At 50.2% G+C, this 125,469-nt stretch overlaps 2 protein-coding genes and 2 long non-coding RNA genes across 7 annotated transcripts in view; 2 read left to right on the plus strand and 2 right to left on the minus strand.

Moving 5' to 3' along the window:
• Positions 1–37,784, minus strand: part of LOC306970930 (unconventional myosin-VIIa-like) — a gene marked incomplete at both ends in the record, with an annotated part of 75,205 nt that extends 37,421 nt beyond the window's left edge. The window contains 27 exons of the mRNA XM_079567019.1: positions 738–855; positions 1,865–2,035; positions 2,100–2,327; positions 5,489–5,662; positions 5,728–5,847; positions 11,101–11,227; positions 11,801–11,928; positions 13,494–13,583; positions 13,836–14,039; positions 14,100–14,618; positions 17,072–17,290; positions 17,617–17,701; positions 20,168–20,355; positions 20,416–20,574; positions 21,611–21,748; positions 22,066–22,172; positions 22,248–22,383; positions 22,444–22,654; positions 22,762–22,904; positions 23,936–24,055; positions 24,133–24,209; positions 27,650–27,803; positions 31,455–31,568; positions 32,239–32,560; positions 32,687–32,871; positions 33,414–33,566; positions 37,653–37,784. Coding sequence (XP_079423145.1) covers positions 738–855; positions 1,865–2,035; positions 2,100–2,327; positions 5,489–5,662; positions 5,728–5,847; positions 11,101–11,227; positions 11,801–11,928; positions 13,494–13,583; positions 13,836–14,039; positions 14,100–14,618; positions 17,072–17,290; positions 17,617–17,701; positions 20,168–20,355; positions 20,416–20,574; positions 21,611–21,748; positions 22,066–22,172; positions 22,248–22,383; positions 22,444–22,654; positions 22,762–22,904; positions 23,936–24,055; positions 24,133–24,209; positions 27,650–27,803; positions 31,455–31,568; positions 32,239–32,560; positions 32,687–32,871; positions 33,414–33,566; positions 37,653–37,784 — 4,522 coding nt within the window. The remainder of the gene's footprint in view (positions 1–737; positions 856–1,864; positions 2,036–2,099; positions 2,328–5,488; positions 5,663–5,727; positions 5,848–11,100; positions 11,228–11,800; positions 11,929–13,493; positions 13,584–13,835; positions 14,040–14,099; positions 14,619–17,071; positions 17,291–17,616; positions 17,702–20,167; positions 20,356–20,415; positions 20,575–21,610; positions 21,749–22,065; positions 22,173–22,247; positions 22,384–22,443; positions 22,655–22,761; positions 22,905–23,935; positions 24,056–24,132; positions 24,210–27,649; positions 27,804–31,454; positions 31,569–32,238; positions 32,561–32,686; positions 32,872–33,413; positions 33,567–37,652) is intronic.
• Positions 37,785–58,703: 20,919 nt separating this feature from the next.
• Positions 58,704–59,405, plus strand: LOC306970463. Its single transcript, XR_013793396.1, has 3 exons — positions 58,704–58,754; positions 58,979–59,029; positions 59,170–59,405. It is a non-coding gene; the product is annotated as an uncharacterized lncRNA (long non-coding RNA).
• Positions 59,406–61,879: 2,474 nt separating this feature from the next.
• LOC306970514 lies at positions 61,880–63,050 on the plus strand. The gene is made up of 3 exons (XR_013793402.1): positions 61,880–62,455; positions 62,624–62,694; positions 62,957–63,050. It is a non-coding gene; the product is annotated as an uncharacterized lncRNA (long non-coding RNA).
• capn5b (calpain 5b) lies at positions 62,843–102,181 on the minus strand. 4 transcript variants are annotated; one of them, XM_079566503.1, is made up of 14 exons: positions 102,014–102,180; positions 98,373–98,546; positions 96,387–96,518; positions 96,044–96,252; positions 94,322–94,514; positions 94,061–94,254; positions 81,835–81,912; positions 80,954–81,149; positions 79,900–80,022; positions 75,511–75,707; positions 70,048–70,169; positions 64,624–64,760; positions 62,966–63,157; positions 62,843–62,894 (listed from the first exon to the last, which is right to left on the minus strand). In XM_079566503.1, exons 2-13 carry the CDS (start codon positions 98,535–98,537, stop codon positions 62,975–62,977), a joined length of 1,929 nt encoding a protein of 642 aa, XP_079422629.1. In that variant the 5' UTR covers positions 98,538–98,546; positions 102,014–102,180; the 3' UTR covers positions 62,843–62,894; positions 62,966–62,974. The 4 variants fall into 4 exon arrangements, with proteins under 4 accessions (XP_079422629.1, XP_079422628.1, XP_079422630.1 ...); XM_079566502.1 differs by lacking the exon at positions 62,843–62,894 and having other exon boundaries at positions 62,901–63,157; XM_079566504.1 differs by lacking the exons at positions 62,843–62,894; positions 102,014–102,180 and adding an exon at positions 101,685–101,738 and having other exon boundaries at positions 62,901–63,157.
• Between the last annotated feature and the right edge of the window lie 23,288 nt (positions 102,182–125,469).

A 125,469-nucleotide genomic window follows, 5' to 3' on the forward strand; every position in this document is an offset into this window, starting at 1 on the left:
GGGCGTGTCCTGGGAGCGTGTGGGCGTGTCCGGGAGTGTGTGGGCGTGTCCTGGGAGCGTGTGGGCGTGTCCTGGGAGTGTGTGGGCGTGTGTGGGCGTGTCCTGGGAGTGTGTGGGCATGTCTTGGGAGTGTGTGGGCGTGTCCTGGAGTGTGTGGGCGTGTCCTGGGAGTGTGTGGGCGTGTGTGGGCGTGTCCTGGGAGTGTGTGGGCGTGTCCTGGGAGTGTGTGGGCGTGTCCTGGAGTGTGTGGGCGTGTCCTGGGAGTGTGTGGGCGTGTGTGGGCGTGTCCTGGGAGTGTGTGGGCGTGTCCTGGGAGTGTGTGGGCGTGTCCTGGAGTGTCCGGGCGTGTCCGGGAGTATGTGGGCGTGTCCTGGGCGTGTCCTGGGAGTGTCTGGGCGTGTCCTGGGAGTGTGTGGGCGTGTCCTGGGAGTGTCTGGGCGTGTCCTGGAGTGTGTGGGCGTGTCCACACACTGTGGGCGTGTCTGGGCATGTGTGGGCGTCTCCTGGGAGTGTGTGGGCGTGTCCGGGAGTATGTGGGCGTGTCCTGGGAGTGTGTGGGCGTGTCCTGGGAGTGTGTGGGCGTGTCCAGGAGTGTGTGGGCGTGTCCTGGGAGTGTGTGGGCGTGTCCGGGGAGTGTGTGGGCGTGTCATGGGAGTGTGTGGGCGTGTCCAGGAGTGTGTGGGCGTGTCTGGGGAGTGTGTGGGCGTGTCTGGGGGCGTGTCCGGCTGATGTCTGACCTGAGAACTTGAAGGCCTCGTAGAAGCGCGAGAAAAGCAAAGGCCACTTCAGCCGCGCGAAGTCCACCACGTCCTCCTTCACCTTCTGAGTGCTGCTCCTGCGGCGGCTCTGCACGCCCTGCACACGCACACGCACACACGCACACGCACACACACACATGAACCCGTTGGTTAAAGCTCCGTTAAAGGAACAGGCCAGCGTTTTTCCACACTGAGATATGTTCTTACCTGAGCTGTGACGAGTTCTTTAGGACCTGTCTGATCTTCAGTCACGTAAACACAGCGCAGACGGCGTTAGCATTTAGCCCCTCCCTCTCTCCTCTATAGCTCCAAAACAGGTCAAGATAGAAGCTACCAAGCTCTTCCACGTTTTCCCTATTTAAATATGGTTACGTGAAGTGTTCCACTACAAAGTATAATTACACACAATTAAACAATGTGGGTTTTCTAAGCGGATAAAAGGGAGAACTATATTGTAAGGCGTAATAATACCAGGAGTAGTTTGGCATCCGCGCAATAAAGTGTGAAGAAGTGTTTTTTGTCTTTTTTTTGGGTATTTTTAGTCATTTTTTTGTAAAAAAAAAATGTCATTTTTGTGATTTTTTTTTTGTGATTTTGTTTTTAATTTTTAGTAAGTTTTTTCATAATTAATTGTTTTTTTTTCATTTTTTTTTCATATTTTTTTTTTTGTACATTTTCTGTAATTTTTTTGTAAATTTTTTGTCTTTTTTTTGGTCATTTTTTGTCATTTTTTTTTTTTATTTGGCATCCAATTTGGAATTACTCCTGGTATTATTACGCCTTACAATATAGTTCCCCCTTTTATCCGCTTAGAAAATCCACATGTTTAATTGTGTGTAATTATACTTTGTAGTGGAACACTTCACGTAACCATATTTAAATAGGGGAAACGTGGAAGAGCTTGGTAGCTTCTATCTTGACCTGTTTTGGAGCTATAGAGGAGAGAGGGAGAGGCTAAATGCTAACGCCGTCTGCGCTGTGTTTACGTGACTGAAGATCAGACAGGTCCTAAAGAACTCGTCACAGCTCAGGTAAGAACATATCTCAGTGTGGAAAAACCACGGCCTGTTCCTTTAAAGCACCCGTCCCGCTGGAAGAGGCGGTACCTTCTTGTGGGCGCCGGACACGAGCTGCGCCCACTTGTCCGGCGTGCGGCTGGAGCAGATCTCTCGGTCCGGGATGTACGAGGGCATGAGGCTGAGCAGCCGGTCCTGAAGGAGCTCCGCGCCGTAGTCCACGAAGTACTGCTGCGACGCCAGCTCCGCCAGCTCCTCCTCCTGCGCCCACACAGATCTCTTTAGTCGCTGGCGGGTTCTCGCCGTGCGGGGCAGGCTCTCTCACCTTCTCGCAGCGGTACTCCCCGAACTTGACCCCGCGCACCACCTGCTGGTAGATGAGGTTCGTGGCCACCTGGTCGTCGGCCGGGCAGTGCCAGGGCGTGAAGATCTCCTTCCTGAAGAACAGCCTCCAGGGGGCGTTCCTCTCCTGGGCGCCCTGCTCTTTGGCGTACTGCTCGCACTGGGACACGGCGTCCATCACGTGGTCACTGCCGCTGCCCAGAGACGACACCTGGGCACAAACACACCAGACTGAAGCGAACACCTGGATTTAACTCAGCAGACCGGGCGGAATCTCTGCCAGGGGCGGACTGGCCATATGTCCTGTATTCTGGAAGAGCACAGAAGGGTCACCGGGCGAAACCGAGCTTTACCCAAATCTAAAAGCTTAACCTCTTAACTCCCGCCTGAACCGAGAGGATCTTTTTCCTCACGTCATCACATTTTTTTCTATCATTTTTTTGTCGTTTATTCAACTCATTTTTGTAACTTTGTCATTTTTTGTCACATTTTTTGGTCATTTTTTTGTCAATTTTTTGTAATTTTTTGGTCACATTTTTATCACATTTTTGTCACATTTTTGTCATTTTTATGTCAATTTCTTGTGACAATTTTGCCACTTTTTCATCAATTTTTCGTCATTTTTCGTGGATTGGGGTAAAGCCAAACTGGAGAAAATGTGCTCGGTTCAGGCGGGAGTTAAAATGGGCAGGAAAAGCAACAAAAAAGTGACAAAAACACAACAAAATGTGACGAAAACGTGACGACAAAGTGATGAAAAAAACGATGAAAAAACAACAAAAACTTTTTTTTTTAAAACACAAGGAAAAAGTGACGAAAAAGCAACAAAAACAGGACAAAAATGCAGCGACAACGTGACAAAAAGCTACCGTCACTTTTCTAGAGCTCTGAGGAAGGAGAGCTCCGAGGAAGGAGAGCTCCGAGGAACGACAGCTCCGAGGAACGAGAGCTCCGAGGAACGACAGCTCCGAGGAACGAGAGCTCCGAGGAACGAGAGCTCCGAGGAACGAGAGCTCCGAGGAACGAGAGCTCCGAGGAACGAGAGCTCCGAGGAACGAGAGCTCCGAGGAACGAGAGCTCTGAGGAACGAGAGCTTGTTGAAACTGCTCTGTACCGTCTGCCATATTCGCCGTTTAGAAAATGTGACGGATGCTCAACGATGTTCTGAGCTTTCAAAAATGTCTTTATGGACAAATGCTCAATGTGCACGTCCCATTTGAGCAGGTCATTAAAGGAATAGGCCACCGTTTTTACACATTGAGCTAGACGAGTTTGACGAGTTCTTTAGGACCTGTCTGATCTTCAGTCACGTAAACACAGCGCAGACGGCGTTAGCATTTAGCCTCTCCCTCTCTCCTCTATAGCTCCAAAACAGGTCAAGATAGAAGCTACCGAGCTCTTCCACGTTTTCCCTATTTAAATATGGTTACGTGAAGTGTTCCACTACAAAGTATAATTACACACAATTAAACAATGTGGATTTTCTAAGCGGATAAAAGGGGGATCTATATTGTAAGGCGTAATAATACCAGGAGTAGTTCGAAATCCGCGCAGTAATCTTCACTTTACTGTGCGGATTTCGAACTACTCCTGGAGAGGCTAAATGCTAACGCCGTCTGCGCTGTGTTAACGTGACTGAAGATCAGACAGGTCCTAAAGAACAGCTCAGGTAAGAACATATCTCAGTGTGGAAAAACGGTGGCCTGTTCCTTTAATGTGCACACCCAGAAACCCAGAGCTGCTCAGTGTGCTCCTCAGATCACCACAGGGTCATGTTTTTGTGTGATGGTCCTCGCACCAGGAGATGATGTATCTCGTGGTAGTTTATTGAGGTTTGTGTGTGATCTGCACCTGAGGCTCACAGCCAGAAGAGCAGAGACCTGTGCTCTCTCCAGGATGTCACTGACTCTGTTTGTAGAATGGACCAAAACACTTTGTAAGGGCTGGATTCACGTGTAAGTCTCTGGGCCAGATCGTTCCTCATTTACCGGCGCTGCCTTCGGCTCTCACAGGTCTAAAACTACTAACTAGTTAACTAAACTTTATTTACCCCATCGTGAGCTAAACGATGACCCCGATGACCCGTGTGACAAAGTGGGTTTGTCCCATTCTGTATTTTGGTTATTTTGCTTTGTTTGTTTCATTTGTGATAAACACCAGCCGACAATAACCCCCGATTCATTTGATTAAGAGGAGACACTACAGGCAAAACTCATTTTTTCAGTTTTCAGGTTTTGGGCCAAATCTGTCTCTGAACATATAAACTTTCACCCGGAAACAGAAAATATGCCTAATCTTCACAATAACATGTTTAAATATCGCGCTGATTCAATGTTCCCCCATAGACTTATATGGGAGAACACAATTTCAAGGGCCTTTTTCTCCAAACACATGTTTCTGTCATTGTGGCGACACTATGTCCACGTCAGTCGGACCTAAAGACTTCACATTTTCCAGCCTTGGACTGAACAAGATTTGGAAGATTTTTTCAGAGGGATTTTTTATTATTTAATCCCTTAAGCCCCATTTATTGAGTTTTGAATGTCAAAAAATAAGGCGAAAATTAAATGTTTACACATTTTTCCACAAAAAAACAGCTTATTTTAAAACTAAACAAGAAATCCAAAATCCGCTCTGAGAAAGTCTTGGCAACTCATTTATCAATCAAATGAAACCATACATTTGAATGTAGCTCTGTCCATTATTCAGATTTCGTCGCCGCCGAAAAGATGTGGGCATAAAACACCTTGTTCTTATATGAAAAGTTAAAATGACAGAAAACTTGCCATGTATTTTTCTCTCACATTTATGTCAGTGATCGACAGCAAAAGCTTCACATTCATATCTGTAAATATACATTTTTTCCCTATTCACCTAAAGTGTCTCACCTTAAGTTAATAATTACTTCACGTTGTCATGTAAAACTGTGTTTATTCATTTACTCAGACATTCCTTTAGAAAGGAAGGGGCGTGGTCTGTGTCGGCCATTTTAAAATCTTAGGCTGAACCATGTGGCCGGGGGAAACTGCTTTAACTTTGCTTTGTGTTTCCTTTTGTCTTTGTTTTTGATTTGAACACTTATCATTTCATTGTATGTAAAATGTGAACTTACCTGCTGCGGAACTTACTCAATGAGCTAATGGTACTTTCCGGAGGGAGGTCCTTATATAAAACCTGACTGCTTCTCGTCACTGGCGGCCATTTTGTCTGTGACATGTGTGTCAGAGAAGTTCTTTTTGTGTGAGCAATAAATGTCTGGTGAGAATCGACCTTTGTTAAGTCTGCCTGCACATTAAACCCCTCGTGGCCAGATTATTCACACCCTGATGACCCCCATGACCCCGCTGACCCCATGACCCCGCTGACCCGCACCTTGTCGAACAGGGCGATGTAGAGCGAGAAGCCGAAGCGGTCCTGCAGGCTGATCTTGTCGGCGAGGGCGTGGCACAGCTCGCGGGCCGTGGTGGCGGAGTCGGCGAGCAGCGTCTTGGTGGTCCCGTCCATGAAGGTGACGGGCAGCATGATGGGCTTCTTGGACTTGGTGGCCTGAGGAGAGAGTCCGGTTTAGGTAAAGCCGCCTCAGCTCAGCGGCGTTTAGAGGCGGAGCTCACCTGCAGCTCCAGCCACGACGGCGGCTGCGTCCGCGTGCGGTTCACGAACGTCCGGCGCAGGCGCTCCTCGCAGTACGGGGCGTAACCGGGCGGGCCGTTCAGCAGGAAGGTCCGCAGGTACTGAGGGACCACGGGAGGTACCACAAAGACCACAAGCCACACGTTAATGTTCTCTTACTGTGAAGGTCCTAAGGTTAAAGCTTTTACTTTGAAGAACTGGTCCTAAGGTCGGATTGACGATAAGCTTTGCTGGAAGGAACAGGTCGAAAGAGTTTGCAAAAAGAAACTAAGTCTATTGAATCATAAGTAAAGTTAGAAACCGAGTAAATCGTAAATGTCTGGTAACACTTTACTACAGTCTTATTTATCCCTATTTAAATGATGGTAATATTGTTTGGGGAAATACTTCCACCACTTACCTAAACACAATGTTCATTCTACAAAAGAAGTTTGTCCGTAAAGCTGCTCTTTCCAAACCGGATGCTCCGAGTGCACCTTTGTTTTTTTAAATGAAACTCTTGAACATTTTTTATATGAATACTTTAATGACTTGTACCTTTGTATTTCGATCACTGTATGATGAGGACTGCCCTTCGTATATAAAACATTATTTTATGCATAACCATCAGGTTCATTGTTATTCTACAAGGCCGGCTGTAAAACCTTCATCTGCCGTTATATAAAACATCTGGTGATCAACGGTCAGTCAGACATGATGGAGTTAAAGTCTGGAACAGACATATCCATCTTCTGGATTCATCCACCTCATTATACATGTATAAAATCAAACTAAAACATAAATTAATGGCTGAGTATTTGTGCTGAGTACAGAGCAGAGACTCATAAAGGAAATGATTGTATGAGTATCGTATATTTGTCACGTTGTACTTGTATTTGACTGTATTTTTGTACTATGTAGTGACTTAGTGTGGGTTTACATGACTCTGATTCTTATTTATTGTTTACTTGGGAGTGGTGTTGTTATAAACCTAATGGCTTCTACCTCCCATGCACATGCTATTATTATTATTCATTATTTTGTTGTATATTCATACATCCGAATGGATGCTTTTTATGTACTTTTTAACTAGTTATGCTAAAGTGCTAAATAAAATAAAATAAAAAATAAAAATAAAAAAAAAGGTTCAGGCTCTTACTTTGAAGAACTCGTCCTAAGGTTGAGACTCTTACTTTGAAGAACTCGTCCTAAGGTTAAGACTCTTACTTTGAAGAACTCGTCCTAAGGTTCAGACTCTTACTTTGAAGAACTCGTCCTAAGGTTCAGACTCTTACTTTGAAGAACTCGTCCTAAGGTTCAGGCTCTTACTTTGAAGAACTCGTCCTAAGGTTCAGACTCTTACTTTGACGAACTTGTCCTAAGGTTCAGACTCTTACTTTGAAGAACTTGTCCTAAGGTTCAGGCTCATACTTTGAAGAACTCGTCCTAAGGTTCAGACTCTTACTTTGACGAACTTGTCCTAAGGTTCAGGCTCTTACTTTGAAGAACTCGTCCTAAGGTTCAGGCTCTTACTTTGACGAACTTGTCCTAAGGTTCAGGCTCTTACTTTGAAGAACTCGTCCTAAGGTTCAGGCTCTTACTTTGAAGAACTCGTCCTAAGGTTCAGGCTCATACTTTGAAGAACTCGTCCTAAGGTTCAGGCTCTTACTTTGACGAACTTGTCCTAAGGTTCAGGCTCTTACTTTGAAGAACTCGTCCTAAGGTTCAGGCTCTTACTTTGAAGAACTCGTCCTAAGGTTCAGGCTCTTACTTTGAAGAGCTCGTCCTAAGCTTCAGGCTCTTACTTTGAAGAACTCGTCCTAAGGTTCAGGCTCTTACTTTGACGAACTTGTCCTAAGGTTCAGGCTCTTACTTTGAAGAACTCGTCCTAAGGTTCAGGCTCTTACTTTGAAGAACTCGTCCTAAGGTTCAGGCTCTTACTTTGAAGAACTCGTCCTAAGGTTCAGGCTCTTACTTTGAAGAACTCGTCCTAAGGTTCAGGCTCTTACTTTGAAGAACTCGTCCTAAGGTTCAGGCTCTTACTTTGAAGAGCTCGTCCTAAGCTTCAGGCTCTTACTTTGAAGAACTCGTCCTAAGGTTCAGACTCTTACTTTGACGAACTTGTCCTAAGGTTCAGGCTCTTACTTTGAAGAACTCGTCCTAAGGTTCAGGCTCTTACTTTGAAGAACTCGTCCTAAGGTTCAGGCTCTTACTTTGAAGAGCTCGTCCTAAGCTTCAGGCTCTTACTTTGAAGAACTCGTCCTAAGGTTCAGACTCTTACTATGAAGAACTCGTCCTAAGCTTCAGGCTCTTACTTTGAAGAACTCGTCCTAAGGTTAAGACTCTTACTTTGAAGAACTCGTCCTAAGGTTCAGGCTCTTACTTTGAAGAACTCGTCCTAAGGTTCAGGCTCTTACTTTGAAGAACTCGTCCTAAGGTTCAGGCTCTTACTTTGAAGAACTCGTCCTAAGGTTCAGGCTCTTACTTTGAAGAACTCGTCCTAAGGTTCAGACTCTTACTTTGACGAACTTGTCCTAAGGTTCAGGCTCTTACTTTGAAGAACTCGTCCTAAGGTTCAGGCTCTTACTTTGAAGAACTCATCCTAAGGTTCAGGCTCTTACTTTGAAGAACTCGTCCTAAGGTTCAGGCTCTTACTTTGAAGAACTCGTCCTAAGGTTAAGTCTTTTACTTTGAAGAACTCGTCCTAAGGTTCAGGCTCTTACTTTGAAGAACTCGTCCTAAGGTTCAGGCTCTTACTTTGAAGAACTCGTCCTAAGGTTAAGTCTTTTACTTTGAAGAACTCATCCTAAGGTTCAGGCTCTTACTTTGAAGAACTCGTCCTAAGGTTAAGTCTTTTACTTTGAAGAACTCATCCTAAGGTTCAGGCTCTTACTTTGAAGAACTCGTCCTAAGCTTCAGGCTCTTACTTTGAAGAACTCGTCCTAAGGTTCAGGCTCTTACTTTGAAGAACTCGTCCTAAGCTTCAGGCTCTTACTTTGAAGAACTCGTCCTAAGGTTCAGACTCTTACTTTGAAGAACTCGTCCTAAGCTTCAGGCTCTTACTTTGAAGAACTCGTCCTAAGGTTCAGGCTCTTACTTTGAAGAACTCGTCCTAAGCTTCAGGCTCTTACTTTGAAGAACTCGTCCTAAGGTTCAGGCTCTTACTTTGAAGAACTCGTCCTAAGCTTCAGACTCTTACTTTGAAGAACTCGTCCTAAGGTTCAGGCTCTTACTTTGAAGAACTCGTCCTAAGCTTCAGGCTCTTACTTTGAAGAACTCGTCCTAAGGTTCAGGCTCTTACTTTGAAGAACTCGTCCTAAGGTTCAGGCTCTTACTTTGAAGAACTCGTCCTAAGGTTCAGGCTCTTACTTTGAAGAACTCGTCCTAAGCTTCAGACTCTTACTTTGAAGAACTCGTCCTAAGCTTCAGGCTCTTACTTTGAAGAACTCGTCTTAAGGTTCAGGCTCTTACTTTGAAGAACTCGTCCTAAGGTTCAGGCTCTTACTTTGAAGAACTCGTCCTAAGGCTCAGGCTCTTACTTTGAAGAACTCGTCCTAAGGTTCAGGCTCTTACTTTGAAGAACTCGTCCTAAGGTTCAGGCTCTTACTTTGAAGAACTCGTCCTAAGCTTCAGACTCTTACTTTGAAGAACTCGTCCTAAGCTTCAGGCTCTTACTTTGAAGAACTCGTCCTAAGGTTCAGACTCTTACTTTGAAGAACTCATCCTAAGCTTCAGGCTCTTACTTTGAAGAACTCGTCCTAAGGTTAAGACTCTTACTTTGACGAACTCGTCCTAAGCTTCAGACTCTTACTTTGAAGAACTCGTCCTAAGCTTCAGACTCTTACTTTGAAGAACTCATCCTAAGGTTCAGACTCTTACTTTGAAGAACTCGTCCTAAGGTTAAGACTCTTACTTTGAAGAACTCGTCCTAAGCTTCAGACTCTTACTTTGAAGAACTCGTCCTAAGGCTCAGACTCTTACTTTGAAGAACTCGTCCTAAGGTTCAGGCTCTTACTTTGACGAACTCGTCCTAAGCTTCAGACTCTTACTTTGAAGAACTCGTCCTAAGCTTCAGACTCTTACTTTGAAGAACTCATCCTAAGGTTCAGGCTCTTACTTTGAAGAACTCGTCCTAAGGTTCAGACTCTTACTTTGAAGAACTCGTCCTAAGGCTCAGACTCTTACTTTGAAGAACTCGTCCTAAGGCTCAGACTCTTACTTTGACGAACTTGTCCTAAGGCTCAGACTCTTACTTTGACGAACTAGTCCTAAGGCTCAGACTCTTACTTTGAAGAACTCGTCCTAAGGTTCAGGCTCTTACTTTGAAGAACTCGTCCTAAGGCTCAGACTCTTACTTTGACGAACTAGTCCTAAGGCTCAGACTCTTACTTTGAAGAACTCGTCCTAAGGTTCAGGCTCTTACTTTGACGAACTCGTCCTAAGGTTCAGGCTCTTACTTTGAAGAACTCGTCCTAAGGTTCAGACTCTTACTTTGAAGAACTCGTCCTAAGTTTCAGGCTCTTACTTTGAAGAACTCGTCCTAAGGTTCAGACTCTTACTTTGAAGAACTCGTCCTAAGGTTCAGGCTCTTACTTTGACGAACTCGTCCTAAGGTTCAGGCTCTTACTTTGAAGAACTCGTCCTAAGTTTCAGGCTCTTACTTTGACGAACTCGTCCTAAGGTTCAGGCTCTTACTTTGAAGAACTCGTCCTAAGTTTCAGGCTCTTACTTTGAAGAACTCGTCCTAAGGTTCAGACTCTTACTTTGAAGAACTCGTCCTAAGCTTCAGACTCTTACTTTGAAGAACTCGTCCTAAGGTTCAGGCTCTTACTTTGAAGAACTCGTCCTAAGGTTCAGACTCTTACTTTGAAGAACTCGTCCTAAGGTTCAGACTCTTACTTTGAAGAACTCGTCCTAAGGTTCAGGCTCTTACTTTGAAGAACTCGTCCTAAGGTTCAGACTCTTACTTTGAAGAACTCGTCCTAAGGTTCAGACTCTTACTTTGAAGAACTCGTCCTAAGGTTCAGACTCTTACTTTGAAGAACTCGTCCTAAGGTTCAGACTCTTACTTTGAAGAACTCGTCCTAAGGTTCAGGCTCTTACTTTGACGAACTCGTCCTAAGGTTCAGACTCTTACTTTGAAGAACTCGTCCTAAGGTTCAGACTCTTACTTTGAAGAACTCGTCCTAAGGTTCAGGCTCTTACTTTGAAGAACTCGTCCTAAGGTTCAGACTCTTACTTTGAAGAACTCGTCCTAAGGTTCAGACTCTTACTTTGAAGAACTCGTCCTAAGGTTCAGACTCTTACTTTGAAGAACTCGTCCTAAGGTTCAGGCTCTTACTTTGAAGAACTCGTCCTAAGGTTCAGGCTCTTACTTTGACGAACTTGTCCGACGGGGCGAAGCAGCCCACGCAGAGCGACAGCAGGATCCAGCCGCGGGCGTGGCTGCTTTTGGACGGGTTCTGGCTCAGCTGTTTGCAGATCTGACAGTAGATCTCATCCCTGAAAACACAAACACAGACTTTGGGATTCGCAGAGAGTGGGGCCATAGTCGTGTGAGGCAGGAAGTACCTGAGAGCGAACTGTGCACTGTGTTCAAATTACTAAGCAAATTATATTCTTCTCAGATTTTCACACCTTCAGGGATCCTAAAGGGACCAGCTCTCACCATGATTCTTGATAATGTGGAACATCCTTTTTCAGTAGTTTCTCCCTAAACTGGGCGTAACCTGTGTAGTAGTGGTTACCTGAGGACGGGTAGTAGTAGTAGTAGTCGTAGAAGAGAGTACCTGAGGGCGGTGAGTACCTGAGGGCGGTGAGTACCTGAGGGCGGGGCGTACCTGAGGGCGGTGAGTACCTGAGGGCGGGGCGTACCTGAGGGCGTACCTGAGGGCGGGGAGTACCTGAGGGCGGTGAGTACCTGAGGGCGGTGAGTACCTGAGGGCGGGGCGTACCTGAGGGCGGGGCGTACCTGAGGGCGGGTTGTAGTAGTAGTAGAAGAGAGTACCTGAGGGCGGTGAGTACCTGAGGGCGGGGCGTACCTGAGGGCGGGGCGTACCTGAGGGCGGGGCGTACCTGAGGGCGGGGCGTAGGATCCCGTTGCCGATGATGAAGTGCAGCTTGTCCAGGTTGGAGGTGGGCCTCTCCTCTAACATGCTGTTCTCCTGCAGACCGTAGTCTCCGTCTCGCAGCTGCCGACTCACCTGGAAACAGCTTTGATTAACGCCACACACGAGATCTGTGTCCATTTGCACCTAAAATATCAGGTTCATTTATTAATGAACATTTCAAACCCTCTCCCAGCGGCTGGAACATTGACGCCTTTTATTTTGTCGGGACAACAGGAAGTGTTTCGTTGCTGTTAGCGGAGCTTTGACATCAGTGTCACTGCAGGTTTCTGTTTCGTTTTTACCAAAGGACCGGATTATTTGTTGTTATCTTGTGTAAAAGGCGAGTTTAGACGGAGCGTTTGTGTTTGTGATCGATCATGAGACTGACCCGAGAGAAGACGAGACGCTCGCGCTGATGGGAGGAGTTATTTTGAGGCGTGGGACTGACCTGCACACGGAGCAGCTGGACGTGCTTTGAAGACGCGATGGAGACTTTATTAAAACCCTGGAGGGTCATAAACATTTGCCCTGTTTCCAAATATGGTCACAGGAGGTTTGAAAAGTGGCTAAATCTGTGTCAAAGTTACGCTGGGATCAGCTCCTCCGCAGCGTCCCCCTCGGCCCGGGTTCAGTTTGTTACTTCCTGCACGTGAGTTTTCATTTACACCAGTATGAGACAAACTCCTAACATGGGGAATATTTCTACTGCTATAGTTTCTAATAAAAGCCCCGGCCTGTTTTAGAGACCGGCTTTAATTTGCCTCCGCCAGCCGCGAACCCGGCCTCTGTCTCCCTGTGGGAGACCCGGCCCCTGTGGGAGACCCGGCCCCTGTCGGAGACCCGGCCGCTAATGGAATACAGGCCAGTATTAGAGAATTTACGGTAACTCTGCTCTGAGTCAGTCCAGCTCCTGCTTCAGCACTGAATCAAAGTGCAATGAGAAGGTTCTGATTTCAACACTTCAGTCTTTGATTGATTTACATTATTTATATGTCGAGCAGCAGCTCTGACTCCAGCTGCCGTTAAAGCCCCTGGGACTATACGATATAATATAATTTATTTTAAAGGGGTGGTATTATGCAAAATGGACTTTTTCCAGCTTTCCATCATGTTATTCTGTCACTCCCTCATTAAAAACATGGCTGAAGTGTTGCCTTGGCACATTCACGTATTTCTGAGTAATCTGTAAAAACTCTGATGGCGGCCATTTTAGGGATAGGTTTGCCTGAGTCCTCCTAGGAACGCCCCCACCTCCTGGAGACGCCTCCGAGCTTTGGTCACCAGCCGAGTAACCAACCACTGCTCCTCAGCAGAACCCCCTCCCCACTGATGCCACAGACAGCGTGTGGAGGGGGCGTGTCTAAAGGCTCAGAGGTTCTTAAAGAGACAGAGGCCTATTTCAAGACATTCACTACAGCCATTTTGAGAGAGACATTTTATACAAGGCAGTTATTCTAATTTACTGCATTTACAGACCAGCAGAAGGTTTGTCATCATTGTAGTGTGATATAGACTGGTGCTATGGGACTGAAGAAAGCAGAACACCCCCTCTTTAAAGCAGAACACCCCCTCTTTAAAGCAGAACACGCCCTCTTTAAAGCAGAACACCCCCTCTTTAAAAGTATCGATTCTTTTAAAAAGTGAGATTACAAACCCACCTCCTCCGTGATCTTGGATTTCTTCTTCAGCGTCAGAGAGATGAGTTTGTGACGGACGCTGTTCCTCTTCGGACACTCGATGGCGCTGTTCTGAAACGAGAGAGTCGGCCATGTGACCTCCAGGAAGGACTGGGCGACACTGACAAGGATTAAAATGGAGGATGGGTTAAGGTCAAGGTAGTTTGAAGTAAAAGATTTGAATCCCAGAGTGTTTTTGCTGGAGGTTGGTGGGAAACTGTCTACGTAACCGGCTTCTCCTCAGAGTTAAGGGGTTCCTTTGAGGAGAAAACGAGACATGGAGGTTGGGAACATAAACGTCAGCCCACTCCCTGTGATAGTTACCTCCTGGTCCAGCTCTGACCCCGTTACCTCCTGGTCCAGCTGGAGCTCCTGCAGCTCCCTCCTGAAGCTGCGCTTGCCCAGCGTCTCGTAGATCTTGGTCATGACGGGGATCTTCTCGCTGCCGTCGTTGATGACCAGCGGACACTTGGGCTCGGGCAGGTCCCCCATGAAGCGCAGCACGGTGATCCACACGGCTAAGGCGGCCTGCGGGGAGAGGAACATGTGAGGAACGCCGTCAGGACCGGAGCATCTCCATCTGCTCACCAGCTGGTCGCCCTCGTCCTCGTGGAAGAGCAGCGGCTGTTTGAGCGGCCGGCGGATGTACGTGTGCGTGGACACGCCCTGGAAGTACGTGGCGGCGAACTTGGAGAACTTGTAGTCGGACAGGTCCTCGTCCTCCTCCACGGGGAGCGGAGGAGCCTGGTCCAGGAGCTCGGACGCCTCCTCCCCCAGGCTGGGCTTCACCAGGTCCTGAAACGCCGCCGGCGCCTGAGCGTCCTGCTGAGGCCCGGCGTTACCGAGGAAACCGAACATGCGGTCCACCATGTCGGAGTGGTCGACGGGCTGCTCGCGCTCACGCTCCACCTGCTCCACCAGCTCCTTCTTCCTCCGCGCCTCGTCACGCTCTTCGCGCTCGCGCTCTTCCATCTGCGCCTCCAGGTGCTCCAGGCGCTCCTGGTGCTTCCTGTGCGCCTCCGCCTTCGCCCGACGCACTGTCATCTGGTTCTTCAGAGACTCCTCCTCCTGCAGCCGCACATGCTCCGCCTCCAGACGCTTCTCCCTCTGCGGAGGAGAGACATGAACACGAGGAGGAGGTGGAGGAGGCGCAAACACACTGGACATGACGGACATGACGGACATGACGGACACGACGGACATTTCCAGGTTTAAATGTGAGGTTTTCTTTTGTGACAGATGAAAATGGATGGATGTACACTGCGTTCCAAATTATTATGCAAATTGGATTTTTGTGTCAAAAAGGTAAAAAAAAAAACAATAATAATGAAACTCATGGATGGTATCGTGTCTCAGGCTCTATGAATCACTGACATTAATCTCAGTCCTGGGATGATTAGTTTTCAGGTTAAGCCCAGTTAAGGGAAAAACTACTGAAAAAGGATGTTCCACTTTATTATGCAGATCATCATTTTCAAGCAATATGGGAAAGAAAAAGGGACTTTCTGCTGATGAAAAGCGTGAAATAGTTGAATGCCTTGGTCTAGGTATGAAAACCTTCAATATTTCATGAAAGATTAAGCGTAATCATCGAACTGATAAGAGATTTGTGGATGATTCAGACACACACAGGTTTGTGCAGATAAAGGCACAATGAGGACGGTTTCTGCCAGACAAACACATCAGATTAAGAGAACAGATGCTACAAAGCAGCATGCAGGTATTTGAAGCTGCTGGTGCCTCTGGAGTCCCCCAAACATCAATGTTCTGCCCAATGTAAAAGTGCTTCTTTAAAAAAATGGTTAAAAATGCTGCTTAATAATTTAAGAATAAATATGTGGTAATTCATCTGTTGTAATTCATGCTAAAAATAGTAATTTGGTTAAAAAGATAATTTCTACATAGTAGTCAGCATTGGTTTAGCTGAACTTTATTTTGAAGGCTCAGTCAGTAGATGCAATACGTTATGGGTAGCAGAAGCAATAGCCAGACGAGTATAATGTGGTGCTAAAAAACCTCCTGTCTGTCCATGCCCAAACTTGATCCTGTGTTCTTCATCTTTATTCACACCTTCGAAAGCAATGGCTGTAAGTTTGAGTTGTTTAGTGAACTTTAGAAATGCTGAGAGTACTGTGCTAACGATCTAATTAGCATATAAAAAGATCGCGAAAAAATGCTAATTAGCATCAGCTATGCTAGCTTTCAAGTGTGCTAGTTTCTGGCATTAGCCATTTTGTGGTGTATTTATTTGCTTATGGTTTTGCATTGAAGATAATGCTTGTTTTATTCTGTTTATTTCAGTTTCACTCGGGTTTTTCAACGAGTTCAACAAAAACTTGTAAAGCTGTATTAAAGGAGCAAGACGCTCAGTTCCTGGCTCATGGAAAAACGAGTTTGGCTTGCTGTTGACCTGCGTTCACATACACACTGTATCAACACGTAGCGATAACAGTACAATCAAGGTGTCGGACCCTCCAGAGGCTGCAGTTGTGCATAAACCTTCTATCTGGCCTCCTCTAAACTGTTCATTGAAGCTGAAGCAGAAACGGCTGCAGTGGCTCAAAAATACATGAGACTCATTTTCAAACAGTCTTGTTCACTGATGAGGCCGTGTGACCCTGGATGGTCAGATCAATGGAGTAGTGGATGGTTGGTGAATGTCCACAATGTCCCAACAAGGCTGTGACGTCAGTAAGGAGGGGGCGGAGTCATGAGGAGAGAGCTGGTCAGTCCCTTTAGGCCCTGAAGGTGTAAAAATGACCTTTGAAAAATATGTGGAGTTTCTGACTGACCACTGTCTTCTATGCTACAAAAAGAAGAGTCGTGCTTTCCCGAACAAGATCCTCTTCATCATGACAACGCACCATGTCCTGCTGTAAAGAAAACCTCTGCATCACTGGCTGCTTTGGGCAGAAAAGGAGAGAAACTCATGATGTGGACCCCCTCCTCCCCTGACCTCAACCCTGTTGAGAACCTTTGGAGCCTCAATAAAAACACTTCTATGAGGGTGGGAGGCAGTTTTCATCCAAACAGCAGCTCTGGGAGGTTATTCTAACATCCTGCAAACAAATCCAAGCAGAAACTGTCCAAAAACTCACAAGTTTAATGGATTTAAGAATTTTGAAGCTGCTCAAAGAAGCTCCTCTGGTAAAATATAACTCGACCTGTTAAGATGTTTTTGATTGAAATATCTTCTGATTTCAGTAAATGTGACCTCCTAATGCTACAAATTCAACAAATGACCATTTTCAGTTAATTACAAGCTTTAAAATGTATTGAAACGATGAGTTGCATAATAATTTGGAACAGTGGATTTTGAGGTTTTTACTACATTTATTTTTGAAAAAAATACTGTTATCACTAGGACATTTTTTCCACCATATTTAAATGATCCTTTACCAGGTAAAGACTTGAAAATTATGCTGACTCTCATTTGAGTTGACAATTTAGAAAATCTTAGAAAAATGTCATTTGCATAATAATTTGGAACGCAGTGTATAAACTAGATCCATAATCCTCTGAGCAAATGGAAATGGCCATGGCGTGTCTCGCGGGCTTACCTCTCGGTGCAGCCGCTGGCACAGCCTCCGGGCGATCATGCCGCGGGTGTGGGCCTGCAGCGTCAGCACCGCCCGGAGCCGCCTCCAGAAGGTCTGTCGGACCAGGAAGCCCCGGCAGCGAGCCTGGATCTGGGTCACGCGCAGCCGCGTCTGACGGTAACTCTGGAAGAACCGCCGCGACCGGAACACGGCCTGGAGCCGCAGGAAGCCACGCCTCATCTGCACACGCCAGACACGGAGGGAACATGCTCTCATGTATGTTCTTTAACATGCTTCCGACCAAATAAACTCAGAGATCAAGTAAAATAAGAAACTGCCACTGACTGTTTTCGTCTGTGGCAGTGAAAACGGTTACTGTTTTGATGATAACTTTAAAAATCCAAAAGTACAAAACAATCAGACACTTCAGAATCTGCAACACACGTGCACACACGTGCACAGATCAACACAGTTTCATTTGGATTCAATCAGAAAAAAAAGGCTTTGTGCATCTTCTGGACAAGTGACCTCGTGTCATGTGACTGACCTCGGGTCATGTGACTGACCTTGTGGAAGTCCCTCCTGCACCTGTAGCCCCTCCAGGCACTCTGGATGGCGGTGGCGGCGTGGCGTTTCCGGAGGAACGTGGCTCTGAGGGAAACAGATTCACACACAGTAGTAAACAACCATCCGATCTGAAGCAAAAAAGCTTCAAAAGAGCGACAAAAACATGATGAAAACACAGAAACGCTTCAAAGGTGCGGCAATGTAGGTCTTAGCTTTCAAATGTGATGTGACTCTGGCCTATGGGGTTTTAGATTTGGTATCACTGTGGTACCCCTGCTGTAATAACGGTGGTACCTCTGCCTGTGGCCCCGGACAGACTTCTGGATGACTCTGTCGGTGATGCCCTTGTCTGCTGTAATAACCCTGTGGTATGACGGTGGTACCTCTGCCTGTGGCCCCTGACAGACTTCTGGATGAGGATGACCCTGTCGGTGATGCCCTTGTCTGCTGTAATAACCCTGTGGTATGACGGTGGTACCTCTGCCTGTGGCCCCTGACAGACTTCTGGATGAGGATGACTCTGTCGGTGATGGACTTGTCTGCTGTAATAACCCTGTGGTATGACGGTGGTACCTCTGCCTGTGGCCTCTGACAGACTTCTGGATGAGGATGACTCTGTCGGTGATGGACTTGTCTGCTGTAATAACCCTGTGGTATGACGGTGGTACCTCTGCCTGTGGCCCCTGACAGACTTCTGGATGAGGATGACCCTGTCGGTGATGGACTTGTCTGCTGTAATAACCCTGTGGTATGACGGTGGTACCTCTGCCTGTGGCCCCTGACAGACTTCTGGATGAGGATGACTCTGTCGGTGATGCCCTTGTCTGCTGTAATAACCCTGTGGTATGACGGTGGTACCTCTGCCTGTGGCCCCTGACAGACTTCTGGATGACTCTGTCGGTGATGGACTTGTCTGCTGTAATAACCCTGTGGTATGACGGTGGTACCTCTGCCTGTGGCCCCTGACGGACTTCTGGATGAGGATGACTCTGTCGGTGATGCCCTTGTCTGCTGTAATAACCCTGTGGTATGACGGTGGTACCTCTGCCTGTGGCCCCGGACAGACTTCTGGATGAGGATGACTCTGTCGGTGATGGACTTGTCTGCTGTAATAACCCTGTGGTATGACGGTGGTACCTCTGCCTGTGGCCCCGGACAGACTTCTGGATGAGGATGACTCTGTCGGTGATGGACTTGTCTGCTGTAATAACCCTGTGGTATGACGGTGGTACCACTGCCTGTGGCCCCGGACAGACTTCTGGATGAGGATGACTCTGTCGGTGATGGACTTGTCTGCTGTAATAACCCTGTGGTATGACGGTGGTACCTCTGCCTGTGGCCCCGGACAGACTTCTGGATGAGGATGACTCTGTCGGTGAAGCCCTTGTCTGCTGTAATAACCCTGTGGTATGACGGTGGTACCTCCGCCTGTGGCCCCTGACGCACTTCTGGATGAGGATGACTCTGTCGGTGATGCCCTTGTCTGCTGTAATAACCCTGTGGTATGACGGTGGTACGTCTGCCTGTGGCCCCTGACAGACTTCTGGATGAGGATGACTCTGTCGGTGATGGACTTGTCTGCTGTAATAACCCTGTGGTATGACGGTGGTACCTCTGCCTGTGGCCCCTGACGGACTTCTGGATGAGGATGACTCTGTCGGTGATGCCCTTGTCTGCTGTAATAACCCTGTGGTATGACGGTGGTACCTCTGCCTGTGGCCCCTGACAGACTTCTGGATGAGGATGACTCTGTCGGTGATGGACTTGTCTGCTGTAATAACCCTGTGGTATGACGGTGGTACCTCTGCCTGTGGCCCCTGACGAACTTCTGGATGAGGATGACCCTGTCGGTGATGGACTTGTCTGCTGTAATAACCCTGTGGTATGACGGTGGTACCTCTGCCTGTGGCCCCTGACAGACTTCTGGATGACTCTGTCGGTGATGGACTTGTCTGCTGTAATAACCCTGTGGTATGACGGTGGTACCTCTGCCTGTGGCCCCTGACAGACTTCTGGATGAGGATGACTCTGTCGGTGATGCCCTTGTCTGCTGTGATAACCCTGTGGTATGACGGTGGTACCTCTGCCTGTGGCCTCTGACAGACTTCTGGATGAGGATGACTCTGTCGGTGATGCCCTTGTCTGCTGTAATAACCCTGTGGTATGACGGTGGTACCTCTGCCTGTGGCCCCTGACAGACTTCTGGATGAGGATGACTCTGTCGGTGATGCCCTTGTCTGCTGTAATAACCCTGTGGTATGACGGTGGTACCTCTGCCTGTGGCCCCTGACAGACTTCTGGATGAGGATGACCCTGTCGGTGATGGACTTGTCTGCTGTAATAACCCTGTGGTATGACGGTGGTACCTCTGCCTGTGGCCCCTGACGGACTTCTGGATGACTCTGTCGGTGATGGACTTGTCTGCTGTAATAACCCTGTGGTATGACGGTGGTACCTCTGCCTGTGGCCCCGGACAGACTTCTGGATGAGGATGACTCTGTCGGTGATGGACTTGTCTGCTGTAATAACCCTGTGGTATGACGGTGGTACCTCTGCCTGTGGCCCCTGACAGACTTCTGGATGAGGATGACTCTGTCGGTGATGCCCTTGTCTCGCTCCGTCTCCAGCTGCAGGTCGTGGTGGTCCTTCAGGAACACCTTGGTCTTCCCGATCTGCCAGTCGCCCAGCTTCCCGAGGCGGTTGAGGACGATCCTCCGACACGTCCCCCTGAGGTCGTCCTGAGGAGACAGAGCGTTCTTCACCTGGACGTGTCTGAGCGGCGGAGAGGCCGGGCTCACCTGCACGTGCGCGGGTTTGACTCCCGGCATCAGCACGCGGTAGCGCTCCACGAACTCGGCGAAGGTGTATCTGATGGGGTAGCCCGCCCGCCGGATCCGGATGGTCTCCATCATCCCGGAGTAACGGAGCTGCCGCACGCACAGCCCACGGTCAAAGAGCTGAGGGGGAGGAGTCAGAGCGTCACCATGGGAACCCAAAGTCCTGGTTTAGGCTGACTTAAAGGAACAGTTCACCGTTTTTACCTGAGTTTAGACGAGTTCATGTGTACCTGTCTGGTCTTTGCCCTCAGTCACGAGCAAAGATGTTCACATTTAGCCTCTCCCATATGAAGGTTAATTTGTGTTTTTATTATCAAAGTGTTTTTTATACACTGACTTTATGTAACTGAATTCTTTGCTTCTGTATTTCACCAGCATATTTTAAAAAAAATCAGTGTAATTTTTTTCGCTGCTGAAAAAAAAAATTCGGTGAAAAAAAAAATTCAGTGTAATTTTTGTAAAAAAAAAATTCAGTGTATTGTTTTTTCACTGGGAAAAAATTGAGCGAAAACAAAAAAAATCTGTGTATTTTTTTTCTCACTGCTGAAAAAAAAAATTCGACGTATTTTTTTCGCTGCTGTAAAAAAGCTGCGAAAAACAGCTGATGGACAGCCAATCATATCATATAAAGTTGAGCTTGGGACCATTTACCACTAGACGACTAATATTTGAGTATAGAGGTATCGAAAGAGAACCATACAGATATCGGTATCGAAAGCCAAGTATTGTTAAGGCATCGTTTGGATCGTGTCCAGGTCAGGTCCAGATCAGGTCCCAGTCAGGTCCTGTTACTTTACCATGGGCTTCTTGAGCTCGTTGGGTTTGATGCAGCGGATGAAGAAGGGCTGGCAGACGCTCAGGGTCCTCATGAGCAGGTCTGGGTAAGGTCTGGGTCCGGGTCAGGTCCAGGTCAGGTCCGGGTCAAGTCCAGGTCCGGTCCGGGTCAGTCCTGTTACTTTACCATGGGCTTCTTGAGCTCGTTGGGCTTGATGCAGCGGATGAAGAAGGGCTGGCAGAGCTCAGGGTCCTCATGAGCGGTGTCTGGGTCAGGTCAGGGTCAGGGTCAGGGTCAGGGTCAGGGTCAGGGTCAGGGTCAGGGTCAGGGTCAGATCCAGGTCAAGTCCAGGTCCGGTCCGGGTCAGTCTTGTTAGTTTACCATGGGCTTCTTGAGCTCGTTGGGCTTGATGCAGCGGATGAAGAAGGGCTGGCAGACGCTCAGGGTCCTCATGAGCAGCTCCAGCGAGCGTTTGAACTGGCTGCTCAGGGTGGGCGAGCGCTTCCTCGTCTCCGCGCCCTGGAAAACAAACTAACTCTTTACCCGGACTTTAGGAAAGAAACGGAAGCACGAGCTCAACATCCACAGCACGACTACAAACAGACGGGGCTCCACCACATCTGCTCACAGCGACGGCCACAGACACAAGAGGACGAGCGTTACCTTTGGAGCGGGAGTGCTGGGCTGCTGATACCCGCAGAGAAACTGAGCTCAGAGGAAAACAGGAGAGAGAAGGGGTGAAAGAAGATCGAGAGAGCAGGAGGACATTAGTGAAACAGCTGCAGGGTTCCTTCTCCACTGGAAGCCTCTCAGACCTAAAGTGCAGAAGTTCTCACCATGGCCACGTCGGCCTGGAAGATCTGCTTGATGAACTTGTTCCTGGAAGAGTGGACCAGCTGGATGATGTCCGTGTGGAGGCTGTCGCGGTTCTTCTCCAGGAACCCTGCGAGAAACAGCACCCGTGTGACTTCAGAGCTTTGGGACCAGACTCTCATGCTTCTTCAGGACATAAACGCACCTCGGGTCTCGTAGTAGACGACGCCGGCGAAGTGCTGGATCCCGAACTGCGTCTCGTAGCTGTTCTTGGGAGGGATGTAGTAGGAGTTCTGCTTGTGTTGGGAGTTGAGCTTGTAGAGCATCGTCGCGTCCGTGCCCTGTTCAACAAACAAGAATGAGTCTGACGCCAAACCGCCGCCGCCCTGTGGTCCCCGTACCTTGGGGAACTTGCTCTCCTCGTCGATGAGCGAGATGATGTTCATGGGTTTGGAGGCGATCATGTCCAGCGCGTCCTGGTTGTCGCTGAACTCGATGTGCTGCCAGCGGATGTCCTCCAGGTTATACTCCTCCTGCTCCAGCTTAAACACGTGCCGCACGAAGAACTGCTGCAGGCTCTCGTTGGCGAAGTTGATGCACAGCTGCTCGAAACTGAGGAGGAGAGGTTTATTTATGGAAGTGTGGGCTGGAGTTTCAGTCTGTGTGACCGGAGAGGGAGATACAGTCCTCATTGGACCTTCACAAGATCAGCGTGGCACCTGTTCACAGTGAAGTTCTCGAAGCCGAAGATGTCCAGTAAACCGATGGACCTGCGCAGGAGGCTGCTGTCGCTGGACGGCGGCCTGTAGATGGCAGCGTTGATCTTTTCCACGATCCACACGAAGAGTCGGCCGTAAATGCCCTGAAAACACACGAGTGGATCATTTCAGGAGCGGCTTCTTCAGTTCAGCTTCATTTGACAGAATCTAAAGTATGAAACTGTCAGAGCGACCACAGTCTTTGAAAAGGCCGATCGTCTTCAGCCAGTGTTAATTTTGACAACATATTTTAATTTAGTTTTAGTCTTTGTTTTTTGACGAAAATGTAATTCGATTTTAGTCTAGTTTTGGTCGACTAAAATTGCAAGTAAATTTAGTCGACTAAATTTAAGACGAATTTAGTCGACTTTGCATTGATAATGTTCATTATAAGTCATGTCGGTGCTTATAATAATATGCCGATAATGACCAGCGTTCTATACATTATCCGCTTATTTTCGGCCATTTGCCAACTGAACACACAACATAAACCTCGTACACTTTTATGAAGGTCAAAGGTTTATTTAATGACTTCCGCGACAAATAGTTCCCAAAAGTTTGCGCGTTGCTCGGCATCGTTTGGCTAGGCTAGAAGCAGCAAGGCTAGCAGCTAGCCTAGCTACTTAGCTGAAGGTGCAGTTGGAGGAGGTGGTGAATCTCTGGGTAAGTTGAAAGTCAGACTCACGATTCCCCGACTTCTCTCTCAGTGACGGGACAGATAGTGTCGCTGCTACGTACGTGCGGAGTGATATGAAAACACCAACTCAGACGTCCTTTATCAGGAAATAATGACCGGGAGAACGTTGGGAAATCCCATTCAAATCAACGGAGCTTCTGCTTACGCTGTGAAGAGCTGTATAATGATCATATTTAATGTTGTTCCACTGCTTCATGTTTCTGCTCCACATGAACAAAGCTCAGAGCTGATCCTTTGGCAGAGAATTTACATGATCTGAGGCTCTTTCAGACGCTCAATAGAAGTTTGGATGATTTTAGTCTCTCCCTTTCAATTTTATTTAGTCTGATTTTAATCGACTAAAATAACTAAAATTAAGACTAAATATTTCAGTCGACGACATTAACCCTGTCTTCAGCTGTTCTTCTCGTGTTGATCTGCACAGAAGCGGCGCCTGACCTTGACGAAGGCGTCCCTCACGTCCCGCCCCTGGGCCACGCTGAGCGGCGTGCACACGCTCTCTCCACGCGTGATCAGGGTCCGCGTGGTCAGACACACCATCACGTCTTTGGGCTCCACCTGCGGGACAGCACACAGGACTGCAGTTACAACACCAGGCTCCGCCCCCTCCTCCTGTGGCGCCGCGTGGTCCTCACCTCCAGCAGGGCGGCGGCCGTCAGCAGGTCCGGCGAGCGCACCACCACGCAGGCGTCCAGGTTCTCAAACGTCCGCGCTGGAGAGGAGACACAGTTACTGATGGGGTGTCCAAAGAGCGGCCCAGGGGCCAAATCCGGCCCTCCAGCACAGAACAACTGGCCCCAAGATGATTTTGAGAAATATTATTATGCAAATAAGTCATAAAATACCAGTTGAAGTAGAAAAATAGTGTCAGTATTTTATAAATGTCCTGTCAGGATTCAATTTTGTCTAATAGTGGGTTACACATTAGAGAAGCTAGGGGCAAGCTTACTCAATACAAAATTCTTAATAGATATTATTATACTCCTTCAAGGCTTTATAAAATGGGTATTGGCAGAAACGATCTTTGTTGGAAATGCCAAACAGCTAAAGGTACTTTGATGCACGCCCTTTGGGAATGTCCGGTGATCTCTCCTTTTTGGAGCAGCGTTTTAAGTTACATGCAAGGTTGGTTATCCTGCAATCTGCCCAAATCACCTAGACTGTGTCTGCTTGGAGATAAAAGAGAGGTGCCAATGTTAAACAAACATACATTTAGAGTGTTAAATACTGCTTTGGTAACATGTTCCCGACTCATTTTGAAATTTTGGAAAGACCCTCATGCCCCAACACTTAGAATGTGGAAAGAAAGAATGACTGAAAATGTTGCGTGCGAAAAGATGCTGGGAAGACAACACTGTACGAATTAAACCATGAAGGAACAATGGGACAATTTCTGCACCTACATGTCTACAATGTAATTTGGACATCAGCTGTTTACAAAGATTAGGATGTCGCTTTGTTCTGCACTACCTTGGTACATTGCGCCTGGCTGGGTATGGTTAGGTGCGGTGTGTCGGAGGTGGGGTGGAATGGAGTGTTCCCAACATTAATAATGTACCTCACTGTTTTGTTTTTTTATTTGTATTTTTGTTTGTTTGTTTGTTATAAAAGACAAAACTCAATAAATATTTGAATTATAAAAAAAAAAAAAACAATGTCCTGTCAGAACATCCCGCTTGGTCATATTCACCACGTTCCAAATGATTATGCAAATTGTATTTTTCAGTCAAAAAGGTAAAAAAAAACTTTTTTTTTTAATGAAACTCATGGATGGTTTTGTGTCTCAGGCTCTTTGAATCACTGACATTAATGTGATTTTCAGGTTAAGCCCAGTTAAGGGAAAAACGACTGAAAAAGGACGTTCCACATTATCAAGCAGATCATCATTTTCAAGCAATAAGGGAAAGAAAAAGGATCTCTCTGCTGATGGAAAGTGTGAAATAGTTGAATGCCTTGGTCTAGGTGTGAAAACCTTCGATATTTCATGAAAGACATCTCTATAATGCAGAAGTCCAAGTACCTTTTAGATCATAAATAACTTCATGTATTGTATTGTTCACTGGTATAGGGTATAAACCCGATCTAAGCTACTGTGCTGAGATTTGGGAAAATAATTCTGAAAGTTCACTGATTTCATGAACTCGTCTTCAAAAAAGAGCCGTGAGAATTATCAACAAATCTGGTTATCTTGATCAAACCAACATATTGTTCTTGGAATCAAAAGTTATTAAACTCACTGACCTTGTAGATGATCAAACAGCCCAAATAATGTTCAGAGTACAGCAGCATAACTTACCAAACAATATACAAAAACATTACACACAACAAACTGTGTACAGCCTCAGGATCAGCTGATGACCATAAATGTACAATACAAACGTTCAAATCAACTATGAAAAGTGTTTGTGTTTCCATCACTGGTGCCAAATTATGGAATGATTTCAGCTCAGATCTAAAACTGTGCTCAAGTATGAATCAGTTTAAAGAGGGGGTGTTCTGCTTTAAAGAGGGCGTGTTCTGCTTTAAAGAGGGCGTGTTCTGCTTTAAAGAGGGCGTGTTCTGCTTTAAAGAGGGCGTGTTCTGCTTTAAAGAGGGCGTGTTCTGCTTTAAAGAGGGCGTGTTCTGCTTTAAAGAGGGGGTGTTCTGCTTTAAAGAGGGGGTGTTCTGCTTTAAAGAGGGGGTGTTCTGCTTTAAAGAGGGGGTGTTCTGCTTTAAAGAGGGGGTGTTCTGCTTTAAAGAGGGGGTGTTCTGCTTTAAAGAGGGGGTGTTCTGCTTTAAAGAGGGGGTGTTCTGCTTTTGTCAGCCCCACAGCACCAGTCTATATCTCACTACAATGATGACAAACCTTCTGTTGGTCTGTAAATGCAGTAAATCAGTATAACTGCCTTGTATAAAATGTCTCTCTCAAAATGGCTGTAGTGAATGTCTTGAAATAGGCCTCTGTCTCTTTAAGAACCTCTGAGCCTTTAGACACGCCCCCTCCACACGCTGTCTGTGGCATCAGTGGGGAGGGGTTCTGCTGAGGAGCAGTGGTTGGTTACTCGGCTGGTGACCAAAGCTCGGAGGCGTCTCCAGGAGGTGGGGCGTTCCTAGGAGGACTCAGGCAAACCTATCCCTAAAATGGCCGCCATCAGAGTTTTTACAGATTACTCAGAAATACGTGAATGTGCCAAGGCAACACTTCAGCCATGTTTTTAATGAGGGAGTGACAGAATAACAGGATGGAAAGCTGGAAAAAGGCCATTTTGCATTAAGAAGAAATATTTTTTTAAATATGAAACAGAACTTACAGATGACAAGTGATCCGTCTCATGTATGTGCCTTGTTACTATTGCTACTTATCAATTTATTTATTTTTTGAGTTTTGAGTAACGTAGGAACAGGAAACTGATGTCATCAATCTGTTTTTGAAATAGGGGGTGGGGTTAAATAAGTTAAACTTCTCTGTGCATTTGTATTTGGCTTTTCAAGGGAACTTGGAACTTGGAACTTGAAAGATGAAGCACAATCATCGAACTGATAAGAGATTTGTGGATGATTCAGACACACTCGGGTTTGTGCAGATAAAGTAATCAGTAATAACGAAAAGATTGGGGCAAAAAGTCACTTCCTTTAACCCCTTAACTCCCACCTGAACCGAGCACATTTTCTCCAGTTTGGCTTTACCCCAATCCAAAAGCTTCTGGAAGTAGGGTGTGAAAATAGCAACGAAACTGAGACGAAAACAATGATGAAAATGTCACAAAAATGTCACATGAAATTGACAAAAATGTGACAAAATGTGACAGAAAAATTTGACAAGAAAATGACAAAAATTTGATGAAAAAATGACAAACAAATGACAAAAAAATGACAAAAATGTGAGGAAAAAGATCTCTCGGTTCAGGCGGGAGTTAAGAGGTTAATACTCTTTTTCGGTACCAGTGACTCTGAGATCTCCTCGGTCTCAGCGACAGTGCAGGGTCGTCACAGAAACGTCTCACAGGTTGAGGACAATAAACAGACTCACAGAGACCATGTGGAGTCTCTGCTGAAATCGAACCCCTTCCTTCTCACCGAGACGATCTGGGACTGGAGACCTGCTCTTTTCAAAGGCCTGAACACGGCGTTAGCAGTGGTGGAAAAGGCTCTTCGACTAAACGGAGGCTTTACCCTGGAACTGCAGGTTGCCCATGTGCAGGATGGCGGCCAACAGTTTGGAGATCTCCCAGTTCTCCGTCTCCGTGAACATCAGCACCTTCATGGCCGACAGGATGCTCGAGTAATCGGCCAAGTCGTCCCGGCCCTCGCACTCCGTACAGCTCCCCTACAGGACAGATCAGTTATTACACTTTAACACTCAGCTCCCCTACAGGACAGATCAGTTACTACACTTTAACAATCAGCTCCCCCACAGGACAGATCAGGAATTACACTTTAACTCTCAGCTCCCCTACAGGACGGATCAGGAATTACACTTTAACGCTCAGCTCCCCTACAGGACAGATCAGGAATTACACTTTAACTCTCAGCTCCCCTACAGGACAGATCAGGAATTACATTTTTACTCTCCCCTGAATAGTGTGTAATAACATGATAATGTGGTTGAATAGTGTGTAATAACGTGATAATGTGGTTGAATAGTGTGTAATAATGTGATAATGTGGTTGAATAGTGTGTAATAACATGATTATGTGGTTTAATAGTGTGTAATAACATGATAATGTGGTTGAATAGTGTGTAATAACGTGATAATGTGGTTGAATAGTGTGTAATAACATGATAATATGGTTGAATAGTGTGTAATAACGTGATAATATGGTTGAATAGTGTGTAATAACATGATAATATGGTTGAATAGTGTGTAATAACGTGATAATGTGGTTGAAGAGCGTGTAATAACATAATAATATGGTTGAATAGTGTGTAATAACATGATAATGTGGTTGAATAGTGTGTAATAACATGATAATATGGTTGAATAGTGTGTAATAACGTGATAATATGGTTGAACAGCGTGTAATAACATAATAATATGGTTGAAGAGCGTGTAATAACGTGATAATATGGTTGAATAGTGTGTAATAACATGATAATGTGGTTGAATAGTGTGTAATAACGTGATAATGTGGTTGAATAGTGTGTAATAATGTGATAATGTGGTTGAATAGTGTGTAATAACATGATTATGTGGTTTAATAGTGTGTAATAACATGATAATGTGGTTGAATAGTGTGTAATAACGTGATAATGTGGTTGAATAGTGTGTAATAACATGATAATATGGTTGAATAGTGTGTAATAACGTGATAATATGGTTGAATAGTGTGTAATAACATGATAATATGGTTGAATAGTGTGTAATAACGTGATAATGTGGTTGAAGAGCGTGTAATAACATAATAATATGGTTGAATAGTGTGTAATAACATGATAATGTGGTTGAATAGTGTGTAATAACATGATAATATGGTTGAATAGTGTGTAATAACATGATAATATGGTTGAATAGTGTGTAATAACGTGATAATATGGTTGAACAGTGTGTAATAACGTGATAATATGGTTGAATAGTGTGTAATAACGTGATAATATGGTTGAATAGTGTGTAATAACATGATAATGTGGTTGAATAGTGTGTAATAACGTGATAATATGGTTGAATAGTGTGTAATAACGTGATAATATGGTTTAATAGTGTGTAATAACATGATAATGTGGTTGAATAGTGTGTAATAACATGATAATATGGTTGAATAGCGTGTAATAACGTGATAATGTGGTTGAATAGCGTGTAATAACGTGATAATGTGGTTGAATAGCGTGTAATAACGTGATAATATGGTTGAATAGCGTGTAAACATGATAATATGGTTGAATAGTGTGTAATAACGTGATAATATGGTTGAAGAGCGTGTAATAACGTGATAATGTGGTTGAATAGCGTGTAATAACATGATAATATAGTTGAATAGTGTGTAATAACATGATAATATGGTTGAATAGTGTGTAATAACGTGATAATGTGGTTGAATAGTGTGTAATAACATGATAATGTGGTTGAATATCGTGTAATAACATGATAATATGGTTGAATAGTGTGTAATAACGTGATAATGTGGTTGAATAGTGTGTAATAACATGATAATATGGTTGAATAGTATGTAATAACATGATAATATGGTTGAATAGTGTGTAATAACGTGATAATGTGGTTGAATAGTGTGTAATAACATGATAATGTGGTTGAATAGTGTGTAATAACATGATAATGTGGTTGAATAGTGTGTAATAACATGATAATATGGTTGAATAGCGTGTAATAACATGATAATATGGTTGAATAGTGTGTAATAACGTGATAATATGGTTGAATAGTGTGTAATAACATGATAATGTGGTTGAATATCGTGTAATAACATGATAATATGGTTGAATAGTGTGTAATAACATGATAATGTGGTTGAATAGTGTGTAATAACATGATAATGTGGTTGAATAGTGTGCAATAACATAATAATGTGGTTGAATAGTGTGTAATAACATAATAATATGGTTGAATAGTGTGTAATAACGTGATAATATGGTTGAATAGTGTGTAATAACATGATAATATGGTTGAATAGTGTGTAATAACATGATAATGTGGTTGAATAGCATGTAATAACATGATAATGTGGTTGAATAGTGTGCAATAACATAATAATGTGGTTGAATAGTGTGTAATAACATAATAATATGGTTGAATAGTGTGTAATAACGTGATAATATGGTTGAATAGTGCGTAATAACATGATAATATGGTTGAATAGTGTGTAATAACATGATAATGTGGTTGAATAGTGTGTAATAACATGATAATGTGGTTGAATAGCATGTAATAACATGATAATGTGGTTGAATAGTGTGCAATAACATAATAATGTGGTTGAATAGTGTGTAATAACATAATAATATGGTTGAATAGTGTGTAATAACGTGATAATATGGTTGAATAGTGCGTAATAACATGATAATATGGTTGAATAGTGTGTAATAACATGATAATGTGGTTGAATAGCGTGTAATAACGTGATAATATGGTTGAATAGTGTGTAATAACATGATAATATGGTTGAATAGTGTGTAATAACATGATAATATGGTTGAATAGTGTGTAATAACGTGATAATGTGGTTGAATAGTGTGTAATAACATAATGTGGTTGAATAGTGTGTAATAACATAATGTGGTTGAATAGTGTGTAATAACATGATAATATGGTTGAATAGTGTGTAATAACATGATAATGTGGTTGAATAGTGTGTAATAACATGATAATATGGTTGAATAGTGTGTAATAACATAATGTGGTTGAATAGTGTGTAATAACATGATAATATGGTTGAATAGTGTGTAATAACGTGATAATGTGGTTGAATAGTGTGTAATAACATGATAATATGGTTGAATAGTGTGTAATAACGTGATAATATGGTTGAATAGTGTGTAATAACATAATAATATGGTTGAATAGTGTGTAATAACATGATAATATGGTTGAATAGTGTGTAATAACGTGATAATATGGTTGAATAGTGTGTAATAACGTGATAATGTGGTTGAATAGTGTGTAATAACGTGATAATATGGTTGAATAGTGTGTAATAACATGATAATGTGGTTGAATAGTGTGTAATAACGTGATAATGTGGTTGAATAGTGTGTAATAACGTGATAATATGGTTGAATAGTGTGTAATAACATGATAATATGGTTGAATAGTGTGTAATAACGTGATAATGTGGTTGAATAGTGTGTAATAACGTGATAATATGGTTGAATAGCGTGTAATAACATGATAATGTGGTTGAATAGTGTGTAATAACATGATAATGTGGTTGAATAGTGTGTAATAACATGATAATATGGTTGAATAGCGTGTAATAACATGATAATATGGTTGTTATAACGTGTAATAACAGTATTCATGCCGCACCATGGTCAGGTAGCTGTAGTCCGAGGCCTGGCCCAGCCCCAGTTTGGCCTTTTGCTCCGGACACATCCCCCTCAGCAGACAGTAGAACACGTGGTAGTTCCTCTCGTCTGAAGCCTGAGCAAACACGGAGACAGACACAGTTTCAATCAATCAAAAGTTTATCAAAGTTTATTTATAAAACACTTAATAACAACACCAGGGAGAACAAATCCATCACAGTCTGCTCCAAAGTTATGTCCTAAAGGCATCGGGTTACGGCGACCAAGGCCGTGACTCGACAGTGTGGCAGTGACTGCAGACTCACCTGTGGGTGTGACAGTGACCGCAGACTCACCTGTGGGTGTGACAGTGACTGCAGACTCACCTGTGGGTGTGACAGTGACCGCAGACTCACCTGTGGGTGTGGCAGTGACCGCAGACTCTCCTGTGGGTGTGACAGTGACCGCAGACTCTCCTGTGGGTGTGACAGTGACCGCAGACTCACCTGTGGGTGTGACAGTGACCGCAGACTCACCTGTGGGTGTGGCAGGGACCGCAGACTCACCTGTGGGTGTGACAGTGACCGCAGACTCACCTGTGGGTGTGGCAGGGACCGCAGACTCACCTGTGGGTGTGACAGTGACCGCAGACTCACCTGTGGGTGTGGCAGGGACCGCAGACTCACCTGTGGGTGTGGCAGTGACCGCAGACTCACCTGTGGGTGTGGCAGTGACCGCAGACTCAGCTGTGGGTGTGGCAGGGACTGCAGACTCACCTGCCGGTGTGGCAGGTACTGCAGACTCACCTGTCGGCACACGCGGGACTTCTCCAGCAGGTACTGCTCGATGCGGGCGCCCTCGATGGCTCCTCTCTTGTTGAAGTGGATGTCGATGTACTTCCCGAAGCGGCTGGAGTTGTCGTTGCGGATGGTCTTGGCGTTTCCAAAGGCTGTGGATGAGAACAACTGTATAACTCCGTCACAGACGTTCGGACGGCGAGACTGACCTTCCAGGATGGGCGTGGCCTCCAGGACCTGCTGCTCGATCCAGGAGTGCTGTCCGCTGATGGCCGCCAGGAACTGCAGGATCAGCTTCGCGCTCTCAGTTTTCCCGGCGCCGGACTCGCCGCTGAAGACGAAGATTACAAACGTTTATTCAGTTTCATTTTGACACTTCCTGTTTGGGTCAAATAAGGGCGGAGGGAACCAGTCTCTCAGCAGTTTAATCCCATAGAAACGTGGGCGTGGCTCTGACCTGATGATGACGCACTGGTCGCGGTTGCTGCGCTGCATGTTGAAGTAGCAGTTGTCGGCGATGGCGAAGATGTGCGGCGGCAGCTCCCCGATCTTCCTGTTGGTGTAGAGGCGGATCTGCTCGGCCGAGTAGATGGGCAGCAGCTGGTACGGGTTCACCGCCACCAGGATGGAGCCCGTGTACGTCTGCGGCGAGGAACAGGTTCTTACAGCGAGCATTTACTCCACACGCCGTCAGAGAGAAGCTCACATCACAGAAGGTCATGTGATGATGTGAGGCGGGAAACAGCTGGTCCTCCAGTGCTTCTGCTCGGACCTCCTCGAGTCCGACTCACATCATCACAGGACGACCAATCAAAGAGACACTTTAAGCTCATTGGTTGCCTGATTTGGCAGCTGAAAACTGATTGGACAGAGGAATAAAGATCAGACACTCCCATTTATTCATGAGCAGTAAAAACTCACCCGGCCGCCACTGTACGTCTAAAAAGGGAAGAGGGAAATTTAAAAATGGGGATAAAGTTATTCCCCCCTTTCTTGGGGTGAAAAAAGAAAAAAAAATATTGGGCAAAATCTTTCTGAGGGACTATGGGAATAATTAGGCCAAGAATGTTGATGTTTTTACACATGTCTGACGGTTTGTCGTACTGATCGACGTCACTCAGCCAATAGCGTGACACTAAAACTGATGCCGAGTGAAGGTGCGGTGCAGGGGGGGCGGGGCTTACGTAGATGACCCTCTCGTTGTAGCGAATCAGCAGGTTGCGGAGGATCCCGGCCTCGTTCAGGTCGCCCAGGCGGATCATGTCCTCCACGCCGTGCACCGACGTCGGGTGCATGGGCTTGATGTTGGTGGCGTTCTGCGGCGCGATGCAGTGATCCTGCGGCGGCGGAGAGGGTGTTATTTTAGTCTTATTTTATTTCAGCAACTGTTTCTTAAAGCGACAGCAGCAAATGATCCATGAGGCTTAAGTTTCTACTAAATGAAAACAAAAGCATTTAATCTGTTTCCTGAGTTTCCTCTTTAACACTGACATGTGACTGAGCTGTGGGGACGACAACATGGATTTATCACTTTATAAAGTTTGGCTTGTGCAGAATCTTAATTTTTAATTATTATTATTTTTATTATTAAATGTGCTCCTGTCAATCAACAGTGGTTGTGCATGAATCACTGAGGGAGGGGCCGAGGGGGGTGGGGTTGGTTTGGCGCAGTGGCTTATGGGATGAAACATAGCTCCTAATCACCGGTTAGTTAGCATCAGAGGTCCCTATGCTAAAGTGGCTATGATAGTTAGCATCAGAGGTCCCTATGCTAAAGTGGCTATGATAGTTAGCATCAGAGGTCCCTATGCTAAAGTGGCTATGATAGTTAGCACCAGAGGTCCCTATGCTAAAGTGGCTATGATAGTTAGCACCAGAGGTCCCTATGCTAAAGTGGCTATGATAGTTAGCATCAGAGGTCCCTATGCTAAAGTGGCTATGATAGTTAGCATCAGAGGTCCCTATGCTAAAGTGGCTATGATAGTTAGCATCAGAGGTCCCTATGCTAAAGTGGCTATGATAGTTAGCACCAGAGGTCCCTATGCTAAAGTGGCTATGATAGTTAGCATCAGAGGTCCCTATGCTAAAGTGGCTATGATAGTTAGCATCAGAGGTCCCTATGCTAAAGTGGCTATGATAGTTAGCATCAGAGGTCCCTATGCTAAAGTGGCTATGATAGTTAGCATCAGAGGTCCCTATGCTAAAGTGGCTATGATAGTTAGCATCAGAGGTCCCTATGCTAAAGTGGCTATGATAGTTAGCACCAGAGGTCCCTATGCTAAAGTGGCTATGATAGTTAGCACCAGAGGTCCCTATGCTAAAGTGGCTATGATAGTTAGCATCAGAGGTCCCTATGCTAAAGTGGCTATGATAGTTAGCATCAGAGGTCCCTATGCTAAAGTGGCTATGATAGTTAGCATCAGAGGTCCCTATGCTGAAGTGGCTATGATAGTTAGCATCAGAGGTCCCTATGCTAAAGTGGCTATGATAGTTAGCATCAGAGGTCCCTATGCTAAAGTGGCTATGATAGTTAGCACCAGAGGTCCCGATGCTAAAGTGGCTATGATAGTTAGCATCAGAGGTCCCTATGTTAAAGTGGCTATGATAGTTAGCATCAGAGGTCCCTATGCTAAAGTGGCTATGATAGTTAGCATCAGAGGTCCCTATGCTAAAGTGGCTATGATAGTTAGCACCAGAGGTCCCGATGCTAAAGTGGCTATGATAGTTAGCATCAGAGGTCCCTATGGTAAAGTGGCTATGATAGTTAGCATCAGAGGTCCCGATGCTAGAGTGGCTATGATAGTTAGCATCAAAGGTCCCTATGCTAAAGGGGCTTTGATAGTTAGCACCAGAGGTCCCTATGCTAAAGTGGCTATGATAGTTAGCATCAGAGGTCCCTATGCTAAAGTGGCTATGATAGTTAGCATCAGAGGTCCCTATGCTAAAGTGGCTATGATAGTTAGCATCAGAGGTCCCTATGCTAAAGTGGCTATGATAGTTAGCATCAGGGGTCCCTATGCTAAAGTGGCTATGATAGTTAGCATCAGAGGTCCCGATGCTAGAGTGGCTATGATAGTTAGCATCAAAGGTCCCTATGCTAAAGGGGCTTTGATAGTTAGCACCAGAGGTCCCTATGCTAAAGTGGCTATGATAGTTAGCATCAGAGGTCCCTATGTTAAAGTGGCTATGATAGTTAGCATCAGAGGTCCCTATGTTAAAGTGGCTATGATAGTTAGCATCAGAGGTCCCTATGCTAAAGTGGCTATGATAGTTAGCATCAGAGGTCCCGATGCTAGAGTGGCTATGATAGTTAGCATCAAAGGTCCCTATGCTAAAGGGGCTTTGATAGTTAGCACCAGAGGTCCCTATGCTAAAGTGGCTATGATAGTTAGCATCAGAGGTCCCTATGCTAAAGTGGCTATGATAGTTAGCATCAGAGGTCCCTATGCTAAAGTGGCTATGATAGTTAGCATCAGAGGTCCCTATGCTAAAGTGGCTATGATAGTTAGCATCAGAGGTCCCGATGCTAGAGTGGCTATGATAGTTAGCATCAAAGGTCCCTATGCTAAAGGGGCTTTGATAGTTAGCACCAGAGGTCCCTATGCTAAAGTGGCTATGATAGTTAGCATCAGAGGTCCCTATGCTAAAGTGGCTATGATAGTTAGCATCAGAGGTCCCTATGCTAAAGTGGCTATGATAGTTAGCATCAGAGGTCCCTATGCTAAAGTGGCTATGATAGTTAGCATCAGGGGTCCCTATGCTAAAGTGGCTATGATAGTTAGCATCAGAGGTCCCGATGCTAGAGTGGCTATGATAGTTAGCATCAAAGGTCCCTATGCTAAAGGGGCTTTGATAGTTAGCACCAGAGGTCCCTATGCTAAAGTGGCTATGATAGTTAGCATCAGAGGTCCCTATGTTAAAGTGGCTATGATAGTTAGCATCAGAGGTCCCTATGTTAAAGTGGCTATGATAGTTAGCATCAGAGGTCCCTATGCTAAAGTGGCTATGATAGTTAGCATCAGAGGTCCCGATGCTAGAGTGGCTATGATAGTTAGCATCAAAGGTCCCTATGCTAAAGGGGCTTTGATAGTTAGCACCAGAGGTCCCTATGCTAAAGTGGCTATGATAGTTAGCATCAGAGGTCCCTATGTTAAAGTGGCTATGATAGTTAGCATCAGAGGTCCCTATGCTAAAGTGGCTATGATAGTTAGCATCAGAGGTCCCTATGTTAAAGTGGCTATGATAGTTAGCATCAGAGGTCCCTATGCTAAAGTGGCTATGATAGTTAGCATCAGAGGTCCCTATGTTAAAGTGGCTATGATAGTTAGCATCAGAGGTCCCTATGCTAAAGTGGCTATGATAGTTAGCATCAGAGGTCCCTATGTTAAAGTGGCTATGATAGTTAGCATCAGAGGTCCCTATGCTAAAGTGGCTATGATAGTTAGCATCAGAGGTCCCTATGCTAAAGTGGCTATGATAGTTAGCATCAGAGGTCCCTATGCTAAAGTGGCTATGATAGTTAGCATCAGAGGTCCCTATGCTAAAGTGGCTATGATAGTTAGCATCAGAGGTCCCTATGCTAAAGTGGCTATGATAGTTAGCACCAGAGGTCCCTATGCTAAAGTGGCTATGATAGTTAGCACCAGAGGTCCCTATGCTAAAGTGGCTATGATAGTTAGCACCAGAGGTCCCTATGCTAAAGTGGCTATGATAGTTAGCACCAGAGGTCCCTATGCTAAAGTGGCTATGATAGTTAGCATCAGAGGTCCCTATGCTAAAGTGGCTATGATAGTTAGCATCAGAGGTCCCTATGCTAAAGTGGCTATGATAGTTAGCATCAGAGGTCCCTATGCTACAGTGGCAGAAGACGCGTCGTTTCAGTCATTTTGCTTCATTTCTGTCACGGTTCAGAACGAGGAAATGGGACCAAATGCAGAACTGACACAAAATAAATGTAATGGACAAATCCAAGGCAAAAACACAAAACAAACCCGAACTCCAGCAGGAGCAGAGAAACACCCCGGGAACAGGAGCAGGTGAGACCCGTTAGGGCGGGGCAGGTCATCAACACAAAACACTCAGGACAAGAACAGAGACACTGAATCCAGAGAGAGCTGAACATGGACAGACTTTGCTCAGCTACGAACGGGTTTTTACCGTCGTGTCTAAAAACAAGACGGACACATTCAGACCGTGCCCCCCCCGGGTGTTGGGACACCCCGGGACACGACTGAAAGAACAGCATCTTCTTCAACTGTCTGCGCTCATCATGTGCATAAACCTAACACTGCCATGTTGTAGTACGGCATCATCCCACTACAGAAGGGTCACTGTCAGGGGGCGTGGTCAGGGGGCGTGGCCATGGGGTGTGGTCAGGGGGCGTGGTCAGGGGGCGTGGTCAGGGGGCGTGGTCAGGGACATACCTGTCCCTCATCGTCCAGCACTTGGATCTGTCTGGAGTCGCACACTTTGACCTCGGCTCCGACCGGGACGTCGAACTCACGGCCCGTCTGCAGATCCAGCCACACGAAGTCTCCCTGAAACAGAGGAAACATGTGTGTGTGTATGTATATATGTATATTATATATATATATATATATATATATATATATATATATATATATATATATATATATAGTATATACTCCTGCAGGAGCTAAAGTGCAGATGTTGTGAACGACTGGAATGAGTTTCCTGAAGTAACGACTCGTTTTACTCCACACGTGTAAATCTGTATATATATATATATATATATACATTCACTGCTCACAAAAACTTAGGGCACACTCAAAAAACACAATGTAACTCCAAGTCAGTCAGATCTCTGGGATCTCAGACTGTCCAGTTAGGAAGCCACACTTATTGTGAATCAGTTTCACTTGGTGTTGTGGAAATGAAACAGACACAGGTGGAAATGAGAGGCAATTAGCAAGATCACTCCAAAAGAGGAATGGTTTTGCAGGTGGTGACCACAGAGCATTTCCCTGTCTTCATCCTTTGGACCGTATTTTTGGAACACTTTTGCATTTGTCCAGTGTTCTCACCACTAGAGGCATCATGAGGAGCATCTACAACCCACAGAAGCTGCTCTGGGAGTGATGCTCATCCAAAATGGCACGTCCATTCGTGCTGTGGCAAGAAGGTTTGCTGTGTCTCCCAGCGCAGTGTCCAGAGCATGGAGGAGATACCAGGAGACAGGCCAGTACACCAGGAGACCTGGGGGGGGGGCGACCGAGGTCAACAACCCAGCAGCAGGACCGCTATCTGCTCATTTGTGCACGGAGAAATGCTCTTCATGGATGAGAGCAGGTTCACCCTGAGCACATGTGACAGACGTGACAGAGTCTGGAGACGCCCTGGAGAACGTTCTGCTGCTGCAACATCATCCAGCATGACCGGTTTGGTGGTGGGTCAGTGATGGTCTGGGGAGGCATTTCATTGGAGGCCGCACAGCCCTCCATGTGCGAGCCAGAGGTTCCCTGACTGGCATTGGGGACCGGGATGAGATCCTCAGACCTATTGTAAGACCATATGCTGGTGCTGTGGGCCCTGGGTTCCTTCTGATGCCTGATAATGCCAGGCCACATGTGGCAAGAGTGTGTCAGCAGCTCCTGCATGATGAAGGTATTGATGTTCTGGACTGGCCTGCCCGTTCCCCAGACTTAAATCCAATAGATACATCTGGGACATCATGTCTCGGTCCATCCATCAACGCCACGTCGCATCACAGACTGTCCAGGAGCTGACTGATGCTCTAATCCAGGTCTGGGAGGAGATCCCTCAGGAGGACATCCGTGGTCTCATCAGGAGCTGCCCAGGCGTTGTAGGGAGTGCATTCAGGCACGTGGAGGCCACACACACGACTGAGGATGATACAGACTCGTTTGGAGGAATTTCTACCGAATTTGGATCAACCAGTGACCTGATTTGTCTCTTTGATTTTGACTATAATTTTGGATCTAGACCTCCAGGGGCTGAGAATCTGATTTCCATTTATCATTCTTATGTTATTTTGTTCTCAACACATTGCCCTACACTATGAATAAAGATTTTCATCCGAAAAATCGAATTGATTGACATCTAGGATGTGTTTTTTGAGTGTTTTTAAGTTTTTGTGAGCTGTGTATATTATATATTATATATTATATATATATATATATATATACATACATTTTTACACGTGTAAATCTGCAAAATATGAGTATTGGGTCAGACTCGGCTCCGTCACCTCACGTGAACTAAGAGCCTGATGAAACCACGAGCCCCTAAAGCAGGAGGTCAGGTGACCAGCATTAGGCCTCAGACTCCACAGAACAAGCCAGGTCTGACTGGACCAAATTTAGATTTCCTCCTGTGGTCGGTGGTTCTCTGGGTTTACACAGGACACGTCTTCTGCTCAGGAGATTATTCACATTCCAACAGAGCTTGACCTCAGGCCAGCTGTGTGGTCAGCTGTGTGGCCAGCTGTGTGGTCAGCTGTGTGGTCAGCTGTGTGGTCAGCTGTGTGGTCAGCTGTGTGGTCCCTCAGACATGCTCCAGTGCACAGGTGTTGGAGATGGCACAGCAGAAGTCCACCTGGTTTGTGCTGTTTAGTCACAGTTTGACCTTGTGTTTGTTTCTATGTTCGAGTTTCTGACCACACACCTGCTGCAGGATGACCATGGTTCAGCCTCGCACCTGCAGGACATTCAGCCGACGACTCTGCAGCGACAAACACTTTATATCAGCACAAAACAGAGAAACATCTACGGCATACAGGGGATAAAACAGACCAAACAACAGAGAAACATCAGCCACATACAGGGGATAGAACAGCCCAAACAACAGAGAAAGCTTTAGTGACTCATGGAGACACTTTAAACCTGTGATGTTTCTGTATTTAACCTGTTAAAGACCAGCTACTCTGATGTCCTCTGGCCCGGCTAAATTAAACAGTTCCCTCTCCATATTAAAATTACTGTTAAAACAACAGACTTTGTCCAAATTGCTGATGTGAACCATCATAGGAATCAGGACAAGAAGGAGCTTCTTTGTACATTTAGAAGGACATTGTGACAAAAACATGTAAAAAGGTTCTTTAGTTATAAAATTAATTTAAAAAATGTAGCTTTTTTATATATCGAAAATTAATGAAAAACTGAAATGTCTTTCCTGAAAATATACTTCACAGCTCACACTCCAAACTGAGCACAGTGTTAACCTTACTGGTGCTCAGCATGTGTGCAAAATCACAGAAGTCTAGGTCCAAGTGTGTTGGATTTGTAAACTTTTCAGTGTTTTGGTGCTTTATCTCATTAGCATCGAGCACAAACCAAAGTGACAAATGTTATAAAAGCAAAAATATTTTCACAAATTTGTCAAACAAGGTGCAGCAGCAACAACAAACCTCCCAAAAATGGACTAAATCAAAGCAAAATGAAGTTTTTATCTCAGTGCACAAAGGTGCGTCAGTCACAGCTTCCCCCAAAACAAAATGGCCGCCTTGTTTACTCAGAAAACAGCTTTTACACGTCTTCATTCACGTTGATCTGGACTATGAACCTGTACACACATGCACCACTGTCACCTGGGAAATCAATGGCCCTGTGGACAAATGCTAATGTGGCTAACATGTGGCTAACGTGTGGCTAACATGAGGCTAACATGTGGCTAACATGTGGCTAACATGTGGCTAACATGCGGCTAACATGTGGCTAACATGTGGCTAACATGAGGCTAACATGTGGCTAACATGAGGCTAACATGTGGCTAACATGTGGCTAACATGTGCTTGTGGCCTGCACTGAGCACTGCCAGCACAAATATCAATGGATTTCTTTGGGAAACGGCTCATTTTGAAGAGAATAGTCATTAGGATTAAGGGAACAGAACGGAAATTGCCTAAAAGTTTGTTTACAAGAAGATTTTCTCATTTGTGGAGTATTTTTAGGTAATTTCTGACCGTGAAAATGGAAAATAATGAGCCAAATTCTCCAAAAAGAGTGTTTTGTTGAAATGTTTGTTTCATTATATTTTACTTGAGTATTTTGGACCCAAAAAATCCAGTCAACCTATGATTGGACCACAAATAATTTAATATGGATGAGAAATGCTTAATTTTAATGCTCCATTTTCATGTTTTTTTTATTTTTCTGTCCTTAATTAATGTTTGGATTTATGTGATGATGCTCCAGGACTGGAATAGATGTTTTGGGGGGAAGTGCCTGTTTAAAAATCAGTGCCACATGTTTATATTGGTCAAAATATAATTTGCCTAAATACTCTGTGCAAGTAAATGGCCGTCCTGAACAGGTTAAAGTGCACGTGACACATGAGACACTAATGAACATGACGGCCGTGTGTGTGAGATGTTTATAGAGTCACTTCCTCATTGGACACTGACAGGAAGTGACATAGATGAAGGTAAACAATGTTAAACTGTTGCCGTACTAAGTCACTTCATCGCCCCCTGGTGTCTCTGGCCAGAAACGTCGCTGCCACTGGGCCGGCGCCGCTAATGCACACTAATGGAATCACGAAGAAGAAGCTAACAGGCTAACAGGCAAAGCTAACTGTTAGCGGCCCGGTAGCACAGCGGCTCCTCACCTGGGCGGGGCCTTTCTGTGGAGCATGTTCTCCGTCTATTTCCCCTACCACTAAAAACATGTACAATAGGCCAGGACGTATGAGAGTGTGTTTGAGCGTGCACATGGGGGACGACGGATGAGCCACGGCAACAACCCGGCGGTTCATTCACAAGCACTGACCAAATAAACCAATAACAAATAAATAAATGAAATAAACAGTATTTAAATAAGTCTCACCTCACTGTGTCTTTTCTGTCGGCGCAGGAGTGACTCGCTCGGACAGTTTCCTGCAGTGGCGCCTCTGGCCTCTCGGGGCAGGAGTTCTTCTTCTATGTCACTTTTCTGCCCAACATTTCTTCGTTAAAATTGCTGCTTCACTGAAATCAAACGATCATTCTGTAACTGAGCTGATCTAAGTAAGTCATATTTTCCAAAGCATTAAAGCTGTCTCTGCACTTTAAGCTATTCCTCCTGTTTCCTGTTTTCATCTTTCCAAAATAAAAGCATCAACATGAACCTCTGAAGGCCCTGAATGTTCAGACCTGGAATGACCTGTGAGTCTGGAGTCTGAGGAGCAGCTCACACAGACAGTGTTTCTGCAGCGTCTGTTTCTCTGTGACTCTTTGACCTTTGACCTCTGACCTCTGAGTGAGCAGAGGAACCCGTCCTCAGACTTCACGGCTGTTTGTTTTGTGTCTCGTAGACGTGTTGAGCCTCTGTCAGAGCGAGGCTAATCTGAGGCGCTGGAGAGCGAGGCTCACATGGAGAGGATTTACTCCAGACCTGACCCAGAACCAGAGGAAACGCTCCAAGAGCAGACCTGCTGAGGACCAGAGACCTGCTGAGGACCAGAGACCTGCTGAGGACCAGAGACCTGCTGAGAGACACAGACCTGCTGAGGACCAGAGACCTGCTGAGGACCAGAGACCTGCTGAGGACCAGAGACCTGCTGAGGGACAGAGACCTGCTGAGGAACAGAGACCTGCTGAGGGACAGAGACCTGCTGACGGACAGAGACCTGCTGAGGGACAGAGACCTGCTGAGGGACAGAGACCTGCTGACGGACAGAGACCTGCTGAGGGACAGAGACCTGCTGACGGACAGAGACCTGCTGAGAGACACAGACCTGCTGAGGACCAGAGACCTGCTGAGGACCAGAGACCTGCTGAGGACCAGAGACCTGCTGAGGACCAGAGACCTGCTGAGGACCAGAGACCTGCTGAGGACCAGAGACCTGCTGAGGACCAGAGACCTGCTGAGGGACAGAGACCTGCTGAGGGACAGAGACCTGCTGAGGACCAGAGACCTGCAGAGGAACAGGCAGGTCCTGAGGGTTTCCTGGTTGCTGATCCACCTGAGATGTTTCCTCTGCCCCACAGACAGGGGGCGCTGTAATGAGCTCTGGTTATTGGGCTCCAGTCGCTGCAGGAACGGCTTCATTTGGTCCAGGATTGTGCAAGTGTCGTGTCCAGTGTGTGTCCAGAGGCTTCTGCTTCAGAGCTCCTCACAGAACATTATGTGACAAAACTGTGCTTTCCTCATTCCTGGCTCTGCTCCTTCAGTCTCTGCTTTCTTAAACAAAACAAGGTTAAAAACAAATATCGGAAATATTTCCACAGGATCTGCCTGTTCCTCAGCAGGTCTCTGGTCCTCAGGGTCTGCTCCTCAGGGTCTGCTCCTCAGGGTCTGCTCCTCAGGGTCTGCTCCTCAGGATCTGTTCCTCAGGATCTGTTCCTCAGGATCTGGCTCTGACTCGCTGTAGTTTGTAAACTCTGTATTTTAGATTTCGTACGTCGGTCTGAAACATAAGAGATGATCTGAGTCTGACTCAGGTCCAGACCGAGATCAGTCTTTAGGAAGAGTCTTTGTCACAGATCAGTACAGAGACATTAACCTGAACCCAGTCCCAAAGTCAGACCTGAGGAGGGTCTGAGTCTGAGGAGAGTCTGAGTCTGAGACTGAGGAGAGTCTGAGTCTGAGGAGGGTCTGAGTCTGAGGAGAGTCTGAGACTGAGGAGAGTCTGAGTCTGAGGAGAGTCTGAGTCTGAGTCTGAGGAGAGTCTGAGTCTGAGGAGAGTCTGAGGAGAGTCTGAGTCTGAGGAGAGTCTGAGGAGAGTCTGAGTCTGAGGAGAGTCTGAGTCTGAGGAGAGTCTGAGGAGAGTCTGAGTCTGAGGAGAGTCTGAGTCTGAGGAGAGTCTGAGTCTGAGGAGAGTCTGAGGAGAGTCTGAGTCTGAGTCTGAGTCTGAGGAGAGTCTGAGTCTGAGTCTGAGTCTGAGGAGAGTCTGAGTCTGAGGAGAGTCTGAGGAGAGTCTGAGTCTGAGTCTGAGTCTGAGGAGAGTCTGAGTCTGAGGAGAGTCTGAGGAGAGTCTGAGTCTGAGTCTGAGTCTGAGGAGAGTCTGAGTCTGAGGAGAGTCTGAGTCTGAGTCTGAGTCTGAGGAGAGTCTGAGGAGAGTCTGAGTCTGAGTCTGAGTCTGAGTCTGAGGAGAGTCTGAGTCTGAGGAGAGTCTGAGTCTGAGGAGAGTCTGAGGAGAGTCTGAGTCTGAGTCTGAGGAGAGTCTGAGTCTGAGGAGAGTCTGAGGAGAGTCTGAGTCTGAGGAGAGTCTGAGTCTGAGTCTGAGTCTGAGTCTGAGGAGAGTCTGAGGAGAGTCTGAGTCTGAGTCTGAGGAGAGTCTGAGGAGAGTCTGAGTCTGAGTCTGAGTCTGAGGAGAGTCTGAGTCTGAGGAGAGTCTGAGTCTGAGGAGAGTCTGAGTCTGAGGAGAGTCAGACTCTGAGGAGGGTCTGAGTCTGAGGAGAGTCTGAGTCTGAGGAGGGTCTGAGTCTGAGTCTGAGTCTGAGGAGAGTCTGAGGAGAGTCTGAGTCTGAGTCTGAGTCTGAGGAGAGTCTGAGTCTGAGGAGAGTTTGAGGAGAGTCTGAGTCTGAGGAGAGTCTGAGGAGAGTCTGAGTCTGAGGAGAGTCTGAGTCTGAGGAGAGTCTGAGTCTGAGGAGAGTCAGACTCTGAGGAGGGTCTGAGTCTGAGGAGAGTCTGAGTCTGAGGAGGGTCTGAGTCTGAGGAGAGTCTGAGTCTGAGGAGAGTCTGAGTCTGAGGAGAGTCTGAGTCTGAGGAGAGTCTGAGTCTGAGGAGAGTCTGAGTCTGAGGAGAGTCTGAGTCTGAGGAGAGTCTGAGTCTGAGGAGAGTCTGAGTCTGAAGGAAACGGCACAAAAACACTTTAAAGGTGAAAAACAGGTTTGTTGTTCTGTTTGTTTTTGACGGATTTAAAAATAACTGAAGATAAAAATCCAAACACTGACGGTGAAAAGCTCAGATGAAGTAAATCCAAACTCTTTTTCTCTGAGATGATTTAACGTCTGTGACAGAACTCACTTTGGGGAAAAATAAAGCATAAAAAAAGGGGCGGGTCCATAAACGATAAAGAAAAACAGAAGAAAATCCTTGATCTCCAGGTCCAGGTTTTGCTGCCGTCGCTCGTCAGAGAAACGAGGAAATAAAGAGTTTTTTCTGCCACAAACAAACGATACAAAAGTCAAATAAAGTCAGTGGAAGGAAAAGGAGTAAACCAGGGTTCTGTTTCTGGTTTCTGGAGTGTTTGGGCTGAAGCTCTGGGATAAAGAGTCTGAGGTTTCTCTAAAGTCTCTGAGGTTCTGGCTCAGATGAAGCGGCTCTTACCTCATGGATCCGCCTCCTCCTCCACACCGTCCCGGGCCGAGCTCCACAGAGGTAGAGGTAAAGGTAAAGGTAAAGGTAAAGGTAAAGGTAAAGGTGAAGGTGAAGGTAAAGGTAAAGGTAAAGGTGGAGGTGGAGGTGGAGGTAAAGTCTGGTCAAACCCGGGTCTCGCCGCCGCGGCTCTGGGAGGTCAGGCCTTGAATGGAGGTTCAGGCATTACCCCCCCGGCGCCTCATTCACGACGGCTGATCCTGATTAGCCCCAGGGGGAGGAGCCTGCATTAGCCCGAGGGGGAGGAGCCTGAGGGGCGAGCGTGAGGGATAAGTACAGGGAGAGGGGGAGGGGTTTAGAGCTGGGTGAGACCTGAGGGGGAGGAGGAGAGTTTGTTTTGGTGAAGGTCCTTCCTTTACGGCTTAAACGGCCTTAACGGAGAGCTCTTTCTCCAGGTCAGCTTTACCCAAATCTAGTGTCAGAACAGTGACAGGAATGAGGATGAAAACACGACACAGAAGTGACAAAAAGAACACAATAAAAGACAAAAACATCACAAACAAATGAAAAGAAAGTCACAGTGTGAGTTTTGTAGGTCTTAGCTTTCAAATGAGGCGTCACTCTGGCCTCGAGGAGCTTTTAGATTTGAGTAAAGCTGGAGAAAAGGGGGGGTTAAGGGGGGGTTAAGGGGTGAACGTCTGTGAAGTCCAAACGTCTGAGGAAGAAGAAAAGAAGAAAGAGTGTCTTAAATGTGGAAACATGAGTGAAGGGTTTTTCTGCAAATCTTAGTTTTTGGTTATTTTTGATAGACACTATAATACTATAGCTATACTAGGTATACTATATACTATACCTAGTATAGGTATATTTAGTTATTTATATGTTTATTTGATAGGGACAGAACAAGAAGCATTGTTACAGTAACCGATGCCATGCTCATAGGCCGTATAGCTTAAAGCTAGTTCGCAGACCTGGTCCCTAAGACATAAAATATTAACATTTACATAAATCATTACAAATAATACAATTTAGAAAAAGTTTGTAATAAAATATTATAAACGTCTGTTGTTTCCACAAGTTTGATTCAGTTTGAGCCACTGTTTAACTTTACTTTTAAACTCGCTCAGGTCTGTTGAAGTTTTCGGATCAGTGTAAAGTGTTCCAGATCTGTGGCCCTTGTACCGCAAACGCCGTCTGTCCAAGAGCAGGTCTGAGTCTCCACTGACAGCGCCCCCTGGTGACCATCCCGTGAGCTGCACATGTTTCAATCATTCCTGCAGCGATATCAGGAGCGAGGTTTTTGACACATATAAAATAGTATATACTATACATAGTATAGTATATACTACACCTATATACTAGGCATAGTATATACTATACATAGTATAGTATATACTACACCTATACTAGGTATAGTATTCAAGAAGACCAATGAACATAATGAATATAATAAAAGAATGTTTTTTCTGCCCTTTATTGTTAAAGGAAGTTTCATGGTTGTTTCTACGGAGCCCTGGAAGTGACATCAGACAACAACATGTGGGGGTAAAACAAATATATATATATTTTTTGAAGAAATATAAAAATGTAGTAAAAAAATCTCTTTATACGAAACATTATCTCGAGGTAAAAAACAAGTATTACAAAAATATGTATATATTTTTTTAAATATAAAAATGTTCTTTTTTTCTTCAATGTTTTATTTATTTTTTTCGACCCCGAGATAATGATCTCGTTCCCCGTGATCATTTGTGGTGTAAACATTTTTTTTTAAACATTTTTATATTTCTTCAAAAAAATATGTATTGATGTTTTTTTTGTCTGCTGTCACTTAATACATACATACTGTCCTCACCTCAAGCCCCGCCCTGTCCTCACCTCAGGCCCCGCCCTGTCCTCACCTCAGGCCCCGCCCTGTCCTCACCTCAGGCCCCGCCCTGTCCTCACCTCAGGCCCCGCCCTGTCCTCACCACAGGCCCCGCCCTGTCCTCACCTCAGGCCCCGCCCTGTCCTGACCTCAGGCCCCGCCCTGTCCTCACCTCAGGCCCCGCCCTGTCCTGACCTCAGGCCCCGCCCTGTCCTCACCTCAGGCCCCGCCCTCACCTCAGGCCCCGCCCTGTCCTCACCTTAGACCCCGCCCTGTCCTCACCTCAGGCCCCGCCCTGTCCTCACCTCAGGCCCCGCCCTGTCCTCACCTCAGGCCCCGCCCTGTCCTCACCTCAGGCCCCGCCCTCTCCTCAGGCCCCGCCCTGTCCTGACCTCAGGCCCCGCCCTGTCCTCACCTCTGACCTCAGGGGGCGGGGCCTGGCTGACTGAGCACAGACGAGCCGAGGCAGAGCAAGTTTCCAGTTTTATTTCAAAGTCATGCCACAAGTTGACATTAAATACAAAAGAAAGAAGAGTCGTTTCCATGGCAGCTATAAAAGAACCACAGTGTAACCGAGAAACGAGAGGGCGACGGGACAGACGAGCACACGGCACCAGCACACGGCACCAGCACACGGCACCAGCACACGGCACCAGCACACGGCACCAGCACACGGCACCAGCACACGGCACCAGCACACGGCACCAGCACACGGGCCATACAAAACCAACCAGCGTTAGAAAATACTGCTAAAAGGAGTTTATAAAGAGGAGCATCTTCACCATGCAGTAGGTCATCCAGTACACGCTCCACAAGCTCATTCCTGCAGGGGGCGCTGTCCCGCCCACTGGAGAACAGGAGGAATCCAGAGAAACACTTTAGTTTGAACCTGAAGCATGTGCAGATCTCACATTCTCCTGAGACCTGCTTCTGCACGGCTTCAGTTTCAGGTTCTGAGAATCAGCACAGGTCGGGCGGAGGCGGAGGCGGAGCCGGAGGCGGAGGCGGAGCCGGACGGTTTCTCCACGAGCGCCATGAAGATCACCAACCAGGTTAACCCTAGAACACCATGTGTCCATAACACCTTCACCAACCCCGAGATGATCCACCAGAAAACATACATGACACACGTGAGTCGTTTACATGAAACTGTGTCGTGTCTAAGAACATGGAAGAAAAGCCTCATGAGACCAGAGGAAAGACTGAAGATGTGAAGATGTTTCCTGGATGTGTGAGACTTCTGTGGTGAAGCTCAGTGTCCTTCAGGATCTGAGAGACGTCCCTGGTGAAGCTCAGTGTCCTTCAGGAGAGAAGTTAAACATAAATAACTGTGTGTTCCTCACTTACTCACAAAGAAATAAATAAACACACTAACCCTCCCCGACCTTCATCACTATGGAAACATGAGGCTGTAGGAGAAACACTCAGGCCATCAGAGACAGACACAGACGCATCTCGTCATAGAAGGGGGCGTGGCTTCACCGAGGGGGAAAATAGAATCTTTTTTCCCTCTTTTTAGCCATTTTCTGGTGGAATCTGAACTTATTTATCACATAAATAAAGTCTGGTGTAAATCGGGCCCATATGGATATTTTCTCACAGCAGATTGTTCAGTAGAAGTGAAAAAACGGCAGTTGTAGCAAGCGCTAGCTAACCGTTAGCAGTAGCCTGATGCTAACATGTAGCATGAAGTTAGCATTCTCTGTTATTCATGTATTTATGGGCTGTTGAACCACTTTGCTCCTCCCATGTCTTTGTATCTTTATTTAGTAGAAACTTTATTCATAATTCAGCATTTGTTACAGTAGTTTTTGAATAATTAGAGAAAGTTTAGATTTTTCTCCAAATTGTTTTCTACGACTTTAACAAATACTGAATTATGAATATAGTTTCTACTAAATAAAGATACAAAGACATGGGGAGGAGCAAAGTGGTTCAACAGCCCATAAATACATGAATAACGGAGAATGCTAACTTCATGCTACGTTTTAGCATCAGGCTAATGCTAACGGTTAGCTAGCGCTAGCTACAACTGCCGTTTTTTCACTTCTACTGAACAATCTGCTGTGAGAAAATATCCACATGGGCCTGATTTACACTTGACTTTATTTATGTGATAAATAAGTTCATATTCCACCAGAAAATGGCTAAAAAGAGGGAAAAATTGTGTTTCTCTAAAGATTCTATTTTCCCCCTCGGCGAAGCCACGCCCCCTTCTATGACGAGATGCGTCTGTGTCTATGTAAGACAGAGACCCAGGACACTCATCACACACGTGTTCTAGGGTTAAATCGGTATCGTGAGAGGAAAGTATCGGTGAAGTATCGGTATCGGTCCTGGTTTGGCACAGTTTAGAGGCTTTACGTTTCTGATCGGACTGAATGTTCCGTGAATGTTCCGGACGTTGTTTTGGCAGTGGATTCAGGAGAACTGAGGCTCGATTCAAACCGTTTCCTGGATTCCTTCGTTCTGACGTGAGTTTCAAAGCGAGAAGCAACATCTGAAATACACGTTAGATATTTATCAAAACCCCCGAAAACACGAGACGACCGGGAGCCGCGACCGCCGGGAGCCGCGACGACCGGGAGCCGCGAGGACCGGGAGCCGCGAGGACCGGGAGCCGCGGGTCCGCTGGCGCGAGCGGAGTAAAGAGTAAAGCACTTTTGCTACATGCACTGGCGTGTTGGTACAAAACTGTAAAGGTTCGGGAGCGTCTCGCCGTCGGAAACGCCGTCGGGAAAGTCTTTGCTTTGGCTGCGGGACAGAGGAGTACGAAGGGGCGGGGCCAGTGTGTGCTTGAGTTAACAGTGAAAGCCATTCTGTGAAACGGACGGGCGCGGTCAGGGGCGGAGTCAGGGGCGGAGTCAGGAACATGGACGAGGGGCGGAGTCCGGGGCGGAGTCCGGGACACGGACGAGGGGCGGAGTCAGGGGCGGAGTCAGGGGCGGAGCCAGGGACACGGTCAGGGGCGGAGTCAGGAACATGGACGAGGGGCGGAGTCAGGGACACGGACAAGGGGCGGAGTCAGGGGCGGAGTCAGGGGCGGAGTCAGGGACACGGTCAGGGGCGGAGTCAGGGTGAGGGGCGGAGTCAGGAACACAGACGAGGGGCGGAGTCAGGGGCGGAGTCAGGGACACAGACGAGGGGCGGAGTCAGGGGCGGAGTCAGGAACAGACGAGGGGCGGAGTCAGGAACACGGACGAGGGGCGGAGTCAGGGGTGGAGTCAGGGGCGGAGTCAGGGACACGGTCAGGGGCGGAGTCAGGACGAGGGGCGGAGTCAGGAACACAGACGAGGGGCGGAGTCAGGGGCGGAGTCAGGGACACGGACAAGGGGCGGAGTCAGGGGTGGAGTCAGGGGCGGAGTCAGGGACACGGTCAGGGGCGGAGTCAGGACGAGGGGCGGAGTCAGGAACACAGACGAGGGGCGGAGTCAGGGGCGGAGTCAGGGACACAGACGAGGGGCGGAGTCAGGGGCGGAGTCAGGAACAGACGAGGGGCGGAGTCAGGAACACGGACGAGGGGCGGAGTCAGGGTGAGGGGCGTGGTCAGGACGAGGGGCGTGGTCAGGACGAGGGGCGTGGTCAGGAACACGACGCTCTTTTGGCACATTTCATTCCAGCCAAACCGACTCGTTCCTCTCCAGGTCTTCGGGGCGACTCAGAGGTCGGTCAGGGGCTCCTAAAGGGGCTCCAGGTGGTTCCTCAGAGCTTCATGAAGCCACCTCAGATCATGAAGCCACCTCAGATCATGAAGCACCACAGAGGGAGCTCTTGGGCGTCACTCACGACTCGCTCTTACGCTGAAGCTGAAACGTTCCTCTGTAAGAACCGAAGAACGAATCAACAAGAACATGTGGTGTTTTCAAGTTTCTGCCTCGGCTTCATCAGGACGAGGTTCATGACTGAGGCCCAAAGTTCTTCATGAGGACGAGGTTCATGACTGAGGCCCCATGTTCTTCATCTTCACGTCTCCTCCAAACGAGTGAAGCTGAAGCCTATAACCCCCCCCTGTAAAGACCTGATGTCCCACAGAAGAATGAAGGGACACAGGGACGTCCGGTTCAAGTCCAGCAGAACGTCATCATCCTCTGACCTCTGACCTCTGCACAGAAGCTTCAACAGTTTACCCTTTAACCCAGGGGGGCCCAAAGTGTGGCCCCCCCAGAGAGTGACCTACTTTTGCGTGTGGTTAAAACTAACTCTCTTCCATTCATTCTCAAAGATAAATATGGATGCAGTACACTTTTTGACCACTAGCGTCAAATTGGGGGCGCTGTTTCTCTCTTTTCACTGTTGTGGTGTCTTAGTGTTTAGAGCGTTTTAGCTTCGACTTTCACAGTTTTCCACCTTTTATTGCAAAGGTTGTTACGTCGACAACTGTATGTGTTAAAAAGTGACTTAGAAAAGAATTGATGCTGAACTGACACTTTCAAAATGATCTAATGTGGCATTTTCTTTGAGTGAACGGATGAGGTAAAGTTACTGATACAGGTGTGTTCATTTGCACTAAATTGCTACAATTGTTGTTTTTTTCCTACTAAAACGAGGCTTTTGCCGTAGTTACCATGTGTTTTATATAACATGTTATTTGCATAGAGAGAATCAAATGCAAATGTAGGAAAACAATAAAAGTAAATAAAATAAAGTCACGTAAAGTGTTTTTCGTGCTTGACGTCGGCGTGTTCGGCCTCGGAGACAAACAGTTTGGGCCCCCCTGCTTTAACCTCTTAACCCCCACCTTAACTGTACTTTCCCCCTCATTTGAAAGCTAAGACCTACAAAACTCATCCAAATGGAGCTTTTTCCTCACATTTTCCCTCACATTTTCCTCCTCGTTTCGGGCTCACTTTGGACACTTTTTCCCAAGAAGCTTTTAGATTCGGGTAGAGCCGAGCTGGAGGAGCAGTGCTCGGCTCCTCCCGTCCTCACGTTCTCCACCTGCTGCTGGACCTGAACCGGAGAGTCAGCTTAAAGTGTCTGATAAACGTGACGCTGCCTCCATCTGGCCGCTTTAGGTACTGCAGGGTTCATTAACACTGGATATAAAAACCGTGAACTGTCTGCAGGTTTGGCACCGAGTCCTTCGAACACTACACGAAGCCCCAGGCATCGAGGCTTTTTCACAGTATTAGGCTGAAAATGCAGGGAGCGAACGGACCCGGGAGCGAACGGACCCGGGAGCGAACGGACCGGAGCGAACGGACCCGGGAGCGAACGGACCCGGGAGCGAACGGACCCGGGAGCGAACGGACCAGAGCGAACGGACCCGGGAGCGAACGGACCCGGGAGCGAACGGACCCGGGAGCGAACGGACCCGGAGCGAACGGACCCGGGAGCGAACGGACCCGGGAGCGAACGGACCCGGGAGCGAACGGACCCGGGAGCGAACGGACCGGGAGCGAACGGACCCGGGAGCGAACGGACCCGGGAGCGAACGGACCAGAGCGAACGGACCCGGGAGCGAACGGACCCGGGAGCGAACGGACCCGGGAGCGAACGGACCCGGAGCGAACGGACCCGGGAGCGAACGGACCCGGGAGCGAACGGACCCGGGAGCGAACGGACCCGGGAGCGAACGGACCCGGACCTGGGAGCGAACGGGCCGGAGCGAACGGACCCGGAGCGAACGGACCCGGGAGCGAACGGACCCGGGAGCGAACGGACCCGGGAGCGAACGGACCGGGAGCGAACGGACCGGGAGCGAACGGACCCGGGAGCGAACGGACCCGGGAGCGAACGGACCCGGGAGCGAACGGACCCGGGAGCGAACGGACCCGGACCCGGGAGCGAACGGACCCGGGAGCGAACGGACCCGGGAGCGAACGGACCCGGGAGAGAACGGACCCGGACCGGAGCGCTGGGCGGAGCTTCAGGCGACAAACGGAACAAAGCGCACAGAGGGGAGGATAGCACCTAAAACAAAAGGTCTCGGACCATGTTTCCCGATGCTACAGGCGAAGAACGAGAGCAGAGAACGAGAGCGAAGAACGAGAAGAACGAGAGCAAAGAATGAGAAGAACGAGAGCAAAGAACGAGAGCAAAGAACCAGAGGAACGAGAGCAAAGAACCAGAGCAAAGAACGAGAAGAACGAGAGCAAAGAACGAGAAGAACGAGAGCAAAGAACCAGAGCAAAGAACCAGAGCAAAGAACCAGAAGAACGAGAGCGAAGAACGAGAGAAAAGAACGAGAGCAAAGAACCAGAGCAGAGAACGAGAGCGAAGAACAAGAGCAAAGAACGAGAAGAACGAGAGCAAAGAACAAGAGCAAAGAACGAGAGCAAAGAACCAGAGCAAAGAACGAGAAGAACCAGAGCAAAGAACGAGAAGAACCAGAGCAAAGAACCAGAGCAAAGAACGAGAGGAACGAGAGCGAATAACGAGAGCGGCCCGACCGGGGCATGCGGAGCTTCCACTGGCATTTCCCAAACAGACTAAAAGGATATAGTAAGAACAGCCGGATACGATACAAGGCCGTGGACGGAGAAAAGAACCCATGCAGGACTCGGCTCGGACGGTGCGAGGCGTGAAGAGAGAAGCCGTCGTACATTCAACAGAAAGTAAAGAAAACACATCGGTGCGACTCAACACGAGGACGACGGACGTAAGACACGGATCCAGATGAGCCAGAGTCTCTTCGATGATATTGCACTTGGAAAAGTCCGGGAGCGACGCTGTCAGCGATGGAAGCCACGCCTGGTCGTCTTCTCGTACGTCCTGCTCCTAAAAGGCCGTGAGTTTAACAGTTCTATAAGAAACAAAAGTGTCAAAGCAGGAACCGAAAGAAACGTCTCCGCTGTTGGTCCAGGACACGATTAAAGGAAGTGACGGTTTTATTACAGGGAGGCACCGATCCTGGGATATCCGAGAAGATCCGGGACCAGGAGTGTTCGAAGTGGCTCCTCTGAGTCTATTGATAAACTAACATTAAACAAGAACAACTGGACTTTTCTACTCTGAATATAGACCCGGCTTAGATTCCTGTCTATTTCCATTGTAGCTGTTGTCCTAGTAACGATAAACAAATGTTTGGTGGTGCGTTCATGACCGCTCGCTCAGCTGGGAAACGACTGGAGAGCTGTGGTCAACAGGAGCTTCTGGACTTCAGCACCGGAGGATCAGCTGAAGCTAAAGTTCAACTCCTTTTCTTTTGTATTTTGTATTGACCTTTATTTAACTAGGATTGTCCCACTGAGATTAAGAATCTCTTTTTCAGGGGAGTCCTGGCCCTAGAGGGGAATCTATACGAGCGATCGCTGTTATTGTTACTTCCGCATTTTTTGCCGGATGTTTTGGTGAATCGTCGGCAGCTGATGCATCAGGTCTAACTCGGTTTTATAAAATGACAGATCTGTTACAGCGCAAGAGAAGCAAAGCCCTGTTTATGGACATTGTTTTTGCTTTTATAGAATTTTAATAAAATGTTTATCAAATATGAAAATGTAAAATGCCGACCACGGCCAACGGATGTGACGACATCGCGATCGCTCGTATTGTACATGTTTTTAGTGGTAGGGGAAACCGGAGTACCCGGAGTAAACCTACGCAGACACGGGGAGAACGTGCAAACTCCACACAGAAAGGCCTTGTCCAGGTGGGAATCGAACCCGGGACCTAATAGCTGTGAAGAGAGAGCGCTAACCGCTGCGCCACCGTTCCCTCTGAGCTCAGTGTGAGTGAAATGACTGACACCAAAGTGAATTTACGTGATATTTTCTAAAACTAGCATTTAGCTTTTGAGATGCTAACAACACATTTCATTGATTAGCTTAGCTACGCGCTATCCAATGTTAAAAGTATTTATTTGATGACATCACAATCTTACTTTCCCAAATAAAAACCACATGAACACAAACGAGCCCCCCCAGTGCACATGAACGCACCACCACTGTCCTGGACACCTTAAGCCTCAGCTGGATGGACTTTTATATTTGAATCTTATTTCTCTTGATCACTTCCTGCCTCCAGCTGAACAACTCACATTCATCAATCTGATCATTACAGCTGGTGTAAAACTAATACGTTTGATCCGTTTTCCACAAACACGGCTGTGGTTATTTTATTACTTTATCCAGAGGTTTAAACTAACTCAAACTGACTGGACTCTCCAGGTTCTGAGCTTCACTGAGCTTCAGCCTGAACATATTCACAGTTGTGTTTTTAAACCGGTATCGATGCATCTTGTGGTTCGATGGGGTAACCAGGTATCGTTAAAGTACCGTCAGAACAATGGAACAGTCCTGAAACAAAAACTGTCCTAAAGTCCAGCATCTTCACATGACCGTCTCATAAAGGCGCGGGAATATCGATCAGGGAAAACATCTGGACGTTTCTCTCGGCGCCTGCTCCGACTGAAAACAACGTGACATTGTAGAAACCCGTGAGCGCAGCCTGAGCAGCCACCTTGTTCACGTCCTGATGGTTTTCAGAAGGAAGAGACGGGTTCTTTGGGCCGTTTGTGGAGCGTTAGCAAAGTGACAAACCTGGGACTTTTCGCTCCAGCGCTGACAGCGATCAGCTCCCACAAAAACAACGAGAACAAAGCAAAGAGTCCTCCTTCAGGCTGCAGGCTCGTCACAAACGCCTGCAAAGGTCCGTGTGTTCCGAGGGCAGAGGTCTTCAGTTCGTCCGGACCTCTGTTCCCCCCAAATAAACCCTCGTGTTCTTCCCAAACCTGCAGCGACTCGCAGGGTTCAGGCTCCAGAACCAAAGAGCTGAAAGGATGGATCTACAGGAGAGCTGAAACCAGTGGCTCCCAACCTTTGTCCCTCAGCGACGAGTCAAATCTAACGCCAAACACCACGCTTTTAATGCCACGCGTGGAAGGAACCCGCTTCCCCACAGAGGTCTGAGATGTTTAGGGACCTGAAGTGGAGACGGCTCTGACTTAGATTCCACATCCTCCGCCACAAACTGTGAGTAAGATAATAAACTCCCTCCAGGGAACGAGGGACAGAAGGTTCTGTGAATGAGTTTAAGAAAAGCTTAATCGGGTCGAGTGATTGTAAAGGTCCTAAAGCGATAAGAGACTCCTGCAGCAGAGCTCGGCAAGTTAGAAGACCCAGAGCCAAGGGGTGTGTACCTATGTTCCCCTATGTTCCCCTGGTCCTATGTTCCCCAGGTCCTATGTTCCCCAGGTCCTATGTTCCCCAGGTCCTATGTTCCCCTGGTCTTATGTTCCCCCAGTCCTATGTTCCCCAAGTCCTTTGTTCCCCAAGTCCTTTGTTCCCCAGGTCCTATGTTCCCCAGGTCCTATGTTCCCCAAGTCCTATGTTCCCCAAGTCCTATGTTCCCCAAGTCCTATGTTCCCCAGTTCCTATGTTCCCCTGGTCTTATGTTTCCCAAGTCCTTTGTTCCCCAAGTCCTATGTTCCCCAAGTCCTCTGTTCCCCAAGTCCTTTGTTCCCCGGGTCCTATGTTCCCCAAGTCCTATGTTCCCCAAGTCCTTTGTTCCCCAAGTCCTATGTTCCCCAAGTCCTTTGTTCCCCAAGTCCTTTGTTACCCAAGTCCTATGTTCCCCAAGTCCTTTGTTCCCCAAGTCCTATGTTCCCCAAGTCCTTTGTTCCCCAAGTCCTTTGTTACCCAAGTCCTATGTTCCCCAAGTCCTATGTTCCCCAAGTCCTTTGTTCCCCAAGTCCTATGTTCCCCAAGTCCTTTGTTCCCCAAGTCCTTTGTTCCCCAAGTCCTTTGTTCCCCAAGTCCTTTGTTCCCCAAGTCCTTTGTTACCCAAGTCCTATGTTCCCCAAGTCCTATGTTCCCCAAGTCCTATGTTCCCCAAGTCCTTTGTTCCCCAAGTCCTTTGTTCCCCAAGTCCTTTGTTCCCCAAGTCCTTTGTTCCCCAAGTCCTTTGTTCCCCAAGTCCTGTGTTCCCCAAGTCCTATGTTCCCCAAGTCCTATGTTCCCCAAGTCCTTTGTTCCCCAAGTCCTTTGTTCCCCAAGTCCTTTGTTCCCCAAGTCCTTTGTTCCCCAAGTCCTTTGTTACCCAAGTCCTATGTTCCCCAAGTCCTATGTTCCCCAAGTCCTATGTTCCCCAAGTCCTATGTTCCCCAAGTCCTATGTTCCCCAAGTCCTATGTTCCCCAGGTCTTATGCTCCCCCGGGTCCTACGTTCCCCAGGTCCTATGTTCCCCAGTTCCTATGTTCCCCAGTTCCTATGTTCCCCGGGTCCTATGTTCCCCCAGTTCCTATGTTCCCCAGTTCCTATGTTCCCCGGGTCCTATGTTCCCCCAGTTCCTATGTTCCCCAAGTCCTATGTTCCTCAGGTCCTATGTTCCCCAAGTCCTTTGTTCCCCAGGTCCTATGTTCCCCAGTTCCTGTGTTCCCCAAGTCCTTTGTTCCCCAGTTCCTATGTTCCTCTATGTTCCCCGGGTCTGATTTTTTTATTCGTAGGTGAGTTGGTTCATCGACCGATCACAGGTCATGAGTAAAACCCCGGCCCCGCCCCTAACCTTAAGGACAGGGGGGGGGCTGGTGCCTCATCTGGAACAACAGGAGTGGGGGAACATCGGTACCGGGGAACGTAGGGCGGACCACATCTTCTACGGTAAAGACTGGCGTTGTTTCCTACAGGTGGTGAACACGGAGAAAGTGGAACCTGGGCGTTACTGCTCAGGTGATGAGGCCCTGGACCCCGGGTTGGGAACCACTGTTCAGATCACATGACTTTCCCCACAGATTCCGAAACGACGGGAACTCAGAATAAGGACACTTAATGAAATGATAGAAACAAACAGTTAAGAAGCGTTTCAGCCGGAGCAGAGTGAACCCTGGTCCGTCCGTCCGCAGGGGGAGCGTCAGGCAGTGGCGTCGCCGTCCAGGGGGGGCGGGGCCTGGCTGGTCGTTAGTCCCGTAAAGCACTTGAAGACGCCGCTGATTAAACGTGAAGGAGCGGCGCCGGCTGCTAAGCTACGACGGGGCGGCGGCGCAGGCAAACACTCTGTCCAGAAGCCATGCAGTTAGAGCATCGTCCATAGCAGCCGGCACGAAGCGGGTCAGGCGGCGCCGGCGGGAGGAGGGGGAGGAGTCCGCGGTACCACGGGAGCAGCGGCGGCGGCGGCGGGGCATGCGTTCGGACGCAGGAGTGAGCCACGGCTTCAGACGGAGCCACAGGGGGCGGTTTCCTCGAGGGCAGAGGGTCCAGGACGTCTCCTCGAGGACAGAGGGTCCGGGACGGTTTCCTCGAGGGTTTGGCTCCAGGACGGTTTCCTCGAGGGTTTGGCTCCAGGACGGTTTCCTCGAGGGTTTGGCTCCAGGACAGTCTCCTCGAGGGCAGAGGGTCCGGGACGGTCTCCTCGAGGGCAGAGGGTCCGGGACGTCTCCTCGAGGACAGAGGGTCCAGGACGGTTTCCTCGAGGGCAGAGGGTCCGGGACGGTTTCCTCGAGGGCAGAGGGTCCGGGACGGTTTCCTCGAGGGCAGAGGGTCCGGGACGGTTTCCTCGAAGGTCCGGTCCCAGGACAGTCTCCTCGAGGGTCCGGTTCCAGGACAGTCTCCTCGAGGGTCCGGTTCCAGGACAGTCTCCTCGAGGGTCCGGTTCCAGGACAGTCTCCTCGAGGGTCCGGTTCCAGGACAGTCTCCTCGAGGGTCCGGTTCCAGGACAGTCTCCTTGAGGGTCCGGTTCCAGGACAGTCTCCTCGAGGGTCAGGTCCCAGGACAGTCTCCTCAGGGCAGAGGGTCCAGGACGGTTTCCTCGAGGGGCTGGTCCCAGGACAGTCTCCTCGAGGGTCCGGTCCCAGGACAGTCTCCTCGAGGGTCCGGTTCCAGGACAGTCTCCTCGAGGGTCCGGTTCTAGGACAGTCTCCTCGAGGGCAGAGGGTCCAGGACAGTCTCCTCATGGGTCCGGTCCCAGGACAGTCTCCTCGAGGGTCCGGTTCTAGGACAGTCTCCTCGAGGGCAGAGGGTTCAGTTTCGGGACGTTTCGCGGTGGAGGACGGTGCGGAGTCTACGTGACTTTAAAGGAAGTGGATCAGAGGCTGAAGCTCGAACATAACGCCTGTCCCCAGCAGAGGGCGCCAGAGCCAGCCTTAAGGCGATGCATAGCCCTTAGAGACATTGGCACATGCACGGAGACGTCCGGTTCATCGCGGAGCGGGGTTTGCTCTCGGGCGATGCAGGACATTTGAATTCCTTCTTCTTCGATGAATTCTTTTCCTAAATGGTGAAAGACTTTCGATTTCCTGAACTGGGCCGTTTCCTCGAAGCCAAACTCCCGTTTTCCTCTTTGTTTCACACCAGCGTCATCTGTCAGTGCTTCGTTTGAGCGCACAGAGAGATGCACCGATCCAGGGGGTGTGAGCATCGGCCGATATCCGATATGAACCGATACCAAGAGCCTTTCTTAAAAGTGGCTGCTGAGTGGAAAAGTTAATGTTCCTCTTTTCTCCATTTTAAGATCAATAAAACCTTTCAGATCAATTATCAGTTGTAGCTTTTGATAAACTAAAGGAAACATTACTGGACTTTTCTACATTAGATCGGTTCAGTATCGGATATTTGTAGCCATATATCCAATATCGGTATCGGATCGGTGCATCCCTAGTTTGTCAGCTCTGTTTTCCTCTTGCTTCACAGAGTCCCGGGTTCGTGTCCAGATGAGACTCTCCTCCCACTGCTCGTTACGGTTTACGATACCGATACCGATACCGATACCTGAACGATCCGGGACTCTGAAAAGTCTCCTTCATGTTTCTGTGATTTGAAGCACTGGCTCCACATCTGGCGCTTCACGCTCATGTGGAAGCACTAACAGATGTGAGGATGGCTCATGAAGGCAAGACACTTTCAAAATAAAGCAGGCAACGAAAAAATGTTTTTGGCAAAAGTTCTGGATGGAAAAGTGACTCCCTCGCGGTGGGGAAGGCACTCGGTTTCTCGGTTTGGCTTCAGGAAACGGCCTGGTCTCGGCAGAAGCTCCGAGGTTCACGGAGGTGAAGACGCTGAGACGAAGACGTGGAAGTCACGGAGTTTTGGAGACGCCGGCGACAGAAACGTGACGTTGTTTAGATCCGTTTACTTCTCATTATGATCAGGCCGAGATTAGGAGACGCTTTTCCAGGTTTAAACTTTGAGTCATTTTAAGCCGAGACGCTGCAGAAAAACTCATCACGTTTCCAAATATGGAAACAAAACATGCCCTGATCTCAAAACTCGCTCCTACACTCGCTTTACATGTGGAAGCTTGTTTAAATATCTACTTCCTGCCTGGTTTTGACAGTTTTTCCACTAACTACTAGAGGTTGACCAAGGTTATTTTTCGGAGGTCGATGCCGATAGTTTTGACCGATAGTTTTGGCCGATTTTATTTCATTACTTTAGGTGATTTAATCATGGTTTCTGTCCCGGCTTTGATTAGCTACAGTTAGCATTAGCATTTTGACAATTGCGTTTGCTGCTAACATTAGCATGTTGGCGTTAGCATTAGCATGTTGGCGTTAGCATTAGCATGTTGGCGTTAGCATTAGCATGTTGGCGTCAGCAATAGTATGATGCCGCTAGCAATAGCATGTTGCTGTTAGCATTAGCATGTTGACATTGGCATTTGCCGTTAGAATTAGCATGTTGACGTTTACATAAGACGTTAACATTAGCATGTTCGCGTTAGCATCAGCATGTTGCCGTTAGCATGTTCGCGTTAGCATTAGCATGTTCATGTAAGCATTAGCATGTTCGCGTTAGCATATTTAGCATCAGCATGTTGGCGCTAGCATTAGCATGTTGACGCTAGCATGTTCGCGTTAGCATTAGCATGTTGACGCTAGCATGTTCGCGTTAGCATTTGCATGTTGACGCTAGCATGTTCGCGTTAGCATTAGCATGTTGACGCTAGCATGTTCGCGTTAGCATTTGCATGTTGACGCTAGCATGTTTGCGTTTGCATTAGCATGTTGACGCTAGCATGTTTGCGTTTGCATTAGCATGTTGACGCTAGCATGTTTGCGTTTGCATTAGCATGTTGACGCTAGCATGTTCACGTTAGCATTAGCATGTTTACGTTTAGATTTTGTGGCTGTACATAGCATTTTGGTTTCATCTTTACGTGAAAACAAAACCTTGTGTTTTTGTCGTATCTACAGCAGAAGTTTCTGTTCATCTGCAGCGTCTCGCCTTTGTTTTCCTGTTTCTATCATCCTGCTTCTGTAGCCTGTTTTTTTTGTTTTTAAACTCAGTGGTTTTTCTCGTTCTGAGCCTGAAATAATTTGGATCCAGGTCATTGCTCCGCCTCCGTTTCTGTCGCGTCGGACGAGACGTTCTCCTGATGAAGGCCAGAGGAACCTGCTCAGGGATTGGTCGGACGTCGGGGATGAAACGTCGGTCAGAAAGACGCAGACGTTGGACATTAGAAGCTGTGGACGTTCAGAGGTTGGTGAGAAGATGTTGAGAAGCTGCAGAGACGTCGTCCAGAAGCTCGATGAGTTCTTGGTCGAAGATGGAGAGAAACGCTTGTGGGATGTCGAGCAGATGTCGCTGCAAGAGTTGATGACTGTTGGCGAGATTTTGGCGAGATATCGTCAGAAGATCGTCAGAAAGCTTTTCCTTCAGGTGTGCGTGAGCGTGGTGGAGCTGCAGACGTCCCTCAGGTGAAGCAGAGAAGCTCCTCAGAAGCTCCTCAGATGTGCGTGAGCGTGGTGGAGCTGCAGACGTCCCTCAGGTGAAGCAGAGAAGCTCCTCAGAAGCTCCTCAGATGTGCGTGAGCGTGGTGGAGCTGCAGACGTCCCTCAGGTGAAGCAGAGATGTCCCTCAGAAGCTCCTCAGATGTGCGTGAGCGTGGTGGAGCTGCAGATGTCCCTCAGATGTGCGTGAGCGTGGTGGAGCTGCAGACGTCCCTCAGGTGAAGCAGAGAAGCTCCTCAGAAGCTCCTCAGATGTGCGTGAGCGTGGTGGAGCTGCAGACGTCCCTCAGGTGAAGCAGAGATGTCCCTCAGAAGCTCCTCAGATGTGCGTGAGCGTGGTGGAGCTGCAGATGTCCCTCAGATGTGCGTGAGCGTGGTGGAGCTGCAGACGTCCCTCAGGTGAAGCAGAGAAGCTCCTCAGAAGCTCCTCAGATGTGCGTGAGCGTGGTGGAGCTGCAGACGTCCCTCAGATGAAGCAGAGAAGCTCCTCAGAAGCTCCTCAGATGTGCGTGAGCGTGGTGGAGCTGCAGACGTCCCGCAGGTGAAGCAGAGAAGCTCTCAGAAGCTCCTCAGATGTGCGTGAGCGTGGTGGAGCTGCAGACGTCCCTCAGGTGAAGCAGAGAAGCTCCTCAGATGTGCGTGAGCGTGGTGGAGCTGCAGACGTCCCTCAGATGTGCGTGAGCGTGGTGGAGCTGCAGACGTCCCTCAGGTGAAGCAGAGAAGTCCCTCAGAAGCTCCTCAGATGTGCGTGAGCGTGGTGGAGCTGCAGACGTCCCTCAGGTGAAGCAGAGAAGCTCCTCAGATGTGCGTGAGCGTGGTGGAGCTGCAGGCGTCCCTCAGGTGAAGCAGAGAAGCTCCTCAGAAGCTCCTCAGATGTGCGTGAGCGTGGTGGAGCTGCAGACGTCCCTCAGGTGAAGCAGAGAAGCTCCTCAGATGTGCGTGAGCGTGGTGGAGCTGCAGACGTCCCTCAGGTGAAGCAGAGAAGCTCCTCAGATGTGCGTGAGCGTGGTGGAGCTGCAGACGTCCCTCAGGTGAAGCAGAGATGTCCCTCAGAAGCTCCTCAGATGTGCGTGAGCGTGGTGGAGCTGCACATCCTCACGGTCACCGTCCCGGGCAGGTCGCTGTCCTGCCGGTTCCCCCTGTCCCGCAGGTGGAGGGTGTGCTGCTCCTGTCGCTCGTTGGGGTCGCTGAAGACGACCACCTGACCCAGGAAGGTGTCCATGATCATGTTCCGGTTGTAGATCTGAGGAGGACAAAGAGAAGAGGACGGAGGTCAGTGTCAGGAAAGGCCCTGCGATGTGGAGACGTCTCCTGGAGATAAGGCGAGTATTAGGGCGGTCCTTAAAATGACATTTAGAACATTTTAGCTCCAACCCTTGGAATTTATTACAAAAGAAGAAAAAACTCTCACATTAATGACGAACTTCAGGGTCAATGAGGGAGAAAAACACATATGTGGTAGGAGTTTTTGTGACTATTCCAACAAAATTCAGGGGTTGGAGCTTAAAAATAATAATTTGAAAATGTGAACATAATTAAGGACCGTAGAGGGTCTCCAGGAAGTCTCGGTAACGGACAGGTTTGATTTCAGCTCTGCTTAGTCTCTGGTCTCTGCTTGGTCTGCTTAGCATTAGTATGTTGACGCTAGCATGTTCGCGTTAGCATTAGCATGTTGACGCTAGCATGTTCGCGTTAGCATTAGCATGTTGACTCTAGCATGTTCGCGTTAGCATTAGCATGTTGAAGCTAGCATGTTCGCGTTTGCATTAGCATGTTGACGCTAGCATGTTCGCGTTAGCATCGGCAAGTTGACGCTAGCATGTTTGCGTAAGCATTAGAATATTGACATTAGCATGTTCGCGTTAGCATCTTGATGCTAGCATGTTCGCGTTAGCATTAACATGTTGACGTTAGCATGTTCGCGTTAGCATTAGCATGTTGATGTTAGCATGTTCGCGTTAGCATTAACATGTTGACGCTAGCATGTTCACGTTAGCATTAGCATGTTGATGTTAGCATGTTCGCGTTAGCATTAACATGTTGACGCTAGCATGTTCACGTTAGCATTAGCATGTTGACGTTAGCATGTTCGCGTTAGCATTAACATGTTGACGCTAGCTTGTTCGCGTTAGCATTAACATGTTGACGTTAGCATGTTCGCGTCAGCATTAGCATGTTGACGTTAGCATGTTCGCGTTAGCATTAACATGTTGACGCTAGCTTGTTCGCGTTAGCATTAACATGTTGACGTTAGCATGTTCGCGTCAGCATTAGCATGTTGACGTTAGCATGTTCGCGTTAGCATTAACATGTTGACGCTAGCTTGTTCGCGTTAGCATTAACATGTTGACGTTAGCATGTTCGCGTCAGCATTAGCATGTTGACGTTAGCATGTTCGCGTTAGCATTAACATGTTGACGTTAGCATGTTCGCGTTAGCATTAACATGTTGACGTTAGCATGTTCGCGTTAGCATTAACATGTTGACGTTAGCATGTTCCCGTTAGCATTAGCATGTTGACGTTTAGATTTTTTTTTAGTGTGGCAGACACTTTGGTTTCATCTTTATGTGAAAACAAAACCTTGTATTTGTGTCGTATCTACAGCAGGAGTTTCTGTTCAAGTGTGAAGTGACGAGTGTGAAGTGACGAGTGTGAAGTGACGAGTGTGCAGTGACGAGTGTGACGAGTGGGCAGTGCAGACGCCTCACCTCGATGTGGATCGCCTCCTTGGGTTTTTTACGATAGAACACGCCTTTGATGTCGAAGTTGGGGCATCGCGTGTCCTTCTGAACCGGCGACCGCACACGCTCGCCTTCACACGTGATGATGGCGTACGGGTCCACGGCTGCAGAGAGAAAACACACGCGTGATGAGGGCGTACGGGTCCACGGCTGCAGAGAGAAAACACACGCGTGATGAGGGCGTACGGGAACACGGCTGCAGAGACAAAACACACGCGTGATGAGGGCGTACGGGAACACGGCTGCAGAGAGAAAACACACGCGTGATGAGGGCGTACGGGTCCACGGCTGCAGAGACAAAACACACGCGTGATGAGGGCGTACGGGTCCACGGCTGCAGAGACAAAACACACGCGTGATGAGGGCGTACGGGTCCACGGCTGCAGAGAGAAAACACACGCGTGATGAGGGCGTACGGGAACACGGCTGCAGAGAGAAAACACACGCGTGATGAGGGCGTACGGGAACACGGCTGCAGAGAGAAAACACACGCGTGATGAGGGCGTACGGGTCCACGGCTGCAGAGAGAAAACACACGCGTGATGAGGGCGTACGGTAACACGGCTGCAGAGAGAAAACACACGCGTGATGAGGGCGTACGGTAACACGGCTGCAGAGAGAAAACACACGCGTGATGTCATTTACTGGGTTCACAGTATTTATTGTCCAGGAATAAAATCACTCTGTTCATAATTTAGTTTCCAATAATAATCCACAAATATGTAAATTATGTAAATAAAGTCAATACATTCGACTGCATAAGGGTGTTGGACTGCTTCCTTTCAGCCACCAGGGGGCGGCACAGAACACAATGTTTGGATACTATCGTGACAGGAATGAGGGAGATGTCCATGATCTAAAGCTAAAAGACTTTCAGTCCAGGGTTTTGTTTTCTGTCAAATGCTTGTCTTCTTCCCGCTCCTTTTCGAGCTAGAATGCTGTGTTTTTGTAATTATTATTATTGTTTTTCTCGCTTTTGTGTCTGTTTTGTGTAGCTCGAAATAAAATATTCAATCAATCAAATGTGAGCAGCGAACACAGTCCCGTCATTATTTTCACTCGACGTTTGTCTCCGTGTTTCTCTGCTGACGAAGCATTTCCACAGATCTGAAGAAGCCAGAAGGTCCATGAGGTCCGCGCTCTCACCGGCCACAACATCACCACGAGACTTTCTCTGAGGGATCGATACCTTTCACCCCCCCCCCCCCCCCCCCCCAGTACAGGCTCCTCCCCCAGTACAGGCTCCTCCCCCAGTAAGAACAGCCGTTGTGTCTTTCATGAAGCTCATTCTGTCCCTCTGTCAGTCATTCCATATTCTAGTAGTTTTTATTTCTGGTGCATTTCTTTGTTTGCCCACAAGGTGTCGGTGTTATCCCATAGTTTTTGGGGGTCTTCTTTGTTTATTGTGTGTTCACTACACTGCCCCCGGTGGTCTTTTGCTGCAGGCATAAAGTAGTGTGAGGAAAATGTCCGAAGGTGTTGACATCCTACACACCTCATGTTACATCTTTGGGAAGCTACACATGCAAAATCTGTAAGTAACAATGTGTAGCTTCGTTTTTCTAATGTTGTGTTGCTTTTTCGGTGACTTATAAGGTTATTTTAATGAGAAAAACGTTGTTTGTATGTGACAAGCTTTGTTGCGAGCTTTCTTTCTTGGGCTGCACCAGGGGCGGACCGGCCATATGTCCGTTCTGGAAGAGCACAGAAGGGCCACCGGTCCCGCCTCAACCGAGCTTTACCCAAATCTAAAAGCTAAGAAGAAAAGCATCAAAATAGTGAGAAAAAGGGGATGAAAAGTCGACAAAAACGTGAGAAAAACACAACAAAAATGATAGAAAAAATAGTTAAAAAAACAACAAAAATGTGGCGACGTGACGAAAAGTTTCCGTCACTTTTGTAGGTCTCAGCTTTCAAATGAGGCGTTACATTGTTGATCTCCAGTCGAGAAGCGTTTAGATTTGGGTAAAGCCCAGTATAAAAAAACATGAATCTAAAAGGAATTCCGTGGAGTATGGTGCACCACAAGGTTCAGTTTTGGGACCGTTATTATTTATTATTTACATTAATGATTTTGCTTATGTTTCTACGACCGCCTTTCCCGCTCTTTTTGCTGATGATGCCGATCAAAAAAATAATAATAAAAAGACGAACTGGGGAAAATGCAATCGTTAATGTTAAGGCGGGAGGTCAGAGGTTAAACCCTTAACTCCCACCTGAACGAGCACATTTTCTCCAGTTTGGCTTTACCCCAATCCAAAAGCTTCTGGAAAAAAGGTGAGAAAATAGCGACAAAACTGAGACGAAAACGATGGAAATGTCACAAAAAAAATGACGAAAAAAATTACAAAAAAATTACAAAAATATGACAAAAATATAGAAAAAAATTTGACAAAAAATTGAAAAAAATTTGACAAAATTTGACAAAAAAATTACAAAAAATTGACCAAAAAATGACAAAAATGTGAAAGAAAAATGACCAAAAAAATGACAAAAAAGTCACAAAAATGAGTTGAATACCCACAAAAAAATGATGGTAAAAAATGTGATGACGTGAGGAAAAAGATCCTCTTGGTTTAGGCGGGGGGTAAGATATGTATTTGTGGAAGTCACAATTACGCTGATTTGTGCCGGGCTGGTCAGAGTCCAGGGCTGTTTCTCAGTCCCAGTCCGGCCCTGGGCTGCACAATAATGGTAACAGTATTTTTGTTGATGTATTTGCAGTTTTACGAAGTCAAAATGAGAGGAAAACTGGTCTTCAGTAAAGAACCTGTTGTTCCTGGAGCATCTTCTCCTAGGCTATGTTGAAGCTCGCTGCATAGGCTGAGGAACCTCACGCTCAACTGAAGACTGAGCATGAGTCTTCTGCAAAAATACAAATGAAACCTGAGCCCTGATGCCTCGATACATTTTCTTTATATTCTGGCTGAAATCTTGAGCTGTGGGCGAAACATTCGGGTTCCATATTGGATTTTGGAAGGAGAAAGACCACACTTTATGACACACTTTCTCCTCAGTGTGTGTTTCTTAGATCTGTGGTTACTGTTGTGTGGCCTCAAATTTTTGTCATTTTTTTGTCATTTTTTTGTCAATTTTTTGTCAATTTTTTGTCAAATTTTTGTCATTTTTTTGTCAATTTTTTGTCAATTTTTTGTCAAGTTTTTGTCACATTTTTGTCATTTTTTTGTCTTTTTTTCGTCAATTTTTAATCAAATTTATGTCATTTTTTGTCATTTTTTTGTGAGATCTGTGGTTACTGTCGTGTGTTTCTCAGATCTGTGGTTACTGTCGTGTGTTTCTCAGATCTGTGGTTACTGTCATGTGTTTCTTAGATCTGTGGTTACTGTCATGTGTTTCTTAGATCTGTGGTTACTGTCATGTGTTTCTTAGATCTGTGGTTACTGTCGTGTGTTTCTTAGATCTGTGGTTACTGTCATGTGTTTCTTAGATCTGTGGTTACTGTCATGTGTTTCTTAGATCTGTGGTTACTGTCATGTGTTTCTTAGATCTGTGGTTACTGTCGTGTGTTTCTTAGATCTGTGGTTACTGTCGTGTGTTTCTTAGATCTGTAGTTACTGTCGTGTGTTTCTTAGATCTGTGGTTACTGTCGTGTGTTTCTTAGATCTGTGGTTACTGTCGTGTGTTTCTTAGATCTGTGGTTACTGTCGTGTGTGTTTCTTAGATCTGTGGTTACTGTGGTGTGTTTCTTAGATCTGTGGTTACTGTCATGTGTTTCTTAGATCTGTGGTTACTGTCGTGTTTCTTAGATCTGTGGTTACTGTCGTGTGTTTCTTAGATCTGTGGTTACTGTCGTGTGTGTTTCTTAGATCTGTGGTTACTGTCGTGTGTTTCTTAGATCTGTGGTTACTGTCGTGTGTTTCTCAGATCTGTGGTTACTGTCGTGTGTTTCTTAGATCTGTGGTTACTGTCGTGTGTGTTTCTTAGATCTGTGGTTACTGTCATGTGTTTCTTAGATCTGTGGTTACTGTCATGTGTTTCTTAGATCTGTGGTTACTGTCGTGTGTTTCTCAGATCTGTGGTTACTGTCGTGTGTTTCTTAGATCTGTGGTTACTGTCGTGTGTTTCTCAGATCTGTGGTTACTGTCGTGTGTTTCTTAGATCTGTGGTTACTGTCGTGTGTTTCTCAGATCTGTGGTTACTGTCGTGTGTTTCTCAGATCTGTGGTTACTGTCGTGTGTTTGTTAGATCTGTGGTTACTGTCGTGTGTGTTTCTTAGATCTGTGGTTACTGTCGTGTGTTTGTTAGATCTGTGGTTACTGTCGTGTGTGTGTTAGATCTGTGGTTACTGTCGTGTGTGTGTTAGATCTGTGGTTACTGTCGTGTGTGTTTCTTAGATCTGTGGTTACTGTCGTGTGTTTGTTAGATCTGTGGTTACTGTCGTGTGTTTCTTAGATCTGTGGTTACTGTCGTGTGTGTTTCTTAGATCTGTGGTTACTGTCATGTGTTTCTTAGATCTGTGGTTACTGTCATGTGTTTCTTAGATCTGTGGTTACTGTCGTGTGTTTCTCAGATCTGTGGTTACTGTCGTGTGTTTCTTAGATCTGTGGTTACTGTCGTGTGTTTCTCAGATCTGTGGTTACTGTCGTGTGTTTCTTAGATCTGTGGTTACTGTCGTGTGTTTCTCAGATCTGTGGTTACTGTCGTGTGTTTCTCAGATCTGTGGTTACTGTCGTGTGTTTGTTAGATCTGTGGTTACTGTCGTGTGTGTTTCTTAGATCTGTGGTTACTGTCGTGTGTTTGTTAGATCTGTGGTTACTGTCGTGTGTGTGTTAGATCTGTGGTTACTGTCGTGTGTGTGTTAGATCTGTGGTTACTGTCGTGTGTGTTTCTTAGATCTGTGGTTACTGTCGTGTGTTTGTTAGATCTGTGGTTACTGTCGTGTGTGTGTTAGATCTGTGGTTACTGTCGTGTGTTTGTTAGATCTGTGGTTACTGTCGTGTGTGTGTTAGATCTGTGGTTACTGTCGTGTGTGTGTTAGATCTGTGGTTACTGTCGTGTGTGTGTTAGATCTGTGGTTACTGTCGTGTGTGTGTTAGATCTGTGGTTACTGTCGTGTGTTTGTTAGATCTGTGGTTACTGTCGTGTGTGTGTTAGATCTGTGGTTACTGTCGTGTGTGTTTCTTAGATCTGTGGTTACTGTCGTGTGTTTGTTAGATCTGTGGTTACTGTCGTGTGTGTTTCTTAGATCTGTGGTTACTGTCGTGTGTTTGTTAGATCTGTGGTTACTGTCGTGTGTGTGTTAGATCTGTGGTTACTGTCGTGTGTTTCTTAGATCTGTGGTCACTGTCGTGTGTTTCTTAGATCTGTGGTTACTGTCGTGTTTCTTAGATCTGTGGTTACTGTCGTGTGGAGCGTGATGGTGGCGCTGACCTCCGTTGGAGTCCGGCCCCTGAAGCCCGTCCGAGCTGATCACGTGGACCTGAGTGACGAGCTGAGGGTACCCGCACATCCCCGTCCAGCACGTCTGCGGCGGCTCGTCCAGACACAGCTCCCTGCAGCACAAACGCAGCAAACATTTACCACAGACTCCGTTACTCAGGGGTCTGCAGAGTCAAATGTAAGACTTTTTAAGACCTTTTTAAGACCTTTTTAAGACCTTTTTAAGACATTTTTAAGACATTTTTAAGACCACAAAATCAAATAAATAAGACCTGTTTTTGAAAATATATAAATGGACTGTAAAGAAAATCACTGTCACAAAAATCCAAGTGTCAGACTGTTGTTTCTGATTCCACAGTGGGATGAACAAATGTAAGAACTTCATTTTTCACATTAGGCATTTTAACCATTCAAGTTTGAACAACCTCATCCCATAATAAGAATATTGAGATTGAATAATTACTCACAATTATCGACTGAATGAAAGAAAACAACAGATATTTAGTTTGTGTATTTAAAATGCTTTGTAAGACTTGAGCTGGTTAAACACTCACTGTTTCTAAAAATAAAAGCAGCTTTTCCACTCGTTTGCAAAGAACAAAACAGAGTCAACTTTACAACTCCCCTTAACTCCCACATGAACCGAGCACATTTTCTCCAGTTTGGCTTTACCCCAATCCAAAAGCTTCTGGAAAAAAGCTGTGGAAAATAGCAACAAAACTGAGAAGAAAACAATGATGTAAATGGATGAAAAAGTGGCAAAAATGTCACAAGAAATTGACAAAAATGTGACAAAAAAAATTGACAAATTTGACAAAAAATGAAAAAAAAAAAGAGAAACAAAACTGTGAGAAAAAATGACAAAAAAATGAAAAAAAAGTTACAAAAATGAGTTGAATACCCTATCCTCTCGGTTCAGACGGGAGTTAAGAGGTTAATTATCATCAGTATTTTAATGATATTATTATTAGTCCAGAATCTAGTCCAGGTTTGATGTTTTCTAAACTTGTTTGTCAGATGTTTTGATGAACAAAGTGAGAAACGTGTTTCTAAAGTAACAGGACTTTCTCTTTCCTTCTGTCCCTGAGCAGAGGAGCGTTCGCTTTGTGTTCCCAACATTTACACAAACTTTATTGTGATGAAGCCGTTCATGACCTTGAGTTGGATATTTACAGTGAAGGATTTTCTCCACGTTGTTTCATATCGGACGTTTCTTTCACCGACAGCAGCATCACGGATCCATCACCTTGGTCATGTTCTGGATCCTAAACTCTGCTGACTTCAGTGGTTTGTTTGTGGAGGATAAAGCTCTGAAGGAGAGACCTTCTGCCTCCACTATCACTGTGACTTTATTTGTCGACTTTTTAAACTAAATTGAGCGCAAATAATTGGGTCGTTGAACGTTAATTTAAAGACCAGTTTACCACGGATTTAAGACCAAATAGGCCCAATTTTAGACTTTTTAAGACCCCGCGGATACCCTGGTTACAGATACAGGATATTACACATTGACTGAAAACAGCAGCGGTCCTAGAACTGACCATTGAGGAGCCCCCAAGTGGCCTCAGGGCAGATTCAGGCAGGACTCGAACCACATTAACATTTCCTGTATCAGATAAAACTAAAATGAGAGATCTGCTTATTTACAGTGTGGAGTTCACCCCCAGGAGGAAAACGGGCAAAACATTCGGAAAAATTGGAAGAAAGTGTTTTTTTTCAGCCTTTTTTTCGTCTGTTTTCTTTCTGAGTGATAAAAGTGATGTAAATGTAGATGTTTGCAGCACATTTGATATGTTTCTGACCCCGCCTTAAAGGAACAGGCCACACTCAGATCTGCTCTTACCTGAGCTTAGACGAGTTCATGTGTACCTGTCTGGCACGGATCAACTCGTCTAATCTCAGGTAAGATTATGTCAGATTTGAGTCGGTTTGAACTAATCGAAGATCAGATAAAAACACCAGTGCCAATGGAACAAATAGAAATCCCACTGGAAATCTGACAAATTCACATTTACTGTAAAAAAAAAAATATTATTCACTTGAAATTATTCAAAATAATCTGAATGAAGAAAAAAGTGGTGCTGGTTCCTTTGGCAAGAAGAGGTTTTATCTGCTTTAAGACCAGAACAAATCTACTCTAAGTAGATTTAAGTCATTACGTGGTATTGACTTAAATCAACCCCGTGAACTGCCACCTTAACGTGGGGGGGTTGTTTGAGCCCGAATGATCCGAGGAGCTCTGTTGTCTGGGGCTTTATGCCCCTGGTAGGGTCTCCCATGGCAAACAGGTCTGAGGTGACGGGTCAGACGAAGAGCAGTTCAGAAGACTTCTATGGACAGTATTATACCAAGGACCGAGACGTCGCCCGGCATGGCGCAGCCGGGGCCCCACCCTGGAGCCAGACCTGGGGTTGGGGCCCGAACGCGAGCGTCTGGTGGCCGGGTCTCTGCCCACGGGGCCCGGCCGGGCCCAGCCCGAAGGGACGACGTGGGCCCGCCCTCCTGTGGACCCACCACCCGCAGAGGGATCCGTAGGGGTCGGGTGCAGAGAGGACTGGGTGGCAGTCAGAGGCAGGTGCCTCGACGACCTGGTCCACGTGCACAGCTTCTGGCGTTCGGGACATGGAACGTCACCTCGCTGGGGGGGAGGAGCCTGAGCTTGTGCTGGGGGGGAGGAGCCTGAGCTTGTGCGGGAGGTTGTGCTGGGGGGGAGGAGCCTGAGCTTGTGCGGGAGGTTGAGAGATACCGGCTAGATATAGTCGGGCTCACCTCCACGCACAGCTTGTGTTCCGGATCCCAACTCCTGGAGAGAGGCTGGACTCTCCATGTTTCTGGAGTTGCCCACGGGGAGAGGCGGCGGGCTGGGGTGGGTTTGCTCATATCCCCCCAGCTCAGCCGTCACGTGTTGGAGTTCACTCCGGTGGACGAGAGGGTTGCGTCCCTACGCCTCCGGGTCGGGGACAGGTCTCTCACCGTTGTCTCGGCCTACGGGCCCAACATCGGCGCAGAGTACCCGGCCTTCTTGGAGTCCCTGGGAGGGGTACTAGATAGTGCTCTGTCTGGGGACTCCATTGTTCTGCTGGGGGACTTCAACGCCCATGTGGGTAACGACAGTGAGACCTGGGAGGGGGTGATTGGGAAGAACGGCCTCCCCGATCTGAACCCGAGTGGTGTTCTGTTATTGGACTTCTGTGCTAGTCACGGTTTGTCCATAACGAACACCATGTTCGAGCACAAGGGTGTCCATAAGTGCACGTGGCACCAGGACACCCTAGGCAGGAGGTCGATGATCGACTTTGTAGTTGTGTCGTCTGACCTCCGGCCGCGTGTCTCGGACACTCGGGTGAAGAGAGGGGCGGAGCTGTCAACAGATCACCACCTGGTGGTGAGCTGGATCCGCTGGCAGGGGAGGAAGCCGGTCAGACCTGGCAGGCCCAAGCGTGTTGTGAGGGTCTGCTGGGAACGACTGGCGGATCCTTCTGTCAGTGGGGTCTTCAACTCCCACCTCCGGAAGAGCTTCACCCAGATTCCGGGGGAGGCGGGGGACATGGAGTCAGAGTGGACTCTGTTCTCCTCCTCCATTGTCGATGCGGCTGCTCGTAGTTGTGGCCGTAAGGTCTCTGGTGCCTGTCGCGGCGGCAATCCCCGAACCCGGTGGTGGCGCCCGGAAGTAAGGGATGCCGTCAAGCTGAAGAAGGAGTCCTACCTGGCCTTGTTGGCATGTGGGACTCCTGAGGCAGCTGAGAGGTACCGGCAGGCCAAGCTGCTGCAGCTCGTGCGGTCGCGGAGGCTAAAACTCGGGTCTGGGAGGAGTTCGGGGAGGCCATGGAGGAAGACTATCGGTCGGCCTCGAAGAGATTCTGGCAAACCATCCGGCGCCTCAGGAGGGGGAAGCAGTGCTTCACCAACACTGTTTACAGTGCGGGTGGGGGGCTGCTGACCTCGACTGGGGATGTCGTCGGGCGGTGGGAGGAGGACTTCGAGGACCTCCTCAATCCCGTCGTCACGTCGTCCGATGGGGAAGCAGAGGCTGGGGACTCGGAGGTGGGCTCGCCCATCACCGGGGCTGAAGTCCCCGAGGTGGTGAGAAAGCTCCTCGGTGGCTCCGGGGGTGGATGAGATTCGCCCTGAGTACCTTAAGTCTCTGGATGTTGTAGGACTGTCTTGGCTGACACGTCTCTGCAACATCGCGTGGCGGTCGGGGACAGTGCCCCTGGATTGGCAGACCGGGGTGGTGGTCCCTCTCTTTAAGAAGGGGGATCGGAGGGTGTGTTCCAATTACAGAGGAATCACCCTCCTTAGCCTCCCCAGTAAGGTCTACTCCAGGGTGCTGGAGAGGAGGATCCGGCCGATAGTTGAACCTCGGATCCAGGAGGAACAATGTGGTTTTCGTCCTGGTCGTGGCACACTGGACCAGCTCTATACCCTTCATCGGGTGCTCGAGGGTTCGTGGGAGTTCGCCCAACCAGTCCACATGTGTTTTGTGGATCTGGAGAAAGCGTTCGACCGCGTCCCTCGTGGTGCCCTGTGGGGGGTGCTCCGGGAGTATGGGGTCCGGGGCCCTCGTGGTGCCCTGTGGGGGGTGCTCCGGGAGTATGGGGTCCGGGGCCCTTGTGGTGTCCTGTGGGGGGTGCTCCGGGAGTATGGGGTCCGGGGCCCTTGTGGTGCCCTGTGGGGGGTGCTCCGGGAGTATGGGGTCCGGGGCCCTCGTGGTGCCCTGTGGGGGGTGCTCCGGGAGTATGGGGTCCGGGGCCCTCTGCTAAGGGCTGTCCGTTCCCTGTATGAGCAGCAGGAGCTTGGTTCATTGCCGGCAGTAAGTCAGACCTGTTCCCGGTGCGTGTTGGTCTCCTCAGGGCTGCCCTTTGTCACCGGTTCTGTTCATTGCTTTTATGGACAGAATTTCTAGGCGCAGCCAGGGGCCGGAGGGTGTCCGGTTTGGGAGCCTCAGAGTCTCATCTCTGCTGTTTGCGGACGATGTTGTTCTGTTGGCTTCAACGAACCAGGACCTTCAGCTGCTCTGGGGCGGTTTGCAGCCGAGTGTGTAGCGGCCGGGATGAGGATCAGCACCTCCAAATCTGAGGCCATGGTTCTCCTTCCCCTCTACAGGTCGGTGGGGAGTCCTTACCTCAAGTGGAGGAGTTCAAGTATCTCGGGGTCTTGTTCTCAGTGAGGGACGGATGGAGCGTGAGATGGACAGACGGATCGGTGCGGCGTCAGCAGTGATGCGGTCGCTGTATCGGTCTGTCGTGGTGAAGAGGGAGCTGAGAACCACTAAACTGATCTACATTGTTGCTGTCGTTGCTTTAGTTGAGGTATGAGCGTTGCGTGTGCGTTGCGTGTGCGTCGCGTGTGCGTTGTGTGTGAGTCGCGTGTGCGTCGCGTGTGCGTTGCGTGTGCGTCGCGTGTGCGTCGCGTGTGCATCGCGTGTGCGTTGCGTGTGCGTGAGAGTTTTACTTGCAGTCTGAAGGCACGTCAGTGAAGACGCGCAGCAGGAAGTCGCCCTGCTGCGCGGGGTCGAAGGTCGTGGGGATGATGACGTATCGACCCTCCTTCAGCTCCTTCCTGAGAAACACGCAGCGAGAGTTGATGTAGATGGAGCCGGCCACCTTCTGCTGCGCCGTGTGCATGCGGTACTTCCGGTTCAGCTCCACCTGCAGGACGGGAGGAGGAACTCACACACCTGCAGTTCATCCGCCTTTACTGTAGGCTCATTTTAGTTTACATGGTGGTCATGGTGGTCATGGTGGTGGTCATGGTGGTCATGGTGGTCATGGTGGTCACGGTGGTCATGGTGGTCATGGTGGTCATGGTGGTCATGGTGGTCATGGTGGTGGTCATGGTGGTCATGGTGGTCATGGTGGTCACGGTGGTCACGGTGGTCACGGTGGTCACGGTGGTCACGGTGGTCACGGTGGTCATGGTGGTCACGGTGGTCACGGTGGTCATGGTGGTCATGGTGGTGGTCACGGTGGTCACGGTGGTCACGGTGGTCACGGTGGTCACGGTGGTCACGGTGGTCATGGTGGTCATGGTGGTCATGGTGGTCATGGTGGTGGTCATGGTGGTCATGGTGGTGGTCATGGTGGTCATGGTGGTCCTGGTGGTCCTGGTGGTCCTAGTGGTCATGGTGGTCATGGTGGTGGTCATGGTGGTCATGGTGGTGGTCATGGTGGTCATGGTGGTCCTGGTGGTCCTGGTGGTCATGGTGGTCATGGTGGTGGTCATGGTGGTCCTGGTGGTCATGGTGGTCATGGTGGTGGTCATGGTGGTCCTGGTGGTCCTGGTGGTCATGGTGGTCATGGTGGTGGTCATGGTGGTCATGGTGGTGGTCATGGTGGTCATGGTGGTCATGGTGGTGGTCATGGTGGTCATGGTGGTCATGGTGGTCATGGTGGTGGTCATGGTGGTCCTGGTGGTCCTGGTGGTCATGGTGGTCATGGTGGTCATGGTGGTGGTCATGGTGGTCATGGTGGTGGTCATGGTGGTGGTCATGGTGGTCATGGTGGTCATGGTGGTCATGGTGGTGGTCATGGTTGTTATGGTGGTCATGGTGGTCATGGTGGTCATGGTGGTGGTCATGATGGTCATGGTGGTCATGGTGGTCATGGTGGTGGTCATGGTGGTCATGGTGGTCACGGTGGTCATGGTGGTCATGGTGGTCATGGTGGTCATGGTGGTCATGGTGGTGGTCATGGTGGTCATGGTGGTCATGGTGGTCATGGTGGTCATGGTGGTGGTCATGGTGGTCATGGTGGTCATGGTGGTCATGGTGGTCCTGGTGGTCATGGTGGTGGTCATGGTGGTCATGGTGGTCATGGTGGTGGTCATGGTGGTCATGGTGGTCATGGTGGTCATGGTGTTCATGGTGGTGGTCATGGTGGTCATGGTGGTCATGGTGGTCATGGTGGTCATGGTGGTCATGGTGGTGGTCATGGTGGTCATGGTGGTCATGGTGGTGGTCATGGTGGTCATGGTGGTCATGGTGGTCATGGTGGTGGTCATGGTGGTCATGGTGGTCACGGTGGTCATGGTGGTCATGGTGTTCATGGTGGTGGTCATGGTGGTCATGGTGGTGGTCATGGTGGTCATGGTGGTCATGGTGGTCATGGTGTTCATGGTGGTGGTCATGGTGGTCATGGTGGTGGTCATGGTGGTCATGGTGGTCATGGTGGTGGTCATGGTGGTGGTCATGGTGGTGGTCATGGTGGTGGTCATGGTGGTCATGGTGGTCATGGTGGTCATGGTGGTCATGGTGGTGTTCATGGTGGTCATGGTAGTCATGGTGGTCATGGTGGTGGTCATGGTGGTGGTCATGGTGGTCATGGTGGTCATGGTGGTCATGGTGGTCATGGTGGTGGTCATGGTGGTCATGGTGGTCACGGTGGTCATGGTGGTCATGGTGTTCATGGTGGTGGTCATGGTGGTCATGGTGGTCATGGTGGTCATGGTGGTCATGGTGGTCATGGTGGTGGTCATGGTGGTCATGGTGGTCATGGTGGTCATGGTGGTCATGGTGGTCATGGTGTTCATGGTGGTGGTCATGGTGGTCATGGTGGTGGTCATGGTGGTCATGGTGGTCATGGTGTTCATGGTGGTGGTCATGGTGGTCATGGTGGTGGTCATGGTGGTCATGGTGGTCATGGTGGTCATGGTGGTCATGGTGGTGGTCATGGTGGTCATGGTGGTCACGGTGGTCATGGTGGTCATGGTGGTCATGGTGTTCATGGTGGTGGTCATGGTGGTCATGGTGGTGGTCATGGTGGTCATGGTGGTCATGGTGGTCATGGTGTTCATGGTGGTGGTCATGGTGGTCATGGTGGTGGTCATGGTGGTGGTCATGGTGGTCATGGTGGTCATGGTGGTGGTCATGGTGGTGGTCATGGTGGTGGTCATGGTGGTCATGGTGGTCATGGTGGTCATGGTGGTCATGGTGGTCATGGTGGTGTTCATGGTGGTCATGGTAGTCATGGTGGTCATGGTGGTGGTCATGGTGGTGGTCATGGTGGTCATGGTGGTCATGGTGGTCATGGTGGTCATGGTGGTCATGGTGGTGGTCATGGTGGTCATGGTAGTCATGGTGGTGTTCATGGTGGTCATGGTGGTGGTCATGGTGGTCATGGTGGTCATGGTGGTGGTCATGGTGGTGGTCATGGTGGTGGTCATGGTGGTCATGGTGGTCATGGTGGTCATGGTGGTCATGGTGGTGGTCATGGTGGTCATGGTGGTCATGGTAGTCATGGTGGTGTTCATGGTGGTGGTCATGGTGGTCATGGTGGTCATGGTGGTCATGGTGGTGGTCATGGTGGTCATGGTGGTGGTCATGGTGGTCATGGTGGTCATGGTGGTCATGGTGGTGGTCATGGTGGTCATGGTGGTCATGGTGGTCATGGTGGTCATGGTGGTGGTCATGGTGGTCATGGTGGTCATGGTGGTGGTCATGGTGGTCATGGTGGTGGTCATGGTGGTCATGGTGGTCATGGTGGTCATGGTGGTCATGGTGGTGGTCATGGTGGTGGTCATGGTGGTCATGGTGGTCATGGTGGTCATGGTGGTGGTCATGGTGGTCATGGTGGTCATGGTGGTCATGGTGGTGGTCATGGTGGTCATGGTGGTCATGGTGGTGGTCATGGTGGTCATGGTGGTGGTCATGGTGGTCATGGTGGTCATGGTGGTGGTCATGGTGGTGGTCATGGTGGTCATGGTGGTCATGGTGGTCATGGTGGTCATGGTGGTCATGGTGGTCATGGTGGTGGTCATGGTGGTGGTCATGGTGGTGGTCATGGTGGTGGTCATGGTGGTCATGGTGGTCATGGTAGTCATGGTGGTGTTCATGGTGGTGGTCATGGTGGTCATGGTGGTCATGGTGGTCATGGTGGTGGTCATGGTGGTCATGGTGGTGGTCATGGTGGTCATGGTGGTCATGGTGGTCATGGTGGTGGTCATGGTGGTCATGGTGGTGGTTATGGTGGTGGTCATGGTGGTCATGGTGGTCATGGTGGTGGTCATGGTGGTCATGGTGGTCATGGTGGTCATGGTGGTCATGGTGGTGGTCGTGGTGGTCATGGTGGTCATGGTGGTCATGGTTGTTATGGTGGTCATGGTGGTCATGGTGGTCATGGTGGTGGTCATGGTGGTCATGGTGGTCATGGTGGTCATGGTTGTTATGGTGGTCATGGTGGTCATGGTGGTGGTCATGGTGGTCATGGTGGTGGTCATGGTGGTCATGGTGGTCATGGTGGTCATGGTGGTCATGGTGGTCATGGTGGTCATGGTAGTCATGGTGGTCATGGTGGTCATGGTTGTTATGGTGGTCATGGTGGTCATGGTGGTCATGGTAGTCATGGTGGTCATGGTGGTCATGGTGGTCATGGTTGTTATGGTGGTCATGGTGGTCATGGTGGTCATGGTAGTCATGGTGGTCATGGTGGTCATGGTGGTCATGGTTGTTATGGTGGTCATGGTGGTCATGGTGGTCATGGTGGTCATGGTTGTTATGGTGGTCGTGGTGGTCATGGTGGTCATGGTGGTCATGGTTGTTATGGTGGTCATGGTGGTCATGGTGGTCATGGTAGTCATGGTGGTCATGGTGGTCATGGTGGTCATGGTTGTTATGGTGGTCATGGTGGTCATGGTGGTCATGGTGGTCATGGTGGTCATGGTAGTCATGGTGGTCATGGTTGTTATGGTGGTCATGGTGGTCATGGTGGTCATGGTGGTGGTCATGGTGGTGGTCATGGTGGTCATGGTGGTCATGGTGGTCGTGGTGGTCATGGTGGTGGTCATGGTGGTCATGGTGGTCATGGTGGTCATGGTGGTCATGGTGGTCATGGTGGTCCTGGTTACCCGGTGGATGTCGAAGCCGATGGCCAGGTTTTCCGACTTGCCCTCTTTGGGAGTGGCTCTTTTCTCCTTCTGCTGTAAACAGATGAGCACCTCGTCCTCCACCTTCTTCACATCGAACACGTACTGCAAAAAACACAAAGTACACGATACAAGTACTGCAACAAAACACAAAGTACACGATACAAGTACTGCAACAAAACACAAAGTACACGATACACGTACTGCAACAAAAACACAAAGTACAAGGAGGAGGGTGTTCTAGTGGTGAGACTGACCTGGGGGTTCTGGAGGAGGGTGTTCTTGTGCTTAGACTGACCTGGGGGTTCTGGAGGAGGGTGTTCTTGTGCTTAGACTGACCTGGGGGTTCTGGAGGAGGGTGTTCTTGTGCTTAGACTGACCTGGGGGTTCTGGAGGAGGGTGTTCTTGTGCTTAGACTGACCTGGGGGTTCTGGAGGAAGGTGTTCTTGTGCTTAGACTGACCTGGGGGTTCTGGAGGAGGGTGTTCTTGTGGTTAGACTGACCTGGGGGTTCTGGAGGAGGGTGTTCTTGTGGTTAGACTGACCTGGAGGTTCTGGAGGAGGGTGTTCTTGCGGTTAGACTGACCTGGGGGTTCTGGAGGAGGGTGTTCTTGTGCTTAGACTGACCTGGGGGTTCTGGAGGAGGGTGTTCTTGTGCTTAGACTGACCTGGGGGTTCTGGAGGAGGGTGTTCTTGTGGTTAGACTGACCTGGAGGTTCTGGAGGAGGGTGTTCTTGCGGTTAGACTGACCTGGGGGTTCTGGAGGAGGGTGTTCTTGTGCTTAGACTGACCTGGGGGTTCTGGAGGAGGGTGTTCTTGTGCTTAGACTGACCTGGGGGTTCTGGAGGAAGGTGTTCTTGTGCTTAGACTGACCTGGGGGTTCTGGAGGAGGGTGTTCTTGTGGTTAGACTGACCTGGGGGTTCTGGAGGAGGGTGTTCTTGTGGTTAGACTGACCTGGGGGTTCTGGAGGAGGGTGTTCCTGTGGTTACACTGACCTGGGGGTTCTGGAGGAGGGTGTTCCTGTGCTTAGACTGACCTGGGGGTTCTGGAGGAAGGTGTTCTTGTGGTTGATGCAGCCCCCGGCGCGGTTGCGCAGCGGGTCGTGGCGGTGGCTCCAGCTCCCTCTCATCACCTCCTCCTCCCAGGTTTTGTGGATGCTCAGGTACGACGTGTTGATGAGGCGGCACAGGATCAGGTCCGTGAAGTACTGGCAGAAGTCGTCGAAGGTCATCCTGCGGCAGAGGAGGAGGGTTTATTAAAGAGGGGGTGTTCTGCTTTAAAGAGGGGGTGTTCTGCTTTAAAGAGGGGGTGTTCTGCTTTAAAGAGGGGGTGTTCTGCTTTAAAGAGGGGGTGTTCTGCTTTAAAGAGGGGGTGTTCTGCTTTTGTCAGTCCCATAGCACCAGTCTATATCTCACTACAATGATGACAAACCTTCTGTTGGTCTGTAAATGCAGTAAATTAGAATAACTGCCTTGTATAAAATGTCTCTCTCAAAATGGCTGTAGTGAATGTCTTGAAATAGGCCTCTGTCTCTTTAAGAACCTCTGAGCCTTTAGACACGCCCCCTCCACACGCTGTCTGTGGCATCAGTGGGGAGGGGGTTCTGCTGAGGAGCAGTGGTTGGTTACTCGGCTGGTGACCAAAGCTCGGAGGCGTCTCCAGGAGGTGGGGGCATTCCTAGGAGGACTCAGGCAAACCTATCCCTAAAATGGCCGCCATCAGAGTTTTTACAGATTACTCAGAAATACGTGAATGTGCCAAGGCAACACTTCAGCCATGTTTTTAATGAGGGAGTGACAGAATAACAGGATGGAAAGCTGGAAAAAGTCCATTTTGCAGAATACCCCCCCTTTAAAGGCACGTTTCATGATGAATCTATGTTTGTGACGGACGTGAGGAGGAGGGAACAGGTCTCACCAGAACTCTCCGTCGTCCTGCACCGTCACGCCCAGCTTCTCACGCTCGCTCTTGCTCACTTTGTTCCACTCTTCTGAACTGTAAAAGACACAGAGACGGAGCTGAAGGATCACAGCGATTACAGTCCTACAGCAGGGGTCGGCAACGTCAGGCCCGGGGGCCAAATCCGGCCCTCCAGCATAAAACCTTTGGCCCCCAAGAGAAGTTTATTCATAAGTCAGAGACCAAACACATGAAAGGACTCTAAAATGTGAAAAACACTGTCAATATTTTCACATTTCCCAGCATATATTATGTATAAAACCTGATTTGTAGAGAAAAGGTGCTTTACTTTGGGCTACAATTGTGAGTTTCGGCCCTTGGTGTTTCGGAAATGAAGAAAATCGTCCCTCCATGACACAAACTTGCCTCCCCCGTCCTACAGGAACCAAACGACTCAACGGGAGAAACAAACGGCTCAATGTTTTCCCTGATCTTTATTCTGGAGCGACCGGACAAACCTCACATTCATCTCGGTCATGTGACCTCAGTTCATCTGTGCTGAGAGAGAAGACTCTGGACTCTGGGACAGTTTTTGTTTCATGAGGTCCAGCCGTTACAGAGACACGAACCAGAAACAGAGTCCGATATTCAGCGTCTTGACCATTTCGAAATGTGGGAAAATAATTAGGAAAAATAGGACGAGTCCTCGCCTCAAGTGGAGGAGTTCAAGTATCTCGGGGTCTTGTTCTCAGTGAGGGACGGATGGAGCGTGAGATGGACAGACGGATCGGTGCGGCGTCAGCAGTGATGCGGTCGCTGTATCGGTCTGTCGTGGTGAAGAGGGAGCTGAGTCGGGGCAAAGCTCTCGATTTACCGATCGATCTACGTTCCCACCCTCACCTATGGTCATGTGATCCTCACCTATGGTCATGTGATCCTCACCTATGGTCATGAGATTTGGGTCATGACCGAAAGGACGAGATCACGAATACAAGCGGCCGAAATGAGTTTCCTTCGCAGGGTGGCTGGGGGTGAGGAGCTCAGTTACCCGGGAGGAGCTCGGAGTAGAATCGCTGCTCCTTCACGTCGAAAGGAGCAGCTGAGGTGGCTCGGGCATCTGTTCCGGATGCCTCCTGGTCGCCTCCCGCGGGAGGTGTTCCAGGCTTGTCCTAGTGGGACAAGGCCTCGTGGACCCAGGACACGGTGGTGGGACTATGTCTCCGAGCTGGCCTGGTGTGGCCTCTGGGTCCCCCCAGAACAGCTGCCCCCCCGACCCGGCCCCGGATAAAGAGGAAGAAAATGGATGGATGGAAAAATGGAAGAAAATGTGTTTTATATTTTGTATGTTCTTGTTTTTTATGGGGCTGCGGATGGAAATGAGCCTTGAGCTAAATCCGGCACATTTACAGCACATTAATATGCACTGTCCCATTTAAACAAATTAATACATGAAAAAAAATATATTTATTTTTCAAAATGACAAAAAATGAGGGAAAATTAAGAAAATAATTAGAAAATAAAATTATGAAAAATTGAGGAAAGATTTTGACAAAATAAAAAATAAAAAAAAAGTGATCATTGCAAAAAAACAAGAAGTCTCTCTCACTTTCGCTTCCGGAGATATCGGCCAATAGCCGATATTGAAAACACCCAAATATCGGCCAGATATATCGGTCGGGCCTCACTTGCGACCCCCCCATTGGGAACCACTTGGTCCAGAAACATAAAACAGAGACGATGATGTTCCTCTGGTCCATAAAGGAAGATCATGACGGTGGTTCCGCTTCGTCCCTGAGTGAGTCTTCCAGGCGGAGCTGGACGAGCGAGAGCTCTGGGGAGACGCATTAGCTGTTTATGCTCTTCCTTTACGGCCCACGGCGGTCTTCATCGGTCTTCATCTGGAGCGTCCGTCAGCGCCGTTTACTGTAAGTGCTTCCATCAACGCCATCGATCCTCCTGCGGAATCACGGCTTCAGTAACTGCTCTTCAATAATGCAGACGACTTAAACACTCTTCCTCTGCTCCTGCGAAGACTGTATGATCCAGGAGGAGACGACTTAAACACTCTTCCTCTGCTCCTGCGAAGACTGTACAGCAGGAGGAGGCGACTTAAACACTCTTCCTCTGCTCCAGCGAAGACTGTACGGTCCAGGAGGCGACTTAAACACTCTTCCTCTGCTCCTGCGAAGACTGTACGATCCAGCAGACGACTTAAACACTCTTCCTCTGCTCCTGCGAAGACTGTACGATCCAGGAGGAGGCGACTTAAACACTCTTCCTCTGCTCACGCGAAGACTGTACGGTTTTAAGGTGAAGAACGATCCAGGAGGAGGCGACTTCCAGGTTTCAATGTTTTCTGTGACATATTATCGATCCAGCTTTTTAGCTTCCGATACCGATACTGGGGGTTTGAGTGTAAGACAATAAAGTTTTTTCTATTCTGTTTATATATTTGGAATGGATTCAGTGGGATCCCAGGAAGCGTGACTGCGCTCACGGGGATCCTGACAATAAACAAGAAACAAGAGACTCACGGTCACGCACACGCACACGCACACGCACACACTCTCCTCTGGACGTGCACAGAAAACAAACATTCTAATTGCTCTGACTTTCATGGCTCTGCACGATCACAGTGTTGATTTGTGCATTAGACTGTGTGTGTGTGCACGTGCACGGCGAGGGGAGAGCGCCCGTGAGTGTCTGTGGGAGGCGAGTGCTTCGTGCTTTACACTTTTACGAGGCGCTCGGGCCTGAAGGCGCTCGACCCTGAAGGCGCTCGGGCCTGAAGGCGCTCGACCCTGAAGGCGCTCGGGCCTAATGAACTTTAATGGAAAAACATTAAACACGGACTTTTCTCACTAAACATCCTCAGAAAGTGCGTCGGACTCGCCGGACTCGCCGGACTCGCCGGACTCGACGGACTCGCCGGACTCGCCGGACTCGCCGGACTCGCCGGACTCGCCGGACTCGACGGACTCGACGGACTCGACGGACTCGCCGGACTCGCCGGACTCGCCGGACTCGCCGGACTCCCCGGACTCGACGGACTCGACGGACTCGACGGACTCCCCGGACTCGACGGACTCGACGGACTCGCCGGACTCGCCGGACTCGCCGGACTCGACGGACTCGACGGACTCGACGGACTCCCCGGACTCCCCGGACTCGACGGACTCGACGGACTCGACGGACTCGACGGACTCGACGGACTCCCCGGACTCGACGGACTCGACGGACTCGACGGACTCGCCGGACTCGCCGGACTCGACGGACTCGACGGACTCGACGGACTCGACGGACTCCCCGGACTCGCCGGACTCGACGGACTCGACGGACTCCCCGGACTCGACGGACTCCCCGGACTCGACGGACTCGACGGACTCGACGGACTCGACGGACTCGCCGGACTCGCCGGACTCGACGGACTCGACGGACTCGACGGACTCGCCGGACTCGCCGGACTCGACGGACTCGACGGACTCGACGGACTCGACGGACTCGACGGACTCGCCGGACTCGCCGGACTCGACGGACTCGACGGACTCGACGGACTCGACGGACTCGACGGACTCGACGGACTCGACGGACTCCCCGGACTCGACGGACTCCCCGGACTCGACGGACTCCCCGGACTCCCCGGACTCGCCGGACTCGACGGACTCGACGGACTCGACGGACTCCCCGGACTCGACGGACTCCCCGGACTCCCCGGACTCGACGGACTCGCCGGACTCGCCGGACTCGCCGGACTCGACGGACTCGACGGACTCGACGGACTCGACGGACTCGACGGACTCGACGGACTCGACGGACTCGCCGGACTCGACGGACTCCCCGGACTCGACGGACTCGACGGACTCGCCGGACTCGCCGGACTCGACGGACTCGACGGACTCGACGGACTCGACGGACTCCCCGGACTCGACGGACTCGCCGGACTCGACGGACTCGACGGACTCGACGGACTCGACGGACTCGCCGGACTCGACGGACTCGCCGGACTCGACGGACTCGACGGACTCGACGGACTCGACGGACTCGCCGGACTCGACGGACTCGACGGACTCGACGGACTCGACGGACTCGACGGACTCGACGGACTCGACGGACTCGACGGACTCGCCGGACTCGACGGACTCGACGGACTCCCCGGACTCGACGGACTCGCCGGACTCGACGGACTCGACGGACTCGACGGACTCGCCGGACTCGACGGACTCGCCGGACTCGACGGACTCGACGGACTCCCCGGACTCGCCGGACTCGCCGGACTCGCCGGACTCGCCGGACTCGACGGACTCGACGGACTCGACGGACTCGCCGGACTCGACGGACTCGCCGGACTCGACGGACTCGACGGACTCGACGGACTCGCCGGACTCGACGGACTCGCCGGACTCGACGGACTCGACGGACTCCCCGGACTCGACGGACTCCCCGGACTCGACGGACTCGACGGACTCGACGGACTCGACGGACTCGCCGGACTCGACGGACTCGCCGGACTCGACGGACTCGACGGACTCGACGGACTCGACGGACTCGACGGACTCCCCGGACTCGACGGACTCGACGGACTCCCCGGACTCGCCGGACTCGACGGACTCGACGGACTCGCCGGACTCGCCGGACTCGCCGGACTCGACGGACTCGCCGGACTCGACGGACTCGACGGACTCGACGGACTCGACGGACTCGACGGACTCGACGGACTCGCCGGACTCGACGGACTCGACGGACTCGACGGACTCGCCGGACTCGCCGGACTCGACGGACTCGCCGGACTCGCCGGACTCGACGGACTCGACGGACTCGCCGGACTCGCCGGACTCGCCGGACTCGACGGACTCGCCGGACTCGCCGGACTCGACGGACTCGCCGGACTCGCCGGACTCGCCGGACTCGCCGGACTCGCCGGACTCGACGGACTCGACGGACTCGACGGACTCGCCGGACTCGACGGACTCGACGGACTCCCCGGACTCGACGGACTCCCCGGACTCGACGGACTCGACGGACTCGCCGGACTCGCCGGACTCCCCGGACTCGACGGACTCGACGGACTCGACGGACTCGCCGGACTCGCCGGACTCGCCGGACTCGCCGGACTCGACGGACTCGCCGGACTCGCCGGACTCGACGGACTCCCCGGACTCGACGGACTCGCCGGACTCGCCGGACTCCCCGGACTCGACGGACTCGACGGACTCGCCGGACTCCCCGGACTCGACGGACTCGCCGGACTCGCCGGACTCCCCGGACTCGACGGACTCGACGGACTCGACGGACTCGCCGGACTCGCCGGACTCGCCGGACTCGCCGGACTCGACGGACTCGCCGGACTCGCCGGACTCGACGGACTCGACGGACTCGACGGACTCGCCGGACTCGCCGGACTCCCCGGACTCGACGGACTCGACGGACTCGACGGACTCGCCGGACTCGCCGGACTCGCCGGACTCGCCGGACTCGACGGACTCGCCGGACTCGCCGGACTCGACGGACTCCCCGGACTCCCCGGACTCGACGGACTCGACGGACTCGACGGACTCGACGGACTCGACGGACTCGACGGACTCGACGGACTCCCCGGACTCGACGGACTCGACGGACTCGACGGACTCCCCGGACTCGACGGACTCCCCGGACTCGACGGACTCGACGGACTCGACGGACTCGACGGACTCCCCGGACTCGACGGACTCCCCGGACTCGACGGACTCGCCGGACTCGCCGGACTCGACGGACTCGACGGACTCCCCGGACTCGACGGACTCGACGGACTCGCCGGACTCGCCGGACTCGCCGGACTCGCCGGACTCGACGGACTCGACGGACTCCCCGGACTCGACGGACTCGCCGGACTCGCCGGACTCGACGGACTCGACGGACTCGCCGGACTCGCCGGACTCGCCGGACTCGACGGACTCGACGGACTCGACGGACTCGACGGACTCGACGGACTCGCCGGACTCGACGGACTCGACGGACTCGACGGACTCGACGGACTCGACGGACTCGACGGACTCGACGGACTCCCCGGACTCGACGGACTCCCCGGACTCGACGGACTCCCCGGACTCCCCGGACTCGCCGGACTCGACGGACTCGACGGACTCGACGGACTCCCCGGACTCCCCGGACTCGACGGACTCGCCGGACTCGCCGGACTCGACGGACTCGACGGACTCGACGGACTCGACGGACTCGACGGACTCGACGGACTCGACGGACTCGCCGGACTCGACGGACTCCCCGGACTCGACGGACTCGACGGACTCGCCGGACTCGCCGGACTCGACGGACTCGACGGACTCGACGGACTCGACGGACTCCCCGGACTCGACGGACTCGCCGGACTCGACGGACTCGACGGACTCGACGGACTCGACGGACTCGCCGGACTCGCCGGACTCCCCGGACTCGACGGACTCGACGGACTCGACGGACTCGACGGACTCGACGGACTCGCCGGACTCGCCGGACTCCCCGGACTCGACGGACTCGACGGACTCGACGGACTCGACGGACTCGACGGACTCGCCGGACTCGACGGACTCGACGGACTCGACGGACTCGACGGACTCGACGGACTCGACGGACTCGACGGACTCGCCGGACTCGACGGACTCCCCGGACTCGACGGACTCGCCGGACTCGACGGACTCGCCGGACTCGCCGGACTCGACGGACTCGACGGACTCGACGGACTCGCCGGACTCGACGGACTCGCCGGACTCGACGGACTCGACGGACTCGACGGACTCGCCGGACTCGACGGACTCGCCGGACTCGACGGACTCGACGGACTCCCCGGACTCGACGGACTCCCCGGACTCGACGGACTCGACGGACTCGACGGACTCGACGGACTCGCCGGACTCGACGGACTCGCCGGACTCGCCGGACTCGACGGACTCGACGGACTCGACGGACTCGACGGACTCGACGGACTCCCCGGACTCGACGGACTCGACGGACTCCCCGGACTCGCCGGACTCGACGGACTCGACGGACTCGCCGGACTCGCCGGACTCGCCGGACTCGACGGACTCGCCGGACTCCCCGGACTCGACGGACTCGACGGACTCGACGGACTCGACGGACTCGACGGACTCCCCGGACTCGACGGACTCCCCGGACTCCCCGGACTCGACGGACTCGACGGACTCGCCGGACTCGCCGGACTCGACGGACTCCCCGGACTCCCCGGACTCGACGGACTCGACGGACTCGACGGACTCCCCGGACTCGACGGACTCCCCGGACTCCCCGGACTCGACGGACTCGACGGACTCCCCGGACTCGACGGACTCGACGGACTCCCCGGACTCGCCGGACTCGACGGACTCGACGGACTCGACGGACTCCCCGGACTCCCCGGACTCGACGGACTCGACGGACTCCCCGGACTCGCCGGACTCGACGGACTCGACGGACTCGACGGACTCCCCGGACTCGACGGACTCGACGGACTCGACGGACTCGACGGACTCGACGGACTCGACGGACTCCCCGGACTCCCCGGACTCCCCGGACTCCCCGGACTCGACGGACTCGACGGACTCGACGGACTCGACGGACTCGTTAGAAACACTTTCTGCTGAAACATGTTAACACATTTACATTGAACTGAAGAGTCACAGCTTTCTCAGTTTGACTCTTTTGTTTATAGTTTCACTTCCTTATTGGACACCGACAGGAAGTGACATAGATGAAGGCAAACTATTTTAAACTGTTGCCGTGCCGACCAGGTGACGTCAATGGGAACTTTACGCCTGTGATGATCAGTTCCACTTTATTAAGCAGATCATCATTTTCAAACAATAAGGGAAAGAAAAAGGACCTCTCTGCTGATGAAAAGTGTGGAACAGTTAGGCCGAGGTTTGCCGTCTCCCACAAAGGAAAAGACCATATTTGGGTCACAGCCTTTCGTGCTACACGTGGATACCACACCTGTGAGTGTTTGTGAGTGAGTAATGGTGGAAACTCTGATCTTCCAAAGTGACCTGATCCTTTGTTTGCTCGGCTCAGAGGATCCGTGTGCTCAGGGGGCGGGGCGTGTGCTCAGGGGGCGGGGCGTGTGCTCAGAGGATCCGTGTGCTCAGGGGGCGGGGCGTGTGCTCAGGGGGCGGGGCGTGTGCTCAGAGGATCCGTGTGCTCAGAGGATCCGTGTGCTCAGGGGGCGGGGCGTGTGCTCAGGGGGCGGGGCAGGTCCGGCTGGAGGAAAACTTACGGATGTTTGCTTTAACCTCCTCATGTTTAATGTTCTGTAACGCTCTGCTCCACAGCCGTTCAGGAGACCAACCCTGAGGCGGAGACCAACCCTGAGGCGGAGACCAACCCTGAGGCGGAGACCAACCCTGAGGCGGAGACCAACCCTGAGGCGGAGACCAACCCTGAGGCTCCTGAAGACTAAAGGAGGAGCTAAACATCGTCCTTTCACACATTTACGCTTTTAAGTCGATGCTGCAGAAAAACAACGGCCTCGTCTCCAGTGTAAATGTTTGGGACAAGTTTTCAGAGAGGAAGTGGTCTTTACCCTACACAGGAAGTGGTCTTTACCCTTCACAGCCAACAGGAAGTGGTCTTTACCCTACACAGGAAGTGGTCTTTACCCTACACAGGAAGTGGTCTTTACCCTACACAGGAAGTGGTCTTTACCCTTCACAGCCAACAGGAAGTGGTCTTTACCCTACACAGGAAGTGGTCTTTACCCTTCACAGCCAACAGGAAGTGGTCTTTACCCTACACAGCCAACAGGAAGTGGTCTTTACCCAACACAGGAAGTGGTCTTTACCCTTCACAGCCAACAGGAAGTGGTCTTTCCCTACACAGCAGATTTTCAGAGACTTTTGGGCGCGTCTAACTGGTGTGACCTTTAAAGGAACAGTCCAGCGTTTTTACACACTGAGATATGTTCTTACCTCACCTTAGTCGAGTTAATATATCCCCGTCTGGTCTTTGTCCGTGCGCTCACACATACGCAGCCTCTCCCACATGTCACATAGCTCCAAAAAAGCTCACGATAGAAGCTACCAAGCTCTTCCACGTGTTCCCTATTTAAATAAAGTTACGTGAAGTGTTTTCATGCCAAGTATATTTACACAGAAATGTAACATGTGGATTTTATAAGCAGATAAAAAGGGGAACTATATTATGAGGCGTAATGATACGAGGAGCAGTAACTCCTAAAGACTTCCCCGCTCACTTCCGTCAATAGAAGCTGCGTGACTTGTAGAGCCTTTTATAACAAGCAGAAAATATATTTTGGGAAAGTGCTGCGCATTCCTACCTCATGGTGGAGCTCCTGAGTCCTGTGTTGTTGTAAATCTGTGAAACATTACTACACTATATACTTTCTGCTTGTTATCACAGCCCGGCACGATGCACGTAAAAGGCATCGTTCACAAGTTATCCAGGCTTCTTCAACTGTTCTCTGCTGCTCTACAAGTCACGCAGCTTCTACTGACGGAAGTGAGCGGGGAAGTCTTTAGGAGTTACTGCTCCTGTATCATTACGCCTCACAATATAGTCCCCCTTTTTATCTGCTTAGAAAATCCACATGTTACATTTCTGTGTAAATATACTTCACATGAAAACACTTGACGTAACTTTATTTAAATAGGGAACACGTGGAAGAGCTTGGTAGCTTCTATCGTGAGCTTTTTTGGAGCTATGTGACATGTGGGAGAGGCTCCGTATGTGTGAGCGCACGGACAAAGACCAGACGGGGATATATTAACTCCACTAAAGTGAGGTAAGAACATATCTCAGTATGTAAAAACGGTGGCCTATTCCTTCAACCTCTTAACTCCCGCCTGAACTCAGCACATTTATCCAGCTTTACCCAAATCTAAAAGTTGTAAAGTTTGACAAAAATGCAGTGGAAACTTTTAAAAGTGACAGTTTGGATCAGGTCTGAGGGCCTTGGCTTTTAGATTTGGGTAAAGCTGAGGTGGAGACGATGTGCCGGGCGTGGGAGGAGCCACAGATCGTTGCCATGGTGACGTGTGATGTGGAGCAGGCGGAGCCTCAGAGCCTCTGAGCCTCTGAGGTCTCCTGAGGACAATGACATCATCGGCCTGACGAGGACGGGTCATTAGTCCAGTCTGTCCTGGACGAGGAGGAGGAGGAGGAGGAGGAGGACGAGGAGGAGGACGAGGAGGACGAGGAGGAGGAGGACGAGGAGGAGGAAGAGGAGGACGAGGAGAGCGGGGGCTTCGGGAACAGTTCAGACACTCAAGAGCGGAGTTCACCACCAGTTTATGACTTTATTACTGTTTAAAAATGATGAAACGGAACAAAACTCAAACCTTAACCTCAAACCAACAGTGTTTACGTCGCCATGTGCCGTTTGTCTAACCCTTGTGTCATCCTCATCCTTCACCGCCTGCACATTCACAGTGATTTAACCTGTGGCTCCATCGCTCTCCGGTCCTCTAGACCAGTGGTTCTCAACCTTTTGGAGCCGCGACCCCCATTATGAGGTAAAGAGGTTCGTGACCCCCCGCCCACATAATTCTTAAAAAATATTGAAAAAAACAAATGGCTGAAATAAAATTCATCAAACTACGAACAAATAATGGCCCTCTGGTAAAATAGCAAACACATGCTACAATAAAACATTAGATTAAATAATGAAAATATGTATATTTTATCTAAATGATCTGGCGCCCCCACAAATTTGTCTCCCGACCCCCAGGTTGAGAACTACTGCTCTATACACTGCGTTCCAAACTATTATGCAAAGCGTGTTTTTGTGTCAAAAAGGTAAAAAAAACAATAATAATAATGAAACTCATGGATGGGGTCGTGTCAAAGGGCTCTATGAATCACTGACATTAAACTCTGGGATGATCAGTTTCAGGTTAAGGGAAAAACTGCTGAAAAAGGATATTCCACTTTATTAAGCAGATCGTCATTTTCATTATGGGAAAGAAAAAGGATCTCTGCTGATGAAAAGTGTGAAATAGTTGAATGTCTTGGTCTCGGTGTGAAAACCTTCGATATTTCATGAAAGATGAAGCGTAATCATCGAACTGATCAGAGATTTGTGGCTGATTCAGACACACTCGGGTTTGTGCAGATAAAGGCACAATGAGGACGGTTTCTGCCAGACAAACACATCAGATTAAGAGAACAGCTGCTACAAAGCTGGAGTCTCCCGAACATGAAGGTGTCGGACCCTCCAGAGGCTGCAGTTGTGCATAAACCTTCTCTCCGGCCTCCCCTAAACGGTTCATTGAAGCTGAAGCAGAAACGGCTGCAGTGGCTCAGAAATACATGAGACTCATTTTCAAACAGTCTTGTTCACTGATGAGGCCGTGTGACCCTGGATGGTCAGATGGATGGAGGAGAATGGCCACCATGTCCCAACAAGGCTGTGACGTCAGTAAGGAGGGGGCGGAGTCATGTTTTAGGATCCCTGAAGGTGTGAAAATGACCTCTTTCTGACTGACCACTGTCTTCATCTTCATCATGACATCGCCCCATGTCCTGCTGTAAAGAAAACCTCTGCATCACTGGCTGCTCTGGGCATAAAAGGAGAGAAACTCATGATGTGGACCCCCTCCTCCCCTGACCTCAGCCCTATTGAGAACCTTTGGAGCCTCAAGTAAAACTTCTATGAGGGTGGGAGGCAGTTTTCATCCAAACAGCAGCTCTGGGAGGTTATTCTAACATCCTGCAAAGAAATCCAAGCAGAAACTGTCCAAAAACTCACAAGTTTCATGGATTTAAGAATTTTGAAGCTGCTTCACACAAGGGCTCCTATGGTCAAATATATGTTAAGATGTTTTTGATTGGAATATCTTTTGATTTCAGTAAATATGACCTCCTAATGCTACAAATTCAACAAATGACCATTTTCAGTTAATTACAAGCTTTAAAATGTATTGAAACGATGAGTTACAGAATCATCTGGAACAGGAGATTTTGAGGTTTTCACTATATTTGTTTTTGAAATAAATAAATCAGAGAAAAATGTCATTTGCATAATCATTTGGAACGCGGTGTAAAGGGTGTGAGGATCGCTCTCCTGTCCCCTGTGAGGCGTGTGAGGCGTACCTGTCCCCTGTGAGGCGTGTGAGGCGTGTGAGGCGTACCTGTCCCCTGTGAGGCGTACCTGTCCCCTGTGAGGCGTGTGAGGCCTGTGAGGCGTGTGAGGCGTACCTGTCCCCTGTGAGGCGTGTGAGGCGTACCTGTCCCCTGTGAGGCGTGTGAGGCGTGTGAGGCGTACCTGTCGCTCCAGGGCCCGCTCCACTCCTTCTCGCCCCAGGGGTTCCTCATGCGGATCATGTGCAGCTTCTCGGACTTGAAGAAGGCGAGCAGCCCGTGGCCCAGGCGCACCTTCTTCACGTCCGTCACGGCGTAGGCGTGGCCTTTGACCAGGCCGCAGTCCAGCCGCGCCTCCATGTCCTCGATGCAGGTGGCCTGGAGGTCACAGAGAGAGAAGACCTCCAGAACTGAGCGCGTCTGAGGAGCTGCGTGTGAGGCGTACCCGGATGGAGCAGCTGATGAGGCCGTCGCGGTTGTGGACCTTCAGGACCCTCTCGAACAGCTGGTTCCTCGCCGCCTCGTCCGTCGCCATCTGCCCCTCCAGCAGGTCCACGGGCTCCGACACGCCGCCCGTGAAGTCCACCAGGGCGTCCGCCGTGTTCCCGCCGTCCAGCGCCTCGTAGCAGCCGTACACTCTGGAACGAAACATCAGGTCATCAAGAGACGGGACGAGAAGAAACCAGAGCCTCCAACACTCTGGGACATCACGTCATCATGAAACAGGACGAGAAGAACCAGAGCCTCCACCCCTACCATACACAGCCAACAGGAAGTGGTCTTTACCCTACACAGGAAGTGGTCTTTACCCTACACAGGAAGTGGTCTTTACCCTACACAGCCAACAGGAAGTGGTCTTTACCCTACACAGCCAACAGGAAGTGGTCTTTACTCTACACAGCCAACAGGAAGTGGTCTTTACTCTACACAGGAAGTGGTCTTTACCCTACACAGGAAGTGGTCTTTACCCTACACAGGAAGTGGTCTTTACCCTTCACAGGAAGTGGTCTTTACCCTACACAGGAAGTGGTCTTTACTCTACACAGGAAGTGGTCTTTACTCTACACAGGAAGTAGTCTTTACTCTACACAGGAAGTAGTCTTTACTCTACACAGGAAGTAGTCTTTACTCTACAAAGGAAGTGGTCTTTACCCTACACAGGAAGTGGTCTTTACTTTACACAGGAAGTGGTCTTTACTCTACACAGGAAGTAGTCTTTACTCTACACAGGAAGTGGTCTTTACTCTACACAGGAAGTGGTCTTTACCCTACACAGGAAGTGGTCTTTACTCTACACAGGAAGTGGTCTTTACCCTACACAGGAAGTGGTCTTTCCCTACACAGGAAGTGGTCTTTACCCTACACAGGAAGTGGTCTTTACCCTACACAGGAAGTGGTCTTTACTCTACACAGGAAGTGGTCTTTCCCTTCACAGGAAGTGGTCTTTACCCTGCACAGCCAACAGGAAGTGGTATTTCCCTACACAGGAAGTGGTCTTTCTTTTCACAGGAAGTGGTCTTTCCCTACACAGGAAGTGGTCTTTCTTTTCACAGGAAGTGGTCTTTACCCTACACAGGAAGTGGTCTTTACTCTACACAGGAAGTGGTCTTTCCCTACACAGGAAGTGGTCTTTCCCTACACAGGAAGTGGTCTTTCCCTACACAGGAAGTGGTCTTTCCTTTCACAGGAAGTGGTCTTTACCCTACACAGGAAGTGGTCTTTACTCTACACAGGAAGTGGTCTTTACTCTACACAGGAAGTGGTCTTTACTCTACACAGGAAGTGGTCTTTACCCTACACAGGAAGTGGTCTTTACCCTACACAGGAAGTGGTCTTTCCCTACACAGGAAGTGGTCTTTACCCTACACAGGAAGTGGTCTTTACCCTACACAGGAAGTGGTCTTTACTCTACACAGGAAGTGGTCTTTCCCTTCACAGGAAGTGGTCTTTCCCTACACAGGAAGTGGTCTTTCCCTACACAGGAAGTGGTCTTTCCCTACACAGGAAGTGGTCTTTCCTTTCACAGGAAGTGGTCTTTACCCTACACAGGAAGTGGTCTTTCCCTTCACAGGAAGCGGTCATTCCCTTCACAGGAAGTGGTCTTTCCCTACACAGGAAGTGTGCCCTGAAACAAGCCCCGCCCCTCCCTCCACAGCTGGACACTGACTTGGCGTAGGCCTTCTCCACCAGCGCGCTCCAGAACTCGTTGCTGTCGTTGGAGTGGCAGTAGACCAGCTGGTTGTCCACGGTGGGGAGTCGGTCGTCGATCACCACGTCCACCCACTCCCCGAACCGCCAGAACCGGAAGTGGAAGATCCCGGCGTACGAGTCCGGCTTCTCCGAGTCCCACTCCTGCTCCTTCCAGTCCGGGATCACCTGGAACAGTCAGGGAGCAAACATCTGTCCGACCCAGCGGTTTCACTTCCTGGTTTTATCACAAACTCCTCCCACCACCTCCTCTTGCTCCCCTTCACTGTGCAGCTGCTTCCATAATGACCCTGGTTTGTTACCTTCTGCCACAGCGACTCCCGCGACGCCAGGCTGGAACACGCCGCCACGAACCAGCAGTTCCCCAGCTGCCCCTGGTGGAGGTCATGGGCGCTGCAGCCGTCCACGAACAGGTGCGGGTCGTCGCAGAGCTCCTGCAGAGGCAGAGCGAGAGGCGGAGTCAGAGCGAGAGGCGGAGTCAGAGCGAGAGGCGGAGTCAGAGCTCCTGCAGAGGCAGAGCGGGAGGCGGAGTCAGAGCGAGAGGCGGAGTCAGAGCGAGAGGCGGAGTCAGAGCGAGAGGCGGAGTCAGAGCGAGAGGCGGAGTCAGAGCGAGAGGCGGAGTCAGAGCGAGAGGCGGAGTCAGAGCGAGAGGCGGAGTCAGAGCGAGAGCCGGAGTCAGAGCCAGAGGCGGAGTCAGAGCGAGAGGCGGAGTCAGAGCGAGAGGCGGAGTCAGAGGGAGAGGCGGAGTCAGAGCGAGAGGCGGAGTCAGAGCGAGAGGCGGAGTCAGAGCGAGAGGCGGAGTCAGAGCGAGAGGCGGAGTCAGAGCGAGAGGAGGAGTCAGAGCGAGAGGCGGAGTCAGAGCGAGAGGCGGAGTCAGAGCGAGAGGCGGAGTCAGAGCGAGAGGCGGAGTCAGAGCGAGAGGCGGAGTCAGAGCGAGAGGCGGAGTCAGAGCGAGAGGCGGAGTCAGAGCGAGAGGCGGAGTCAGAGCGAGAGTCAGAGCGAGAGGCGGAGTCAGAGCGAGAGAAGGAGTCAGAGCGAGAGGCGGAGTCAGAGCGAGAGGCGGAGTCAGAGCGAGAGGCGGAGTCAGAGCGAGAGGCAGAGCGAGAGGCGGAGTCAGAGCGAGAGGCGGAGTCAGAGCGAGAGGCGGAGTCAGAGCGAGAGGCAGAGCGAGAGGAGGAGTCAGAGCGAGAGGCGGAGTCAGAGCGAGAGGAGGAGTCAGAGCGAGAGGCGGAGTCAGAGCGAGAGGCGGAGTCAGAGCGAGAGGCGGAGTCAGAGCGAGAGGCGGAGTCACCACACTGCGCCTTTAAATCAGGAGCGTTTATGTGGAAACCGGAGTGGCATCGCAGGAGAGAGAGGAGAGAGTACAGCAGGAGTAGCCGGTGAGTACAGGAGTAGTAGTCGGTGAGTAGTCGGTGAGTAAAGGAGGAGTAGTTGGTGAGTAAAGGAGGAGTAGTCGGTGAGTAAAGGAGGAGTAGTCGGTGAGTAAAGGAGGAGTAGTTGGTGAGTAAAGCAGGAGTAGTCGGTGAGTACAGGAGTAGTAGTCGGTGAGTAGTCGGTGAGTAAAGGAGGAGTAGTCGGTGAGTAAAGGAGGAGTAGTCGGTGAGTAAAGGAGGAGTAGTTGGTGAGTAAAGCAGGAGTAGCCGGTGAGTAAAGCAGGAGTAGTCGGTGAGTAGTCGGTGAGTAAAGCAGGAGTAGTCGGTGAGTAGTCGGTGAGTAAAGGAGGAGTAGTTGGTGAGTAAAGGAGGAGTAGCCGGTGAGTAGTCGGTGAGTAAAGGAGGAGTAGTTGGTGAGTAAAGCAGGAGTAGTCGGTGAGTAAAGCAGGAGTAGTTGGTGAGTAAAGCAGGAGTAGTCGGTGAGTAGTCGGTGAGTAAAGGAGGAGTAGTTGGTGAGTAAAGCAGGAGTAGTCGGTGAGTAAAGCAGGAGTAGTCGGTGAGTAGTCGGTGAGTAAAGGAGGAGTAGTTGGTGAGTAAAGGAGGAGTAGCCGGTGAGTAAAGCAGGAGTAGCCGGTGAGTACAGCAGGAGTAGTCGGTGAGTAAAGCAGGAGTAGCCGGTGAGTACAGCAGGAGTAGTCGGTGAGTAAAGCAGGAGTAGGCGGTGAGTAGTCGGTGAGTACAGCAGGAGTAGCCGGTGAGTACAGCAGGAGTAGCCGGTGAGTAAAGCAGGAGTAGGCGGTGAGTAGTCGGTGAGTACAGCAGGAGTAGCCGGTGAGTAAAGCAGGAGTAGTCGGTGAGTAGTCGGTGAGTAAAGCAGGAGTAGCCGGTGAGTACAGCAGGAGTAGCCTCTCGTACCCGCGGGCGCTTCCAGACCACCCGGCCGATGCGGTTGCCGTGGAGGAACAGCGATCCGTCCACGGCGGGAAAACGCGGGTCCTCGAACAGCAGCTCGCTCTGCAGACACTGCCTCTTCAGGGCGGCGTACGCCTGGCCCTCGAAGGCCTTCACGGAGGAGAACATCCTCTCCACCTGCGGGGACAGGAGGGTACTGCAGGAGTACTACTACTGCATACATGTACTACTACTGCATACATGTACTACTACTGCAGACAGAGGACACTGATACTACTGTAATACTACTACAGAGTCTGGCCCTCGAACGCCTTCACGGAGGAGAACATCCTCTCCACCTGCAGGGACAAGAGGGTACTGCAGTACTACTACTACTACTGCATACGTGTACTACTACTGCAGACAGAGGACACTGATACTACTGTAATACTACTGTAATACTACTACAGAGCCTGGCCCTCGAACGCCTTCACGGAGGAGAACATCCTCTCCACCTGCAGGACAGGAGGGTACTGCAGTACTACTACTACTGCATACATGTACTACTACTGCATATGTATACTACGACTGCAGACAGAGGACACTGATACTACTACTGTAATACTACTGTAATACTACTGTAATACTGCTGTAATACTGCTGTAATACTACTGCAGAGTCTGGCCCTCAAACGCCTTCACGGAGGAGAACATCCTCTCCACCTGCAGGGACAAGAGGGTACTGCAGTACTACTACTACTACTGCATACATATACTTCTACTGCATACATGTACTACTACTGCAGACAGAGGACACTGATACTACTACTGTAATACTACTGCAGAGTCTGGCCCTCGAACGCCTTCACGGAGGAGAACATCCTCTCCACCTGCGGGGACAAGAGGGTACTGCAGGAGTACTACTACTGCATACGTGTACTACTACTGCATACATATACTTCTACTGCAGACATATACTACTACTGTAATACTACTGCAGAGTCTGGCCCTCGAAGGCCTTCACGGAGGAGAACATCCTCTCCACCTGCAGGGACAGGAGGGTACTGCACTACTACTACTACTACTACTACTACTGCTACTACTACTACTACTACTACTACTACTACTACTACTACTACTACTACTTGTTTTCATCACTGTTTTGATGCTTCTCTTCTCAAGAAGCTTTAGATTTGGGTAAAACTGAACTGGGGAAAACTTGCTCGGGTGGGGGCGGGGCTTAAGAGGTTAAAAAGAGCCGGTCTTTGAGCCCAGACTCGGCTCTTTGTAAAGAGCCACGAATCTCTGTCTGAGCCCTGTACGGTTTAGGAGAGAGGGGGGGAGGGGGAGAGGGGGGGGAGAGGGGGAGAGAGGGGGAGGGAGGGGGAGAGGGGGGAGAGAGGGGGGAGAGAGGGGAGGGGGGGGAGAGAGGAGGGGGGGAGGGGCTGTTGGACGCTGAAGGCGACAGATGGCGGCGAGTACGAACTCGTGACTCAGAGGGAAAACCCGCTGTCGTCTCGGAGCTTCACCTGCTGCGACTCCACAGACGGAGGATCAGAGAAAAACTGATTTACTCAGGATTTACACCAAACGCTGCCGGAAAACGACATTAAAAAGTCTGTTTGCTTTGGGGGGCGGGGCCTCGGTCCGGGGGGGGGGGCGGGGCCTCGGTCCGGGGGGCGTCGTCATCAGCACCGAGAAAAGAAACGTCTTCGATGGCGTTCGTACGAAGCAGCTTTAAATTAAATACGTTCAGAATTTCTTTTTTCCAGGTGGATTATTTTTCAGTTTTCTGAATAAAAACTGTTTTCCAATTTTTTTTTACTTTTCCAAGTTAATCACTTAATTCGGAAAACACATTTCTTTTCTTTTTTTATTTTCGGAAAATGGAAAAAAAATATCTCGTAATTACGTCATTATTTTTCCTAATCCAGTTCCGAATTTTTTTTTTGGGAAAATGTATTTTTCTTTGTGTTTCCCACTAAAGTCTCCAGGGAAACATTAAAGACTCTTTTTCCCTAAATTATTCCGTTTCACACATTTCCTGTCATTGCAGATGAGCCTGATGTTGTATCTTCCACAGTATTGTCCTGTTTTATATATATATATATATATATATATATATATATATATATATTATATACAGTATATATATTTATATATTTTATATCAGACACTGAACTGTCCTCAGCCCTAAACCTGAGCCTGCTTAGTTTAGAAAAGTACAAAGATTCGACTGTATTTCCACTTTTTTAGAGTTTTCAACCTGACCTTTGACCTTTGACCTTTGATCTGTGGAATAAAATCATCTTCAAAATCATTTAAAACATCCTGAGGGCCAGAGCTTCTGTGCTGGAGGGCCGGGTTTGGCCCTCGGGCCTGACGTTGCCCCCCCTGTTCTAAACACCCAGGACTTTGTGGAGACAAAGTTTACACAGTAAAAACTGAGTAAACGGACGAAAGGTTAAAGTCAGAGCCGGTTCATCAGTGAATCATGAATACAGATGTTATTACAGATGTTCCTTCACAGTCTGGTTCAGCCTGACAGTGCGGATGAAGGACCTATCCACTGAGAGAGCTGCTCAGCTCCTCTACAGTCAGTGCAGTGGGTGGAGCTGTTCAGTCTAATGAAGGACCTCAGTCTAATGAAGGACCTCAGTCTAATAACGCCTCAGCAGCGCCCCCTCTGGCCCTCACACAGATACTCGAGTACCGGGCTGAGTACTGGAGTAATGAGCCCAGAGGACGTGGACGATCGAGACTCAGGACGGAAAACAAAACGACTCAAACTGATCCGAGTCTGAAACTGAAACCGCACGTCTCTGTGAACCGGCCTGTCCTCGTTTGAAAGCTAAGAACCTCCAGAGGCTCTGAGGGACTTTCCCGACTCTGATCTTTGTATAAACAACACACTTCAAACCAGAACAGTTCATCCATGAGGTGCTCCGGCCCTATTGTGCATGTTTTGGACATGTGTAATGAAGGAGGAAGAGCCTGGGATCAGCAGCAGGGGAGGGAGGGGGGAGGGGGGAGGGAGGGAGGGGGGGGCTGTCCCGCTCTGCAGCACGAGCCCCGGCCCTGACCACAAACACCCCCCCCCCCCCCCCCCTCCTCACACCTGACGCTTCACCGCCTCACTGAAGCACAGGCTCGACAACAATAATCCGGGAGGTGTCGCGCGCCTCGTGGCTTCAGCCAATGGACCGCGCGCGCGACACGTCCCTCCTGTTACCGGGGAAACTCCGCGCCTTAAACCGATCGCACCGAATCAAAGCCGCGCCTCAGCGGCTAATCAACGCGCCGCATCCCCCCCCCCCGCCCAGACCCCCATCCTCACCGCGCGCAGACATCCGTGCACCGGCGGCAGCAGCTGGAGCAGAGGAGGAGGAGGAGGAGGAGGAGGAGGAGGAGGCACCGCTGCGCCTCTGGAGGTCTCACACCGCGCCGCCGCCGCCGCTCCTCCGCGCGGAGCCGGGCCGAGCGTCACGAGCCGCGTCCCGGTCCCTCATCACAAACACGAGCCTCATCCCGAAAATCCTCCTCCTCCTCCTCCTCCTCCTCCTCCTCCTCCTCCCGTGAACACAAATGTCCGCTCTGCTCCTCCGCGCCGCCGCCGCCGCCGCCGCTGCGTCCACGTCCGCGCTTCACGTCCGCGCCCGCGCTTACCTGAAGGAGCGAGGCCTCTCTCCCGTGGGCACGAGCCGTCCGTGGGTCCCTCTCTCCCGGTCCCCGGTCTCTCCAGGATGGGGGAGTCCTCCGCTCGGTCTCCGCTGCTCCTCCGCTGGCGGGCGCCTCTCTCCTCCACAGCGCGGCAGCGGCAACGGCGGCAGGAGCGGCAGGAGCGGCGGATTTTCACAATAAGAGCGCGGTGGGAAAACGGGCAGTGCGGTGTTTATTCTGAAAGAGCCCGGGGGTTTGTGGAGATAAAGTCTGTCCTGGAAAAGTCTTTATTGTTTTATGGTCACGTGGTCTCAGGTCAAACATGCTAAACATACAAAGGGGCGGGGCCACGAGGAGCGACGCACCTTTACAATCAGACTTACAGAAACACACACTTTTAAAGGAACTGAAGCGTTTGTTTTTGTGTTGAGGATCATCACATGTTACATCCGGGCCCTGGACACCCCCCCCCCCCCCCCCCCTCCCCCTCCTCTGTGGCAGATTTAGTTTTTCCTTAGAGGCTGAACTTTCATAATAAAGTCTGCACATCAGTCTCTACATTAACCTCTTAACTCCCGCCTGAACCCAGAGCTTTTCCTCCAGTTCAGCTTTACCCAAATCCTGTAGGCCTGTGTAACGCCTCATTTGAAAGCTAAGATCTACAAAGCTCATGTAAATGGGTCCCAAACATAGACTGTAAAAAATAATGGACGTCTCCTGCTCACTCCTCCCCGTTAACCATAATGACCACGGTCCAGGGGGAGGTCATGGAGGATTTACAGACTCCGCCTCCCCAGCCCAAAAAGGGCATAAGGGCGGGATCTTCACTGTAGACTCCGCCCTTGCGTGACGTGTAGCTCGCGCTGCTCCAATGCTAACAGTCCGACCCTCATTAAGGACCAGATTTCTAAAATTCTTCTTACGAAAACCAGCCTGGTTTCATAAATTGTGACCCAGCGTGATCTCAGGAGGAAGATCAGCCTAGTCTAGTGTTGAAAAAACTGAAACCAGGCGTTAAAAGTTGTTTTTAAAGGGGGGGTATTCTGCAAAATGGACTTTTTCCAGCTTTCCATCCTGTTATTCTGTCACTCCCTCATTAAAAACATGGCTGAAGTGTTGCCTTGGCACATTCACGTATTTCTGAGTAATCTGTAAAAACTCTGATGGCGGCCATTTTAGGGATAGGTTTGCCTGAGTCCTCCTAGGAACGCCCCCACCTCCTGGAGACGCCTCCGAGCTTTGTAACCAACCACTGCTCCTCAGCAGAACCCCCTCCCCACTGATGCCACAGACAGCGTGTGGAGGGGGCGTGTCTAAAGGCTCAGAGGTTCTTAAAGAGACAGAGGCCTATTTCAAGACATTCACTACAGCCATTTTGAGAGAGACATTTTATACAAGGCAGTTATTCTAATTTACTGCATTTACAGACCAACAGAAGGTTTGTCATTGTAGTGAGATATAGACTGGTGCTATGGGACTGAAAAAAGCAGAACACGCCCTCTTTAAAGCAGAACACCCCCTCTTTAAAGCAGAACACCCCCTCTCTAAAGCAGAACACCCCCTCTTTAAAGCAGAACACCCCCTCTTTAAGGTGTCTAAACTCCAATGCTTTTCAATGGGGGCCTAGTGGTGATATGGAGGTACTACAGCAATGGCGGCCCCCAGTGTCGTGGTCATAAAGCAGAGCAGCCAGCGCCCATTGGTCCCAAAGCCCTGACACTTTACAACCACTGATGTAAAACATTGGCATTTGCAGAAAATCGTTCTTTACTTTAGGTTTCGGTGTTTTGGTGATGCTGAACATTGTTTTCGTCTCAGTTGTGTCGCTGTTTTCTCACCTTTTTTCCAGAAGCTTTTGGATTGGGGTAAAGCCAAACTGGAGAAAATGTGCTCGGTTCAGGTGGGAGTTAAGGGGTTAAAGGAACTAAAGTTAAAGTGCATTTAAACGTCCTCCTCCAGCTGTTCTGACCCCGAGGCAACACCAGGCCAGCTCGGAGACATAGTCCCACCAGCGTGTCCTGGGTCCACGAGGCCTTGTCCCACTAGGACATGCCTGGAACACCTCCCGCGGGAGGCGACCAGGAGGTATCCGGAACAGATGCCCGAGCCACCTCAGCTGTGAAGGAGCAGCGACTCTACTCCGAGCTCCTCCCCCCATGTCGGCCGCTTGTATCTGCGACCTCGTCCTCTCATGTTTGGTGTGTTTGAGATGAGCCAGACGGAGCAGTTTTACAGCGACTGCAGACTCTCGGTGTCGGTTAGATTTCTGTTCTTGCTCCAGAGGCTCTGACGTCACGGGGAAAGATCTGAGACCCCGACGAGAGCAGCCGACTGGATCAGCCGCTGCATCTCTCCAGAGGAACTGCAGCGGCTCCACGGCCCAGTGCATGATGGGAAAACACCCACCTGTCCTCACGCTCAGGTGATTGGATACGAGTCTGTGTGATCACAAACGTGCTCCTCCCCCTCCTCTCTCCTCTTTAGATCTAAACAAATAAACTATGACTGAAACTATTAAAGTTCTGCATCGCCCCTAAAATAGAGCTCATGTTTGATGCTTTTCAGAACAAACTCATGATTTAAAAGGACGTGTTTTATCACAAACTTGAACGAATGGGAAAGTTTCCTCTGATGAAGAATGACGTCTCTGGAGTAAAGGAAACAGAGCAGGAGGTGAAGGACTTTTATTTAGGATAAACTTTAAATGAACGATATCTGAACGAGACGCTGCTGATCTGAGGCTCTCGTTGTTCTGCATGTGGAGGGTCAGACGGGCTTCAGACTTTTTGTCTCCGCCCCCGTTGCGCCGGCTACTCTCGATCATCCAGGCGAGACACAATGGCATCTCAAACACACCTGATGATCTGAGGGTCACATGACCAGAGGAGGCGGGAACGCAGATCGATCAGTAAATCTGTCGCTAAAAACAAAGTAAAACTTTTCACTTTATAAAAGTCATTTTGTCATTTCTGAGAAAATCAACATGAAGCGAAAACTGTTCCAAACTTCAGCGTCTCCTCTGGACACAGTTCAAAAACATCTTTGTGAAACGACTTTCAGAAACTGCCTTCGTCCTGTAGATCAGTATCAGCGCCCCCTACAGGAAGTCTTCAGTAAAGACTTTACCGGGTTTAAATATTATACTTTTGTGTTTGTGATAAACTCTGGTGGCGACGTCACGGTTCCCAAAGTTTAAAGCTGGTTTGTTTTTCCTCTTTTATCACATTTGTTCCTGTTTTATTTTGAAAGGCCTGAGAGGAAGTGCAGGTGTTTCAGTGAAAACATGTACAACATCCAGAGGAAAGTGGAGAGACTTTTACACAGGGCTGAGCATTTATAACAAATACATAGATATAACATATATATAACTTATATATAACTTATATATATATATATATATCCCATGGTCTGGGTGAATACTGGATTCTGATTGGCTGGTGCATTATTTTGGTGTAACCGCACACGTAGTCCGGTAGTTAAATCACTGGGATGTCACTCCGCTGTGGCGTCGCCATAGCAACGCCTGACACAGCTGAATCAGATAAAGGCGTAATCAGTGACTGACAGGAACGTGTGAGATGGATTTAGTGTTTGCTAAATGTTTGTAGAGGAGAGTGAGCAGCTAGGTTAGCTACTGTTAATAACATATGAGCTTTACATTTCTATTGGAAACGGTTAAGGCTATTCATCATTTTCAGACGTACATAAAATGATCCTGCATTGAAGCATCTTTGTCTGGATTAGTAAAGTCAAACATGTTAGTTTGAGTTGGGGGGGCCCAGGTGTGAGCGACTCCACCGCAGCTGTTTCCATAAACAGTTGAGCTGGTTGAGCTAGCTAGCTTTAGCTTCAGGTTAAACCTTGTAAAAGGTAAATAACTCCTGCCCACGAGTGTCGCATATCGGTGTTTCCTTCCAGGGAAAAGTGTTTCCGGGTTAGTCCTGTTGTGTTGTGATTCTGTGCTGATGTTGTGTCGTTCAAGGCAGCACGGAGGGAAGTGAGTCCAAAAGCAAGAACCCAAAAGGTTCAGCCAGATCCCAAACCTGAAGCTCTGGAAACTGACAAACAAAGGCTCCGAAGCTTGGCCTAAAGAGGAACCAGGAGACAACGAAGCCAGGGTAACAATAACAGAGCAGACCCACCAAGGAGAGAGGACCACAGAGAGGACCACAGAGAGGACCACAGAGAGGACCACAGAGAGGACCACAGAGAGGACCACAGAGAGGACCACAGAGAGGACCACAGAGAGGACCACAGAGAGGACCACAGAGAGGCCCACAGAGAGGACCACAGAGAGGACCACAGAGAGGACCACAGAGAGGACCACAGAGAGGCCCACAGAGAGGACCACAGAGAGGCCCACAGAGAGGCCTACAGAGAGGCCTACAGAGAGGACCACAGAGAGGCCCACAGAGAGGACCACAGAGAGGACCATAGAGAGGCCTACAGAGAGGACCACAGAGAGGACCACAGAGAGGACCACAGAGAGGACCACAGAGAGAGGACCACAGAGAGAGGACCATAGAGAGGACCACAGAGAGGACCACAGAGAGAGGACCACAGAGAGGACCACAGAGAGGACCACAGAGAGGACCACAGAGAGGACCACAGAGAGGACCACAGAGAGAGGACCACAGAGAGAGGACCATAGAGAGGACCACAGAGAGGACCACAGAGAGAGGACCACAGAGAGGACCACAGAGAGGACCACAGAGAGGACCACAGAGAGGACCACAGAGAGGCCCACAGAGAGGCCTACAGAGAGGACCACAGAGAGGACCACAGAGAGGCCTACAGAGAGGACCACAGAGAGGCCCACAGAGAGGCCTACAGAGAGGACCACAGAGAGGACCACAGAGAGGACCACAGAGAGAGGACCACAGAGAGGACCACAGAGAGGACCACAGAGAGGACCATAGAGAGGACCACAGAGAGGACCACAGAGAGGACCACAGAGAGGCCCACAGAGAGGCCTACAGAGAGGCCTACAGAGAGGACCACAGAGAGGCCCACAGAGAGGACCACAGAGAGAGGACCACAGAGAGGACCACAGAGAGGACCACAGAGAGGACCATAGAGAGGCCTACAGAGAGGACCACAGAGAGGACCACAGAGAGGCCCACAGAGAGGCCTACAGAGAGGACCACAGAGAGGACCACAGAGAGAGGACCACAGAGAGAGGACCATAGAGAGGACCACAGAGAGGACCACAGAGAGAGGACCACAGAGAGGACCACAGAGAGGACCACAGAGAGGACCACAGAGAGAGGACCACAGAGAGGACCATAGAGAGGACCACAGAGAGAGGACCACAGAGAGGACCACAGAGAGGACCACAGAGAGAGGACCATAGAGAGGACCACAGAGAGAGGACCATAGAGAGGACCACAGAGAGGACCATAGAGAGAGGACCATAGAGAGGACCATAGAGAGGACCACAGAGAGAGGACCACAGAGAGAGGACCATAGAGAGGACCACAGAGAGGACCACAGAGAGAGGACCACAGAGAGGACCACAGAGAGGACCACAGAGAGGACCACAGAGAGAGGACCACAGAGAGGACCATAGAGAGGACCACAGAGAGAGGACCACAGAGAGGACCACAGAGAGGACCACAGAGAGAGGACCATAGAGAGGACCACAGAGAGAGGACCATAGAGAGGACCACAGAGAGGACCATAGAGAGAGGACCATAGAGAGGACCATAGAGAGGACCACAGAGAGAGGACCATAGAGAGAGGACCATAGAGAGGACCATAGAGAGGACCATAGAGAGGACCATAGAGAGAGGACCATAGAGAGGACCATAGAGAGAGGACCACAGAGAGGACCATAGAGAGAGGACCACAGAGAGGACCATAGAGAGGACCACAGAGAGGACCATAGAGAGAGGACCACAGAGAGGACCATAGAGAGGACCACAGAGAGAGGACCACAGAGAGGACCATAGAGAGGACCATAGAGAGAGGACCACAGAGAGGACCACAGAGAGGACCATAGAGAGGACCATAGAGAGAGGACCACAGAGAGAGGACCACAGAGAGGACCATAGAGAGGACCATAGAGAGGACCATAGAGAGGACCACAGAGAGGACCATAGAGAGGACCATAGAGAGAGGACCATAGAGAGAGGACCATAGAGAGAGGACCATAGAGAGAGGACCACAGAGAGGACCATAGAGAGGACCATAGAGAGAGGACCATAGAGAGGACCACAGAGAGAGGACCACAGAGAGGACCATAGAGAGGACCATAGAGAGGACCATAGAGAGGACCATAGAGAGGACCATAGAGAGAGGACCATAGAGAGGACCATAGAGAGAGGACCACAGAGAGGACCACAGAGAGGACCACAGAGAGGACCATAGAGAGGACCATAGAGAGAGGACCATAGAGAGAGGACCATAGAGAGGACCATAGAGAGGACCACAGAGAGGACCACAGAGAGAGGACCACAGAGAGGACCACAGAGAGGACCATAGAGAGAGGACCACAGAGAGAGGACCATAGAGAGGACCATAGAGAGAGGACCATAGAGAGGACCATAGAGAGGACCATAGAGAGGACCATAGAGAGAGGACCACAGAGAGGACCACAGAGAGGACCATAGAGAGGACCATAGAGAGAGGACCACAGAGAGGACCACAGAGAGGACCATAGAGAGGACCACAGAGAGAGGACCATAGAGAGGACCATAGAGAGGACCATAGAGAGAGGACCACAGAGAGGACCATAGAGAGGACCATAGAGAGAGGACCATAGAGAGGACCATAGAGAGGACCATAGAGAGAGGACCACAGAGAGGACCATAGAGAGGACCATAGAGAGGACCATAGAGAGAGGACCATAGAGAGGACCACAGAGAGAGGACCACAGAGAGGACCATAGAGAGGACCACAGAGAGGACCATAGAGAGGACCATAGAGAGAGGACCACAGAGAGGACCATAGAGAGGACCATAGAGAGAGGACCATAGAGAGGACCACAGAGAGGACCATAGAGAGGACCATAGAGAGAGGACCATAGAGAGGACCATAGAGAGAGGACCACAGAGAGGACCACAGAGAGGACCATAGAGAGGACCATAGAGAGAGGACCACAGAGAGGACCATAGAGAGGACCATAGAGAGAGGACCATAGAGAGGACCATAGAGAGGACCATAGAGAGAGGACCACAGAGAGGACCATAGAGAGGACCATAGAGAGGACCATAGAGAGAGGACCATAGAGAGGACCACAGAGAGAGGACCATAGAGAGGACCATAGAGAGGACCACAGAGAGAGGACCATAGAGAGAGGACCACAGAGAGGACCATAGAGAGGACCATAGAGAGAGGACCACAGAGAGGACCATAGAGAGGACCACAGAGAGGACCATAGAGAGAGGACCACAGAGAGGACCATAGAGAGGACCATAGAGAGAGGACCACAGAGAGAGGACCACAGAGAGAGGACCATAGAGAGGACCACAGAGAGAGGACCATAGAGAGGACCATAGAGAGAGGACCACAGAGAGAGGACCACAGAGAGAGGACCACAGAGAGAGGACCATAGAGAGGACCATAGAGAGGACCACAGAGAGAGGACCACAGAGAGAGGACCACAGAGAGAGGACCATAGAGAGGACCATAGAGAGGACCACAGAGAGAGGACCATAGAGAGAGGACCACAGAGAGAGGACCATAGAGAGGACCACAGAGAGGACCATAGAGAGAGGACCACAGAGAGAGGACCATAGAGAGGACCACAGAGAGGACCATAGAGAGAGGACCACAGAGAGAGGACCATAGAGAGGACCATAGAGAGGACCACAGAGAGAGGACCATAGAGAGGACCATAGAGAGGACCACAGAGAGAGGACCACAGAGAGAGGACCATAGAGAGAGGACCACAGAGAGAGGACCATAGAGAGGACCACAGAGAGGACCATAGAGAGGACCATAGAGAGAGGACCACAGAGAGGACCATAGAGAGGACCATAGAGAGAGGACCACAGAGAGAGGACCATAGAGAGAGGACCATAGAGAGAGGACCACAGAGAGAGGACCACAGAGAGGACCACAGAGAGAGGACCACAGAGAGAGGACCATAGAGAGAGGACCACAGAGAGAGGACCATAGAGAGAAAACCACAGAGAGAGGACCATAGAGAGAGGACCAGAGAGAGAGGACCACAGAGAGAGGACCATAGAGAGGACCATAGAGAGGACCACAGAGAGAGGACCACAGAGAGAGGACCATAGAGAGAGGACCATAGAGAGGACCACAGAGAGGACCACAGAGAGAGGACCATAGAGAGGACCATAGAGAGAGGACCATAGAGAGGACCATAGAGAGAGGACCATAGAGAGGACCACAGAGAGGACCACAGAGAGAGGACCATAGAGAGGACCATAGAGAGGACCACAGAGAGGACCATAGAGAGAGGACCACAGAGAGAGGACCATAGAGAGGACCACAGAGAGGACCACAGAGAGAGGACCATAGAGAGAGGACCATAGAGAGGACCATAGAGAGAGGACCATAGAGAGGACCATAGAGAGAGGACCACAGAGAGAGGACCATAGAGAGGACCATAGAGAGAGGACCACAGAGAGAGGACCATAGAGAGAGGACCATAGAGAGAGGACCAGAGAGAGGACCACAGAGAGAGGACCATAGAGAGGACCATAGAGAGGACCACAGAGAGGACCACAGAGAGGACCACAGAGAGGACCATAGAGAGGACCACAGAGAGGACCACAGAGAGGACCACAGAGAGGACCATAGAGAGGACCACAGAGAGAGGACCATAGAGAGGACCACAGAGAGAGGACCATAGAGAGGACCATAGAGAGAGGACCATAGAGAGGACCACAGAGAGAGGACCATAGAGAGGACCATAGAGAGAGGACCATAGAGAGGACCACAGAGAGGACCATAGAGAGGACCACAGAGAGAGGACCATAGAGAGGACCATAGAGAGAGGACCATAGAGAGGACCACAGAGAGGACCACAGAGAGAGGACCACAGAGAGAGGACCATAGAGAGGACCATAGAGAGGACCACAGAGAGGCCTACAGAGAGGACCACAGAGAGGACCACAGAGAGGCCCACAGAGAGGCCTACAGAGAGGCCTACAGAGAGGACCACAGAGAGGCCCACAGAGAGGACCACAGAGAGAGGACCACAGAGAGGACCACAGAGAGGACCACAGAGAGGACCATAGAGAGGCCTACAGAGAGGACCACAGAGAGGACCACAGAGAGGCCCACAGAGAGGCCTACAGAGAGGACCACAGAGAGGACCACAGAGAGAGGACCACAGAGAGAGGACCATAGAGAGGACCACAGAGAGGACCACAGAGAGAGGACCACAGAGAGGACCATAGAGAGGACCACAGAGAGAGGACCACAGAGAGGACCACAGAGAGGACCACAGAGAGAGGACCATAGAGAGGACCACAGAGAGAGGACCATAGAGAGGACCACAGAGAGGACCATAGAGAGAGGACCATAGAGAGGACCATAGAGAGGACCACAGAGAGAGGACCACAGAGAGAGGACCATAGAGAGGACCACAGAGAGGACCACAGAGAGAGGACCACAGAGAGGACCACAGAGAGGACCACAGAGAGGACCACAGAGAGAGGACCACAGAGAGGACCATAGAGAGGACCACAGAGAGAGGACCACAGAGAGGACCACAGAGAGGACCACAGAGAGAGGACCATAGAGAGGACCACAGAGAGAGGACCATAGAGAGGACCACAGAGAGGACCATAGAGAGAGGACCATAGAGAGGACCATAGAGAGGACCACAGAGAGAGGACCATAGAGAGAGGACCATAGAGAGGACCATAGAGAGGACCATAGAGAGGACCATAGAGAGAGGACCATAGAGAGGACCATAGAGAGAGGACCACAGAGAGGACCATAGAGAGAGGACCACAGAGAGGACCATAGAGAGGACCACAGAGAGGACCATAGAGAGAGGACCACAGAGAGGACCATAGAGAGGACCACAGAGAGAGGACCACAGAGAGGACCATAGAGAGGACCATAGAGAGAGGACCACAGAGAGGACCACAGAGAGGACCATAGAGAGGACCATAGAGAGAGGACCACAGAGAGAGGACCACAGAGAGGACCATAGAGAGGACCATAGAGAGGACCATAGAGAGGACCACAGAGAGGACCATAGAGAGGACCATAGAGAGAGGACCATAGAGAGAGGACCATAGAGAGAGGACCATAGAGAGGACCATAGAGAGAGGACCACAGAGAGGACCATAGAGAGGACCATAGAGAGAGGACCATAGAGAGGACCACAGAGAGAGGACCACAGAGAGGACCATAGAGAGGACCATAGAGAGGACCATAGAGAGGACCATAGAGAGGACCATAGAGAGAGGACCATAGAGAGGACCATAGAGAGAGGACCACAGAGAGGACCACAGAGAGGACCACAGAGAGGACCATAGAGAGGACCATAGAGAGAGGACCATAGAGAGAGGACCATAGAGAGGACCATAGAGAGGACCACAGAGAGGACCACAGAGAGAGGACCACAGAGAGGACCACAGAGAGGACCATAGAGAGAGGACCACAGAGAGAGGACCATAGAGAGGACCATAGAGAGAGGACCATAGAGAGGACCATAGAGAGGACCATAGAGAGGACCATAGAGAGAGGACCACAGAGAGGACCACAGAGAGGACCATAGAGAGGACCATAGAGAGAGGACCACAGAGAGGACCACAGAGAGGACCATAGAGAGGACCACAGAGAGAGGACCATAGAGAGGACCATAGAGAGGACCATAGAGAGAGGACCACAGAGAGGACCATAGAGAGGACCATAGAGAGAGGACCATAGAGAGGACCATAGAGAGGACCATAGAGAGAGGACCACAGAGAGGACCATAGAGAGGACCATAGAGAGGACCATAGAGAGAGGACCATAGAGAGGACCACAGAGAGAGGACCACAGAGAGGACCATAGAGAGGACCACAGAGAGGACCATAGAGAGGACCATAGAGAGAGGACCACAGAGAGGACCATAGAGAGGACCATAGAGAGAGGACCATAGAGAGGACCACAGAGAGGACCATAGAGAGGACCATAGAGAGAGGACCATAGAGAGGACCATAGAGAGAGGACCACAGAGAGGACCACAGAGAGGACCATAGAGAGGACCATAGAGAGAGGACCATAGAGAGGACCATAGAGAGAGGACCACAGAGAGGACCATAGAGAGGACCATAGAGAGAGGACCATAGAGAGGACCATAGAGAGGACCATAGAGAGAGGACCACAGAGAGGACCATAGAGAGGACCATAGAGAGGACCATAGAGAGAGGACCATAGAGAGGACCACAGAGAGAGGACCATAGAGAGGACCATAGAGAGGACCACAGAGAGAGGACCATAGAGAGAGGACCACAGAGAGGACCATAGAGAGGACCATAGAGAGAGGACCACAGAGAGGACCATAGAGAGGACCACAGAGAGGACCATAGAGAGAGGACCACAGAGAGGACCATAGAGAGGACCATAGAGAGAGGACCACAGAGAGAGGACCACAGAGAGAGGACCATAGAGAGGACCACAGAGAGAGGACCATAGAGAGGACCATAGAGAGAGGACCACAGAGAGAGGACCACAGAGAGAGGACCACAGAGAGAGGACCATAGAGAGGACCATAGAGAGGACCACAGAGAGAGGACCACAGAGAGAGGACCACAGAGAGAGGACCATAGAGAGGACCATAGAGAGGACCACAGAGAGAGGACCATAGAGAGAGGACCACAGAGAGAGGACCATAGAGAGGACCACAGAGAGGACCATAGAGAGAGGACCACAGAGAGAGGACCATAGAGAGGACCACAGAGAGGACCATAGAGAGAGGACCACAGAGAGAGGACCATAGAGAGGACCATAGAGAGGACCACAGAGAGAGGACCATAGAGAGGACCATAGAGAGGACCACAGAGAGAGGACCACAGAGAGAGGACCATAGAGAGAGGACCACAGAGAGAGGACCATAGAGAGGACCACAGAGAGGACCATAGAGAGGACCATAGAGAGAGGACCACAGAGAGGACCATAGAGAGGACCATAGAGAGAGGACCACAGAGAGAGGACCATAGAGAGAGGACCATAGAGAGAGGACCACAGAGAGAGGACCACAGAGAGGACCACAGAGAGAGGACCACAGAGAGAGGACCATAGAGAGAGGACCACAGAGAGAGGACCATAGAGAGAAACCACAGAGAGAGGACCATAGAGAGAGGACCAGAGAGAGAGGACCACAGAGAGAGGACCATAGAGAGGACCATAGAGAGGACCACAGAGAGAGGACCACAGAGAGAGGACCATAGAGAGAGGACCATAGAGAGGACCACAGAGAGGACCACAGAGAGAGGACCATAGAGAGGACCATAGAGAGAGGACCATAGAGAGGACCATAGAGAGAGGACCATAGAGAGGACCACAGAGAGGACCACAGAGAGAGGACCATAGAGAGGACCATAGAGAGGACCACAGAGAGGACCATAGAGAGAGGACCACAGAGAGAGGACCATAGAGAGGACCACAGAGAGGACCACAGAGAGAGGACCATAGAGAGAGGACCATAGAGAGGACCATAGAGAGAGGACCATAGAGAGGACCATAGAGAGAGGACCACAGAGAGAGGACCATAGAGAGGACCATAGAGAGAGGACCACAGAGAGGACCACAGAGAGGACCATAGAGAGAGGACCACAGAGAGAGGACCATAGAGAGGACCATAGAGAGAGGACCACAGAGAGAGGACCATAGAGAGAGGACCATAGAGAGAGGACCAGAGAGAGGACCACAGAGAGAGGACCATAGAGAGGACCATAGAGAGGACCACAGAGAGGACCACAGAGAGGACCACAGAGAGGACCATAGAGAGGACCACAGAGAGGACCACAGAGAGGACCACAGAGAGGACCATAGAGAGGACCACAGAGAGAGGACCATAGAGAGGACCACAGAGAGAGGACCATAGAGAGGACCATAGAGAGAGGACCATAGAGAGGACCACAGAGAGAGGACCATAGAGAGGACCATAGAGAGAGGACCATAGAGAGGACCACAGAGAGGACCATAGAGAGGACCACAGAGAGAGGACCATAGAGAGGACCATAGAGAGAGGACCATAGAGAGGACCACAGAGAGGACCACAGAGAGAGGACCACAGAGAGAGGACCATAGAGAGGACCATAGAGAGGACCACAGAGAGGACCACAGAGAGAGGACCATAGAGAGGACCATAGAGAGGACCACAGAGAGAGGACCATAGAGAGAGGACCACAGAGAGAGGACCAGAGAGAGGACCACAGAGAGAGGACCACAGAGAGAGGACCACAGAGAGAGGACCACAGAGAGAGGACCACAGAGAGAGGACCACAGAGAGGACCACAGAGAGAGGACCACAGAGAGAGGACCACAGAGAGGACCATAGAGAGAGGACCACAGAGAGAGGACCATAGAGAGAGGACCATAGAGAGGACCATAGAGAGGACCACAGAGAGAGGACCATAGAGAGAGGACCACAGAGAGAGGACCATAGAGAGAGGACCAGAGAGAGAGGACCACAGAGAGAGGACCACAGAGAGAGGACCACAGAGAGAGGACCACAGAGAGAGGACCACAGAGAGAGGACCACAGAGAGAGGACCACAGAGAGGACCACAGAGAGAGGACCACAGAGAGAGGACCACAGAGAGGACCATAGAGAGAGGACCACAGAGAGAGGACCATAGAGAGAGGACCATAGAGAGGACCATAGAGAGGACCACAGAGAGAGGACCATAGAGAGAGGACCACAGAGAGAGGACCATAGAGAGAGGACCAGAGAGAGAGGACCACAGAGAGAGGACCACAGAGAGAGGACCACAGAGAGAGGACCACAGAGAGAGGACCACAGAGAGGACCACAGAGAGAGGACCACAGAGAGAGGACCACAGAGAGGACCATAGAGAGAGGACCACAGAGAGAGGACCATAGAGAGAGGACCAGAGAGAGGACCACAGAGAGAGGACCACAGAGAGAGGACCACAGAGAGGACCACAGAGAGAGGACCACAGAGAGAGGACCACAGAGAGGACCACAGAGAGAGGACCATAGAGAGGACCATAGAGAGGACCAGAGAGAGGACCACAGAGAGAGGACCACAGAGAGGACCACAGAGAGAGGACCACAGAGAGAGGACCACAGAGAGGACCACAGAGAGGACCACAGAGAGAGGACCATAGAGAGAGGACCACAGAGAGAGGACCATAGAGAGAGGACCAGAGAGAGGACCACAGAGAGAGGACCACAGAGAGAGGACCACAGAGAGGACCACAGAGAGAGGACCACAGAGAGGACCACAGAGAGAGGACCACAGAGAGAGGACCACAGAGAGGACCACAGAGAGAGGACCACAGAGAGAGGACCATAGAGAGGACCACAGAGAGAGGACCATAGAGAGGACCATAGAGAGAGGACCAGAGAGAGGACCACAGAGAGAGGACCACAGAGAGGACCACAGAGAGGACCACAGAGAGAGGACCATAGAGAGGACCATAGAGAGAGGACCATAGAGAGAGGACCACAGAGAGGACCACAGAGAGGACCACAGAGAGAGGACCACAGAGAGGACCACAGAGAGAGGACCAGAGAGAGAGGACCACAGAGAGAGGACCATAGAGAGGACCACAGAGAGAGGACCAGAGAGAGAGGACCACAGAGAGGACCACAGAGAGAGGACCATAGAGAGGACCACAGAGAGAGGACCAGAGAGAGAGGACCACAGAGAGGACCACAGAGAGAGGACCATAGAGAGGACCATAGAGAGGACCACACAGAGAGAGGACCACAGAGAGAGGACCAGAGAGAGAGGACCATAGAGAGGACCACAGAGAGGACCACAGAGAGAGGACCATAGAGAGGACCACAGAGAGAGGACCAGAGAGAGGACCACAGAGAGAGGACCATAGAGAGGACCACAGAGAGGACCACAGAGAGGACCACAGAGAGAGGACCAGAGAGAGGACCACAGAGAGAGGACCATAGAGAGGACCACAGAGAGGACCACAGAGAGAGGACCAGAGAGAGGACCACAGAGAGAGGACCATAGAGAGGACCACAGAGAGGACCACAGAGAGAGGACCATAGAGAGAGGACCATAGAGAGGACCATAGAGAGGACCATAGAGAGAGGACCATAGAGAGAGGACCATAGAGAGGACCATAGAGAGGACCATAGAGAGGACCACAGAGAGAGGACCAGAGAGAGGACCACAGAGAGAGGACCATAGAGAGGACCACAGAGAGGACCACAGAGAGAGGACCATAGAGAGAGACCATAGAGAGGACCATAGAGAGGACCACAGAGAGAGGACCACAGAGAGGACCACAGAGAGGACCATAGAGAGGACCACAGAGAGAGGACCACAGAGAGAGGACCATAGAGAGAGGACCACAGAGAGGACCATAGAGAGGACCATAGAGAGAGGACCATAGAGAGAGGACCATAGAGAGGACCATAGAGAGGACCATAGAGAGGACCACAGAGAGAGGACCAGAGAGAGGACCACAGAGAGAGGACCATAGAGAGGACCACAGAGAGGACCACAGAGAGAGGACCATAGAGAGAGGACCATAGAGAGGACCATAGAGAGGACCACAGAGAGAGGACCACAGAGAGGACCACAGAGAGGACCATAGAGAGGACCACAGAGAGAGGACCACAGAGAGAGGACCATAGAGAGAGGACCATAGAGAGAGGACCATAGAGAGAGGACCATAGAGAGGACCATAGAGAGGACCATAGAGAGGACCACAGAGAGAGGACCAGAGAGAGGACCACAGAGAGAGGACCATAGAGAGGACCACAGAGAGGACCAGAGAGAGGACCACAGAGAGAGGACCATAGAGAGGACCACAGAGAGGACCATAGAGAGGACCACAGAGAGAGGACCATAGAGAGGACCACAGAGAGGACCACAGAGAGAGGACCATAGAGAGGACCACAGAGAGAGGACCATAGAGAGGACCACAGAGAGGACCACAGAGAGGACCACAGAGAGAGGACCACAGAGAGAGGACCATAGAGAGGACCACAGAGAGAGGACCAGAGAGAGAGGACCACAGAGAGGACCACAGAGAGAGGACCATAGAGAGGACCATAGAGAGGACCACAGAGAGAGGACCACAGAGAGGACCACAGAGAGGACCATAGAGAGGACCACAGAGAGAGGACCACAGAGAGAGGACCACAGAGAGGACCACAGAGAGAGGACCACAGAGAGAGGACCACAGAGAGAGGACCATAGAGAGGACCACAGAGAGGACCACAGAGAGAGGACCATAGAGAGGACCACAGAGAGAGGACCAGAGAGAGAGGACCACAGAGAGGACCACAGAGAGAGGACCAGAGAGAGGACCATAGAGAGAGGACCACAGAGAGAGGACCAGAGAGAGGACCACAGAGAGAGGACCAGAGAGAGAGGACCATAGAGAGAGGACCACAGAGAGAGGACCACAGAGAGAGGACCATAGAGAGAGGACCACAGAGAGAGGACCATAGAGAGAGGACCACAGAGAGAGGACCACAGAGAGAGGACCATAGAGAGAGGACCACAGAGAGAGGACCAGAGAGAGGACCACAGAGAGAGGACCAGAGAGAGGACCATAGAGAGAGGACCACAGAGAGAGGACCAGAGAGAGGACCATAGAGAGAGGACCACAGAGAGAGGACCAGAGAGAGGACCACAGAGAGAGGACCAGAGAGAGGACCATAGAGAGAGGACCAGAGAGAGGACCAGAGAGAGAGGACCATAGAGAGAGGACCAGAGAGAGGACCACAGAGAGAGGACCAGAGAGAGGACCAGAGAGAGAGGACCATAGAGAGAGGACCACAGAGAGAGGACCAGAGAGAGGACCATAGAGAGAGGACCACAGAGAGAGGACCAGAGAGAGGACCACAGAGAGAGGACCAGAGAGAGGACCATAGAGAGAGGACCATAGAGAGAGGACCAGAGAGAGGACCACAGAGAGAGGACCAGAGAGAGGACCATAGAGAGAGGACCACAGAGAGAGGACCAGAGAGAGGACCAGAGAGAGGACCATAGAGAGAGGACCACAGAGAGAGGACCAGAGAGAGGACCATAGAGAGAGGACCACAGAGAGAGGACCATAGAGAGAGGACCATAGAGAGAGGACCACAGAGAGAGGACCACAGAGAGAGGACCAGAGAGAGAGGACCACAGAGAGAGGACCATAGAGAGAGGACCACAGAGAGAGGACCAGAGAGAGAGGACCACAGAGAGAGGACCATAGAGAGAGGACCAGAGAGAGGACCATAGAGAGAGGACCACAGAGAGAGGACCAGAGAGAGAGGACCAGAGAGAGGACCATAGAGAGAGGACCACAGAGAGAGGACCAGAGAGAGGACCATAGAGAGAGGACCAGAGAGAGGACCATAGAGAGAGGACCACAGAGAGAGGACCAGAGAGAGAGGACCAGAGAGAGGACCATAGAGAGAGGACCACAGAGAGAGGACCAGAGAGAGGACCATAGAGAGAGGACCAGAGAGAGGACCATAGAGAGAGGACCACAGAGAGGACCATAGAGAGAGGACCAGAGAGAGGACCATAGAGAGAGGACCACAGAGAGAGGACCACAGAGAGGACCACAGAGAGGACCATAGAGAGAGGACCACAGAGAGAGGACCATAGAGAGGACCACAGAGAGGACCACAGAGAGGACCACAGAGAGAGGACCACAGAGAGAGGACCATAGAGAGAGGACCACAGAGAGAGGACCATAGAGAGAGGACCACAGAGAGAGGACCATAGAGAGAGGACCACAGAGAGGACCACAGAGAGGACCATAGAGAGAGGACCACAGAGAGAGGACCACAGAGAGGACCACAGAGAGGACCACAGAGAGAGGACCACAGAGAGAGGACCATAGAGAGAGGACCACAGAGAGAGGACCACAGAGAGAGGACCATAGAGAGAGGACCACAGAGAGGACCATAGAGAGAGGACCATAGAGAGAGGACCACAGAGAGAGGACCATAGAGAGAGGACCACAGAGAGAGGACCATAGAGAGAGGACCACAGAGAGGACCATAGAGAGAGGACCACAGAGAGAGGACCAGAGAGAGGACCATAGAGAGAGGACCAGAGAGAGGACCATAGAGAGAGGACCATAGAGAGAGGACCACAGAGAGAGGACCAGAGAGAGAGGACCACAGAGAGAGGACCATAGAGAGAGGACCAGAGAGAGAGGACCATAGAGAGAGGACCAGAGAGAGGACCATAGAGAGAGGACCACAGAGAGAGGACCATAGAGAGAGGACCATAGAGAGAGGACCACAGAGAGAGGACCACAGAGAGAGGACCACAGAGAGAGGACCATAGAGAGAGGACCACAGAGAGAGGACCACAGAGAGGACCACAGAGAGAGGACCACAGAGAGAGGACCACAGAGAGAGGACCACAGAGAGAGGACCACAGAGAGAGGACCACAGAGAGAGGACCACAGAGAGAGGACCATAGAGAGAGGACCACAGAGAGAGGACCACAGAGAGAGGACCACAGAGAGAGGACCACAGAGAGAGGACCACAGAGAGAGGACCACAGAGAGAGGACCATAGAGAGAGGACCACAGAGAGAGGACCATAGAGAGAGGACCAGAGAGAGAGGACCAGAGAGAGAGGACCACAGAGAGAGGACCATAGAGAGAGGACCAGAGAGAGAGGACCATAGAGAGGACCACAGAGAGAGGACCACAGAGAGAGGACCACAGAGAGAGGACCACAGAGAGAGGACCAGAGAGAGGACCATAGAGAGAGGACCAGAGAGAGGACCATAGAGAGAGGACCATAGAGAGAGGACCAGAGAGAGGACCATAGAGAGAGGACCAGAGAGAGGACCAGAGAGAGGACCACAGAGAGAGGACCAGAGAGAGAGGACCACAGAGAGAGGACCATAGAGAGAGGACCAGAGAGAGAGGACCAGAGAGAGGACCACAGAGAGAGGACCAGAGAGAGAGGACCACAGAGAGAGGACCATAGAGAGGACCACAGAGAGAGGACCAGAGAGAGAGGACCACAGAGAGAGGACCAGAGAGAGAGGACCACAGAGAGAGGACCACAGAGAGAGGACCAGAGAGAGAGGACCACAGAGAGAGGACCAGAGAGAGAGGACCACAGAGAGAGGACCATAGAGAGGACCACAGAGAGAGGACCAGAGAGAGAGGACCACAGAGAGAGGACCACAGAGAGGACCACAGAGAGAGGACCAGAGAGAGAGGACCACAGAGAGGACCACAGAGAGAGGACCACAGAGAGAGGACCATAGAGAGAGGACCACAGAGAGAGGACCACAGAGAGAGGACCATAGAGAGGACCATAGAGAGGACCACAGAGAGAGGACCACAGAGAGAGGACCATAGAGAGGACCATAGAGAGAGGACCATAGAGAGAGGACCACAGAGAGAGGACCATAGAGAGAGGACCACAGAGAGAGGACCATAGAGAGGACCATAGAGAGAGGACCATAGAGAGAGGACCACAGAGAGAGGACCACAGAGAGAGGACCACAGAGAGAGGACCATAGAGAGAGGACCACAGAGAGAGGACCAGAGAGAGAGGACCACAGAGAGAGGACCACAGAGAGAGGACCAGAGAGAGAGGACCACAGAGAGAGGACCATAGAGAGAGGACCACAGAGAGAGGACCATAGAGAGAGGACCACAGAGAGAGGACCACAGAGAGGACCACAGAGAGAGGACCACAGAGAGGACCACAGAGAGAGGACCAGAGAGAGAGGACCACAGAGAGAGGACCACAGAGAGGACCACAGAGAGAGGACCACAGAGAGGACCACAGAGAGAGGACCAGAGAGAGGACCACAGAGAGGACCACAGAGAGAGGACCAGAGAGAGGACCACAGAGAGGACCACAGAGAGAGGACCAGAGAGAGAGGACCACAGAGAGGACCACAGAGAGAGGACCATAGAGAGAGGACCATAGAGAGAGGACCACAGAGAGAGGACCATAGAGAGAGGACCACAGAGAGAGGACCACAGAGAGAGGACCACAGAGAGAGGACCATAGAGAGGACCATAGAGAGAGGACCATAGAGAGAGGACCACAGAGAGAGGACCATAGAGAGAGGACCATAGAGAGAGGACCAGAGAGAGAGGACCATAGAGAGAGGACCATAGAGAGGACCATAGAGAGAGGACCACAGAGAGAGGACCACAGAGAGGACCATAGAGAGAGGACCATAGAGAGGACCATAGAGAGAGGACCACAGAGAGAGGACCATAGAGAGAGGACCATAGAGAGAGGACCATAGAGAGAGGACCACAGAGAGGACCATAGAGAGAGGACCATAGAGAGAGGACCAGAGAGAGAGGACCACAGAGAGAGGACCATAGAGAGAGGACCACAGAGAGAGGACCACAGAGAGAGGACCACAGAGAGAGGACCACAGAGAGGACCATAGAGAGAGGACCACAGAGAGAGGACCAGAGAGAGAGGACCACAGAGAGAGGACCATAGAGAGAGGACCACAGAGAGGACCATAGAGAGAGGACCACAGAGAGGACCATAGAGAGAGGACCATAGAGAGAGGACCAGAGAGAGAGGACCACAGAGAGAGGACCATAGAGAGAGGACCACAGAGAGAGGACCACAGAGAGAGGACCATAGAGAGAGGACCACAGAGAGGACCATAGAGAGAGGACCAGAGAGAGGACCATAGAGAGAGGACCACAGAGAGGACCACAGAGAGAGGACCAGAGAGAGAGGACCATAGAGAGAGGACCAGAGAGAGAGGACCACAGAGAGGACCACAGAGAGGACCATAGAGAGAGGACCATAGAGAGAGGACCACAGAGAGAGGACCACAGAGAGGACCATAGAGAGAGGACCACAGAGAGGACCACAGAGAGAGGACCAGAGAGAGAGGACCACAGAGAGGACCACAGAGAGGACCATAGAGAGAGGACCACAGAGAGGACCACAGAGAGGACCATAGAGAGGACCAGAGAGAGAGGACCACAGAGAGGACCACAGAGAGGACCACAGAGAGGACCAGAGAGAGAGGACCACAGAGAGGACCACAGAGAGGACCATAGAGAGAGGACCATAGAGAGAGGACCATAGAGAGAGGACCACAGAGAGGACCACAGAGAGGACCATAGAGAGAGGACCACAGAGAGGACCACAGAGAGGACCATAGAGAGGACCATAGAGAGAGGACCACAGAGAGGACCAGAGAGAGAGGACCACAGAGAGGACCACAGAGAGGACCATAGAGAGAGGACCATAGAGAGAGGACCAGAGAGAGAGGACCACAGAGAGGACCACAGAGAGGACCATAGAGAGAGGACCACAGAGAGGACCACAGAGAGGACCATAGAGAGGACCATAGAGAGAGGACCACAGAGAGGACCACAGAGAGGACCACAGAGAGGACCAGAGAGAGAGGACCACAGAGAGGACCACAGAGAGGACCATAGAGAGAGGACCATAGAGAGAGGACCATAGAGAGAGGACCACAGAGAGGACCATAGAGAGAGGACCATAGAGAGAGGACCAGAGAGAGAGGACCACAGAGAGAGGACCATAGAGAGAGGACCACAGAGAGGACCACAGAGAGAGGACCATAGAGAGAGGACCACAGAGAGAGGACCAGAGAGAGAGGACCATAGAGAGAGGACCACAGAGAGAGGACCACAGAGAGAGGACCATAGAGAGAGGACCACAGAGAGAGGACCAGAGAGAGGACCACAGAGAGAGGACCACAGAGAGAGGACCACAGAGAGAGGACCACAGAGAGAGGACCATAGAGAGAGGACCAGAGAGAGAGGACCACAGAGAGAGGACCACAGAGAGGACCATAGAGAGAGGACCACAGAGAGGACCACAGAGAGAGGACCACAGAGAGGACCACAGAGAGAGGACCAGAGAGAGAGGACCACAGAGAGAGGACCACAGAGAGGACCACAGAGAGAGGACCATAGAGAGAGGACCATAGAGAGAGGACCATAGAGAGAGGACCACAGAGAGAGGACCACAGAGAGGACCACAGAGAGAGGACCAGAGAGAGAGGACCACAGAGAGAGGACCATAGAGAGAGGACCACAGAGAGAGGACCACAGAGAGAGGACCAGAGAGAGAGGACCACAGAGAGAGGACCATAGAGAGAGGACCACAGAGAGAGGACCACAGAGAGGACCACAGAGAGAGGACCAGAGAGAGAGGACCACAGAGAGAGGACCACAGAGAGAGGACCATAGAGAGAGGACCACAGAGAGAGGACCACAGAGAGAGGACCAGAGAGAGAGGACCACAGAGAGAGGACCATAGAGAGAGGACCACAGAGAGAGGACCACAGAGAGGACCACAGAGAGAGGACCACAGAGAGAGGACCAGAGAGAGAGGACCACAGAGAGAGGACCATAGAGAGAGGACCACAGAGAGAGGACCACAGAGAGAGGACCAGAGAGAGAGGACCACAGAGAGAGGACCATAGAGAGAGGACCACAGAGAGAGGACCACAGAGAGGACCACAGAGAGAGGACCACAGAGAGAGGACCAGAGAGAGGACCACAGAGAGGACCACAGAGAGAGGACCAGAGAGAGAGGACCACAGAGAGGACCACAGAGAGGACCACAGAGAGAGGACCAGAGAGAGAGGACCATAGAGAGAGGACCATAGAGAGGACCACAGAGAGAGGACCACAGAGAGAGGACCAGAGAGAGAGGACCACAGAGAGAGGACCACAGAGAGAGGACCAGAGAGAGAGGACCACAGAGAGAGGACCACAGAGAGGACCACAGAGAGGACCACAGAGAGAGGACCAGAGAGAGAGGACCATAGAGAGAGGACCACAGAGAGAGGAGCACAGAGAGAGGACCACAGAGAGAGGACCACAGAGAGAGGACCAGAGAGAGAGGACCACAGAGAGAGGACCAGAGAGAGGACCACAGAGAGAGGACCACAGAGAGAGGACCACAGAGAGAGGACCACAGAGAGAGGACCACAGAGAGGACCATAGAGAGAGGACCACAGAGAGAGGACCACAGAGAGAGGACCAGAGAGAGAGGACCACAGAGAGAGGACCATAGAGAGAGGACCACAGAGAGAGGACCACAGAGAGAGGACCACAGAGAGAGGACCACAGAGAGAGGACCACAGAGAGAGGACCAGAGAGAGAGGACCACAGAGAGAGGACCACAGAGAGGACCACAGAGAGGACCACAGAGAGGACCACAGAGAGGACCACAGAGAGAGGACCATAGAGAGAGGACCACAGAGAGAGGACCAGAGAGAGAGGACCACAGAGAGAGGACCACAGAGAGAGGACCAGAGAGAGGACCATAGAGAGAGGACCATAGAGAGAGGACCACAGAGAGAGGACCAGAGAGAGGACCACAGAGAGA

This window comes from Gobius niger (assembly GCF_951799975.1).
Source record: "Gobius niger genome assembly, chromosome: 11".
Lineage (NCBI taxonomy): Eukaryota > Metazoa > Chordata > Actinopteri > Gobiiformes > Gobiidae > Gobius > Gobius niger.

Bases quoted from the DNA above. Each gene is read 5' to 3' on its own strand.
- capn5b (XM_079566503.1), bottom strand. From the start codon at position 98,537: ATGTTCTCCTCCGTGAAGGCCTTCGAGGGCCAGGCGTACGCCGCCCTG. The intron at 75,708-79,899 runs GTAACCAGGACC...CCCGTCCTGCAG, and splicing joins TCGGCTTCGACATCCACCGG to GTGGAGCTGAACCGGAAGTA. The intron at 64,761-70,047 runs GTCAGCGCCACC...TTCTCTCTGCAG, and splicing joins GGGGCCGGACTCCAACGGAG to CCGTGGACCCGTACGCCATC.